The sequence below is a fragment of the Canis aureus genome, chromosome 2, assembly GCF_053574225.1.
Source record: "Canis aureus isolate CA01 chromosome 2, VMU_Caureus_v.1.0, whole genome shotgun sequence".
Taxonomy (NCBI): Eukaryota; Metazoa; Chordata; class Mammalia; order Carnivora; family Canidae; genus Canis; species Canis aureus.
The window spans coordinates 53,497,231-53,607,692 of record NC_135612.1 but is presented as its reverse complement, the minus strand read 5'-3'; the positions used below and the strand labels follow the sequence as shown (position 1 = coordinate 53,607,692).

Sequence of the window (110,462 nt, the reverse complement as noted above, 5' to 3'; positions counted from 1 at the left end):
GTGCTGCAGGCCATGCCACTCTGCTCTTCCATCCCTCTCTCTCCACCTTCCAGCTCCTTGTCTGCGCAGGGCCCTCATCCACTCCGGTTTTCCTTCCTATTTCCTTTGTTCTTGGAAGTTTATTCCTTTAACATTTGGACGTGGATGCCGATTGGCACACGTGGCGATCTACCCCGTTGCACCAGAGTCTGCAAGGGATTTTGATCATGTGAAGCAAGGCTTACATTCCAGTGTCAGGGACAAAGAGCAGTGTGCAGACTTATAGAAACACTAGGTAGAAGAAGAAAAATAAGGGGTGAACTCACCAACTTGAAAATCATAGTTTAGGGAAGCTCCTGGGTGGATTTTATTTTCTGCAGAGGCTGCTCCCACAATACACATGTGATATTTAGCATCGGGCAGCAGGGATGGTGGGACCCAACACTGTATGAAAAAGTGGTAACATGAGCACATGGAGTGTTAGACTGGCAGAGGGAGGGAGGGAGAACCTGAGACCGGTCAGCTGACAGCTGGCCCAGCCCCGGACCCTTTGCGCACTGGCCGGTCCCGGGCAATACCCAAGCCTCCAGCCTCTTCACTTCTGTGCCGTTAGCCCTTCTACACCTACCCACCCACGTCAGAGGGTGCATGGGGCTCAGAGCGGTCAGGCATGAGTCTCACCCTCAAAGCTCTTTGTGTTTTCTTCTCCCCAGAACTACCTGAGGAAGCAGGTCACACCTCTCTTTAATCATTTTGAAAAAATCACCCAAAACTGGACCGATCACCCACAGACCCTCACAGAACAGTGAGTATGCAGTTGAGAAGCTCAGGGCCTTGCTCGTTTCCTCATTCCCAGAGGTCATGGGCGGCCCAGCCACCCTGACTGAGGAGTCCAGAGCACAGCCCTGTAGTATCCTCCTTTGGAAGACATCTCTGGACCTGGGCAACCAGCAGGGAAAGAACCCCTCCTAGGAGTAGGAGGTGGCCTGCCCTAAGGCTCTTTGTGGCCTGTGGGGCCATCTGGCCCTTTGTATAAGAGACCAAACTGAAACTCTGAGGTCCCTCACTGGCTTGGTCATTTATTTTATTTTAAAGATTTATTTATATATTTGAGAGCAAGAGAGCAAGAGCACATGAGCTGGGGAAGGACAGAGGGGGAGAGAGAGAGAGAGAGAGAGAGAACCCCCAGCAGATTCCCCACTGAGCACAGAGCCCAATGTGGGGCTCGATCCCAGGACCCCCTGAAATCAGGACCTGAGCTGAAATCAAGAGCTGGCTGTTTAACAGAGCCACCCATGCGCCCCTTGGTCATTTAGATTCTAAATGTTCAAATTGGGGCTGGAGCCTGTGCTGACCCCTCTAGGTCCCTGGGCTGTCCAAGGCACAGAGCAAACAGAGGAACCCAGTGGGTGGGATGGACTGCAGCCTCAGACAGAGCCTGGACCATGCCATCCTCTCCAGAGCTGTGCATCAGCAGGGGAATCTTTGCCAGAGTCTAGGCCAGGTGACCCATGGGCCTGCTGACCAAGTGTCACCCCTGGGACAGGTACAACGAGATTAATGCCGTCAGCACCGCCTGCACTTATGGGGTTCCTAAGTGTAAGGACCTGGTCTCAACTCTTTTCGCAGAGTGGAGGAAGAACCCCCAAAATAACCCGTGAGTGTACCCCTTCTCCTCCCCCAACCTCCATCTGTCCCACAAACCCATAGCCACATCCTCATCAGACCTTCGTCCCACCCTCCCTGCTCTTGCTCTCCCCGACACCCCCACCCTCGCCAGGATCTACCCCAACCTGCGGTCTACCGTGTACTGCAACGCCATTGCCCAGGGTGGCGAGGAGGAGTGGAACTTTGTGTGGGAGCAGTTTAGGAACACTTCGCTGGTAAACGAGGCTGACAAACTCCGCTCAGCCCTGGCCTGCAGCACCCAGGTCTGGATCCTGAACAGGTGAGGACTGGGCCCGGACGGGGCTGAGCATGTTTCCCTCCCCACTGGGAACCAGGATCTCCACATGGGAGACAATGAACCAGCCGGGCCTCCACACTCTCATTTACGGGGGATCCCCATAAACTTGTACAATGGGGGCAGTATGTTCCCCATTTTACAGATGAGAACACTGAAGCTCAGAGAAGCCAAACAACTTGCCCAAAATCCAGAAGTTTTAGTAAGTGGTGAAGTCAAGATCTGAACCCAGATCTGCATCCATGTCTCATGTTTTTAACTGCTGTGGCTTCTTGGCCTGTAGTTGATAGCAGCTCAGTTTAACTTCACCAGGGACTCTGGTGCAGCTGGACCTGAGTACTTTGGAGGTGCAGCCGGGCATGCCTCACAGTCTGGGATGAGGGCTCCTGGCTCCCGCCGTGTGCCACATATACCATCTCCCAGACTCCAGTGAAGAGCCTCCCTCAATGTCAAGGACAAGAGTAGCCACTCTACCTGGTACAGGGCTCTGGGCTCTGGGAGTCCTTCCTTTACTCAGTCATTCATGGTCAGTCATCAGATATTTATCAGGCACCTGGTCCATGTCAGGCATGACCCTTGGCATTAGCCAATGACCCCACCGAGGAGACTCAGTGTCCCATTAGGCAGAGGGAGGTAGCACTAAGGGGTCTTCAGCCCGTAGTAGGGTAAAGAGATACTAAGAGGCTACAGGAGAGGTGTGGGCGAGGTGAGCATGGGACCCTTTGCTGTCCTGGATCCTCTCTCGAATCATATGACTCTAGCCCTTGGAAGTGTCACTAACACAACATCCTGCCCTCACAGGTACCTGAGTTACACCCTGAACCCTGAATTCATCCGGAAGCAAGATGTCATCTCCACTCTTAGCAGCATCGCCAGCAATGTCATCGGGCAAAGTCTGGCCTGGGACTTCATTCAGAGCAACTGGAAAAAGCTCTTTGAGGAGTGAGTCTGCGAGAGCATGTTAGAAGTGCCCACTGAGGCTGGAGTGTCCTTGGAGGGAGACACGTGTGTCTGTGTGTCTGTGTGCATGGGACACTGCAGGGCTGGAAGTTAGGAGTGCTGACAAATTAACCGAGCTTGAGGTCAGGTGAGGGGCAAATAATGCAAGACAAGACAGGGTCTGGGCTGTCCCTTTTCGCCCTCAGGTGGGGGCGGGGGTGAAGAAAATCTAGTTCTCTGCAGAGATAGGAGCAGGGACAGTGCCATCAGACCTGTATTCGCATCCCTAGGGCATGTCATTTCCTCTCATCTATAAGATGAGAACAGTCACAGGGTGGTTGTAAGGATATAGTGTCCCCTGCCAGTCACTGAGCTTAGTTCTCAGTTTCTCATGGCTCTTCTCTCTCCCCGCCTTGTAGCTATGGCACCGGCTCCTTCTCCTTCTCCAACCTCATCCAGGCAGTGACCCGACGATTTTCCACTGAGTTTGAGCTGCAGCAGGTAAGCTGCCCTGGACTCTGGGGCAGCCCGCAGAGGTCCATCCCCTATCTAAAGGGGCAGCTCAACCACTGAGCCACCAGGGTGTCCCTAGTTTTTGTATTTTTCATTGCTAGTGTGTAGAAATGTACTATGATCTTTGTACTATGCTCTTGCATCTTGCAACCTTGCTGAATTAGTTAGTTTTAATAGTTTCTTGGGTAGATTCCTAGGATTTTCTGTATGCAAAATCATGTCATCTGCTAATAGAGTTTTATTTCTTCCTTTCTGGATGCCTTTTATTTCATTTTCTTGCCTAATTATCCTGGCTACACTAGTACTAATATATCTTTTAATCTATGATATTTAAAAAAATAATACCATTTATTTGTTGAAACAACTAGGTAATTTTTAGTATAGAAATGGCCACATTTTGAATTTGCTGATTGCTTCCTTGTGGTATCTTGCTTAATTTGTCCCTCTCCCCTCCCTTGATTGGGCTGAGATTATAATTCAATTAAAAACTGAGGGCCAACTCAATAAAGAACCATGCAATGAAGGTCAGATATATCCAGGAGCCAGATTTAAGCATGAGGCTGTTCGTTTTCACCTCTGCCCTAGATGAAGACTTTCTCCTACAGAGAAAGAAGGACAGCCCTTCCTCTCCTGGAGAACAGGCTGTGGCTCTGTTGCCAAGGGCCCTAATGTGGGTGGGAGGACAGAAGACTGGACAGCCCTCTCCTCAAGGCTGTGTTAGAGACCCAGTCTGGGGCTGAGAATTTTCATTTTCCCGGCAGCTGGAGCAATTCAAGGCAAACAACATGGACACGGGCTTCGGCTCAGGCACCCGGGCTCTGGAGCAAGCCCTGGAGAAGACCAAAGCAAACATCAAGTGGGTGAAAGAAAACAAGGAGGCAGTACTCCAGTGGTTCAGAGAAAACAGCCAATAGTCCTTGGTCCTTACCATCACCTGGCCCCCACGGGAGATGCCTGTATGTGCCTGTCCCTGTGGCCCACAGCAGGACCCCATGTCGGACCCTGAGGCAATGGTGTCCTCCCCTCAGGGACAAAGTCTCTGGCCCATGTTTTCTCCACTCTGCCCATGGGGGCCAGTCCAGTTCCCAATGGCCAGACTGTCCAAGCACCTCCCAAGCCGCTGCCCCTCATGCCAACCCCTACCCCAGGACTGGCCTGGTGTCTGTCACCCAGGGCCCTGGGGCTGATCTCAGGGAAGCCCAGCTCTAGGGCCAGATGAGCAGAAGCCCTTGATGGACGATGGATGGCCTTAGGGGAGCAGCCCTGTGCCCTCTCTCACCTTTCCATAGAGATCCTGAACCTGAAGAATCAACAGGGGACAAGATCTATATATTTTTTTTTCTAAGAGAAAATGTAAATAAAGGATTTCTAGATCAATGTCTAGACTCATTGCTAAACTAGAGCAGGAGTGGGTTTGCCCAGCAGCCAGGAAGACTGAGAGGGGAGGTACCTGGGGTGTATGGGACCCCCAGCGGGCAGAGGGCGAGAAGCATCAGCCTGCTGGTCCCTCCTACATAATGCCTGTGTGTCCCTGTGGGGTCTGCCGGCAGTCTTCATTTCATCCATAATCAATGGCAGGCTGGAGACCTGGGTGCTTGGGAACTATGGGGGGAGGGGCCCTAGGCCACTGGACACGATGGTTCTGATGGTGGTGTGGGGAGAGCTGGGGCTTGGTGCCAGGCCCAGAGCAGGTCCTGACAGTGAAGGGAGTGTTTTTTCAGAAAGCAGAAGTTTCCATAGTCCCAGACACTGGGGTCAGCACCTGTCCTAACATGAGGGAAGGGAGCAGGGTGCTGACTGGGCTCCTCTTCTTGTGTCGCAGCCAGCACATGTGGGACAGTGAGAGGGGGCCTTGGAGTGAGGACAGAAAGCTCTGGGACCCAGGTCTGGTCTGACCATTCACTGGCCAAAGGCATGTCCCATCTCCTCTCCAGGATCCATGGTAGCAGGTGGGATATCAGTCTGTAAAGTGGTTGTTTTCACGAGTAGCATGCAGGAAAAGGCAGATGCCCCCCAGATCACTTGGGGCAGCTGGTGGTCAGTGCCTATTCTGAGGAGGAGGTCTGGGACCCCATGGCTCCATGGCCCCCATTAGCCTTGGTGGAAGTTTCGAGGCAATTGGAGCCAGGTTGTTGGAAGCTCACCTTGCCCTCAGCCCCACAGGGCCCAGCTGAGCACCCCAGGCCGGTGGAGAGAACATGGGAGGTAACAGATCACAGTGCTCCTTGGGGGTCTCCTCCAAGTGAGTCACTGGGGCTGGAGTCATAGAGAGCAGGGGGCCTGGTTTCAGATCACAGCTTGGCCAGTTTGTTGGGCAAGTGACGCAAACCCGTGGGCTTTGGTTTCTGCATCTGTACAATAAAAATAATGGATCAGAGGGTTGGGGTGTGGATCTTAGGAGAGTCACATATCGGGCTATCTGGTGCACTGCCCTGCAGGAGGAGGAAATCTGGGTGTTGTTACCCCTAGTCCTGCCTCCTGGCCTCCCCTCTCTCCTCACAGCCTCTGTTCCTTCTTGGGTGAAGTGGGGGTGGGGCTGGGCCAGGAAGGCTCCTCAGCGGCAACTGCAGTCCCTACATCAAAGGCGGGGCGGGCCAAAGAGTGAGACCAGCCCAGGTTATGGGGTGGGATCTCTTCACCAATCAGGAGGCTTCCCTCAGCCTAGCCCCTGTGAGCCAGCCCTTCCTGTCGCCAGTGCCCAGCAGCCATGGCTGGCACTTAACCTTCTGGGGATCAGAGGGCAGGCCCCCTCAGGAGGTCCCGCTGGGGGAGGGGCCGGCCCCCCCAGGGTCCCTGGGAGAGAGCTGACCTCCAAGGAGAAGTGTCTGCAGGGATCCTCGTCTTGGTGCCTGGCACTGGGCCAAGTGTTTATGCGCATTATCTCATTTGGGTCTCAACACACCCGGGAGATAAGGATTGTTTTTATCTCAGGTTTGCAGATAAGGAAACTGAGGCGCAGGGAGTTTAACTCAGTAGAGCTAGAATGAGAAGCAGGCTCTTGAGCTGGGGCAGAGTGGCGGAAGCCCTCCTCCATTTGGAGCTGGGGCGAGGTCTGTGGCATCCACATGTTGTGTGCTCCCCACCACCTGACAGCTTCCGAGGCTGGCATCCCGAATGCCCTGTGTGTCTGGAGGAAATCGGGTCCTGAGAATACAGTGAGGGTGCACAGAGCCAGAGACCCGCCTGCAGAACCATGGTCAAGGTCGCACACAGAGCAGAGGCCTGTGGACTAGAATTCAGGCTGCTTGTCCCTGCCCAGCACTCTGCAGGGGGTTGACCACTCAGGGCCAGCAGGGAAGGAAGACCCTGGGGATGGGCAAGAAGCCGCTGGTGTGGGAATGTCTCCTCCCTCCTCTTCCCCAGGAGGCTCCTCAGGAGGCATGTTCTCTATGACAGGGTCGTGAAAGGATGTCCAATGTCTTACAGATGATGATGGAGGCAGGGGTAGAGGGTGTCCCCAGGAAGGATTGGAAAGATCAGTCACCAGGCAGGGCTCAGGCATCAGCCCCTCTCCCTCTCCTGCCAGGCACTTAGCAGCAGGCAAGCACAGCAGGGGTGAGGCCACGGATGGAGGTGAGGGGCTACTGCTCCTGAGAGGTGGGCCTGAGTCTTCCCTTGCAGAGGCTGAGGACAGGGCTGGGAGATCGGCCCAAGCCCCCTGGGCTCTGTACCCCCATTCCAGCAGCACCTCAGGTGTCTCCCAGGCAACTCTAGCTGGTGGCCTCTCACCTCTGCCTCTTGAGGGGAGCTAGGGGAGCTGGGAAAAGACGGCTGCTGGCTGCCGAATTGCAGACGCTCCAAATGCTGCTGGAGGAGGCCAGTGCTCTGTGGGGCTCCACTCCAGCCCTCACAGGAGGGAGGACCTGGCCTTGGAGCTGGAAGGGCATGGCCATCCGTGCCTGGACCAGGGAGTATCCCCCTCTGTCCCTATGAGGACTAACTCCAGATCTGTGCGAACCAAAGGAAGAGATGGGCAGTTGTTTAATTCTGCCTTTGGTGTAGCTGCTATGAGACCATGGAGCCAAGACCTTGGGTCTTCTAGGGAAGGAGGGAGCACTGGACAGGGAGTCAGGGGCCTGACATCCCTACCTAGCTGGGGGGCTGGGGAAAGTTGCTCCTCTCCCTGGGCTTGTTTCATCAGCTATAAAATGAAGGAGTGAAGACTATCCATTGAAACCAAATCTGGGAAGGATTTTCTTAAAGCCCCAGGTTCCTAAGTCCCAGCTGAATGCACTGAATCATGCTCTCAGGGTGGGCCCCTAGAACCAGGTGTCTCGGCATGCAGTCAGGTTAGGCACCCACCAGACCACACCATCTCCCTCCATTCAGCAATTACTATGTGCCAAGCCCAAGAACCCTGAGATATAGGGCCTGTTACTGTCCCCATTTCATAGCTGAGAAAACTGAGGCTTGGGCAGGTTTCAGTTTTCCCAGTTATACGGAGAGTTAGAGCTGAGTGGAACGCACACCCAGGTCAGGCCCCTGTAACCATCTCCTCACTGTGTGAGGTCTTCTCATCCTCTCACCTGTGGCTGGCAGGCCCCAGGGACAGGAGCCCCTTTGGTAAGAACCAGAACCCTAGAAGGCTAGGGGAAGAAGCTACCTCAGTGGGCACCTAAACTAGTTCCTCTTTTAGGAGATGGAGTAACTGAGGCACAGAGGAGTGACTTGCTTGATGTCAGCGGGCACATCATCGGGTCGGATGGCTGGCCTGCGTGCAGCTGAGAGCTCAAGCAGCTTGTGCTCTGGTCTTCCTCCCTCCGCTTCTGTCGCCCTGCACTGTGGCCTCCCCACCCAGCTCCATTTCTGCCAAGCAGCCCAAGGGACCACCCGTGCCTCTGACCCAATTCCTTCCACTTTCCCCGCCTTCACTGCCTTCCCAGCACCCAAGAAAGAGGCCAGACAGGATCCCCATAACCTATGAGCTCCTTTTTCGACTCTATTCATCACCTCTGTCAACTCTGGACATGCGGTTTCTTTTGCCGGGGTCACTCCCCACTCGCCCGCTTGGCAAACATCCCTCACTGCCCATCCCCTATATCCTGCGATTCTCCCCTACTTGGGTCAGTATATACAGAACGAGGTTGTTACCACTTTTGGCGCCCAAGCCCACGGTGGCCTTGACTTATGGATCTTGGGTGGCATTCTTTCAAGATTCTGGAGATGCCTCTTATTTTTACTTAAAGCAGCATACATCAGAACAGCAGCAGTAACATGGATCAGGTAACTCAAGAAAGAGGTGTCAACCCTGTCTCCCACCACGCTGTCGCATTCTCTCTGTACTGTATGTAAACTCACATCCTCAACTTGGGCCTTGACCGCTCACTTTCCTCTAATCTGCCCTGCTAGCTGGGGAATGTTGTCTCTCCAGGACCTCACATCAGGTATTATGGGTTGTGTTCCCCCAACATCCATGGTGAAAGTCTAAGCCCCAGGACCTCATAATGTGAATGTATTCAGAGATAGTGCCTGCGAAGAGGTAATTAAGGTAAAATAAAGTCGTATGTGTAGGCCCTAACCCAGTATGACTGGTGGCCTTAACCAGAAGTGATTAAGCCAAGTGCAAAGACCACAGGGTAATTATGTGAGGGCACAGAGAGAAGAAGGTGGCCATCTGCAAGCCAAAGAGAGAGGCTTCAGAGGAAACCAACACTGCTGACACTGACCTTGGGCTTTTAGCCTCCTGAACTGTGAGAAAATTATACTTCTGTTCTTCAAGCCACCTGATGTACGCTCTTCTCTTATGGCAACCCTAGAAATAAATACACTGGCCCTAGCTTATGCAAGCTAACCACCTCATTTCTTTTTTTTATTATTTTTTTTAAATCACTTTTATATAACTGTGAAAGAGCCCTCCGGGTCAGCGGGAATGTACTCAAAAGAATGGACAACAGAGTGGTGATGGGTCGGAGGCAAGTGAACAGGCCCAAACGTTAACCCCCTGTGTGACCCTGCCCAGCAGGCCAGGTGGAGCCCCTGGAGATAAAGACTCGTCAAAGTGGCAAGTGAGGGCACACACCGACCTCAGGAGGCCTAGTCCCAGGGTGAGGAAGAGCAGCATGACTGTTCCCTGTGGGCTGGGAACATTCTTCCTTCTCCAGGGCAATAAAAACCCAGGTTGATAGAAGAAAAACAGACCAAATAAAAATTTTTGTTGTTGTTTAAGAAGTACAAAATCTAAGCATACAGGCTTCTCTCCCCGCTCACCCACCCCCTTACCCACTCCCCCCACAATCCCAGCCTGGCCAACTCTGTGGTCAAGCAGCCACCACCTTCCTGAGGCTCAGGCAGTGCCCTGCAGAGCACTGGTCATTCTGGGGGATGTCCAGGATGTGGAGGACACTACCCCAGTCCTGATTCCAGCCAGGGAGGCCACCCACTATGTTTCAAACACTGCCTCTGTGAGAGACATCACTTGGAAAAGAGATCATTGGCTCAAAAAAAAAAAAAGCTTGAAGATCACAGCAAGTAGCAAATGAGGAGGGCACTTCACACCAAAGGCCCGATTCCTGGCTGACAAGGCAACAGGCAAGACCATTAGTAGAAGATGCCCAGGTGGGCCCCTTCCAAATCTTCTTGCCAAAGTTCAGGGCAGCCACTGAGCTGCAGGCCTGAGCTCTGGGAAGGGCTTTCATCACCGAGCTGGAAGGCAGAGCCTGGTCCCTGGTTCTCTGAGCTGGGGAGCACCTCTACGCTGTGGCTCCAGCATCCCCATTGGGTCTGAGGCTGGAGTCTCTGGCATGCTGGGCGGGACAGGAGGGGTGGGGTTTCTGGCAACAGACAGGACTCTGGAGACACTGAGATACCCTGCAAGAGAGACAAAAGGAGCTGATTAGTAGGCCACTGCCTGATGCCCTGAGACCTTGACCCTGGATGCTCCCTGGAACGTGGCTGGCAGCTTCTGGACAGCCCTGGTGCCGTGGATGCAGTGAAGCAAAGTGGTGAAGAACACTGGCTCTGGAGATACACTCCAGGGGTTCAAATCTCACCTCTGCTACTAATTAGGTTTAAGAATTCAATCTCTTTTATTCAGTTTTCTCATCTGTAAAATGGGGGTGATGATAACAATACCTATTCCACAGTTGTAGGGCTGGCTGAGTTAATACATGTACAGCGTCAAGAAGGTGTTGGGCAAACAGCAAGCAGTAAATTTTGGTTATTAATATGCTCTTTTATGGACCATGATTCATTCACTCATGGGCCTCATGAACAAATGAAGCTTGAAGGAAAGAGGAAGGTCAGTCACCAGCTCCAAACCAGTCTACCCTGGAAGTCCCCACCCCTGGGGCCGGCCGGGCTCCCTCTCCCCAAACCTTAATGGAGCACTTGGGAGCGAATCCCCAATGGCTCTTATTACTTTTCATTTTGCCTCTGGAGCAAGTCCAAGGATTCCCTCTTTAACTCGGCTGTCAAGTTTTCTAGGTCCAGGTGGTGGTGGCCTTAACGACCTGGGGCCCGCCACACCTCTTTCCCCATGGAGGTAAGGGTCCTCTCCATACTCTCTTCAGCTTCTCTCTACCTCTCATAGGGTTGTCGGATTAGATAAACTGGGATAGAAAAAGCCTGTAATTCCCTGCAGACTAGAGCCTACCCACCCCTGCCATTTCCAAAGGAACCTGGGGACCACCCCGAGGGAAGTAGCACCCTAACATGCGCGCGTACCTGGTATACTACAGCCAGCTCGGGGGCCGCGGGGGGCGGCGTCCAGGGCGTGGCCTGGTTCCTCGGTTCTGGGGACGTCTGAGTTCCGGAACAGGCCTGGGGCGGTGTCCAAAGGACAGCGTCGGGGGCTCTCCCTTGGGAGAGTTGCGGGGGCGACTGCATCGCAGGGCAGTAAGGGGGTGTAACCCAGGGATCCACGTCCGGCACCCCGTTCCCCAGGCGCTCGGGCGCCACTAGCGCTCCGGGACGGGCCGGCGGGGACCCCCAGGGCGCCGCGGAGCCCAGGCCCCCCGGGGCGCGCGCCTGCACCTGCACCTGCACCGGCGTCTGCGTCTGCGCCTGCGCGGGGCCGCCGCCGCCGCCGCCGCCGCCGTCGGGGCAGAGCTGGCAGCACGGAGGCGCCGCCGCGTCGCCACGCCGCCGCCGCCGGCGCTGCAGGCTCTCCTCGCTGAGGCCCAGCACGGCCGACAGGTGGCCGATGTAGCGGATGGCCAGGCGCAGCGTCTCGATCTTGGTGAGGCTCTGGCCGGCGGGCGCCACGGACGGCGGCAGAAAGCGGCGCAGCTCGTGCAGGGCGCGGGCGAGCGTGCGCATGCGCAGCTTCTCGCGCTCGCTGGCGCTCTGCCGCGGGCCGCCGGCCGCTGCGCTGCGGGCTCGTGCGGGCGCCGTCGGGGCGGCCTCTGCGGCGCGGCCGCTGCGGGCCGGGGGCGCGGGCTGCGAGGGGCCGCGGGCGCCGTCGCAGGGGCACGAGCCCGACGAATCCGAGGAGGAGGCCGGGGACGTGGAGTCGGGGTGGCCGGCCCAGCCCCAGCCCCGGGGTGAGGCCCAGTGGTCGTGGCCCAGAAGGCCGCGCAGAGGAGGGGACTGGGCCATGGCCGGGCCGCCGAGGGCTCTGGGAGGCTGAGCCGGCCACCTCCAGGCCTGAGCTTTTATCTGGCCCGAAGGTGAGAGGTGGCCCCCTGCCAGGTTACAGAGAGGTGTCAAAACCCACAGAGCCCAGGGAAGGCCTGGGCAGGGGGGCCTTGGGAAAGCGGGCCCATTTGCGGAGGTGTGGATTCTGACTCCTCGGGGGCTCTAATGGAGGCCCCTGCAGCCCGGGAGGTGCGGGAGGGACAATTCGCATCTGGCTGGAGCTGCGAAGCTTCTCACCGAGTTCCCACCCGCCCAGGCTCGTGGCGCGGTGAGTGCCCAGGAGCCCGACAGTGGTGGGCAGTGCCATGGTCTGGGGACGGCCGGGCTGGCCCTCGTGTGACATGTGGACCCGCGCAAAGAGAGGCTGCCCTCTCCCAGGGCTGGGGGTGGTCTCGCCCAGTGACTTCCCCTCACTGTCGGCAGGTGTGCTGGGTAAGAGGTCAAGACAAGCCCCGAGGGATTTGCCCACAATGATTCGGGGTGGGGTGGAAGTAGGGGGACCTACAGGTGGATCCTTCCTGGGTTGCAGCTGGAACCCACACTTGCCGGTTTGCTGAATGGTACAGAGAAAGTCATCTCACTACCCACAGATAGTTTCTGTCCCTGAGAAATAGAACAGGCAGGAGAAGAGGGATAGGGAGCAGTGGGTGATGAAGATGGGAGAAGGTGAGCCCCCAAGCAGGCCTGAATCTGTTTGCTGTGTGACCTTGGGCAAGTCACTTAACTCCTCTGACACTCAAGGTTCCCTCAATCTCTTAGCAGTAATACAAAAACGCACCACCTAGGATGGCTGCTGGTACTGGGTGGAACCATTCAGTATGGGCCTGGCAGGTGAGCTAAATGTTTGCTGTTCCCATTCATGAAGAAGGTTACTTACATTTCAGGATGCTATAGGCATCACATTTCATTCATATTTATTTAGCAACTGGCAAAAGCCAGGCATAGCAGTGTGAGCTAGTTGTGGTTTCTACTCATGACATTTCAGGCTTGTGCTGAGAGACAGGTGAAAAGGCCATTATGCACTTAGTAGCTCCACCACCAACTAGCTGTGTGCTCTTGGGCAGAGCTTGAGTCTGAGCTTGAGCTTCTGCTCTATAAAACAGGAATAATGATTATAGTATCTACTTGTAGGACTGTTGTTACAGTCTCGTATTATAAACTTGGAGGTAGGGATGCTTGGGTGGCTCAGCAGTTGGACATCTGCCTTTGGCTCAGGGCATGATCCTGGAGTCCCAGGATCGGGTCCTGCATCAGGTTCCCGGCATGGAGCCTGTTTCTTTTCCTTCTGCCTGTGTCTCAGCCTCTCTCTGTGTCTCTCATGAATAAATAAATAAAATATTTAAAAATAAAATAAACTTGGAAGTAGTAAAGCTCTCCTCAGCAATGATTACAGTTTAAGGGAGGCATCACTGTCCTTTGTGATCTTCAGAGAAAGTGCTATACTCTGAAGCTGAGGCCCAAATGAGGGTCAGGTTATAGAGCTCTGACCACAGAGCTAGAGAGGTCACCACTGGGCCCTGGGCCATGAGTAGGACTTGGTTAAGGAGAGAGGCGAGTAGAACATTCTGGCTGTGGGAACTGCTTAAACAAAGGGCTGGCAGTGGGACTTGGCAAGGTGCTTCCAGAACATTGTGCAAAGGTGCTGCTGTAGAGAGCTGGAGGACAGCTTGGCTGGGGCCACCCTAAGAAGTTGGATTGCCAGATGGACCTTGGAGCAGAAGTGTGATGTGAAAAAAAAGGGGGGGTGGCGGTCAGTAACTAAAGGTCAACATTATGATGTTTCCAGAATAGGTTGGCCTATATCAACTCGAAGTAATAAATAATGACCTTGGAGTATTTGTGGCTGCTCCTCAAATATTTAACTAATTCTCTTTGTAAGTAGTGGGAACATTCCAGGTAAAGCTGGGATCCCTGTAACCCCTCAGCTATCAGGTTGTCATGTGCCCCTCCAGACCTGGCCCACATGTTCACATGGATGTATGTAAATGAGGCAACATTGCAGCCTGTTGTCTGTAAGTTGCAGTTGTTTTTTAAGATTTTAGTTATTTGAGAGAGAGAATGAATAAGTGCATGAGTCAGGGGTAGGGGCAGAGGCAGAGGGAGAAGCAGTCTCCCCATTGAGCAAAGAGCCCGACGTGGGGCTCGATCCCAGGATCGTGACCTGAGCCAAAGGCAGACACCTAACCGACTGAGCCTTGTGACTTGTAACTTGCTTTCTTTCATTCAACATTGTGCCTTAGAGCATCCCACATCAGGATATATTTAGCTGACTTGTAGAGGGTAATAGATGATTTCAGTGAACATTTAAACATTGTGTGAACATTAGAGCAGATCATTTTAACTGGAAAAAAAATGGCAGGAGGCTCTGACAAACCTTCAATGACCAGGTGACATCACTTCTGCTCAGGACTTATTTTTTAAAATACCAGAGAAAATATGCCCAAATTACCACTCTGACGTGATGATGAAGTAATGATTGTCATTGAACAATGTTGGTCAGGGCAACACCTGTTTAGTTTATTCTAGCTGCCGTGATTGAAGAGAAGGAATTTCTAATTTGTCCATGGCACAGAGAGAAGATGACTCACTTAACAGTGCTCTGGACTCCAAATAGGCTTTCTCTGGAGAGAAGCTGGCATAATAAATAAATAATTTATGATAGTCACACAGAGAGAGAGGCAGAGACACAGGCAGAGGGAGAAGCAGGCTCCATGCACCGGGAGCCCGACGTGGGATTCGATCCCGGGTCTCCAGGATCGCGCCCGGGGCCAAAGGCAGGCGCCAAACCGCTGCGCCACCCAGGGATCCCTTATGTGTTTTTTTTTTAATATTTTACTTATTTATTCATGAGTGACACAGAGAGAGGCAGAGACATAGGCAGAGGGAGAAGCAGGTTCTCCGCAGGGATCCCAATGTGGGACCCAATCCCACAGGGAGAAGCAGGTTCTCCGTAGGGATCCCGATGTGGGACCCAACCTTGATCATGCCCTGAGCCAAAGGCAGAAGCTCAATTGCTGAGCCACTCAGGCATCCCTCTTGTGTGTTTCTTAATCTAGATTCTGAAGTTTCAACCTGCTGTTGGTACTAAGTTTTCTGACTCACCCCTTTTAAACTGTTCTATGATATTCTGTAGCATATGTGCACCAGTCAGGCCCTTACTGAGGCATCTTTAGTGTGTGTTTAGTTTTTGCCAAATAGCACTGCCTCATGCATAGGCAGGTAGATCTGCTTGCAATCTCCAGGAAGTTCTGAAAATCCAGAATTATTCCCACCCTTAGAGCCAGCCTGGGAGGATTTCATATGAAAGAATTTGGTGAATAATGGGAATCCACTGTCAGCATAGAGCCCTTCTTACTCTCCTGTCTCTAGGGTAGCCTGGCCTCCTCTCTTGGGCTAGCACCAGCGCCCCGGCTACAGACTGGGCTGTAAGATGTCAGAGTGTAAGTTCTAGAAAGTGGGGCCCTGGCTCTTAGCCAGGCTCTGGAAGCACAGGGACAAACTGTCTTCCAGCCCCATTTACTGGGAGAGTATGCCAAGATGCCAAAGTAGGTCCCCTCATATTGGGCCTGCTTAGCACAGGGAAGCAGTGTCACTTGACAGGAGGCTGGGCTATGGAATCGGACTGACTTAGGTTTAGAGTCCCAGCTCTACCCCTTATAAGCTGTGAGAACTTGGGCAACTTACTGAGCATCTGTTTTCTAATCTGTAAAGTGGGGATTCTGACTGCCAGGGTGATTGTTGGGGTAAATAAAGATAATGCATGTCACAGTGCTTAGCACAGAGCCTACACTTACAAGTCTTGCTTATAGAAAGTTCAAGGGCAGAAGAATGAAGTAGGTAAAGGATGAGGTTGGGTGTAGGTAAGGGGGGTGGTATCTCTTAGTCTTGGCCCTAGAAGAAGCCAATCCTTTCCATCCCTGAGACTCCAGCAGCAGGCCCAGCACATCCTGCTCTATCTCCCTCCTCCATCTGCAGCTCTTTGCCTCTATGGACCTAGCATGGGGGGTCATCTTCAGCAGGGCACTCCAGCTTCTGGCCTGTGGCAGGCGTCACCCCAGCTACAGCGTAGAGGGAACAGGAGAGTTCAGATACCTGGAGCCAAAGCTGGAGCCCACCAGCCCAGCCAAGGCTAGGAAATAGAGGATCTGAGCCTGCTTTTCCTGGTGGGCTGGGTCCTGACCCAGCTGCTTGTCCAGCTTGCCTCTGGGACCCTCAGGCATTCCTCCCTCTATGCAGAAACCTGCCCCAGGTGCTTGGCAAATAAGCTGGGTCTGGGTCCTGCCCCACGGAGGCTTCTAGTTGGGCCAGCTCTGCTTCTCTCTTCCCCATCGACTCTCCTGGTGGAAGGAGGGACATCTAAGGCTGTATGCTCTTAGATAAGGTGATTAATGTCTGGGCCTCAGCGGGCTACTGGCACCGGACCGGGTGCACCCCCTGCTTCCTGTGATAGCAGAAGGTGGTGGTTAGTTCAGAGAAACATGGTCAGTAGAATGTTCACGAGTATGGCAGACACTTCTAGTTGCACACAGCATCCATTACAGGCTCTATTCTTAAACCTTTTTACATAGCAGGACTTGGTGTTATGTGGGTAGCAGTATGCCCAGCTGAAAGACTGCATCTCTCAGCATCTCTTGCTCATGTAACAGCCAACAAGATGTTAACAGAAGTATTGGTTGGGGCTTCTAGGAAAGCTGTTTGTTTATAAAGATTTTGTTTATTAATGAGAGACATGGAGAGAGAGGCAGAGACATAGGGAGAGGGAGAAGCAGGCTCCCTATGGGGAGGCTGATGCAGGACTTGATCCCAGGACCCCAGATCATGACCTGAGCCAAAAGGCAGACACTCAACCACTGAGCCACCCAGTGCCACTAGGAAAGCTCTTTAAAGCAGAGATGCACCCATGTTTCTATCCTCTTATATTTTCTTCCTGGAAAATGTGATGACTGGAGCTTCAGCAACCATTTTGTGACAGTGAAGCAATCCCAAGGACAGAAGTCATACATTAAGGATGACGGAGCAAACAGAATCTTGAGGGCTTGATGACAACATAGAAGCACCATACTGTCCCAGGACTATCTATCCCTGAATTTCTTTAATGTGAGAGAAAATAAATCACCACTTTATCCAAGTCATTGACATTTGGGTATGAGCAGCCATGTACAATTCCTGTCTACATACTAAGTAAGTACCTAGGGTATCCTTGTCAACAAATCCTTGTGAGTTGGATGACAGTTAAGGGAATTCATGACAGATTCAGTGTTCCCACAGATGATGAATGGATGGGTGTTCACCTAGAGGAAGATCTACGGTGATAGGCCACTAGCTCTGTTCCCAGCCTCATCAAAGGCCTCATCATGATCTTGAATAAAGATACAAATTGGTCGAATTTTCAGTAAGCACACAGCGAGGGAGTTGGGTAACAGCCAAAATCTCAACAGATGCTGACAGGCTAGAACAACCTACCAGATCTAATAAGGGGAAGGGAGCAACAGAGCTCCAGGTATCCTCTGCATATCTTAGTTCAAGGTCAGGTGGCATCATGTAACCAGAAGCACGCTTGGAAAGGGCATGGTAGCCCTTGCCTCCTGGGCATCACAGGCATATAAAACAAATGTGATCCCAGTTGCAAGAAACGGGATAATGAGTCTCTTATTCCCTATACAGGATGGGCCATTGCCAGAGTAAGCATTCAAAATGTGGGGGCCACCGTTTATAATGGAAGGAAACAGGCCCTAGCCAAGGAGAGCAAGGTTAGTGACAGGGCTTTAAGCCTGGTCACCAGGGAAATAGTTGAAGGACTCAGGGATGTTTTGTGCCCCAAGAAAAAAACTTAAGGGTATGATGGGTGTCTCTGTGTACCTAGAAGGGAATACCCTAGAGAGACTGAAGAGCTGCTTAAGATTGGAAGTGCTGGGGCAGCCCTGGTGGCTCAGCAGTTTAGCGCCGCCTTCAGTCCAGGGTGTGATCCCGGAGACCCGGGATCGAGTCCCACATCAGGCTCCCTGCATGGAGCCTGCTTCTCCCTCTGCCTGTGTCTCTGCCTGCCTCTCTCTCTCTCTCTCTCTCTCTGTCTGTCTCTATGAATAAAAAAAAAAAAAAAGATTGGAAGTGCTGTTTTGTGAGGGAGTGAGTGGCCTGTTTGTGGAGGTGATCAAGAAGAGACTACAAGTACACAGTAGACACATGCAGAAGCTGGAACGGATGGCTGTTACTGCCTCTGCCAATACTCACAAGCCCCATAAAACAAGGAGGTTGGACCTGAAAACCCCTGAGGTACAAGAATCAGGGAGAGGTTGGGGCTACCTCAGGACTCTGGGCTGTGTGAGGGTGAAGAACCACAGGGGGCCCTTCAGGCTGTCGTGGGCTGGGCTGGGGGGCGCAGAAGGAGGCCTCCCAGGTGCCCCATCACCCCTGCCACTCTCACCCCTGTGCTCTGTGCCTGAAGCCCAGGCTCGGCTGGGCCTGCTAGTGCGTGGGCTGGAGCCATAAAGCCCCCGTGACCCTAAGCTATGTCTGCCAGTGTGGCACCAGTCAGGTCGACGCCCCGAAGCAGGGGGTGTCCAAGATCCTTTCACACGGCCGAGGAAACACATCATCCCCTGTGGACTTCCTCGGACTTTGCCCCAGGGCAGCAGTCAGAGCGGAAGGCCAGAGGCCCGGGTGGGGCCCTGAAGGGGCTTCTTCAGCTCTGGGCCTGCTGAGGCTGTGGGAGGGTGGGGACTGTGGCCCAGCCTGCTCTTGGTGGCAGCACGGCCCCCACCTTCTGTTCATGCCCAGCCCTGCTCCTGGAAGCTCTCCACCTGCCCTTTCTCCCCAGGCAGGCAGTGCAGGGCGCCCCAGAGCAGGCCCAAGGACCTGGAGCCGGGTGAAGGCCTGGCCTCTGCCCTGTATGTTGTCTTTGCCTGCCTTCCCCGGGGTTCCCTTCCAGGCCCTGGGGGTGGTCAGCCTGTGGGAACATGGAAGGGAAGGAGAGGCAGGGCACATGGGGGCTGCAGCAGCCGTGTGGTATTCTCATTACCAGGGAGCAGTAAGGCCCAGCCCAGCCTCCCCCTTGGCCACTGGGGCTGCCTTCACACCTCCTCTCTGCCTGTTGACACAAGGCCACCTCCCCCAGGGCAGAAGGTGTCAACTTGGGAACGAGGGTGTTCTGGGGCCTCCAAAACAGTCCGGCAGCAGGTCTTCTCAGAAACCCCAGAAAGCCCTTCTGGGGGTGGGGGCGGGAGGCTGCAGGTCCCCACCCTGGGAGGCCCAGGGAAGGAGTAGGGCCTGTGCCCCTGGGATGGGGAGGGAGAAAGAGGGTGAGTGGGGGAGGACAGGAGCCCCAAGTCTGCCTGCCCAGAGAATGTCCCCTCTCCTGGCTCTGGGGGCTGGTGTGTGCAAGGCCCTGCCAGGTCGAGTGCCATCAGTGTCTCTGGGAGGCCCAGCGATGCAGCTACCAGGGCAAGGTCACCCTGACTGGGCCTCACAACCACCTGGTCTTCTGAGCACTGCCACGCTGCAGAGTGCCCGACACTGCGTCTGCAGTAACCTGCTCACTGCTCAGACCCCGTGACTTTCGGCCTGCGGTTCTCCCCGGACTTAGGTGTGCCAGGCCCAGAGAAAGTGCCTTGACCTTCATTTCCCAGTCAGGATTCTTTTTTTAATTTAAATTCAATTTATCAACACCCAGTGCTCATCTTACCATATTCCCTCCTTAATGCCTGTCACCCAGTTACCCTGTCTCCCCACTCACCTCTCCTTCTGAAACCCTTTGTTTCCCAAAGTTCGGTGTAGAAGACAAACCATCAGAGTCAGGATTCAGACCCACAAAGGCCATGCACCCACCACTGGGAAAGGCTGCCCCAGGCCAAGGGGAGGCTCAAGGGACAGAGGAGCTCTCAAGGGAATCAGAACTTGGGGGAGAGGAAAGATCCCCTCTCAGTCTGCAGTGACCTGGTGTGGGGGTTGTGGAGGGTCAGGGCCACAGAGAGGCCCTACTGGCTAGGTCGAATGAGAGTGATCGAGTGATCAGTGATCAGGGCAGCTCACAGGGGAAGGCAGGAAGCAGTGAGGAGACCACAGTCTCCAGGTGTGGACTGGCCGGAGCCGAAGCCAGGGCAGGGCCTGGGAGTGAGCCGAGGAGTCTATGGGCGGGCAGAGGATGTGGACTATGGCAAGAAGGACATGGCCCCTGTTGGCTGGGAGAAGCACAGGAGTGGCCAGGGCCATGGAGGTGGACCCACAGCTCTTCCTCCAGCAGGAGGCTGGGGCAGGTGGCTGGCAGGGGAGGGCCTCCAGAGGCCCCAGGACTGCCTGGTCCCACTCCCCGGGCAATAAGAGCCAGTGGAGGTGGCTCCGGCCTAGTGCCAGCCATGGCTTGGCTCCATCCCTTGAGCCTTAGTCTTCTCATCTATGAAATGGGTGTCCTTGCTGGAAGGATTAGCTGGAGCAGAATGTGTTCAGCATGTGGGATTCCAGAAGTCTTGCCTGCCTGCCTGCCTACCCTTGCCAGAGAGAAGTGACCACCTGTGGTCCTGCAGCTCTTGGGAAGTACAAAGTGGGAGAGCGAGTGACAGGCACTCCTGTGGCCCAGGCTCTGGGAGGGAAGCCCCAGCCTCCCGGCCCAGGAAGCCAAAAGGGCACTTTGGTCCACCTGTTGGAAGGCAAACAAGTTTGGGTGGTTCTGCAAAGTTTTTTTCCTCAAACCCCCCATCCCTCCCCTTCCTTTTCTTCCTCTTATTTTAATTATCAAAGCAATGCATGCTCATTACAAGGAAGTGAGAAAATGTAGACAGTCAAAAGGAATTTTAAATGCCCCTGGTTCCATCCACCCAGAGAAAACCAGGTTAACACCGGGTTGGCACCGGGTTAGCACATATCCCGGTGTCCTAAGCTTTTCTAGGCATCCCTGCAAATACACAAACATAGAGCTAGAGGCCTTAGGAGAGAGCATGCTGAGGTTTTTTGTTTTTGTTTTTCCATTTTTTGAAGTTTCTGGTATATATGTTGGTTTTTTTTTTTTTTAATGATTTCTTTATTTATTTTAGACAGAGCCCTCAAGAGAGCACATGGTGGGGAGGGGCAGAAGGAGAGGGAATCTCAAGCAGATTCCCCACTGAGCCGGGACACAGGGCTTGATCTCACGACCCTAAAATCACGAACTGAGCTGAAATCAAGAGCCAGATGCTTAACTGAGCCACCTAGGCGTCTCTATGTTTTCTTTTTTATATCAGCTTTATTGAGATATAATTCACACATCATGCATTCACCTATGTAAAGTGTACAATTCAGTAGTTTTGTATATTACATTAAAGTAGTTTTAAATGGTGGTAAAATATATATAACATAAAAATTTGCCATCTTAACTGTTTTTAAATGGTGTTAATTACATCCACAGTTTTATGCAGCTGTCACCACTTCTTTCCACATCCTTCCATCACCTTGAGTAGAAGCATGTATCCATTAAACAATCACTCCCTTTACCACCAGCCCCTGGTAGCACCTCAGCCTCGTCCTGTCTCTACATAGTGCTCTAGGCACCTCATGGAAGTGGAATCATAGTACATGCTCTTTGTATATGGCTTACTTTATCATGCCCTCAAGGTTTGTCCATGGTGTAGTATGTGCCCGAACTTCGTTCCTTCCTGTGGTTGAAAAATACTCCATCATACATATAGACCACATTCTCTTTATCCACTCATCTGTTGCTGGACATTTGTTTTTTTCCACCTTTTGGCCACTGTGCCTAATGCTTCTACTAAAGTTGGTGTGCAAGTCTCTGTTCCAGTCCCTGCTTTCAAGTTCTTTGGATATGAAAAGAGCATGTTGTTTTGTGACCGACTTTTCTCACTAATGTATTAACATTCTCCATATCATAGATGTAATTTTTTTTTAGATTATACTTATTTATTGAGGAGAGAGAGCGTGTGTGCATGAGTGGGGTGGGGGGCAGGGCTGGGGAGGGACAGAGAGAAGGAGAAAATCTCAAGCAGACTCCCCACTGGGTGCAGAGCCTGATGCAGGGGCTTAGTCTCATGACCCTGAGATCATGACCTGAGTTGAAATCAAGAGTCAGCTGTTCAATAGACTGAGCCACCCAGACGCCCCATCAGTAGATGTATTTGTGCAATGAGATGTTTAGGGTGCGCCTGGTTCTCCAGGCTGTGGTAGCAGTTTTGGTAACAAGTTCTCTAGTACACACTGAGGTGCCTTATGGATTTCCGCATAGCAACATCCTTGTACCTAGATTTTTAAAATTATTTTTAAGTTGCATGTGTAATAATCAAATGCAAACTTCTTGTAAAAATTTTAAGCGTTTCAGATGAGATTAAAGTCTCCCCTAACTGCCTCCCAGAACCCAGACCTGCACCCAACCCCACCCCTCCACCCCAACACACACACAAAGTAAGTCCTGGGATGTTGTTTTAGGTTGGGTGAGTGTCCTGAGACCGCTTCTGGGTCTACATGCATGCATACAGTCGACCCTCATAACCTGCATGGCATCACTGGATGACTTTCTGGTTAGAGGCAGTTTTTTTTAGATCTGTGTTCTCTCGTTATTGCGTATATCGGGGGTGTCCTACTGAATGGATTTTTCTGCAACTTGGTTCTGCCCCGCAGCAGTACGTCTGCACGCGTGCCTGTAATCTTTTATCTTTTTTCTTTTCTTTTTTTTTTTTCTGTAATCTTTTTTCAACCAGAATGAATACCCATCAGGGAAACTGCTGGGCAGAAGGCACACTGAGGCTGTTCTGCAGTTGCAGGCCGGCCCTGGGGAGCCCTGGAAGTGGGCTGTTGAGGGAGGCTAACCTGGTTTGGGGCTGTCAGCAGCCGGCAGCAGCCGGCAGCAGCCGGCACACCTGGGGCGCCCCAGCTATCCTGGCCGTCTGCACCGCCGTGTGTACTCCCAGAGCCTGGGCTTGGGTATGATCTCTAAGGGTAAGGAAACTCGCTCGGTTCAGGCCAGGGGCTGGATCTTGGATTCCTCTAGGCAGGGGCCCCTCCAGAACTGAGGGTGGCATTCATCCTTTCCTTTCACAAACAACCAGTGCTGACCACGTAAGACCCTTCCCCTGAGTGATTTAGCATCTAGTCAGTTTAAGCTGTGTCCCCTCTCCCGAGATGTTTTCCACTCTGTCCAGGGACACCCCTGTCCTCCAGCCCCTGGCAAAGAATTCTCTGCCCGAAGGGTCCTCACTCCCCCAGGTCCCAGTCAAGTGTCCAGTTCAGGCCTTAGAGCCCCCAGCCCGCTTTTTATTGGGCCTGAAGTCAGATACCTCTGGGGGTGCCCTCCCTCCCCTGCTTCCTCTGCCCTTGGAGCCGGCTGAGGGCCTGAGCCACCCACTGACCTGGCAGGGGCCTCATCACTGTCCTGGTGCCTCACCATGTTGTTGTGAGTGGTCAGCAGAGGTAGGGGTGGCATTACGAGAAGTCCGAAAGCTGTACATCCTGCCTGGCAGCAGCTCCATCGTGTGTTTTCTGGAGGGGCTGTGTTGGACATGTCCTAGGTTGGCGGCTTAGCTGGACCTGCAGATCCTTACCGGGAACTTGGCAAGGGCACAGAGCCCAAGGTGTCCCCTGTCCAGAGCTTCCATCAACTTGTGGTCCTTTTTCAACCTTTGCTCCCAGGAATGTACAGGGCAGGTCTGTAGACCAGGGAGCCCTGCTTGGGCCCTACCCTCCCAAGCCCATTACCCTTCTCCTCATTCCTCTTGGCTCTACCTTGTGCTGCTTCTCAGCACACAGATGGATGTTTTTCCCAGTGGACAGAGGAGCAGACAGGGCTCCAGAGAGGGCGAAGCAGCCCGTCTGGGAGTCACACAGCCCATCACACTGGCCCTGAGCTGGCTTCACCCTCTTTTTCTTCTTCTCCCTCTTCTCTCTCTTCTTCCTCCACTTCCTCCTCCTCTTTTCTCCTTTTTCTTCTTCTTCCCCTTCTTTCTCTTCTTCCTCTTCCTTCTTCTTTCTTCCTGTTTTCTCCTTCTTCTTCTTCTCCTTCCTCTTTTAAAGAAAGGACACTCATTTCACATTTTTTTAGGAGTCAGTGGAGTTCAGTAATGGGCCCCAGGGGCAAATGTCAGCCCAGGGTAAGGCAAGTCCAGGTGGAGGCCCAGCCTGCCCGACAACACCACTGGGGCTCAGAACAGGTGGTGAGCTTAGCATTGTTTGCTGCTGGGCAGCAGGCCAGGCTAATGTGGGAATGTGGAAGAGTGAGTCTGGGCCCCCTCAGCTGTCCCCAGGTTTATGCAGGGAAAGCAGCCCTACAGGGCCAACCCTCTGTGAGTCAGGAATCCTGCCTGCCCAGGGGGAGGGGATGGCCAGGACCTCCCAAGCTAGTAAGCCCTTTGCAGTGGGATAAAGCATGGTGAGTTAGGCCCGGCAAGCTTCCTCCCTCCCCTCCCTAAATGCAAGCCTCTGTGCCACAACCGCACCTGGCTGAGTGGAAGGGAGAGAGGCCAGAACTAATGTTTCCCGCAACCCTCCAACAGGCCAGATGGGGTGGCTGGGAGCAAGGGCTGGCATTGCGTGGCTTCAGCCACTTCTTAAGCTGGCCCCAGCATCTCTGGTTCCTAGTGCCCACCACCCCACCCCACCCCACCCCACCCTGGCCCCAGAACAAAGGCCCCTGACTCAGATCACCAAATCCCAGGTGGCTGGGCAGTGCCCTCTGCTGGTGGTGGCTGGGAATTTGAGGACACTGGTCCATGCTGCTGGTTGACCCAGGGGTCAACTCTCTGTTCTGAGACTGGAGCCTTCCATCCAAGGCATACAATCTCCCAGAACATCTCAGCAGGCAGTTGGGAGTACTGGGCTCCATTTTACCGTTAGAGAAACCAAGGTGCTATGTGACAGGTTCCCCCCATTCCCAGGTCGGCCTCGTGGCTTTGGGCTGGTTTGGCTCCTTATTCCCTTTATGCCTTGGTTTCCCCACGCTCACTGTAAAGCTTAGATCTTCCTCCACTTACCCAGATGAAGCAAGGCAGCGTACATGTGACTTCCCTAAGAGAGAGGCACTATCACTATCTGCTTCCCCTGCGTTCTCAGCCTGGCTCCCAGCACGGCAGAGACTCTGGCACTTCCTCTCACTGGAGCCTTTCCTGGAATCCGCCAAATCTCTCTCCTTTCTTCCCACCCCCTCCCTCCTCATCACCCCTCTGCCTCCTGTGACTTCCACTGGCTGTGCATCCAGCTGATCCATGACCAAGATAATCAGATTACCTTGGGTCCAGAATAATCTATTCCATATGGCTTGCCAGCTCAGAGGCTCCGGCAGCTAAAGGTGTGAGGAAGGGGGGTGATCTTAGTTGGAAGGGGCTCCCTGGGAGCCTTAGGGGCCTTAGCTGGGAAATCTGCTGGGGAAGGAAGAAGGTGGAGGAGAAGCCTAGGGGGCCTGCCTGCTGAGCCCCCTGACTGCTCTGGGGCTCCAGGTGACTGCAGCCTTATCCATCTGGGACCCATGGGGGCTTAGGATCCATGCTGGGGGAGGCGGGTACTGGGCACTCCCAGTGCTTTCTCCATCTCTGCATTGGGGGCAGGTGGCTGCTATAGGACACCGAGCTTCATCATTCTGGGGCACTTGTACTTTCCATACGAGAATTCTCCACCTCCATTCACCAGGGCTCTAGTGCTGCTGGTCCAGGGTGGGTGTGGAAACCTTCCTCTTTTACATGTCCACTGATCCCTGTGACTTGCGACAAGATGTTGTGGGTGCTTGAGGACTGGGGGAGTCTCGAGGAGGAAAGGAACCCCTCTCGTCTTCCAGAGGAGATAGGAGAAGGTGGTGGGGAGGACAGAACACCGGCTTTGACCCTGACAGAGGCAAACAGGCTGCAGCCCTGCCCCTGTTTGCCATGTGACACAGGACAACCTCTCTACACTCCATTTCCTCATCTGCAAAGGGAGCAGTGACACTCACCTCACCACAGGGTGGTGAGCTGTGACCCAGCCAGGCCCCAGCACAGTAGCAAACATGCACGTGAGTGTTGCCCAATTATCCTGTGGCACAAAAGCAGAAGCTGGGGCTGAGATGGAGAGTGAACTCCCCACCTGATGCAGGTGGTACAGGGCAGGACAGGGATTCTATTCTAACCCACACTGGCCACACTCCAGAAGGGTGTCCTAGGCCGTGTAAAGGTGACAGCTTCCCTCCCCTGAAAGGGGCTGGTGCCAGGGTGTGATGGGAAGATCCTGGCCGCAGGGGACACCTAAATGAGGAGCTTCCCAGGGGATGCGCCTGCTGATGCTAAGCAGGCTGGCAGCAGAAGAGCTGCTTCCTTCTCCTGGGGCCTCTGGCTCCGGCGGGGACCGGGATTAGGGGCTACGAGGGGAGTATTGACATAGCACCTTTGATTAGCACTCCTGTGTCAGGGGGCTGGCCGGGAAATGAGAGCACGGAGGCTGGGGGTGGGAGGGGGGCCGAGTCCAGGACCTCAGGCTTGGCCCGAGGAGCTGGCTGGTTCCTAGCGGGCAGGCTGAGACCCGGGCCCCAGCCCAAGAGGATGCTGCCCTGTGCCTGCCCCCCGACACCCCGGCCAAGGACCCCAACTGAACTTTCACCTCTGCTCAGTGGGGCTACCCCAAGGCCTCATTTCCCAGCCTTACACGTTGGCAGGCGAAGGCAGGCTCGGGCCAGGGGAGCAGGAGCCACTGGCTCCGGCACTTGTCAAAACACAGGCCCCAGAGGTGTGAAGGCCTCACCCCAGCGGGAGGGCATGTGGGCCATGCTGCCCGGAGAACTCATTAACTTGGGCAACTCCCAAACGAGCCCCCAGGAGAGGCTGGCGATAAGGTGATCAAAGGTGAGAGAGGCCTGAAGGGTGGGGTGGGGGGAAGCAGCGACTGGCAGGAGGTGGTAAAGCCCAGGCTCTGGGTTGGGAGTCCCTCCTCTGCCCCAACTTGGCTCCATCGGGCCCACTGGCCATGACTCTTGCACGAACTGAGCCCGGACACCCCAGGGGCAGCAGGAGAGGGAGGGATCCCCAGGTGGCAGCCTTGAGGGCTGAGGTCCCCAAGGTGGGGGTGGGGGGAGGGGGGAGCCTGCCATCTACCCTGCCTCTCTGCACTTTCCCTGGGCTCTTTTTTTTAGCTTCCAAGCCTGACACCAGAGATCCTCAGGTCACACTCTGCTCAGGGCACAAGTGCACAAGGGACTTTTTTTTTTTTTTTTTTTTAGGGACTTTAAATCTTAGGGCCCAGATGTGAGAATCCTCAGGAGCCTGAGCTGTGTTTTTCGGATGAACAGCCTGCCTCCCACACATGCCTGTTTTCCAAAACATGTCTAGTTGATTTTGTACTTAATAAAATAAAAAGTCATTTCTGCAAAAAACCAGTGCTGGCGCTTTCCTCTGGACGGGAAGTGCAGGCCTCAGAGACAGGATGGCAATGGACTTTGTTATACCCTTGGGACTTGTTGAGCTTTGGACTTTTTTTGTGAATAAGGTGCATGTGTTGTATTTTCAAAGAGATGACAATGAAACCAAAGGGCAGCTGACTGCCAAGGTGTTTTGGGGGTCCTTCTGAGTTTCCTCAATTATTAGCTGCAAAGTGGAAATCCGAATCATGTGGGAACTGGAGGGATTTTTTGACATTCAGAAGGTTGGCAGCAGAGTGCCCAGAGCCCTCTCAGATCCCACCCTCCTACCTGATCGTCTTTACTCTGCACCTCCTCCCCTGAGTGCACAATATGCTCTACCAATAATAGTTAGTCCTTTTGGGTCCTATGAGATTGAAGGGGCCCAGCCACTGGTTTAGATCTGGAGCCCCAGGAAGGCATCCCTTGACCAGGGTCCAAAAGGAGCAGACCCATTGACAGCCTCAGGCTGAGGAGCACCCTCCTGGAGCAGGCTCTTCTTGGGAATAGGTGGGTCTACAGCACATGCCCAGGGAATGAGCTCCTCCCCTTCTTCCCAAGGGTGGGTTGGCACTGCCTCTCCTGGATGTGACCATAGGCATAAGAATTCTGGGGCTGCTGGGACAGGCTGCAGGGGAAGAGGGTACAGAAGGTGCCAGAAGAGGCCAAGGGCAGTAGAAGATAAAAGAGAGACGGGGGTGGGGTGGGGGGGTGGGCAGAGATACCAGGGAGAAGGTACTAAGCCACTTGGCCCCCCTTTGCTACAGACCAGCTCACCCAATGGTCTCACTAGGCTGGAAGCCATGGGCGATGTGAAACATTACACCCCTTGCCCTGAGAAAGATGGTATATACCACTTCTCTTGAAGACCTGATGCTAGACATCAGGTACTTCACAGTCTAGTGGAGAATAGATATCTGTGCACAAAGTAGCTATTATGACAAGGTGCAAACTCAAACTCCGAGGGGGTCAGGCAGGCAGCATAGGTTCTCTGAGATTTCCTACACAGTCATATTGTCTATAAATGGAGATAGTTTTATTTCTTCCTTTCCAATATGTATGCCTTTTATTTCTCTTCTGTGACTACACAAGCTAGGCCCTCTAGGACAATGTGGAGTAGGCCTGGGTAGGCACAGATATCCTTGCCTTGTTCTCAGTATTAGGGATAAGCATTCAGTGTTTCACTGTTTAGTATGATATTAACTGTGGGTTCTTTGTAGATGCCTCTTACCAGGCTGAGAAAGTTCCCCTCAATTGCTAGTTGGCTGAGAATTTTTATTATGAAGGGGTATGAATTTTGTCAAATGCTTTCTCTGTGTCACATCCACTCACATTTCAACTGCAAAGCCTCTGTACCTGCCCCAAAGTGGCAGGATACCAGCTAGAGGCCAGTGGTGGCAGCTTGTGGCAGCAGGTCAGGCCCTTGGTGCCGCCAGGCTGAGGGTGTCCTGGAGGGCATCAGGCTTCCCCTCTCTCAGCTCAGCTGGTCCAGCAACTTGACCAGATTTGGCCAGCTTGTTGGACTTGCCTCGGATAGTTTCCCTTCCTCCCATGACCACCACCACCAGGTAAGGCCACGTCCAGGACAGCCTGCCTCAGAGGAGACACGGATTACTGTTCCTCTCACCTCTAGGGGGGGATCAGGGCCCCACTTGGAGTCCCCATCCTACAGGTTCTACAGACCTGGATGCAGCATGCCCCACGCACGGCTCCCATTATACCAAGTGGGAACGACTTTGCAAGAAAACGTTAAGGTCCCAACAGGTGAAGGTGGCCCCCAATCCGGGTGCTATCCTTCAGGTCCCTGACCTGGCCACTGGGCGACAGCAAGAGGCCCGAGCGGCCGAGTCAGGTGCCCAGGCGAGGGCCCAGGTGGGGCCGACCCCGCGCAGCCGAGCAGCCGAGGGGCCCCGCACCTTCAGCGCCCCCCGTTGGTTCAAAGGGTCGAGCCCCGCCCCCTCCAGGCCCCGAGCCCGCTTTGAAGTGCAGATGCTGCGGCCTGGAAGGGGCCACTTCACACCTCGGGCTCGGGATAAAGGATAAAGCGGCCGCCGGGACGGGGCCCCCAGACGCGCCGCCGCCGCCATGGCCCAGTCCCTGTGTCCGCCGCTCCCCGAGCCCTGGCTCCTCTCCGCCGGCTGGGGCCCGGCTCGGCATCCGGACGGCGGCTGCTCCCCCGCCTCGTCCCCCGACTCCTGGGGCAGCGTCCCGGCCGGCAGCCCCGAGCCGAGCCCCGGGCGGCCCGGCGGCCCCGCGGCCCCGCGAGCCCGCAGCGCGGGGAGGCGCGGAGCCCGCGGCAGCCGCCTGGGGTCCGGACAGCGGCAGAGCGCCAGCGAGCGCGAGAAGCTGCGCATGCGCACGCTCGCCCGCGCCCTGCACGAGCTGCGCCGCTTTCTGCCGCCGTCCGTGGCGCCCGCCGGCCAGAGCCTCACCAAGATCGAGACGCTGCGCCTGGCCATCCGCTACATCGGCCACCTGTCGGCCGTGCTGGGCCTCAGCGAGGAGAGCCTGCAGCGCCGGCGGCGGCGGCGTGGCGACGCGGCGGCGCCTCCGTGCTGCCAGCTCTGCCCCGACGGCGGCGGCGGCGGCGGCGGCCCCGCGCAGGCGCAGACGCAGACGCCGGTGCAGGTGCAGGTGCAGGCGCGCGCCCCGGGGGGCCTGGGCTCCGCGGCGCCCTGGGGGTCCCCGCCGGCCCGTCCCGGAGCGCTAGCAGCGCCCGAGCCGCCAGACCCACCGGTGCTTTATGAGGAGGCGGCGTTTTCGGAATCGCAGGCCGTGGAGCCGGGCCCGTCGTCTCCGGTTAGTACTTCTTCCCGCACGGGACGCCCTCCCGGAGCCCTGGGGCGGGGGTGGGGGTGCTACGTGCTGGCCGCGTCCCCGGCGCGCAGCTTACCCTGGGAGGGGGGGCTCGCCCTGCGGCACCCCCACCGGCAGCCTGGGCCGGCCTGCTTGCGGTCCGGAGCAGCGTAGCTGGTGTGCCCGGGGCGCTCAAGCGGCGAGGGGAGGGAGAGGACACGCAAGGGACAGAGTCCTGTGTCCCGCCAAAGGTGCCCTGGGAGTGGAACCCACGAGCGCGACACCCACACCCCGCGGCCAGTGCTGATGGTAACTCCGTTCCCTCTCCCTCCGCAGCTCTTTCCCGGCGACGTGCTGGCCCTGTTGGAGACCTGGATGCCCCTTTCGCCCCTGGAGTGGCCGCCGGCCTGAACAGATGAAGTGACAACATACAACTGGAGCCCTGTCTGTGAGCATCGAGGCATTTTTGTCCTGAGCACCTTCAAAACGCCCCCCACCCCCCCCCCCGACAGACTCCCTTTCCTAGGAGGGGGCACTTGTGATACTGGCATGGACATTCCTGAGAGAACCTGTCCCCACCCAGGACGCCTCTCCCCAGCCCCTCCCGCAATGGACGGACCCATAGGTAGACTCTTGGACCCCGGCAGGGGGTGCCTGCCTCATATGTATTTATTTATTTGTGAATAAACTGTGCTGGTGTCAATTGGCAGTTTCTTCTTCCTCTACATGGACACAAAGCTCCCTCCCCTTCTTCAAAGAACCTAGGAGAATCATGAGAGTTTCTTGCAGTCTTCAGTCCTCAAAATACACAGGCTCAGACCCTTTCCCCCTCGCCCCCAGCCCTGGCTTAGCATCTCCTATTCTAGGAAGGTCAGCCTGGAAAGGGGAGGTGCTGCATATGCGGAGGTGGTAGCAGGTGGAGTCTGTCCATGTTTTCTTTGAACCCGGTGGGAGCTGGGTAAAACCAAAACATCTCTGTAGAAAATACATTTCCGTTAGTACTTACTGTGCACCAGGGCCTTTACACATTTTATACCTGAATAACCATTTTACGGAAGAATCAACTAGGGATCAGCACTCAAGCCCAGATATGAATTCAGAATCTGAGTTTCTTATCCCTGGTAGGATTTTGCCAGGGGACAGGAGCTCCAAGGGGTCATTTCATGCGTCCCAAGCCCCTTCTCCCCTTGTGCTGGAGCATCATGACCTGAACCTTGGGATTTTCTCATCCACCTCCACTCTGGTTTCTCTCCCAGGTGGTTTAGGGACATAAAATAACATCAGTGAGTCAGTCCGGAGAGTTTATGTAACTGTGCCCTCCTAGCGGCCTTGCTAGGATGGAGAGGCTCATGGGGTTGCATCCAAATCCACACACCTGACCTGGAACCACACTCCTGTCTACATTGCTAGGTTCAGGTCAGGGACACACTGTAAGGGGAAGAAGAAAGCCTCGACCCAGAAGGAGCCTGGCCTCACTCAAGGGGTCTGGTAAGCAGTCAAGCCTTAATGGGGAGGTGTGGTGGGTCCAGGTCAGCCTCTGCCCAAGGATCCCTCGGCCCTCTGCGGATGGATACCGAGTTTTCCCCTCTCCTTCAAGCATCTTTGAAATACAGGTGTTGGTGTTTGTTTTTTATGAGAGTTTTATTGAGATATAGTGTATGTACCATAAAATTCAACCTTTTAATTCAGTGGTTTTAATGTATTTATAGTTATGCAACTGCCATCACTGTCTTAATGTAGAACATTTTCATCACCCCCAAAAGAAACCCTGTGCCCATTAGCAGTCACTCTGATTATCCCACCCCTCACCCCCAACCCCAGCACACTCATCTACTTTCCATCTCCATAGATTTGCCTGTTAGGGACATTTTGTATGAATGGAATCACACAATATGAGGCCTTTTGTGTCTGGGTTTTTTCATCTGTCATAACATTTTCAGGGTTCATCCGTGTGGTCTCGTGCATCAGTACTTCTTTTACTGCCTGGTGATATTACATTGCATAGATACAACCTGGTTTATCTGTTTGGCCGTTGATACTGATAGGGTTGTTTTGAAACCACCTCAGAGATCATTTCCAGGACTCGCCAGGCCGGGAGGGGCAGTAATTCAGAATAGGCCTGCGGCACTGCTGTGTCATTCAGGCGTTCAGGCGCACCCTGGCCAGCATTTGGCCGCAGAGTGGGATCCAAAAGCAGAGTCCCTGCAGGAGGGCAGACCTCACACCTCCGATGACTACCTCCTTTCCCACACCTCCCCTCCCACCTTGCCTTCCCCTCCCAGGACCCTAACTGGAGCCTAGTGGGAAGGCTTTTCCAGGGGCCTAGCCAATTTAGAAAATCTGTTTGCATGGCAAAGGCCCTGTGGTTTAGGATGGGGAATTAAAGTTATTAGCAAGTCTTTTCACAGATAAGTGGGTCTCATCAGCCAGCGCCCTCCCCTGGGGAGAGCCTCACCCTCCCTCTCGGAGCCCGGGAGCGGCCCAGTGTTTATTAGCACCTGGGTGTGAATTTTCATTAACAGGTCTCTGCTAATAAGATAGGGGATCGGGGATGGAGGGGGGGTCTCCTCGCACTGCTCCTGCGCCCCCTTGCTGGGCCAGCGCCACCCGCCCCAGGAGGAAGGCCGGTGTTCCCGCTCCGAGGCCCTGGGACCGTCCGCGGCATCTAGGTAGGTGAGAGCGTGTGCTCTCTCAGGTCTCAGCCAACCAACCCGTGAAAGCGGTCAGCTGGTGGGGCCGTGTTAAGGATGGAGAAGTTGAGTAGGGAGAGGCGCCCTAATGCGCCCCACGTTTGGTCAGTGGCAGTGTTGGATTGGGACACGGAGGTGAGTGCGTATGTGTGCTTCCCCAGGTCACATGGTGTTTGTCAGAGCTAAACGCCAGCCTGTGTTGGGGACTGGGTGGCGCCCCACCTCACCTGGGTCCCCGCCTGGAGGGAGTGGGCGCGGACCTGCTGCAAGACGGGAGCCAGGGAATGGCATCAGCAGGGGGTGCTCCACCAGGCCGCTGGCCAGCGGTGCTGCCTCCTCCGGGGGAGCTGCTTTCACAGGGGCCCGGGCAGAGCCCATGGGGTACAGGCACACACGGAGCAGCTCCCATCAGCCAGGCTCTGTGTTAAGGGCTTTATTTTTATTATTTTTTTAAAGATTTTATTTTTTGACAGAGAAAGAAAGCACAAGCAGGCGGAGACTCAGAGGGAGAGAGAGAAGCAGACTCCCCGCTGAGCAGGGCGCCTGGCATGGGGCTCCAACCCTGGACCGAGATCAAGACCCCAACCAAAGGCAGATCACTCACCTACTAACCTACTCAGGTGCCCTGTATCAAGGGCTTTAAATTCAACATCTAACCTCAAGCCAGTTTAGCCTCCCAGGCACAGGTGAAGTGGGCAGGTGTGTGTGCTTCTACCCGTTGGACAGATCAGGACGCTGAAGCATGGACAGTGGGGATTTTTTTACAGAGCTAGTACTGAGCGGTTGAGGCAGATGGGCAGATGGTGGGCAGTCGTCGACAAATCAGGTCCTCGGAATAGTGGCGGCAGGCAAGCGTGTGTGTTGGGGGGGGGTAGAGTAAAGCTCTTGATGCACCTTGACCACCAGTGCCACCGATCGCCAGCAGGGAAGCTGCTTCTGCTCGCCGAGGAGGCCGGGCTGTGGGTGCTGATGCTGGCTGGGCCGCGTCCTAAGGAGGCAGCTAAGCTGATGGTTCTGTACTCAAGACATTGATTCAAGGACATGTTACGTGGGTCACCATATGAACCTCGAGGACAAGAAGGGGGTGGTGGTCATGGGCTGGCTGTCTTCCCTCTAGCCACTTGTAGCTACATAAACGAGGCCATCTGAGGGGCATACTGAGACACCCTGTATCTGGAGAACTGGGGCTGGTCCTGACTGCAAAGCCCCTGCTTATCCCAGGGCCAGGCCACTTTGGCCACCCCAGCTCCCCTGCCCCCAGATGTTGTCCCTGCATTTGCACAACCCTGAGCCTGATGCCTTCTAAGTTTGGCACCGTGGGCACTCCTCTGACTCACATTAATTCCAACAGTCTCCTGAGGAAGACCCAAGGTTCTCCTTTTTTTTTTTTTTTTGAGAGAGCGAGCGAGCACACTTGGCATGAGCAGGGTGGGGGAGGGGGAGCATCTCAGGCAGACTCCCCACTGAGCGTGGAGGAGATAGGGTTCCATCTCAGGACCCTGAGATCATGACCAGAGCTGAAATCAAGAGTTGGACATTTAACTGACTGAGTGCCCCCAGGTGCCCCAAGAACACCCTAAGTTCTTGGTGCTTTGGAGGCATTCTCCCCAATGGGCCAGGACCTCCTTGGGGCCCCCTGGCACAGCCCACTCAGCCCCCCGGTGCACCAGTCCTGAGTGGGGCTAGAGCTGTGGGGCCCCTGCTCAGCGCTGCTAAGGCCTCTTCTGCCCATATCCCTGCACATGGCCAGGCCCTGGGTCCTCCGGTCTCCCCCTCTCCCCTCTCCTCCCTCCTGTGGACCAGGCATAGGAGGTGCCTTGTGAATGCCCCAACTCCCCTCCTGCTCCCCATTCTCCCCATACTAGGAAACGAGGTAGCAGCGGGGTGTGGGCAGCACATGACTCTGGAGAAGGCAGACAGGGCACCTCTGGGGTCTTGGCCAGCTCAGCACCCCTCCTGCCTTCTCCCCTTGTGCCTGGCACTTTCCTTGCTTCACATGGCTGCCCCTCCTTAGCTGGGGCGGGCATGACCTCCATGTCCCTCCAGGGCTGGCACAGGCCACAGGCCCACCCAGTCAGCACACGAGTGGTTCGAGGATGTGACCAGGCTCAGGGCGGGGAGAAGCAGGCTTCAGATGTTCCCAGAACTATCAAGAAAGAGACACTTGCTGTGGGTGCTATTGGTAGCCGTGTTGCCACCCACGCAGAGGGCCTCCCTGCAAAGGGAATCAGAATAGAGGTGGAGAGAGGTTCCTGAAATTATCTAACACCTGGACCCAGCTACACGGGGAGCATGATGCTCCTGGGTGTTCACTTGACATGAGCCAGTCCAAAAGCTAATTTGAGTCGAGTCTCTGCCACTTGATGTTGAAAAAGTCCTTTAGGGCTTGATAGAGGCTGTTCTAGGCCGTGTAACTGAGCCTCAACTTCCTGTCTGTAAAATGTGGGTAATGATGATATGGACATTTCACAAGATCACTTGAGGCACACACGGCAAGCACACATCATAGTAGGTGCCCCATAAATGTTAGTGTCCCGTCCCATTCAGGTGGTGGGTAAGGCCAAGGCCATCATCCAAGTTCTCCCCCCTCATCTTGAGAGAGAGTGGCCTCAGGGCAAGCTGCATGGAGGAAGAGGGTGGTTGTGGGAGTCGTTGCTGCTCCAGGTGGGAAGGCAAGGGGCAGGCACCTCAGGGGGGGGACCTCTCCATCCAGGGACCTTCTGCGGTCTGCACTAGCACCGTGGAGGAGGTGTCGTGGCAGTGGGGAGCATGTGTGACCCAAAGGAGGAGATAGGTGGGAAAGGTCACTGCGGGTCACAGCCCCCACCTGCAGTTGGTGGGGGAGGCTGACGAGCCACCTGCCTGCAGTTCTCAGAGGCACCACACGATGTCCTCAGAGAGGCAGGCACAGGGCTGGAGCTGGGGGACCCCCTGCGGGGTGGAGGGGGTGCTCTGCATCCCTTATTCTGGGTCCAGGGGCTGCTCCTTCCAGTCCTCCAGCCCCGCCCCCGGGGATCCTCCAGGGTCCAGGCCAGCAGGCAAGGGGCAGTAGTGCCACAGTCCCTGCCTGCCACCCTGCCTCTCAGGCCCCTGTGACCTCAGGTAGGTGCCCAGCCACTCAGAACCTCATCCTCTCCAAGTGATTCCAGAAAGGTCATGAGCCAGCACAGGGAAGGAAAGGAAATGGGTGGGGAGAAAGAGGTGGCCTGAGGTCTTGCTCATTTGAGCGAAGTGACTCTCCTTCTCTTTCTCTAGAAGATGAATGGGCCTCACAAGGACCGGGACTCTGCCTGAAATCGCTGCCTGGGCCCTGCTGGGGTCTGCACTGGGTGGGAAGAGAGGGTTACACAGCACAGCAACTTTGGAGTCTGGAAACGGTATCATTGTTTATTGAGGTGGCACCTCTGCCCACCAAGGGCTCTGACAAGTGGCTTAGGGGCATAGGCTCCCAGGGCCTACCTCCCCCTTGCTGAGGTCCCAGCCTGCCAGTCCAGGTCCCTGGGGCCTACTGAGCTGCTGTCCTCTGTCATTGTGTCTCTGGACCTCAGGGCATCCTGGGGTGAAGGCTGTGCACTGCAAAGCTTTTTGGCAGCCCAGTCACTTCCTGAAGTTCTCTCTTTGGAGCATCAAGGAATACCTGTGAAGCCGGGTCCAGTGCTCCTCCTCTTTCACCTTCTTCTCCAGCTTCTGGAAACTGTGGGCCGCATAGGTGGAGATGAGAGGAAACTGCTTCACTCCGTGTGCCCCCACTCCTCCTCCTCCTAGGTCCCCAGGCAGACCCTGCCTGCCCTGTGCTAATCTAAGAAACTCTCCAAATGGATAAAGAAGGTGTGGTGTCTATAAACAATGGAATATTACTCAGCCATCAAAAAATATTAAATCTTGCCATTTGCAATGATGTGGATGGAACTAGAAGGTATTATGCTAAATGAAATAAGTCAAAAAAAATTAAAAAAAAAAGAAATAAGTCAATCGGAGAAAGATAATTATTATAGGATTTCACTCATATATGGAATTTAAGAAACAAAACAGGATCATAGGAGAAGAGAGGGAGAAATAAAACAAGATAAAATCAGAGAGGGAGACAAACCATAAGAGACTCTTAACCATAGGAAACAAACTGGGGATCACTGAAGGGGAGGAAATTGGGGGAACAGGGTAACTGGGTGATGGACATGAAGGAGGGCATGTGATGTAATGAGCACTGGGTGTTATATGCAACCGATGAATCACTGAACTCTACCTCTGAAACTAATAAAAAAAAAAGACAAAAAAAGAGAAGAATTCTCCAAATGGCACATCTGCTGCACGTCTGTGTCCTCAGGACTCAGCCTGGTGCACAGCCCACCCTCAGAACACCCTTACTGCCTGACAACAGGGTGGGCATCTTAAACCAGGAGATGCCCCCCACCCCTGATAGAAAGCACGGTGTGCTGGGGGAGTCATGGTCTGTGTGCGTGGACCCCCATTAGCCACATCAGAATGCCAGCATGTCCGGTGAGTAAACACTTCCTGAACATCTATCAGTGTCACCAGCTGGACCCCAAGACCTGACCTTGACTGATCACCTGTTTGTACCCGCTGACTTTTGTTTCACATTTTTCTTTAAGCTCTTCTTTCCAGCGTATCTCTTAACTCAAGCAAAAGAACTGAGGGACACAGCATCCTGTGATTAAACCCGAACCTACCCCTCAAGTAATAACAACTGCCCAGATAGACTTTCAGAGGCTCAGACAACCCAGAACAGTTTGAACTTAACACCCAACTCACACCTGCACACATGGACCATGGAGTGACCCACGGAGGGACCGACAGATTCTTTTACCTCATTATAATACTAGAATTTTGGGGTGCCTGGGTGGCTCGGTGGATGAGCATCTGCCTTCAGCTCAGGGTGTGATCCCAGGATCAAGTCCCACATCGGGGTCCCTTCATGGAGCCTGCTTCTCCCTCTGCCTGTGTCTCTGCTTCTCTCTCTCTGTCTCTCATGAACAAATAAAATCTTTAAAAAATATATACAATACTAGAATCTCTGCCAAGGAGGAGCATAAGCCTCACTGGCATAACATACACTATGTATGGGCAGCCCTGGGGGCCCAGCGGTTTGGCGCCGCCTTCGGCCCAGGGTGTGATCCTGGAGACCTGGGATCGAGTCTCACATTGGGCTCCCTGCATGGAGCCTGCTTCTCCCTCTGCCTGTGTCTCTGTGTCTCTGCCTCTCTCTCTCTCTCTCTCTCTCTCTCTCTCTCTCTGTCTCATGAATAAATAAATAAAATCTTAAAAAATAAATACACTATGTATGCACAGGCATGTGTCCTTACAGCACAGCATGACCCTATGGACAACGACAAGCCTTCCTATCTAAATATTCATCCTAACCCTACAATAAAAGGAACCCATTCACCCTGACTCAGGCCATCTCTTCATTTGCTGCAAATCAAGTTTACTTGTGCGACAGTTCTTCTGGTGTCATTTCTCTGTGAGCTCACGCTCTTCTGGTTACACTGGTGACAGGCATGGGTGCGAGTGTGGGAAGGACCAGAGTCACTATAACAGCCCCGGATCCCCCAGTGTACTAAGAGGGACAGGAGAGAAAGAACATTTGTAATACAAGGCATTTAAATGTCATTTGATGAGTTCAAATGTCAGAAGGGGGAAGGGTCTACCCTTCCCTGGGGTGGGAGTGGAGGTTGCTCCTGGAAGAGAAGGCCTTTGAGTTGGGTCTTTTACAAAATAAGAGGTTTTTTTGTTTTTTTAAATAACAAATACACATGAAAGGGTACAGGAGAGTCAGAGAAGCTCAAGGTTCATCCCTCATTCTGCACGCAGATGGGGCTGCTGTAAGCAGGGCAGAGGAAGCCTTAGTTCTGGGGAAGGGGTGCGGGCTGCGGGCCAGGTTTCTGCTGGGGGGTGCTTGAGCGCACAGAGGCTGTTACAATGCTTCAGGCAAGCAGGAGGAGGGCCACTTCTGGGCAGCTCTGGATCTGTTTTAAGGCTTTGCCTGCTAAGGAATATCCTCACGGAGACCTATTTGGTTCTCAATGCACTAGAATTTTTTTTAACTTGAAAAAGTAATGTACACTTTGCTTAAAAAAAACAAAAACAAAAACAAAGAATCCAAGTGTGTATACAACTACAAGCAATCTCTCCCTCTCACCTCAGATCCTGGTTTTCTGTTCCCAAAGCAACTGTAATTAACAGCGCACTGTAAATCCTTGGAAATTGTTTTCATGCGTACAAGCATAGACATGCATAAAATCTGCCACCCTCCCCCCACTTGGGCTCCCTGGTGTTTGTCCTGGAAATGTATCCTAGAAACTGCCTCCAGGTGGCACTCACACACCTGCCACCTTCTTTTCCCAAATGCGTACACTTGGGGTTGGCAATCTTGACACTCAGGCAATCTTTTGTGAACGCTCCATCCAGGCTGCAATGAACCAACCGTGCCTGCATGTGGGAGCGAAGGGCAGGGAGGAGGCAGTGTGTGTGCACGTTACACACTCAGGCTTTTTTTGTTTTTTTAAAGATTTTATTTATTTATTCAAGAGAGACAGAGAGAGGCAGAGACATAGGCAGAAGGAGAAGCGGGCTCCTCGCAGGGGGCCTGATGTGGGACTCAATCCCAGGACCCCAGGATCACGACCTGAGCCAAAGGCATATGCTCAACCACTGAACCACCCAGGGGTCTCCACCCTCAGACTTTGAACTCAGAGTGCTTGAGTTCACCCACAAGCTGGTAACCCTGGGTGGGCAGTTTGACCTCTGTCAGCCTCAGCTTTCTCATTGTGCAGTGGGGGTAGTGATAACAGTAAGAAAAATAAGATTATGCCTACAGAGCACTTAGCATATAGTACCTGGCACACAGTACATGCTCAGTAAAGGTTAATTATAATCATACTTCTGCCAATGATAAATTAGTGGAAGTGAAATTTCTGGGTCAGGAGGTCATAACAACATGGATTCAATAAGCGACCATCCAAGGGCGCCCAGCCAGTTCAGTCACTGGAGCACATGACTCTTAATCTCGGGGTTGAAAGTTTGAGCCTCATAGGAGGTATAGTGATTACTTAAAAATAAAATCTTAAAAAAAAAAAAAAAAGCAACCATCCACAAGGCTGTTGAATAGACAAAACTAGGGCAAGTTTTAAAAGGAAGCCCAACATTAAGGAGGGCACGTGATGTGATGAACACTGGGTGTTACACTATATGTTGACAAATTGAATTTAAATTTAAAAAATAAGATAAAAGGAAGCCTGAAAATAAAGCCATTCATGTGTTCAAGACAACATGGATGATTTTCAAAACATAATGTTGGTGCGGAGAAGGACTTTCTCTATGATCTAATGATAAGTCATGGCTAGCCTTTACTGCAAACGCCATAATGTTCTATGCGGAGATACAGCTGTCACTGGTTTTATGCACAAAGACACTGCCGCCTGTCCCATCACACAGCTAGAGGCCCCTAGTCTGTGACCCAGTTATACTGCAGAGCTTGCACCCCAAATTTGAGGCTCTTTACACCCGCCTCTCAGTGAAGCCTAAGGGAGAAGAAGATGGAAGACTCCAGCCATCTGACACTTGAAACTTCTCTTTGGCTAGATGAGCAACCAAATTTTCTCCTACCTCAAAACAAACCAGGACAAAATGATTCACAACACATTGATGAAGAATTCTTAAAATCAAAAGAAAATGAACTCATGCTTGGGGAGAAAATCCAAAGCAAGTCAAGGAAGGAGAGAGAAAAACATAGGGGCGCCTGGGTGGCTAAGTCAGTTAAGCATCTGCCTTTGGCTCAGGTCATGATCCCAGGGACCTGGGCTCGGTGGGGGAGTCTGCTTCTCCCTCTGCCCGTCCCCCTGCTTGTGCTCTGTCTCAATCAATCAATCAATCAATCAATCAATAAAAAATGTAATGAGCCATCAATTCTTGCCTGCCCTGGCCAAGGAAGCCAGGGGCCTGTGGACCTGGCCTGTTGGGCTACCCCAGAAGCCCACCTTCTGGCAGAAAGCTGGCTATGTAGAACCTGAATCTTGCTGGGCTTTGTATTTCAAAGGGAATAGAGAGAGCGGGGGGGGGGGGGGGGGGGGAAGGGGCACTCTGTTTCTGTTTCCTGGAGTCCAGAAATTTCTGTCTTGTGATCCAGTTAGACCCAGGCAGAGATGGCAGACCAGGAAATGGTGCCTGGGGACTGGGGCTGGATGGGAACAGAAGCCAGGCCTTGGGGAAGGGGTGGCGGGGTGGGAGGTGGAGACACATATTTGATGCTAACCGGCCTCCTTTTAAAGCCCCAAAGGCAGGCTCCCTTTCACACTGGCTGTTTATAAAAGTCCCAAGTGCGGTTTTGTGAAAACAATTTGGACAGATTATTGCAAGTCTGAAACTTTGAGTCAATTGCCACATAAACCCATTGCCTTGAAATTTCACCTAGTTTTAGAGCCAACAGAAGCTGTTTCAGACATGAGGAATAAAAAGATGGAAAAAAGAGATGAAAACCTTTGGGACATATAATGGATATGCGTGATAAACAGTAGGAAAACATTAAGGACAGAGTCTAAGTTATGGGTTTGTGGATGGTCAGTGACTTTTTCTTCCAAAGCTGCTGTAGGTGTGAAAATTCTGAAAATAACAGGTGCCTGGATGGCTCGGTCGGTTGAGTCCAACTCTTAATTTTGGCTCAGGTCATGACCTCAGGGTCATGAGATTGAGCCTCACGGAGCCTGCTTAAGATTATCTCTCCCTCTCCCTCTGTCTCCCCCCTTCACCCCACGTACACACACGCTCTCTCTCTCTCTAATACAAAACAAAACAAAAAAATTCAAACTAAAATATTGGGGCAGAGGCTCCTCATTGGGAAAGCCCTAGATATCAGATCTCCAAGCAGCAGAACAGGAAAAGCCTTCTTTAAATCAACATTTCCCAGTTTATTGCTGGCATCCAATCTGGAAAATAGGTTGCCACAAGGGATATAATTCGAACACTGCCATCAGGCCCAAACTGCTGTGGCTCAAGCTGGCACCAACCACAGTGTGACCCCTCCTAGCTCCTGCTGGGGCCCCGAGCCCAGTGAGCACTTCCGTAAGCTTTTCTGTTCCCAAGCTCCCAAGCCCTGCCCCTGGCCCCCTGATGCCCACCTGGTCAGCCCCTGCAGCCCTCTCCTCTGCAGAAGTCTCCTGGGAGGCAGTCCTTTCCACCCTCTCAGCGGCCGTGGGGCCTTCCCAGGGAGGGATTGGGGTATGGGACCTAAGGGCTAAGCTGTGTTGACAGAGAGGAAAGATATTTGGACAAAGGGAATGCAGAAGAGTCCCGTTCCCACAGGAACACAGACTGAAGGAGGGCAGGGCAGAAGGGCCTTGTCATTACGAGAGCAGCCCAACCGTAGGGGAGTGGAGAGACAGATTGTAGACACAACTCTTTCATGGAAATTCCAGAGGCATTAAAAACCGTATTTACAAGGAAGTTTTTCTTCTTTTTTTTTACAAGGAAGTTTTTCTTAAAAAATAATTAACTTATATTCTGGAGTGACACCAAACCAGACTGAAAAACTCAACATGAAACAGAATCTCAGCTTAATAAAAACACTGAAGGAAATGCACTAACATATTAACAGCAGTGTTAGGGGGTTTGTGATGTTATTTAAAAAAATTTTTTTTTGCATTGTCCTGTTTTCCAAATTTCTACAAGTGCACATATAACTTCCATTAGAAATAACGAATAATTTTTTTCTCCCCAGTGGGGAAGTGCTCCGTTAGAAGTAGTTCTGCTTGAAGCAAATTTCAGGGGCTAAGTAGGGCTCCTTTGATGGGCGTCCAAGTCCTAATCTCCACTTATACCGTGGCTGAGGATGGGACTTGTCAACCAGGGACTTGAGCAGCCTGAGTTGGCAGGACCCTCTGCTGCCAGGCAGGAGGTGAGCCTCCCAAGGGTTGGAAATGTGGGCCTGGGATCCGTTCCCCCCATTGGCTTCTGGATCAAGTGGGAAGGCTCACCCTTTTTAGGCCAACAAAAGTGAGGCCAGACTGAAATGCAGAAACAGAGATCACTCCTTAAACAAAGAGTTCTCTGGGCCTCATCAAAAAAGAGCTCTAGAACGTTCCATGCTGGGACCTCCTGTGAGAACAGTCTCACTACAGCCATGACCTAAATTCAATCCAGAGAAAAGTTCCTTCTTCGCTGTCCTCCTCAAGATCCACAGGCTATCCCCCTCTCCTGATGAATGGGCCTACTTCCCTCCAGGAGATACCGAAAGCCATCAGGCAGTCCACCACAGCCAGGAAGGAACCAAAGGCCACAGGTAAATGCTGCTGTGGGGGCCATGGCGCCACTTGGCGGTGGTGTATAGAGTTTCCCTGGGGGAACCAACTGGGATTAACCCATCATCATTCTTGGACCTACCATTTATTGAGTGACCACCCTGTGCCCAGCACTTGACATGTATCCTCTTTCGAATTCCTACAACACCTGGCGGCCAGCCATTGTTGAAGAGTCCACAGCACAGCCTGGTGCACTGTGGGTGTTCGGCAAATCTTTTTTTGGATTAACAAAGAAATTGAAGCTTTTGGAGTTTATGGGACTCAACAAAATCTTAAGGTAAGTGGTGGCATCTGATTTCAGACCTGAGTATCCTAGCTGGCCCACTTGGTTCCTCTAGAGCCAAAAAGGGAAGTGATCATAAAGCGATGTTATGTGGACTGGAGAGATCACAGAGTCCCAGAGTGGACACTATAGAAGGCCCTGGAAGGGAAGGGGCCAGGAGAGTCAGCTCTGTAGTGGCAGGCTCAGGATGAGAATCCAGGACTCCACTGGTGACCCCTTCCCGCCCAAAGTGTATGGTCAATTACAACACAAATCATCAACATGAATTTTCAAGCTGCTGAAAATTTGAGGTGGATGGACTAGAGGAGGCACCTGCTTCTCCAGAGCTGAGAGAGCACAGCTCTTTATGCTTCTGCAGCAGAAGGGGCTGTGAGCAGAGTCCTAACAGGACTAGGTTAGCAGAAAGGAGAGAGATGCATGGCCTAACCATTTGTCCAGCTGCTGGATACAGCAGAGGGGGCTTGGACCAGGGGCTGGCAAACAGTTTCTATAAAGGGCCAGATGGCCAATGAGGCAGCTTTATGAGTCATATGGTGTCTGCTGGCACTGTTCAGCTCTGCTGTTGTAGCCCACGAGCAGCCTTGGTAAGACGTAACAAACAGGTGTGACTGTTCCAGTAACACCTTAGTCACAAAAGTGGGCATGGGCCACACTTGCCCTCAGCATGATGTTGGCTGGCCTCTGCCTTAGATGACTGTGTCTGAAAATCCAAATATGATTTTAAAAAAAGCAAAGGACTGAGAAAGCAGACAGAAAAGACAGTCTGGACATGGGGAAAACAGCAACTGCCAGTCCTCCTTTATCAGTCTGAACCCACTGCTCCTTTTCTACCAAGCTGAATGGGAATGAGTGTGGCTCCTGGACTCTGATATAGTGGGGTCCCCGCTGACGGGGGGATCGAAATGCTAGATGGATCTTACCACCAAACAAACTCCACTAGTCCTCCATCCAGAGACAAACCCAAGGCAGCCTGGGTGGCTCAGCGGTTTAGTGCTGCCTTCGGCCCAGGGTGTGATCCTGGAGACCCGGGATCGAGGCCCACATTGGACTCCCTGCATGGAGCCTGCTTCTCCCTCTGTCTGTGTCTCTGTCTCTCTCTCTGTGTGTGTCTCTCATGAATAAATAAATAAAATCTTAAAAAAAAAAAAAAAAAAGAAAACAGAGACAAACCCAGGTGCAGGGGTGGGAAGCAGACCCAAGACTCTACCTTCTCTCGAGGAAATCCTCACATCTTTTCTCCAAGGGCAACACCTGAGTGAAAGCCATGTTCTCGGTTATGTCCGTTTTAGGAATGGTGTGATTTCTTGAGATGTTTTCCAGGAGTGGGTAGGCCTCGAGATTAAAGTAGAAGATGGAGTTCTGGATGTCCTTGGTGTCGTCAGATTCAATTTCATCTGGATGGTCTCCTGAGATGAAACAAGAGTGCACGTTCTGTGGAGTGATGACCTTCTCTGTGGGCTGGGAGGGTACAGGGGGGCTGCCGTCTGCTTGTAAAGGCCTGGTCACTGGGGCTAAGCTGTGAGGGGCTCACTTGATCTGGAGCAGCAGGATTCCAGAGAGAAGACCTTGCCTGTTAGCTATGTGTCTAAAGAAGGGGTAAGAGATTGGGGGCATCCCTCTGTGCTTTGGGAGGGGACAGAAGGTGTCAGGGAACTAGCAGGCCACAGATCTGGGCAGCAGCCCCCAGGGTCCCCCTCCTGTACCTCGGAGCAGGAAACATGGATGTTGCAAAGACACGACAAATACAGGCTTCCAGGGGACCGCCAGATTGTAAGTTCTGGGTGGAGCAAAGGCACAGATGATCTGAGGCTTGGCCACATCCATGAGCTGTACAGAGCCATTCCTGCAAAAGATCAGCACCTGGGAAGCAAAGAGATGGTGATGGGGATTTCTTGGTCACCTCCATTTGGATTAAGAGAAGCAGCTGGACATAAAAACTGGCAATAGAACTGCTTTGCTTTCAGGCACCAAGAGCTGCCCAGGGAGCAGAGGTGTGTGTGTGTGTGTGTGTGTGTGTGTGTGTATGTGTGTGTACACATATTTGGGTGTGTACACATGTGTGTACTTCTCTGGTGACCCCAGCAACAACAGGCCCTCCAGGTGCTGCGTCTGATCCTGAGCAGTGCTTCCTCCTTCTGCCCTGGCTTCTCTTCGAGTGCACTAGCAGCCCCCTGCTGAGGAGCTGGCTCTTCTCCTGCCTGTCCTTGGGACCCCTGCTCAATCCAACATCCCCTCTTGGCCTGAGATCCAAGATAGGTCTCTCTCCTGCCTGGGCCCCTTCCTCCCTGCAGATGAGCATGCTAGGTGTGCCTCAATCTCATCCTCTCCCAGCCACCACACCATTTCCCTTCCCTTGCACTCAAATATGGGGGAGTCTGTCCTTGACCTCTCCACCTCATCTGTCCTGTCACCACCTCCCGAAAGCAGCCACCCCCACCAAATTCCACAGGCTGTCAGTGACCCCTCTCTCTGCTCTGTGGCATCCAGTGTGGGATGCCAGGATGCTGCATGGCCTCTCTCATCTCCCAGGGCAGCTGCTTGGTGATTCGTCTGTCTTTCCAGCTGAACCATGTGCCCCACCAGGGCAGTGGCTTACTCTTATCCTGCATACCCCAGGGGTAGTGTGGTGCCTAGCACTTGACAGACCTTCGACAGATAATTTTTGAAGGAAAAGTGAACAGATTTACTGAAGAGGAGTGAGGGCCATGAGGAACCTACTGTGCCGGGGAAGGCTTGAACCGGGGCCACTGCACAGATGGCCTCCTCTGGATGTTTCACGGGCCTGCAAGAAACGAGACACATAGACATTCATGCTGGAAAAGTCCAGGCTGTGCTAGCCTCTCCTGGGCATACATCCCAGAGACACTCTGGTACACTGTTCTGAGTAGCAGACACTGGGGACAATCTGATCATCCACTGTTAGGAGAGTGCCTTTTGTGGTCTGTTATATGGCAGGCTGCGGTACAGCAGGGAAAATAAACGTAGCTGCATTCGCCAACATGTGCAACTCTTGTGAACAAGGTCGCAGAGCAAGTTCTAGAAGCAACAGCGCTGAGAAATAATCTGGAGAATACACAGAGCATGATTCCATTTACAAATCCCCCAAATATGCACTGCTAAAGGACATGTTACTTGGAGATACATGTGATTAATTCTTGCAGAAAAGCGAATGATGAATTTTGGAAGATGACGTGTAGGTTGAAAAAGAAACTGGCCATGGTATTTGGCAGCAACTCCCATCAAAAAGTGGAGTCAAGGGGCGGGCGCTGCCTCTCGGTTTCAGCTCAGGTCATGATCAGGTCCTGGGATCCAGCCCGCATTGGGCTCCCTGCTCAGCAGAGAGTCTGCTTGAAAGATTCTCTCCTTCTGCCCCTCCCCCTGCTCATGCTCTCTCTCAAAAATAAATAAATCTTTAAAATAAATAAAAAGGTGGAGTCAGTTTTCCTACTGCTTGACTGCAGGTGTGGCCACATAATGTGCTCTGTCCAGGATGACTGGAGCAGAGGCCTGGAAAGCGTTTGTGCATCGTGGCTGCCCCTGCTTGCTGGGAGGACCCTGTAGGCTGCCAGGTGATGGAGGCTGAGACAGCCCACAGGACTAGCCATAAGGAGGAGAACCAAGGGTCCCAGCCACCTGCTGTCTATGTGAGCAAGGTCATCTCAGACCATCCAGCCCCCAGCTGAGCTGCCAGATGCTGCTTAAGGCACACGTGAGAGCCTGAGCAAGACTCGTGGAAGGGCAGCCCATCGGAGCCTGGCCCAAGTTGCTGACCTACAGTATTAGGGGCTAACCAATGACTGTCTTCTTTTCTTTCTTTTTTTTTTTAAAACCCACCTCAGATTCTAGGCTTTTTTTTTTCTTTTTTTTTTTAATTTTTTTTAAATTTTTTATTTATTTATGATAGTCACAGAGAGAGAGAGAGAGAGAGAGAGAGAGGCAGAGACACAGGCAGAGGGAGAAGCAGGCTCCATGCACCGGGAGCCCGACGTGGGATTCGATCCCGGGTCTCCAGGATCGTGCCCTGGGCCAAAGGCAGGCGCCAAACCGCTGCGCCACCCAGGGATCCCTTTTTTTTTCTTTTTTTAAAAGATTTTATTTATTTATTCATGAGAGACACAAAGAGAGAGAGAGAGGCAGAGACAGACAGAGGGAGAAGCAGGCTCCATGCAGGGAGCCCGACGTGGGACTTGATCCTGGGCCTCCAGGATCACACCCTGGGCTCAAGCTGGTGCTTCACCCAGGCGTCCCAACAATGACTGTTTTCTCAAGTCATTAAGTTGTAGAGTGGTTTGTTATACACAGCAGTAGATAAGGGGTGTGACCGGGGACAAAGCACACAGAGAGCCTTAACTGAATCAAAGATTATCTATTTCTTACATGGGAGTTTCTCTCTCTCTTGCTCTGTGTCTCTCTCTCTCTCTCTCTCTCTCTACACACACACACACACACACACAAACTATAGAGAATATGTATATAGTGTGTATATATGTGTGTATATAATGTGTACTCCTAGGTGGTATAGATACACCCTAAATATACACACATATATATTATATACATCATTTGCATACATAAAGTGTTTCACAATTTAAAAAAGAAAGACGCTTGAGGAAATTGATAAAAGGTTATTTTGGTAGACACAACACTGTTCTTGGTCACGTGGGACACAAAGGTGTCATTTACACCATCATACAAGTTTGTGACACATGTTTTGCATAGATACCCACACATGAAAGAGAGCGGGGATCCTGAGGTTCTCAGGGAGTGTGGTGACTACAGAGCAAGTGGACTCCTGCTGGGGAGGGGGTTGGTTTCTCCTTATTGAATGGCGTCATCTGTCTGGCAGATCATCTACCCTGTCCTGCACTCAAATTACCAACCTCTCAACAAGCTCGCTGATGGTGGGCACTTGGGTCCCCTTGGCTGTCAGAAGATGGAGGGAAGAATCTGTGCATAGTACCACACATTGCATTTGGGATTTCAAGGGACCCTCAGGATACACGTTCTGTCCTTTGTAGACTAAGAAGTATTTTAGGAAGTGAATGCTCTGGCAGAAACATCCCTCGGGAAGAGCAACGACCCCAAGTGGGAAACCTGGAGAAAAAAATGTTACAGGCAGGTCAGATAAGTAGGTAGAGGATGATGCAGCCATGCGCGCAGGGTCTGTGATCAGCAGGTATATGAGGGAGAGCCCTCTGAGAGTGAAACCAGAGAACCCCAATGCCCAGTGGGAGAGAAGAGCCTTCCTCCTAAGGATGGAGAGGCACAGGGAATGAAGAGGACCAGCCTCATGGAGGAGGAGTGGTAGGGCAAGGTAGATCCGAGGGGTTAGGTGATGGGGTGGTTCTCGGAGAATGAGAGGGAAGTGTGTCTGTAGCCAAGCAATATCCAGAATGTATCAATACCCAGAAAAATGAAAGCAAGCTATTGGGCAAGTGAATGTGAAATTAGGATCATTCTTCTGCCCATGATGTATCTTCAGCTATTTTAAGACCACTGTCGGGGGCAGCCTAGGTGGCTCAGGGGTTTAGCACCGCCTTTGGCCCAGGGGCTGATCCTGGAGACCCAGGATCGAGTCCCACGTCGGGCTCCCTGCAGGGAGACTGCTTCTCCCTCTGCCTGTGTCTCTGCCTCTCTCTCTGTGTCTCTCATGAATAAATAAATAAAATCTTAAAAAAAAAAATAAAAAGAACACTGTGGGTGCTGTAACTCTTGCTCAAGTTCAAGAGGGCCTATAGCCATGTTTATCTTTCTACCATGTGGGCGGAGTGCCCGCTATTGGAAACAACCATGGAATTTTTCAGGTGGAAGTAGCTCAGGTGAGGAAGGCACTTAACTGATCTGACATAAGCCTCCCTGAGGCCACCAATAAACAGGGCACTGTCCCGGACTCTCACCAATGTGCTGCCTTAGGAAGGCCGCCAGGGAAGACAACCCCCCTCTACTTTCAAAAATGACAAACCAGGGATTCAGTCATTACTTCTAAAAACATTTGGTAAGAAGGAGACACTCCCAGGGTACCTGGGTGGCTCAGGCAGTTAAGCATCTGCCTCTTGGTTTCGACTCAGGTCATGATCTCAGGGTCCTAGGATCTAGGTCCTGTTGGGCTCTTCATTCAATGAGGAGTCTGCTTCTCCATCTCCCTCTGCCCCTTCATCTACTCTCTCCCTGGGGACCCTGGGACCCCAGGACTCCAGCAAGGTGCCACCCACCCAGAATAGCTGCTGATCTTGCCCTGCCCACGCTGTAGGTCTCTTAGCTTGCACACCAGTGAGGTTCCCGCTGACCAGGCTCAGGGTAGAATAGCAGCAAGAAAGACATGTTTATTTTGAGAGCCTGGGGTATAGAGGGAGGAGGGCTGAGACTGCCAGGATCTCACACCCTGAGCTGGAAGACACCTCCTCACTGGAGTGTGATAATGAGGTAATGGACAGACTTCCAGGCCTTGGTCTGGTGCCAGGTATGGAGCAAGCGCTCAATAAATACACAGAGAATGGAAACCATCAGAACATATTAAGTTCAGGAAGTGTCTATTGAATGGCTGAATGAAGGGAAAGCAAGACCACCTCCCCAAGCTGACAAAAGAAGGCAGTAACTAACAGAAGGCCCAGCGCCTGCAGACATCCCTGCGCTCCCGGACTCTCATTACCCAGAGACCCATCCAGGGCTTAGGCAGAGGTGGGGGGCTCACCTTCGGCCAGGTCCCACAGTGTGAGCACACCATCCTCGCAGGCAATCAACAGGTAGGAGCAGGTATAGCTGAGCTGAGAGACAGCAATGGGCGCAGCACAGGGCCACACACCCTCTGGGTCTGCAGGGAGGACACCATGCACGAGGCTGCCCCCCCAGCCCCTGCACCTACACATCACCTCTACGTGTGCAGCCCAAGACCCACACTAGTCTGCCTGTCCGGGCTCACCATCCCTCTCACCTCTCTGCAATGCTGTCTCCTTCCTCAGGATAAAACAATGGGTCATGCTGCTATTCGACTGCAGCTAACATGGAATGAGTGCTTACTAGGTGCTAAGCACTGTGCTAAGCACTTTACATGCCTCCTTCCGGTGAATTCTCACAAGGGTCCCCTGAGGGGGGCCCATTATACCCCCATGTCATTGATTAGGAGACTGAGGCAGGATGTAAGGGACCTGCCCAGGGTCCCAGCCAGTCAGTACAGAGGTTGAGGTTGGAAGCTATGCTGCCTGGGAGACAGAGGGATGATAGGAGAGAGAGTCTTCCTTTCCCTATTTTTAAATGTTACTTTTAAAGGACAATTCTAAAGTTTGACCTACGTGTACAACTCACGGAATTACCACAGGGTGAGTGTGCTCATGCAACTGCTTCCATGAGCCTGTATAAACCAAACAACCACCATATTTCCAAAGTGCCTTTCAATTTCCAAGAGTTGCCTATGTTGAGAACCTCGGGATTCTCCTATTTATGACAAGTGTGAGCAAGGGGCAGGGGTGGTGTCCTGAATTAGCTCTGTTTCAGATGAGAAGACAGGACTAGGGCAGGGGTGACTGGCCTGACAGCACGCAGCTTGCAGGCTGTTGGGCCAGGGCTGGATCTGGCCTCTGATGCCACGTCTTTTTTTACCTCGCTGCCACAGGAGCTCTGTGGACCTGACTGGGCTTTGTCCCTATTGACCTGTTCTCTTTAAGAAACGGGACTGTTCAGAGACAGAGCCTCACAGTGACACCACAGCCACTGAGCCACCTGCTTCTGCTGGCATGTCTCTGGTCCTCTGAAGTGACATGTCAGTCACATGCCCTCAACTAAGCTGGAGGAGGACATGTTCTGAGAGCCCCGCTTAGGCAACTCCCATCCCAAAGTACCGACTTTATCCTTCAGAGTTCGGTTAAGCGAATAGAGGAAGAAGTTGTGACTTCCAGTCCAATGTATGCCAAGGGCACAGGCTACTCCTGGGAAAGAAAAAGAGGAAAGGGGTGTCATGTAAAGAATCTGAGTCCCCTCTGGTTTGTACAGAAAGTGTTGACTCAAGAGGAATTCAGTTTGAAATCAAAAGTAGCCTGTTCTAATGGGCAGCACCCAACAGAAGGGGTGGACACCCCTGGAAGGGTGGTTCCTAGGGACAATTCGCCTTCTCGGGTGGGGAGGACAGTCACACTGCCCCTCAGCTGCTCTCACATCTTCTAGATAATTAGCGTCCTTTTGGCTGTCAGTGCTTTAAATAACATTTTCCACAAAATGAATTCCTGTCCAGAAGCAGCCTGGCAGGATATGTGCTCATACCCTCCTCTGTGGCAAGTCTCTCCCTGAAAACAATGCCCAACTCCATTATCAAGGAATCTGGATGCCTAATGTCCAACCAGAAACTGTTAAGCTCCAACTGCAAAGCAGGTGACGCACATTTTGCCTCATTCCCTCCCACCATGCATGGTTTGCTGAGGCATTCCCTTGAGTGGATCATTGCCCAGGATAACCACCTGCTTCGTGCTCATTTACCTGAGGGGCTCTTGACTTCTGCTGGCATTGCAATTATGCTGCTAGGAAGGAGGAAATGGAATGAGGCCATGCTGAGAAAAAAAGAGACACTAGTCAGAGCCACGGCAGACTCCTTGGCCAGGAGAGATGCTGGCAGAGGCTTGGCACTAAAATCAGAAATGGGTTTATGAAGGGAATGTTAGGATGGACCTTTCCAGGAGCATAGGGCCATAAGGTAAATCAGATTCTATGTGCTGGGTCTGGTGGCTGCAGACTTTGGAATTTGGTGAGGGCAGGGCAGGCAGGGCTGCAGGAGTCACTCCCAGACTGGCAACAGTACCCAGCACTGAGTAGAACTTTCTCTGTAGTGACCAGATTTGGCTGACATGAATAATAGTCACTTATGCTGGGGACAATCCAAAGAGTGGTGTGCTAAGTTTGCTCTAAAAAAACCCAAAAAAACGAAAAAAAAAAAAAAAAAAGATTTCCTGATTTATAGTTTCTTGTGGTTTAAAGACTCTCACTACAGACACTACCAGCAGTTTAACAGCTAGCCTGCAAAACTCCCAACTACCCTGCAAGGCAGTGCACCCCTGAACCTCACTGGGTCCTAGTTCAGGTATCAAGCAGCTGCGATGAGGGTGCAGCCCTAGGAGTCTGTGTTCTGAAGTGAGAATATTGGAGGTGCACTTCACAGCAAGATGAGAGGCTCCGCTTCCTGTGTGAAGCAAGAACATCCCTGAGGTCCAGCTTAGCTGTGGGGAGAGCTAGTTCCTAAAACCAGCTCCACTGCACTCTTTAAAACTTGGGCTCGGTTTTTTACAATCACAGCAGGGGGTTCATGAGCCATACCTGCTGCTAGAAGGTATTTCAGGAATTATACATGAATATATTATGTTTAAAAAGCTTGGATAGGGAATCCCTGGGTGGTTCAGCGGTTTAGCGCCTGCCTTCAGCCCAGGGTGTGATCCTGGAGACCCGGGATCGAGTCCCATGTCAGGCTCCCTACATGGAGCCTGTTACTCCCTCTGCCTGTGTCTCTGTCTCTGTCTTTCTCTCTCTCTCTCTCTCTGTGTGTCTTTCACGAATAAATAAATAAAATCTTTTATAAGTAAATAAATAAATAAATAGCCTGGATAGAAATGGAGAAAATCTGAATAGTAGTGACTTTCATTTCTGTCTTTAGGGTCTTCTGTGTTGTCTAGATAATCAGGGGAAAAAAATTTAAGAGATGAGGGCTGGGCATAAAATACTAAAATAAACTCTACTCCTTATCTCCATACATGCCTACCCCCTCTTTGAAATCCACAATGTGATCCACCTTTGTTCTAACTATATTTGAACAATCTCCACACACCTTTTCAAAAGATCTGCTGAAACTCTTGGAAAAATTTCCCAAATCAAGAGGAGCCTTTACACCTCAGACGAGTTCAAGGGCTTGGGTTGATTCCTGCACGTGCCCCAGGGCTCCCTGGGAGCAGAGTGCTCCTTCCCACTCACCTGAGTGGCTCCTCCTCCCCTTTCTCATCCAGGTACTTCTTGTAGGAGGCGTGGAAGATGGCTGCTTGCTGCTCCCACTGACTTTCCTTGATGAAGTGGTTCTGCCCCGAGCCCAACCCATAGCAGTCCTCTATCTTTGCAAAGACTTCCAGGGGGCTTTTAAATGTGGTCCCTAAGGTGAAAAGATGCCAAAATTAGTCAAACCATGGGACTTCCCTCTGTCTAATTTTCCCCCCTTCCTCCATGCTCCCCAGTTTCCTGCAGAATCCCTCATCCTCAGAAGTCCATGTGGGAGCCCAGGGTTTCTCTCCACCTCTTTCCTACCCACTCGCTCAGGGAGCACAGGCAAAGGACAGCTGCCTCCTCCTCTAGCTCCTCCAGCTCCATCCCCCTATCACTTTCTGTTTCCGAATTACTAGATCCCCAGAGAAAGCCAAGGAAACGTCCACGAGGGCATTAGAGGCCTCAGACCCCTGTTGGTGTCTCCTCAGGTTGGTAAGGCCCCAAACCTGCCAGCTGGTCACTACTGAGCCACTGCTGAAGGCTAACATAAGCATACACTCCCACCCCTACCTGTGTTTACATCTATCCAACTAACTTCCTTCAAAAACCTCCTGTCTGCCAATCACTTTTCTTACCACTCTACTCCCTCCTCCCACCCTGAAACCTTTCATTTCCTTCTTTTTCAACTGTTCCTAAATCCACAGTAAAACTGGGTGATCGATTTTCTGGGTTCCCATCCCAGCTTTCAGGGTACCCTGAAAGGCCCGATGGTGCCCCAGCTCCCCTTCCCCAGTGGCCACCATTGTTGCTGGTTCCTTGCATACGTTGCTACAAAGAGACCCCTTTTGTTTAAACAAATGGTAGCTAGCATATAAGATACTAGTAGTTTCCCAAGTGTGGTCCCAGATCAGCAGGGATCTGACAGGCTCTACGGGAACTTGTTAGAAATGCAGATTCTCGGGCTCAACCCCAGGCTGAAACAGAAACTCTGTAGGTGGGGCCCAGCAAATTGGGTTCTAACAAGTTCTCCAGGTGAGTCTGATCCAGCTAAAGTTTGAGAATTGCTCTTATACACTAGCACCCTTGCATTTTTTCACTCATAATAGCTTGGAGATCTCTTTATATCAGTACTATAGACCTTCCTCATTGTTGCTTATTTTCATTCATTAAAACTTTGTCTTCTTGGGAAATAGAACACATCCAGCAAAGAGCATAAAATATATATATCTTAATAAATTACCATAAGGCAAACATCTGTCTCTACTCAGATCCAAGGACAGGACATTGCCTGTTCCCTAGAAGCTTTGCAAGGGCCCGTCTCCAGTCACAGCCTTCTGGGAAGGGCAGCAATTGTTCCCTTGGCTATTATGTAAGCACTGCATTACATTTATTTTACTTTTGCTGTCTAAATGTGCATCTAAACATGACAGCTTTGTTTTGCCTGATTTTGAACTATATACACAAATGGAATTACATATAGTGTTAACTCTATGTCTGCCCTCTTTGGCTTAATACTGTTTGTGAGCCACTTTGTTGTGATAGCTGTAGTTTGTTCCTTTTTATTGATAGTATTCCACCGAGTGAAGACATTATAGTTGATCTGTTTGTTGTTGATGGACATTTTGGTTATTCCATGTTTGGGGCTATTGAATATCACATCACTGTTACGATTCTTGTACATGACTCCAGGTACGCATTTACTTTTAAACCTATCAGATGTATACCTAGAAGGAGAGAGGCCACTTCACCCTGGTTTGCTTTGCACTGAAAGCCCCACATCCCTGGAAACCCTCAGTCCCAGGCAAACTAGTATAGTTGGTCACACTGCCTAGGAGTGTAAATGTATAAATGCTGGCTCTCAGGGTATAAATTATCATCAACATTACTAGATCATTCCAAAGTGATTGTTATCAATTTTCATTCCTAACTACAGTGTATGAGAAGTCTAGTTATGGTTATTCCATATCCTTACCAACTTGGTACAGTCAGTGTCTTTTCATTGTTGCCATCCTGGTGGGTATAGAGTGGTAAGCTCATTATGGTCTTAATCTGCATTTCCCTGATAAACTAATGATGTTGAATATATATACTCATATGTTTATTGGCCATTTGAATAATTTCTTGCTGTTTTATACTAGATTATCTCTTTTCCTTAATAAGTTGTGGGAATTCTTTATATACTCTTGATATGAAATTCATAAGTTTTATGTGTTTTGCAAATGTCTTCTCTATGTGGCTTGCTCTTTCATGCTTTTAATGATGTCTTAGGGTGACTCGAAGTCCTTAATTTTAGTAGCCAAATTTATAAATTTTTTCTTTTATTATAAGTGCTTTTTGTATTTGTTTTGTGTGTCTTGTTTACAAAGTCTTTCCCTACCCAGAAATCAAGATATTGTCTTATACATTTTCTAAAAGCGTTATTGTTTTCTCTTATTTATTTCTATGGTTCATCTAGAATTAATTTTTGTGGATGGTGTGAGGCAGGAGTCAAGTCTCACTTTTGTTTCCATATGGACAACCAGTACCATTTATTGAAATGACTATCCTTTCTCCACTGCTCTGGAGTGCCACCCCTCAGGTATCCAGTGGCCATTAATGCCTGGCTCTGTTCTGGCCTCTGATATTTCATTCATTGATTTTTCTATCTATCTATATTTCTATATCTTATATATATTGCAATCTACTATACACTCCTTTGTTTTTCTATCTGTCTTAATCACCGTAGCTTTACAATAAATGTTGATGGAGCATGTTGTATCATCATGTTCATTTATAAGAGTGAATTGGATATTCTTGGCCTTTTGAATTTCCTTCTTTGTTTTTTTTTTTTTTTATTTTTAAAGATTTTATTTAGTTATTCATGAGAGACACACACACACAGAGAGAGGCAGAGATACAGGCAGAGGGAAAAGCAGGCTCCATGCAAGGAGCCCAATGTGGGACTCAATCCTGGGACTCCAGGATCATGCCCTGGGCTGAAGGCAGGCACTAAAACTGCTAAGCCACCCAGGGATCCCTTCCTTTGTTTTTTTATGGTTGCGAAGTATTCCTCTGGAGAAGTGTATGAGATTTTGCTTCTATAAATACTGCAGCAGTAAACATTCTTATAGATATATCTTTGATGCCATATGCAGGTATTGAAAGGATATACTCTGTCCTCTGCCTACAATTGACTTCTCTTTTCCTCATGACATATTCCCACTTATCCTTCAAAACCTTCCCAAGTGCCCCTTCCTTTGATAAAGCCTTTGCCTGCTCTGTGGACAGAGTTAGTCACTCTTTTTTCTATGTTTTCATGGATCCAGGTGTTCCCCAGTGCTGCACTTATCATATCCTATAATGCCGGATTCCTCTTCTTCTCCCTTGGTGGAACAGCAGCTTTTAGGGCACAAGATGATGTGTCTTACTCACCTGTGTGCTTACTGCATTACTGGCACTTAGCAAACACTGATGAATGAACTAACACAGGAATATCAAAATGGATGAACTCCAGCTAGATGTGTCTTGCCTGATTTCCCAATTCTGTTAGCTGTATTCTTGTAACATTTATATGTTTTGTCTTTTGATCCCAGAGCTTATGACTTTTAAAAAATTTTCCTCTTCAGAACTATACTTATAATTTACATATTGCCCCTAATAAATAGAAAAGACGGGACATGTGGAGAAAGACAAAGAAAGAAAAAAACAGAAATTAAAGGCAGAAGAGAAGAAAGTGTTAGTTGAATTTTACTAACCTGTAACTGGTTTGGGTGGTTTGATCTTCATTATGTGAACTGGATGACTCAACTTAATGTCTCCTCTAAAACAAATGTTTGTATCCTACGATAAGGAAAAGGCACAGCTAATAAGCCAAACAAAGAAGATATAACAGAATCATTAAAAACACATCCCAAAAGAAGACAGAAAAAGAGGGAAAAGAAAAAAAAACTGGTGGGACAAAAGACAGTAATTAGCAAAGTGACAGATTTAAATCCAAACACATCATCAATCATATTAAATATAAGTGGTCTAACTGCCCCAATTAAAAGGTAGAGATTGTTAGATTATATAAAAGGTAAGACCCAACTATTCATTGTCAAAAAGAAACTTATTTTAAATACAAAAACACCAAAATATTAGAAGTATAGAAAAAGATACATCTTGTAAAACTAATATAAAGAAACCTGGGGTGGCTATATTAATATCTGACATAACAGATTTCATAGCAAAGAATATTACCAGGGATCAAAGATTCACCAAATAATGATAAAATGGTCAATTCATTAAGGAGATATAACATTCCAAATGTTTATGCACATAATAACAGTGCTTCAAAATACAAGAAGCAAAGACTCAGAGAAGTGAAAGCAGAAATAGATAAATCTGTAATCTTAGAGATTTGAACACTCTTCTCCCAATAACTGATAGAATAGACAGAAAATCAGTAAGGATATAGTACAGATACAGAAGGAAAAGCAGTAAATATGTAGGAGATTTAAATAACTTGACCAACAATAGATAAATACACATTCTTTTCAAGTGCACTTAGAACACTTATCAAGATAAGCCATATTCTGAGCACAAAAGAAATCTTAATAAATTTAAAAGGCTTCAAATTATATGAAGTATGTTCTCTGATCACAATGGAATTAAATTAGAAACCACAAAAAGAAAGATATCTGGAACATCTCCAGTATTTAGATCCTACAAATGTTGCCAAGTTAAAATTGGTGAGTCGGATCTACAAACAGTTTCTTTAAAAAATAAAAAGGAGGCACACATAAATAACATTAAAAACAAGAAAAAGGAATAACTTAAAAGATAGATTTTCACTTTTATACTATAGGAGAAATTTATTTACATGTATCTATAGTTCTATATCTATACTGATAAATTATATGAATTGTGACTTAAATTGCCTCAAAATTTTTTACAATGGACTAATAATCATAGAAGAAATTGAAAAGATAATATAGGATTTACTTAGACCTAGAGGGTTAAAAAAAGACATCCAACTTTCTTTACAAATCTTGCATAACACTCATACCAAAGGCTGATAAGAAAACCACAAGAAAAAGGAAATAAAACCACAATAGGCCAATCTCATATTTGAACATAGATACTATCCATGAACACAAAGCTATCGGTTTGCTTTGCTAATATCTTGTTTAGGACTTTAATGTTAGCAAAGCAAACTGACATTATAATTAAATGAATTATTACCAAGTATGGATTACCTAAGAATGGAAGGAAGAATGTTTTAACTTTAGAAAATGTTTTCACTGCCTACCCTCCCTTGTTTCCTTCCAATTTTCTGAAACTTGATATCCTTCCAATTTCTTTGCTGCAACTAAGGCCCTGATGAATACTGATAAAACCACAGACCAGCAATAACTAGCTGGAAAATACAGACGTTGGTGTGAACATTTAACATGTAACACCTTTCCTTCCTGAAACCCCATTAAAATGACAGAAAGTTGCTTTTTAAAAAAGGAATAAACTTATAAGGAACAAGATAATGAAAAGGGAACAAAAGCAAGAACATTTTGAGGTTGGAAAGCAGGTGGCTAATGATTTAGCAGACCCAAGAAAGTCAGATCTGAACCAGTAGGGGAGAAAGCCTAGCAGCCATCTGATTTATAAATATACCACAATACCACAAATGCCCTATGACTCAAGAAAATGCCAGCACTGGGTATGTCTGGAGTGGAAGCGCCAGTGAGGCAGCAACAGGATTGACTGGAAATCTTTTTAAGAAGCATTTAAACTCTGGGGTGCCTGAGTGGCTCAGTGGTTGAGCATCTGCATCAGGGCATGTTCCTGGGGTCCTTAAATCGAGTCCCACATTAGGCTCCCAGCAGAGTCTGCTTCTCCCTCTGCCTATGTCTCTGCCTCTCCCTCTGTGTATCTCATGAATGAATAAATAAAATATTTTTTTAAAAAAGCATTTAAACTCAGACTCTTAAGCTCCAAGCAGCCAACATAATGAAGTTAAAGTTTACATACTGAATGTTGAAGTTACCCTTGACCCCCAAGGTGTCTTCCCCACAAGCCTCTGCAACTCAGGTGAGAGCTGTGATTAGAGCTGAGCACTGAGCACCCACTTAGAGGCCCCGCCCATATCCTTCCTGAGGAGCTACACCTAGCCTGTCAGCATCATGTGCCATGTGCCAGAGCTTTACTGTGTCAGTGAGCATCTGTGCTTCATATTGGTTTATTTTGTATATACATTAGCAAGATGTGTTCTAAGGTATCAGAAAAGCCTCAGAGAGGTTGTATTTTGGGTCTAGGAACCTAAAAAATTTTCCATATAAATTAATGGTAATTGCTTTTTATACCATTTTGACTTAGGAAAGGTTTTATAGGAACGGTCTCCTTTTGGATAGCAGGAGAAATTTGTATTCTCCAAGACACTGACATGCGTGTTTTCCAACACAAAAGCCCAGTTGGGGCACTCTTTAGCAAAACCACAATCAACAAGACCCACCTATGCCCACAGGCCTGGCGTCCTGTTTATTTCCCCATGACCCCTATTCTAGTTTATGGCAGAGATCCAAGTACCACCAGACAAGTGAAGACAGCATCTCTTTGGAAAGACAGAGACCAAAACAATTAGAAAGAAAAAAGCAACTTGGGGGAAAATAGGCCATATATGGAGAAGAAATATCAGTAATTATTATAAATGTTTTTAGGGAAGGCATAGTATTTATCAAGTAAACAAACAATCAGAGAAAAAAGAAGGGCCCTTGTAAATGAAAAGATGATAGCAAAAATGAAAAACTCAGTGAGAGGGTAGAGACTGAGCCACTGAGCTCTCTCAAATGTAGAACAACAAAAATACAGAAAATAGAACAGAAAATAAACAGGGGCATTGACGAGATTAGAACCCTGGTAGTTTTTGCTCCAAAGTTCATTAAGGTCTTGGTGTAGGCAGATGAATATTTTAATGGCACAGGATAAAGAGCATAGAAGTATATATATATAGGAATGATAAAAGATCACATTTCAAAACAAATGGGAAAGGATGAATTACTCAAAGATATTTGTGTGATGGTTGGCTATTTGAAAAAAAAAAAAAAAAGATAAAAGTTTGATCCCTTCCTCACTTCATTTACAAAAGACACTCACTTCCCTATGAATTAGAGTGAAATGTTAGAAGCAAAACTCTTGAAATTATTAGAAGAAACCACAGGAGAAGTTACTTATAACCTTGAGGTTGGGAAAGCCTTCTTCAGGCTGCAATGAATATTAAAAAAGAGAGAGAGAGAGAGAGAAAATTCTGACTATATCCAAACCAAAAACTTCTTTTCTCTCTCTCTCTCTCTTTTCAGAGAGAGAGAATGAGAGAGCACATGCAAACATGTAGGCAGCTGGAAGGGACAGGAGGGGAGAGACAGAATCCAAAGCAGTTTCCACGCTCAGCACAGAGCCCCAGGTGGGGCTTGATCTCACGACCCTAAGATCATGACCTGAGCTGAAATCAAGAGTTGAACACCCCACTGACTGAGCCACCCAGGCATTGCAAACCTAAAACTTCTTTACAACAGAAAAGCACATAAACAGAGGAAAAAGGGAAACAACAAATTGGAAGCAAATATATAACAAGCAAAAGATATAGGCAGGCATTTCAAAGAAAATCTCGTCGCCAACAGAAGATATAGAGATCAGTAAAAATTACATGGGATGCTATTTTGTTCCATCAGTTTGGGAAAAAAAGGATAATATCAAGGTCAGGGAGGCTGTGGAGAAATATTAATTAAATGTAAATTGTCATGCTACTTTGGCGGGGGCAATTTAACAGTATCTGTATTAACACTAAAAATGCATGCACCCAAATGCTCAGAAGCACTCAGATATACTAAGAATTTACAAAAATTTTCACTGTGTTATAAAAGCCATAAACTGGGGATATCATCAGTATCATCAGTAGACTCACAATCAAAAAAACTGTGGTATGTGCATAACATGGAACAGAATTCAAGAGGTCAAAAGAACAAGGTAGGCTTATCGGACACTGAAAAATGTTGCCAATAAGTTGATGAGTAAGAAAAACACAAGTTTGTAGGAAAATATAAATAGTATAGGAAATTCTCATAAAACAAAATAGAAAAAAATTTCCACAGAAAAAGCATTTCCATAAAACAAAACTATATTTTTCAAAATAAACATATCAGAATTTAAATGTACACTGAAGATCGAGAAAACATACATCGAGCTAATAATGGTGAGGACCTGTGGAGATGGCTGCTCTCTCTGAATTACCTGGCTTTTCCCAGAGTGATATGTTCACATATTGTTTGTATAATTTAAAATATAACTTAAAAATATATATATAACTTTATTTATTTATTCATTCATTCATTCATTCATGAGAGATACAGAGAGAGGCAGAAACATAGGCAGAGGGAGAAACAGACTCCCTGCAAGAAGCCTGATGAGGGACTCCATCCCAGGATCCCAGGATCATGACCTGAACCAAAGGCAGACATTCAAACACTGAGCCACCCAGGCACCCCAAAATATAACGTAATTTAAAAGGAGGAAAAAGAGAGGGCTCTAGAGAGACTTTTATTTGGAGGTCACCGCTACGCTACTGGTAAGCCTGAGTCCTCCCTAAGCTGAGCTTCTCAAAAGCCTGGTGTGCTCTACGCCTCAAAGGGAGAGCTAGGAAGCTCCAGAGAAGCTCTCCATTCTCTAAGGTATCCCAATATAAAGATGAAATCCCTCAAGACACTTGGCTTGGCAGATTTGGCTATTACTTTGGAAGGGTGACCTGGGTTTCATAGGGCCTGAGTATGTATAATTTGGGGGCCACTGTAAAAAAGGGAACAAAAAAGTTTGAACACAAAATGCCCATGACCATCCTAATACCATCCGATATGGGGTAAGTTATGACAGGAGAAGTTTGAGTGAAAAGAGACAATGGTCTTAAGTGACTGTGGTTAACATGTTACTTTTGCTAATTTTACAAAACCATGTGGCCCTGTGAAAACATGGCGAGGGCCCCTCACGGGCAGGCTTGGAAGAGGCCCTACAAGTGACAGGTCCTGAAATTTGACCTCACTTATCTTCATGGAAACCCATCTCTGGACAAACGACTCAATTATCCTCAAGGATAGGGGGCCATCTTCTGTGGATGTGGGGCTCGAGATTAAGTCACAGAGAGTCTGAAAATAGTGCCCTGGTGGAACATTTTACTAGTATACTTGATATTTAAAGTAAATTTCAAGTCAAAATAAAAAACTGTTGCATGCAACTTAAATCTCTTTAAAGAATTTCTTTAAAGGTCCTTACCATTTCTAAAGTCTCTGAAGTCACGGGTTCAAGAGTGCTCTGAGGAGAAAAGTGAGAAATTAATTCACAATAGGGTTGATGTATGTTCCCCCTCCCCTTTCATCTCTTTCTCCCCGTTACTGTTGTCAGGAATCAACTCATCCTGGAGACATGGAGGACTGATATTTGTGTAATCCTCTGGCCTGCAGGATTTTAACATATGATCCCTACTGTCCAGAATCTTAAAATGTAGGAGGGGAAACTGGAAATAGTGATAGGAAGAAATATTAATGAACAGAGAGCTAAGATCAGTTAGGAGCTCATTCCAGAAAAATCTAAGTTGAAGCAAATATTTCTGATTGGCAAAATATATTGGCAATGTTGACAATTTTATTTAACCAACTCTAAATGTAATTCACAGCTACCAGGACTACCCCTGTAACTGGTGTTAATTGACTACTTCTTAGTGTATGGACACTGAGTGAATTATGGTGAGAAACATCCCCATTCCAAGGTGGTTTTCCCAGTTGGATAATGAATTAAGCCCTCAAAAATGTATCTGTTGGGTACTGAGTATGATACCATGAGGTTGGTTAATGAGAAGAAGAAGGTATGTTCTTAACAATCCAGAAATATCTAGTTAATAAAAAAAAAAGTTCATGCACAAAAGGATAACTAAAATCAAGGTAGTATATGGGAAGTACCCAAAAAGAGGTATAAGAAATAAATTCCAGGGATGCCTGGGTGGCTCAGTGGTTGAGTGCCTGCCTTTGGCTCAGGGCGTGATCCCAGTTCGGGGATCGAGTCCCACATCAGGCTCCCTGTGAGAAGCCTGCTTCTCCCTCTGCCTATATCTCTTCCTCTGTGTGTGTGTGTGTGTGTCTTTCATGAATAATAAATAAAATCTTAAAAAAAAAAGAAAGAAATTCCGTAAGAGTTTAGAGGAGGAAGATCTCTGGGCTGGTGACTCTTCCAGTAATCAGGACTACACTTTGATTTGAAGACATAGACTGGGGAGAAAAGGCATTTGTTTAAAGCCACTCAATGAGCTCAGTAGTGAATGTGAGTTTCATAGCTCTTTAGCACCTGATACAGTGTGTTTTAAGAGCACACTCAATAATTCTTGGCTAAAAAAGTAAGTGCACATTGGATAGATAAGCAAATTAAGTTTCCTTTTTTAAAAGATTTTATTTATTCATTCACGAGGGACACAGAGAGAGAGAGAGAAAGAGAGAGAGAGAGAGAGAGAGAGAGGCAGAGACACAGGCAGAGGGAGAAGCAGGCTCCATACTGGGAGCCTGACGTGGGACTCGATCCTGGGTCTCCAGGAACTCACCCTGGGCTGAAGGCGGCGCTAAACCGCTGAGCCACCCAGGCTGCCCAGCAAATTAAGTTTCAAAATAATATTTACCGAGGAACTATTCTAAAGACACAGTTCAAGGCCCAGGGATCACATATAACTAAACTGAAACAGCAGTGCCTGGCTGTTCAGTTGGTGGAATGTGCAACCCTTGATCTTGGGAGTCATGAATTTGAGCCTTATGTTGGCCATAGAGATTACTTTAAAAAATTAAAAATAAATTAAAAAAAAAAAACGGAAATTGTAGAGCTCCTACTTTCCTACTTCCTAAGAATGATATGAAGCATATATGTTTTCCTATATATTGAGAACTGGTTTATACCATAATCTGGGAAATTCAGTGGAATGTGAGGCATGAGTCAGGATGAAAGACCCTCCTCCCAGAGAAATGCCTGGGAGTGGTTTTGGTGCAGAGGCAACCCTCAGACAAGAAAAAGAGTGAGACTCCCACTACTGAGGACACCTCTACTTTTTAATATCTTATTTTAACCAAAGCAAATTGATTTTAAAGTCATGGGCCAGTATGCCTGCTGTCCTCTCTGACAGCCTCCATAAGGCCTCGTTCGTGTTGACACTGCAAGGAGGATTTAGGCTAGATGTGGGTCAAGGGTAGGGAGAAACAGATCAGTGGAAAAGAGGGATGTTTCCTACCAGTTGTGGCTGTCTGCCTTTTTTCTTAGGATTTATAGCAAGTTGGGGGTGCTCCACTTCCTTGAGCCAAGACTCCTTGGGCAATTTATACACATCCAGCCAAACATCTCCGGCTCCTGCATTGGGAAACCAGGGAGCCATTGAGCAACAGCAAGCAGGCAACAAGTGTCCCATGAGGAATGGCCTGTCTTCTCAGAACCCCTGGCGCAGGGACCAGCAGGCACGATTGGAGCAGTGACTTGGGCAAAGGGATGTTGTCCTGCTATGGGTCTCTTCGGGTCCTCACTCATGAACAGCTGTACAGCCTGTGCCTCTCAGGCCACTACCATCTCAAGGCAACAGGCCTCCTCACTGACATTACAGCCTTTGACCATGCTGTCTTCTTGCCCCAGTCCCCATGCTTTCTAGGTTCCACATAGGAGATTCCACTGACATTTTGTCGTATAACTTTTCTTGTCTGGGGAGGAAGGTGGTATTACACAGAATCCATAACTGAGAGGGGTATGGCTAGAATTGGGAGAGATCCCTCAAGAGCATTCTTCTGATATTTGAGGAAATGACAACTGATGGAAGTGGTTGTGGGGCTTTAATTTGTCACAGAAACACACACAGCTTCTATACCGAATACCTGTCAACCTGGGAGGGGTCACTTTCCCTTAGTATGGGGGTTCTGGCTAAGTATTTCCTTGAAAAAGTCATCATCTGGACACCTAGATTTCAGGCTTCTGGCCTCCAGTCCTGGGAAAGAATAAATATCTTTTGTTTTAAGCCACCCAGTTTGCAGTGTTTTGTTGGGGCAGCCCTAGGAACCACCACAGAGATAAAAGCTTCCTTTGATGCATAAAGCATAATAAAGTGTATGCTTTCTTCAAGCCCTTAACATTTGAGGGGCCTGGGGGATCCCTGGGTGGCTCAGCGGTTTGGTGCCTGCCGTTGGCCCGGGGCACCATCCTGGAGTCCTGGGATCGACTCCCACGTTGGGCTCCCAGCGTGGAGCCTGCTTCTCCCTCTGCCTGTGTCTCTGCCTCTCTCTCTCTCTATGTCTATCAGGAATAAATAAATAAAATCTAAAAAAAAAATTTGAGGGGCGTGGGGTAAGAATATAGAGGCCCATATACCATGTGTCTAAATATTTAAAAGTTAAAAATCAAGCGAACAGTCACTTGAATAAAATATGTTCTATCACCAGTAATAATTACAGCACATAAGATCCAAGGATGAATGCTAGAATTGGTAGGCTATCCTTTAAGGGGAAACAGGATATCTGCAGTCTCAAAGTATCTCCCCACAAATGTTTATCCACTACTGTGGTGGTTTCAGCATATGCCCCCAAATTCTTTGATTCTCCTACCTCCAGGAAGAGATGCTAAAATCCTCTGCCCTTGAATGTGGCCTGGACATACTGACTTGTTTCTAACAGAGTATGGGGAGGGAAAAGCAGTACCTTAACCATGGAGGAACCTGGCAAATGCCAGTTAATTAGGTGATGTTGCTAGCACATACCCCCTGATATATAATGACAAGAGCACTTCACCTCTGTGGCATCTCCCCCAAATCCTTAACCCTGGTTGAATCATGAGAAGCATATCAGGCAAATTAAAATTGGGGGACATTGAACCAAATATCTGACTGGTATTCTTCAAAAGTGTCAAGGTCATGAAAAACACAGAAAGACTGAGAAATTGTCACAGATTGGGGTGTCTAGGTGGCTCAGTTAGTTAAGCAGCTGCCTTCAGTTTAGGTCATAATCTCAGAGTTCTGGGATGGAGCCCCACATTAGGCTCCCTGCTCAGTGTCCCCACTTCTCCCTCTCCCTCTGCTGCTTCCCTGCTTGTGCTCTCTCTCTCTCTAACAAATAAATAAGATCTTAAAAAAAAAAAAAGAAAGAAATTGTCACAGATTGGAGTAGGCTAAGAAGATACGATAACTAAATATAATATCCTGGAATGAGCCTTAGAACAAAAATATTAGTGGAAAATGGGCAAAACCTGAAAAAAAAAAACCCACCTTAACAGTATTATACCTGTGTCATTGCTTAATTTTGACAAATGTACAGTGATCATGTTATTTGTTGGTATTGGAAAATCTGGGTGAAGAGTTCCAGGGGAACTCTGTACCCATCTTTACAATTCTTCTGTAAATTATTTCTAATTAAAAAGGTTTGAAAAAAGGGGGTTATCTGAAAGCTCTATCTGAACTTTCTTATCAGCCTGCGGGTAATCTTGCCTTGTAGGAGGAAGGCTGCAAAGTCCCCTCCTTGACAGATCTCCATCTTTATACAGGTGGTTTGCTTGCTGGCATCATCCTGAAAAGAAGAGAGGGGCTGATGGAGTAAGCTCAGCCTGATGATAGAGAAGAATGTGTTTCAGGGTCTTTTGTGGTTCACAAAATCCTCTTAAACTAGAGACATGAAAAGTTGCCTCAAACTGCTTCATACTCCCCATTTTTGTACAGCAGTTGGACAAGATCATATACAAAGAAGTGGAACTTTAGTGGAACTAAAGATTTTGAACTTACTTCCTGGTTTCTTAAGTACTCCTGATGATTGTGGTGACTGCGTATTATCTGTTCTCCTGGTCATATCTGCAAACTACCTACGTTAGAACTCAGTTATTCAAAATGAGTTGAAATAAGTTCTTTTTTTTTATAAATCTTTTTTTAATGTTTATTTATTTATGATAGAGAGAGAGAGAGAGAGAGAGGAGAAGCAGGCTCCATGCACCAGGAGCCCGACGTGGGATTCGATCCCAGGTCTCCAGGATCGTGCCCTGGGCCAAAGGCAGGCACTAAACCACTGCGCCACCCAGGGGTCCCTGAAATAAGTTCTATATGACACTGAAAACTCTGGTCAGGTGCTTGAAGAAAGGCTCTATCTGGACCACAGCAGTGCCTTCATCTGTTCAGGCTGTTATAACAAAATACCATAGACTGCATGGCTCATAAACAATAAACCTTTATCGCTCACAATCCTGGAGGCAGGAAAGCCAATTTCCAAAGACTTCAAGAATCTGGCAGATTCAGTGTCTAGTGAGTCCCAAGCAGCCCATTTGCTGCTTCCTAGACTTCCTGCCTGCCACCTTCTCAGTATGCCCTCACGTGGTGGAGGGGTTGAGGGAGTTCTCTTGGGCCTCATATAAGGGCACTAATCCCATTTATGAAGGTTCTGTCTTCATGACCCAATAAACACCTCTCAAAGACCCCACCTCCTAATACTATCACACTGGGAATTAGGATTTCAACCTGAATTTTGTGGGGACACAAATATTCAGTCCATAGCAAGTAGAGACTGACAGTAACCCTAGTATGAAATCTGCTCAAATTTCAGGCCAGGTGAGAGACTCCATACTTATGGTTGTCTGTGGCTTGCTTTTACACTTTCTTAATTGTACCTTTATAATAATGAATAATTGTTCTCATTAAGACCTTTATTAATAGGTGCTTGCATTTTGTTGAGCTTTTTTGAAAAAAGTCAAGTTGCAATGTTTTATTACAAATTTAAAATGAGGTACTTAAAAACCTCAACTTGGCAAGGGGTTCCTGGGTGGCTCAGTTGGTTGAGTGTCCAACTCTTGATTTTGGCTCAGGTCATGAGATCAAGCCCTGTGTCCAGCTCCGGACTGGGCATGGAGCCTGCTTGGGATTCTCTCCCTCTCCCTTTGCCTCTCTCCTACCACCCCTGGCTCACTTTCTCTCTCTTTTTCCAAAAAATAAAAATAAACTTGGCTAGATACAAAACACTTTAAAAACCTTTAAAGGTGTATTTTAAAAACCCATACTTTTAAAAAAAACCATTTGGTATTACCAAAGAGACATCCTTAAGAAAAAATAAAAGCCAGATGCTGCATAGATAATGCCACTAGTTCTAGTTGTGTGGTCAACATAGAAAAACAAGGACTTAAGGTCTTCAGCTCCACTCTTTCATTTGCCTCTTACTGCTGAAATGTCATAATTTCACCCATCTTCCCATGTCCACATCCTACCTTGCCCCTCTGACAACCACCAATTTGTTCTCTGTGTTTAAGAATCTATTTGTCTCTTTTTTTCTCTGCCCATTTGTTTTATTTCTTAAATTCCACATAAAAGTAAAATCATGGTATTTGTCTTTATCTATTTCATTTAGAATTATACCCTCTAGGTCCATCCATGTTGCAAATGGCAAGATCTCATTCTCTTTTATGGCTAATATTCATTGTGACTGTATATACCACATCTTCTGTATCCATTCTATCAGTGGACACTTGGGTCCTTCCATAATTTGGCTATTGTAAGTTATGCTGCAGTAAACACAGAGGTGCACATATCCTTTCAAATTAGTTTTTCATTTTCTTTGGGTAAATTCCCATTAGTACAATTATTGGATCATGTGGTATTTCTATTTTTAATTTTTTGAACAATTTCCAGACTATTTTTCACAATGACTGCACCGATTTACATTCCCACCAACGGTTCCTTTTCTCTACACCTTCACCAACTCTTGTTATTTCTTGTCTTTTTCATTCTAGTCATTCTGACAGGTGTGAGGTGATATCCCACTGTGGTTTTGATTTGCATTTCCCCGATGATGAGTGATGCTGAGCATCTCCTCATGTGTCTGTTGGCCATCTGCATGTCTTCTTCTCTGTCTTCTGTCCATTTTTAAATTGGATTGTTTAGGTTTTGGGTGTTGAGTTGTAGAAGTTCTTGCCCTTTATCTGATGTGTCATTTGCAAACATCTTCTCCCATTTGGTAGGTTGCTTTGTCATTTTGGTGATGGTTTCCTTTACTGTGCAAATACATTTTGGTGTAGTCCGGAGAGTTTTTTGTGATCACTCCTAGTTGGCTGATTGAAGTGCATGATGGTACAGGTGATGAGCCTGCATTTACTCAGCTCTGTCCTATTTAGCCTCAGAAGCCACAAAGTCTCACTTGGATTCTCAGCTACTTTTGTCCCTTTGCCATCTCATGGCTTAGGTGGTCCAGGCATTTGCATCAGTAATAGAAGTGGTGGGGTTGAGATGGCTGCTGACCTTGGTCTCATCTGCTTGATTTTCCTTCTCCTCTTTATTGCTGTCCTCTCTAGGCTATCTGTTGAGGCGGGCCACCCCGATACAGATTCTCTCACTGGTCTATATGCTTCTGTGCCCTGCTTGACAACCCCCTCCATCCCCTCTGCACAGGAAGTTGGCATGGTGTGATGAGCTCCTTCAGGGTGTCTGCCCATATGCAGGTGGAGAGTGTTGCTGGCACCAGGGCCAATGCTGTGGGGCCTGACCTTCAGGGGCACTCTGACCCCTTATTCCTTTTACTGCTCCCACAAGTCTGGAATTCTGCTGGTAATTGCATGGAGGCCTAGCCCTAGACATGGCAGCGTTCACAGTGATTCTGTTTGGCTGCAGATTTACTGCCTTGCACTGAACTCCACCAGGGCCTTTAATGTCTGCTACCTCTGCACACTTTCTCCTCCGACAATGTCAAACTCCTCCATCTCTCCATATCCTATACCAAAAAGTCCCTTCCTGGGGTTACTCTTTATGGCAGTCTGCTGTCCAAATACATCTTCCTTGGTGTCCTTGCGGCTGATGAAACCATGTCTGTTCTGCACATAGAACCATCTGACTGTTCGCTAAACCTCTGTTGCCGTGACCTTCTTGTCCCCACCAGCAGGTGCCACTGCTCCTTGCAAGGCGGCAAGTGGTGTGGGCAGGGGCATTGTGGAGGTCCCTGCTGGGTCTCCACCTCACTGCTCAGGACTGTGGTTACTCTAATGGGGGCCAGGTGTGATAGCTGTGGCTCCTCCTGAGGTGTGCGGGTCACTGGGCCGGCACTGGTGGGGCCACTCAAGGCTCTCAGGGTTCCAGTCAGCTCCTGCTAGAGTGAACTCTAATAACATCTTTTGATGAGTTTTATTAAACAGCGTTAGAGGGATAACATATACCAATTACACGTTTAAAGTGTACAATTTGATGTCTTGATATATGTATATTCCTTGAAACTATCACTCCAAGACTGTGAACATATCTATTACCCCCCCAAAATTTCCTCCTGCCCTTGGTAATCATCCCCTTCATCCTCCTCCCACCTTACCCAGGTAAAAACTGATATTCTCCATCACTACATTAGTTTGTATTCTCTAGAATTTTCTTTAAATGGAATCATATAATTTGCCTCTGACTTCACTCAGCATATTTTAAGATGCATCCATGTTGTTATGTGCATTACTAGTTCTGGTATATCCAGAACTATTGTGTGGGTATATCACAATTTTCTTATCTATTCACCTGCTGATGGACATTTGGGTGGTTTCCAGCTTTTGGCTATTACACATCTAGCAGCTTATAAACACTCACATGTGTTTGGATGGAGATATGCTCTCTTTTCTCCTGTGTAAATATCAAGAAGTGGAATGCCTGGTAGATGTATGTTTAACTTTCTTAAAAACTGCCTGGATGGCTCGGTTGGATGAGCATGCAACTCTTGATCTCAGGGTTGTGAGTTTGAGCCCCACGTTGGGTATAGACATTACTTAAATAAATAAAAAACTTAAAAAAAAAAACACTGCAAAAATGATTGTACCATTGTACTTTACCATCAGCGTGTATGACAGTTCCAGCTGTTCTGTAACTCTGCCAACACTTGGTATGGTCACTCTTTAATTTTAGGCATTCTAAGACATGTGTAATGGTAGCTCGCTGTGATTTTGACTTGCATTTCCCCAGTGACTAAGGATGCTGAGCATCTAATTTACTTTCCACATATCTTCTTTGGTGAAGACTATCTTTTCAAATCCTTGCCCATTTTGAAAACTGGGTTACTTAATGCCTAATTTTTTAGTTTGCATTTTGAGAGTTCATCCTATGTTCTGGATACAAGTCATTTATCAGATAGGTGATTTACAATTATTTTCTGCCAGTCTACTGCTTGTCTTTTTATTCTTTTACCAGTGTCACCTATAGAAGTTTTTAATTTTGATGAAGTCCAACTTATCAATTTTTTCTTGTATGGATGGTACTTTTGATGTTACAGCTAGAAACTCTTTGCCAATCCCATGGTCATGAGACTTCCTCCAGTGTTTTCTTCTAGAAGTTTTATGATTTTACAAATAGACATATGACCCATTTTCAAGTGAATTTTTGTGTATGGTGTGAGAATAAGAAGTGTTTAACATTGATGAAGCCCAATATCAATTTTTTTCTTTTGTATTTAGTGCTTTCCATGTCTAAGGAATCTTTGCCTTCCCCAAAGTGGCTAAAATATTTCCCTGTGTTTTCTTCAAAAAAGGATAATGTTTTTAGCCTTTACATGTAGACCTGTAATCCATCTCAAATTAATTCTTATATACAGTGTGAAGTAGGGTGGAGGTTCATTCCCCCCACCCCCTTTACTGGTTAATCTAGCATTCTAGCACCATTTGTTGAAAACACTTTCTTTTCCCCACTGACTTGCTTTGATGACCATCAACAGTATTTTTACAAGACAAGCTACAATTAAAAATCTACTCTGAACATTCCTCTCTCTCTCTCTCTTTCTCTCTTTGAACTCATTGACTCACTAAACATTTTTTGAGACCCATGGCATATAGACAGTATGCGAGGAACAAGGGCTACACGGGTAAGTAAGACATGTCCCCTGCCCTCAGGATGGTTACATCCAAGAGAAGAAGCAGTCATACAAACAAATAAGTGTGGAGAGTGGAGAAAACACACACTGTGATAGAGATTCTGCTCTGTATGGGGCCAGGCAGAGGAGGGAGAGATTGGGTCCTTTTTGAGTATATAAGGGAAAGTATCTCAGAGAAGGAGATAATCTGAGCTGGTCTTAAATGAAATATAAGGGAACGAGGGATATTTAAGAGGCACTCATAGCAGGTAGGGAGGCAAGGAGAACAGAACGTGAGCAGAAGGAACAGCACGTGAAGCAGCCTGGAACATTTAGGGACTTATAAATAGTGGCTGGATATATTGGTCTGATGCTCAGTCTGGACTGGAGTTCCTTAGGAACTTCTCTGAATAAATCCAGGGCATCCAGCATGTACCCTCAGCTGGTGGGGGATCTAAGTTGGATATTTTGGAGGAGGCTCTCTGTCCAGAGAGTCTCTTCCTTTCTACCCTAGGACAGCTGTCTTCACCTCCACAGTAAAAGTGAACTTTGTTTGCTACAGCTTTTGGCCCAGCTATAAGGGAAAGAACATGAACTTACCGCTTCATTGATGGCTTTGATTAGGAAAAGACTATCCTTATAAAAGTAAAACAGTCTAGCAATACCTGAAACAGAGAATGTAAAATAAACAAGTAAGTCAAAGAAAAACTGGGATTTTTATATCTGACTTTTTGAATTATCATCTTGTGCTCATGGGTTATTAGGCCTCCCCCTGCCCTACTGGCTCCTGCCGATCTGTTTCCCTAGCTTCCTCTCCTGCTGACTCGACATGTTCAGGCTGTTCTCCTTCCTGGGTCCTCTCTGCCTACTGCTACCCATTCTCTTATCCTGGGAGCCTCGGTGAGACACTCAGAACTTGCCCTGACACCCATAATCCAGAAAGGCAAAGGCAAAGAGCCCACCGTGGGTGCAGGCCTAACTCAACCCAATAAATATCCAAGGGATATCTGCTGCACGACAGATGTGCTACGGACAACCAAGGCAGTTGCTGCATTCAAATGCATTACATTGAGGGTCACACAGATAGGATTCCAAGTAGATATAATGCAGAGTGATAAATGCAATCCCATCTTTAGACCAAACTCCTCTTAAGTATCAACATTCCCATTCTAGCTGCCTCAAGGCTGCACATGCTCAAACTTATAGAAAAGTTTTGGAAGTAGTACAGAGTTCCCATATATCCCTCACCTCGTTTCCTCAATGATTGCATCTTACATAACAATACTATGATTTTTTCCTCTCGTTTTAATAGCCTGTGCCTTGGTTCAGACCTTCAGAATTTCTCTCCCTGATGAAAGCAATAGTTCTTGGCCTCCTTCTCTCTTTCTTTCTCTTTCTTTCTTTCTTTCTTTCTTTCTTTCTTTCTTTCTTTCCTTTCTTTCTTTCCTTTCTTTCTTCCTTCTTTCCTTCCTTTCTTTTCTTTCTTTCTTTCTTTCTTTCTTTCTTTTCTTTCTTTCTTTCTTTCTTTCTTTCTTTCTTTCTTTCTTTCTTTCTTTTTCTTTCTTTCTTCTTTCTTTCTTCTTCCTTCCTTCCTTCCTTCCTTCCTTCCTTCCTTCCTTCCTTCCTTCCTTCCTTCCTTCCTTCCTTCTTTCCTCTTCCTCTCCCTCCCTCCCCCAACAGAAGATAGGTTTATTTGGGGATACTAGAGAACTGCATCACCAGACAAGCAAACTACTACAAAACCAAACATTTCTGCCTCTCATTTTGACTTACTCCTACCATGGTGTCCTTCCTAAAACACCGATTGAGTCAGGTCACTCTCCTACATAAACAGTGTCCTCTATTACACTGTCTAAGGTTCTTGTGTACTGTAGGCCCTGTGAAGGCCTGGTTCGCCCTCAGGCTGAAGGGAAAGAAACAATCCCTGGTTTATATGAGCAGCAGGACTTCTGAGTGCCCAAAGAGTATGAAGTCTGGGTTCATACTGGCTGGTTGGCATCCTGCCTGTGCCACTCACCTTCTACATTTCCTCAAGTGAGTTATTTAACCTCAATGCCTCAGATGCATTTTCTGAAAAAACAGGGATAATGAATTGTACTTACTTCCTAGGGCTGTTGTGAGGGTTAAATGGGCCAACCTACAGACTAGTGCTTAGAACACCATCCTGTTCTGTAGATGTAAGTCAACATTACATGGCCCCACCCATACCTGGAAAGGAGATTAAATTAAATAGTCTACAGATAACTATAAATGAGGCTACAAATAAGAGGGAGAATCTGTACCCATTTCATCCACAGGAGCAATAAGTATTTCATTCCCTAAATCTGTGGTCCAGATGGAAGTGACATCGACCTTAAGTTTCTCCCAAATACATATTTGTTTAGCACTGTACAGATTATAGATGGAGAATCCTTTGGCTCCTCCAATGAAGACATAGTCTTGGGAAACTGCCATACAATTTGGCATCTTGCTGAGCTGGGAAAATAAAAACAAAGAAAAAAAAAAGGAGTGATTTTCATCTGCCACCATCTATAAGAATATGAGCTAGCTTTTCAAAGAGGCATATGGGCCCTTCCTAGATATAATATTACCCCCAAACAGTGCTTATCTAATTATCTTGCCCAAGCATCAAGAAAGTCATAGCATTCTACTTTTAGGAGAAAGGGGCCAGAGAACACAAATAAGTTAAGAATAAGTACACATTTACAATGTTAACCATGACCACAGGTCCTGTGATGAATGGACAGGCGGCCCCATTCCCTGTACTCTTTTCATTGAGAACACTATGGAAAGGGCTATAGCTGAGACACTGGCAGATTCTCAACTATCAAGCAAGAGGGTGATTAATACATTCAGAAATATATTTTTTAAGATTTTGTTTATTCATGAGACACACACACATACACACACACAGAGAAAGAGAGAGAGAGAGAGAGAGAGAGAGAGAGAGGCAGAGGTAGAAGCAAGCTCCATGCAGGGAACCCGACATGGGACTTGATCCTGGGTCTCCAAGATCATGCCTCAGGCTGAAGGCAGTGCCAAAGCACTGAGCCACCAGGGCTCCCCCCCAGAAATATTATTAAATAGCAATAGAATATAAAAGATTTTCTGTGTAATCTTCAACTAATTAGAACACCCATTTCCCAGGCAATTACTAGATCCATTTTAATCACCATGAGCATGCCTATAATCTTTCAAAATTGCATCTGTCTTGTGAATGAAGGTTCCTTGGAGCAGTTCCTTCCCTGAATCAGGTATTTTCATTTATTAACACTCAACTGGGAAACAGGGACTCCTGGTCAGCTGCTCTATACCTTGTTTTCTACATGTGGAGGGTAGGTGACAGGCTGGATCCGGCTGAGCTCAGCTTCCCTCAATGCATCCCTCTCCTGGATAACTTTCCAAGACTGGTCAAATAGAAGGTTCACCATCTTGTTGATCATTCGATAAGGCTGAGGCAGGGAATCCATCTCCTGACCTGAATCTTTGAAGACATAATCACCTTCATCATCCTTTGGCCAGTCCTTCTCTGTTGGGGATGGCACTTCCAGGAGCCCCTTTCCTGTAAAACTGGAGAACCTCTTCTTCTCAACTTGACTTCTGGGGATTGACATCACAGAAGCTGGCACGGGGAACTCTTATGAAACTCTGAATAACTGATAAAGGAAGCAAGCAGAGGTACTCTGAGAAAAAGGGGAAGTTACCAGAAAACAGCACATTATTACCCTTTCTAGTGTAAAATCCCATGGGGACTATTTCTTCTAGAGACTGCCACTCTCCTGATTTATCACAGGATTGTTACCGCATTGCTAAGGTATGCTCTTCATGTTATAAGGATATCGGCAGAAATGGGTATTGATGAGTCACATCTTCCAGGCCAGCCCAAGATAATGTGTGGTATAGTGCAGGGAGAAGAATCTGGCATTCTTGCTGCTTTCTCCATCTCCTGCTCAGAGACGGTCTGTCTCGGTCCCAGTGAGAATTCAACCTCTCTCCTACCACTTAGGTTTTCTCTTGCTTCTTCCATGTCTGCAAATGGTTGTGCCCAGGCCAGCTGAGTAGTGAACCAGGATTGCTCTCTTTCCTTTCCCTCACTTCCAACCAGATGCCAGATGCCGTTCAAGCACTTGCAATCCTAGCTGTCTCTTTTGTTCCTTTCTCTCTAGGCTCACTGCTACCAATCAGGAGTTCTGTAGGCAGAGTGTATTTTTGTAGGCCTGTGAAATTTTTTTCTAGAGCTTACAAAAATATTGGAGACTCAAAAAAATTGGACTAAAACAAAACAGAATCCCCACAAAATCAAAATAATTAAACACTCACAAAATATTACAATTTATCAGTTCCAATCCGTGTGTATGCGTAACATGTCAGACCATAGAAAAGAACAAGTAATCTGTACTTCATAAAACACAAAGCTATACAAATTATAAAAAGGCTTTCAAAATTACAGTTAAATAAAGGCATTTAATGTGGCACCTGTGGTCCATTTTAAGATGCTTAACATGTAGCAGAGTGGGGTCTTATACTGTCAAAGTGCTAGGGGCCGTGGAACTCTTATAAAAACCTGCTGCCATCATCTTTCCTCGTCTGCTAGAATACATCTGTGATGTTTCCAGTGCATGAGTAGAGGAGATAGCTGAGTCTCAATATGAGAGAAAAGAACCACCTGAATTAACTGGTAGAAACAGTAAGCTGAGCTCACACAGGGCCAGGAATAATACCAGTTTCCACCAGGGAAACTGGAAAGCCTCATAATTCACAAACACTGGATGGGGTACTCAGAAGAGTCTTGCCAACTAGTGGAAAAAAATTAGCCCTAGAATAAATGCTTCTCTGGTATTGCCAAATCTTAGAAGATCAAAAAATTGCTAAGTAACTTAACTGCATACCAGAACAAAGCCCAAGAATATTTACAAGAATACAGAAATATCCAGCATTCAATGAAATAAATGTCTGGGATCCAATAAAAAAAATTACCTGGCCTGCAGAGGCAAGAAAACATAGCCATAATAAATAGAAAAGTCACTCAATTGAAGCTGACTCATCATCAACACAGCTAATAGAATTAGCAGACAAAACAGTTATATTTCACATGTTCAAAAACCAAGAGGAAATGTTAGCTAGAGATGTGGAAGATACAAAGAAACCCAAACAAACTTTTAGAGATGAAAATTACCATGTTGAGACAAAGAATACATTTGACTAGATTTAAATTTTTTTAAATTTATTTATTTAAGAGAGAGAGTATGAGAGAGTACATGCTTGTGCTCATCAGCGGGGGAGGAGCAGATGGAGAGAGAGAAGCAGACTTGCCTCTGAGCAGGGAGTCTGATACGGGGCTCTATCTCAGGACTCTGGGATCATGACCCAAGCCGAAGGCAGATACTTAACCAGCTGAGCCACTCTGGCACCCCTACATTTGATTAGATTAATCACAAGCTCTCAAAACAAAACGAATTACATGGACAGAAGATAAATAAATTTTAAGATACAGAAAAAGATACAGAAACAAAAATGAAACAAAAGAGAGAAAAAAATGAAGAAAGTGAGGTGTGGGAGAACCTGAAGTAGCCTAACATAAGTGTGGTTGAACTCCCTAAAGGGGGAAGAGACAGAAAAATCTGTAGAAATAGACAAAATGTTTCTAAATTTGATGAAAACTATAAACTCACAGATACAAGAAAAAAATAAGTCCTAAGCAAATGAAACACGAAGAAATCTATACCAAGGCACTTCATGAATAAAACTAGTGATAAATGGGATACATGGGTGGCTCAGTGATGGAGTGTCTGCCTTCGGCTAAGGGCATGATCCCAAGGTCCTGGGATCAAGTCCCACATCAGGCTCCCCTCATGAAGTCTGCTTCTCCCTCTGCCTATGTCTCTGCCTCTCTGTCTCTGTGTCTCTTATGAATAAATAAATAAAATCTTTTTAAAAAACTGGTGATAAAGACAAGATTTCAAAAGCAGCCATAGAAAAAGAAGACATGAATAAAGGAACAAAATAGAGGATGACAGCAGATTTCCTAAGGAGGTAAAGAACAGTGGAGCAGTGTTCTAGAACACCCTACCCAACAACAGCAGCAGACAGCTTCTTTGTTAAGTACACATGAAACATTTTTCAAGACAAATCATATTCTAGGACATAAGCCAATTCTTAAATTTAAGAATACTCAAGAAATACAAAGTATTTTCTGACCACACAGAATTATTTCAGAAATCAATGACACAAAGATATTTAGAAATACACAAGAGCTCAAGAATAACACACTTCTCACTAACTTATGGATCACTACTAAATACCTATTAGAATGGCAAAAATAAAAAAATACTGACAATACAATACAAAAAAATGACACACTGACAGTACTAATGTAGATGTGGGGCAACTGGAATACGAAATGATACCACCACTCTAGGAAAGGATTTGGCAGTTTCTTATGAAGGTAAACATATATTTACCATATAACCCAGCAATTGCACTCCTAGGTATCTATCTACTCCAAGACTATGAAAACTTACATTCACACAAAAGCCTGTACACAAATGTCTATAGCAGCTCTATTTTTAATTGCCCCAAATAAAAAAACAATCCAAATACGTTTTACCACATAAATGGATAAACCAACTGTGGGATAGCCACATAAGGAATACTACACGGTAATAAAAAGTGAAAAACTACTGATACAGACAAAAACATGGGTGAATTTCAAAGGCATTATGCACAGTGAAAGAAGCCAGTCTCAAAATCTATGTGCAGTGATTTCATTTATATGGCATTCTAGAAAACACAAACAAGTAATGCAGAACAGATCAGTAGTTGCCAGGAGCTATGTGTGGAGGGAGGATGTTATTTTTCTTAATCTTATTTATTTATTCATGGGAGACACACAGAGAGAGGCAGAGATATAGGGAGAGAGAGAAGCAGACTCCCTCTGGGGAGCTTGATGCAGGACTCCATCCCAGAACCCCAGGATCATGACCTGAGCCGAAGGCAGACGCTCAACAACTGAGCCACCCAGGTGTCCCAGGAGGATGCTATTTAAAAAGGATAGCATGAGGGAGATTTTTGGGGTGATGAAGCTGTTGTATCCAGATTGGAAAAGATGTTAAGCTGTCTTTATTCCCACACAATATGATTATTTATATAGTAAATCTGATGAAATCTACCAAAAAAATCTACTAACACTAATAAAATGAGGTTAGCAGGGTTGCTGGATAGAATTTCAATATAAAAAACCTACTGTATTTCTATAAACTGGCAACAAGAAACAAAAATTGACATAAAAATACTATTTATAATAGTATCAAAATATGAAATAGGGATAAGTCTGGCAAAAGATGTATAAGACCTGTATGCTGAAACTGTAAAATATTGCTGAGATAAATTAAAGAAGACCTCAATAAATGGACAGAATACCTTGCTTATAGGTTGGAAGACTCAATTTTGTTAAGATGTCAATTCTCCCCAAATTCATCTATGAATTCAACACAATCCCTATGATAGTCCCAGCTGTCCTTTAAAAAAAAATTTAGGAAATTAAGAAGCTGGTTTTATAATTCATATGGAAATGCCAAGTACCTATAATAGCCAAAATAACTTAGAAAAAGAAGGACAGAATTGGAGGATTAACATTACCTATTTCAAGACTTATTATAAAGCCACAGGAATCAAGACAGTGTGGTACTGGCATCAAAATACACAAATAGATCAGTGAAATCAAATAAAGAGCCCAGAATTAGACTCACATATGTATGGACAGCTTATTTTTGACACAGTAAAGATTATCCAATGGAAAAGAGGATAGTTTTTTTTTTTTTTCAATAAGTAATGCTGCAGCAATTAGATATACAAATGGAAAAGAAAATGAACTCTGGGGGCACCTGGCTGGCTCATTCGGTAGAGCACATGACTCTTGGGGTTATGAGTTCAAATCCCATGTTGGGTGTAGAGATTACTTAAAAACAAAATCTTAAGGGGTGTCTGAGTGGCACAGTTGGTTAAGTATCTACCTTCAACTCAGGTCATGATCCCGCGGTCCCAGGATTGAGCCCTGTGTCAGGCTTCCTGTTCAGCAGAGAGTCTGCTTCTCTCTCTCTCCCTCTGCCCCTACCCCCACTCATGTACTTGTTCTCTCTCCCTCTCTCTCAAATGAATAAAATCTTTAAAATAAAATCTTAAAAAAATGAACTCTGATCTATACCCTGCAGCATATACAAAAATTAACTCAAAAAGTAAATCATAGACCTAAATGTAAAATTTTAAACTGTAAGACTTCTAGAAAAAAATATAGGAGAAAACTTTTGCAGTCTTTAGTTAGACAAAGATTTCTTAAATATGACACTGAAGTACAACCTATACAAGAAGAAATGAGTAATTTAAACCTTCCAAAAATAAATTTATCCTTTTCAGAAAACACTGTCCAGAAAATAAAAGGTAGTCCACAGACTGGGAGAAAACAGTTGCAGGTCATATATATGATAAAGTACTTGTGTTCAGAATGTTTTGCACATTCTTAAAACTCCATTATAAGAAATGACCCAATTTTTTCAAATGGGCGAAAGATTTGCACACTTAACCAAAGAAGGAAGATAGACCGGATGGCATATTGGCACATGAAAATATGTCCAACATCATTAGTTAGTGAAATGCAAATAAAATCACAGTGAGATGCCACAACAGGTGTACTGGAATGCCTATTTATTTATTATTATTTTTTTTTATGATAGTCACATAGAGGAGAGAGAGAGAGAGAGAGAGAGAGAGAGAGGCAGAGACATAGGCAGAGGGAGAAGCAGGCTCCATGCACCGGGAGCCTGACGTGGGATTCGATCCTGGGTCTCCAGGATTGCACCCTGGGCCAAAGGCAGGCGCCAAACCGCTGCGCCACCCAGGGATCCCTGGAATGCCTAAAGCTAGAAGACCACACCAAGTGTTGTCAAGGATGTGGAGGATACGGAACTCCTCCAAATACTGTTGGGAAGATAAAATGGTACAATCAGTTTGGAAAACAGTTTAGCAATTTCTTAAAAAGTTAAACATACTACCTACCACAATAGCCAGTCATTCCACATTCCACACCTAGGTATAAGGAATGAAAACATATGTCCCCATGTAGTCTTATATATGAATGTTCATTATGGCTTGGCTGCTCCAAACTGGAAACGACCCAAATGTTTATCAATGGGCGACCAGATAAAATAGCATAGTCACTGGGACGCCTGGGTGGCTCAGTGGTTGAGCACCTGTCTTTGGCTCAGGTCATGATCCCGGAGTCCCGGGATCCCAGGATTGAGTCCCACATCGGGCTCAAGGAGCCTGCAAGGAGCCTGCTTCTCCCTCTGCCTGTGTCTCTGCCTCTCTCTCTGTGTCTCTCATGAATAAATAAATAAAATCTTAAAAACAATAGCATAGCCACTTTGGAAAACAGTCCAGCAATCTCTCACAAAGTTGAATATACACTTGTCATATGATTCAGGAATCCCATTCCTACATATTAGACAAGAAAAGTTTGTTTCATATGAAAATCTGTACTTAAATATTTACAGTAGCTTTATTTATAATTGCCCCAAACTAGAAACAACACAAATGTACGTCAGTGGGTGAAGAGATAATGAACTATGGTACATCCATACAATGGACTTTGTTTTTTTAACAATAAAAAGCCAAAAACTACAGATAGGATATATACAACATGGAACAAACTCAAATGCATGATGCTAAGTGAAAGAAATCAGATAGAAAAAGCTATATACTACATGATTCAATTTGTATAATATTGTGGAAAAGGAAGAATTATAGGTGTAGGAAACAATATAAATCTGTCTTTAAAAGCAAAAGTGCTCATCTTTATCATCATATCACTGTGTTGTATTTACTATTTACTTATGTCACTCATTAACCTAGGCCTTAGCACAGTGGTTGGTACATGGCCAGCATCAACAAACCATTTGCTTGCAGTATCGCCCTGACCTGGGACATCAATTTAGAGAATACTAAATGCCTCTCTTACAAGCACTTACCTCTGACAAGGATGAGCAATTTATGGGGCCAAGAGATTATACGTACCCAGAGCCTAGATGCATTCTTCTGGAGTCTAGACCACATTCAGGTAACTATAACCTGAAATTCACTGCCCAGATGATGCCAAGGCCGACACAAGCCTCTTTCCCAGCTTTCTCTTGAGGGCAGGCCCAGATGCTAATATGTGCACTCCTAGACCTGAAAGGTAGCCAGAACGTGGCTGTTTGCAGGAGTATGGGCAGAACTTGGATATGGCTTGGAATATCCACACATTGTATGCAAGGCCCCCTCAAGTGATGTGGATGGGAGCCAGGAATGAGAAGAGAAGTGGCGGGTGGGAAAGGACTGGGGGCCAGCTCTCCCCACAGTCCCACATTCCAGCTGTGTTTCCAGGTATTTCAAGGAGCCCAAGAATTCTGAATGTGAAACTGAACTTGTAGGTCATTATGAAAATATATATGACAAGGTAGGAGAACAGAACATATCTGATGTGACAATTGGTTACCTAGACTTAAAACTTTAAAATATTTAGGGGTACCTGGGTGGCTCAGTCAGTTGAGCATCTGCTTTCTGCTCTGAGTGTGATTCCCAGGGTCCTGGGATTGAGTCCTGCATCGGGCTCCCTGCTCAGTGAGGAGCCTGCTTTTCTCGCTCTCTCTCTCTCTCTCTCTCTCTCATTCTCTCTCCTACCCTTCCCCACCCCCACATGTCTCTCTCTCTTGCTCCTGCTCTATCTTAAATAAATATTTTTTTAAAAAACCTTTCAAATATTTAAACATATGAAATGTGGGAGAGGTGCCTAGCTGGTTCAGCCCTTGGAGCTCAGGACTCTTGATTTCAGGGTTATGGGTTCGATCCCCAGGATGGGTGTAGAGGTTACTTAAAATCTTTTGGGGCATCTGGGTGGCTCAGTCTTTAAGCCTCTGACTCTTGGTTTCAGCTCAGGTTATGATTTCAGGGTCCTGAGATGGAGCCCCACACAGTGCTCAGCACCAGTCCCCTGGGGATCCTCTCCTGCTGCCCTAGCCCCCACTCACTGCATGCCTCTGGGGTACTCTCTCTCTCAAATAAAGAAATAAAAATATTTAAAATATACAAAATCTTTTTAAAAAAATAATAAAATAAAAAGCATATGGTTTGTGGGTCTGTATTTGCAATCCTACCCCGAGGCCTGCACATTTTAAGGGCAGGAATGACCAAGGCAATAACGATTATTTTGATTAGAGGGGATATATTTCGTAAAATTACTGCTATGGAACAGGTGGGATTTCCATGTTTTCAAGCCCCAAAGAACCAACGTTCAGTGGTGCAATTTCCTCGAAATCAGTTTCTGCCTCCACTTTGTTCATATTAGCCCTTCTAGGATATCCTCAGGCAGCAATCTTCTTTGAGGACTCAATGATCCAAACAGAAAATTCTCTCATTTTACCGGGTTTTCCATGCTAGAAGTACATGCCACGCACTGGCTGATTTCTGCGCTAATCATTTCTTCCCCAGACCCGCAGCTGGTGGTGCTCAAGAGGCATAGCGGTGGGAAATGATTAAGCCCCAAAGTCCCCAAGCAAAACCTCGGGGGAATCTCCATTCGGGATGCCGCAGGGAGTTCCCAGGATCTCCGGGGACACCCGAGGCTGGGGAGATGGGTCCTCCCCTTCCTCAGAGCCCGGGTACCCCCCCAGCAGAGCCCCTCTCTAGGAGACTCTAGATATCGAGGGGTGTCCAGGGACACGCGGGGAATCGCTGAACACGCGCCGGGAGGCCGAAGTTCCGCTCACCTGGGCCGGCGGCGGTGCGTCTCCTTAGTAACCGCCACTTCCGGTCCCCGCCGGAAGCCCGTGAAGTCGCTCTTCCGAAGGCGCGCCCGCCCGCCCGGGTGGAGGCGGGGAGATTCAGCCTCTCCCGCAGGGACCCAGTGACACCTTTGAGGACTCGGGACCGAACCCGGAGCGACACGTGGCCTCGCCATGGACGCCTTCACGCGCTTCACGAACCAGACCCAGGGCCGGGACCGACTCTTCAGGTGAGTCAGGTGCCGGCGGCCTGCACCCCTTCCTGGCGCTGCGACCCGAGCTGGTCCCTGACCCCTGGCTCCCCGAGGAGGGACTCGCGCAGTGGACGGCGGCGGGACGGAATTGGCTTCCGAAGCCCTTCTCGCCGGCACTCTGCCGGACCGGGCCTCGCGGCCGCCCTGACCCCAACCACGGCCCACCAACCCACCAGCGCTCTCCTAACCCGGGGAACACCGGGTCTTCTCCACTCGGCATTCCTCCCGGGAGTTATTTTTAAGAATTTAATTTTTGGGGGGACGCCTGGGTGGCTCAGCGGTTGAGCGTCAGCCACCCAGGCTCGGGGCGTGATCCTAGAATCCAGGATCGAGTCCCGCATCGGGCTCCCTGTAAGGAGTCTGCTTCTCCCTCTGCCTGTGTCTCTGCCTCTCTCTGTGTCTCTCATGAATAAACAAACAAAATCTTTTAAAATTTTTAATTTTTCAAAGTAATCGCTACACCGCAGTGGGACTCGAACTGGCAACCCCGAGATCCAGAGTCCACCGCTCCACCGACTGAGCCAACTAGGCGTGCCCCGCTCCCCCCCCCCTCCACCCCCCTGTTTGTTTCTTTATTTATTTTTAAGATGAACTTTGGGCTGACATTTGTGGCCCGGGAAGCCAGCCACTTGGTTGTGGCTTCAAATACCCCCATGAAATGCTTATGGAGAGACAGAATTTGTATTTCTCTTCTATTATTGCCCTTCTATCTCACTGAGATTGTAGGGAAGTAAAGATTCTCCCTCTATCCTTAAGGTCTTTCAACTAGACTAAGAAATAAATGTACACGAAACAGGGAAAAAAAAAAAAGGTGTGTGCACAGAGTCCCAGTATTGAAATTAAGACCTAAAGAAATGACCCAGGGAGGCAGTTTGTCTACATTTTAGACAAACAGACAATATATTTGTGAAGAATTGGCAGGATAAAGAAAACAGGTGTTTTGGAGCTTCATTTAGGAGCAAATCCTAAACAGGATTTAGGCTGAAATAGTAAGATGAGAAGAAGAGGAAAAAAAAGTAACGAGGTTTGTTTCTATAGATTTCTCTGTTTTAAAGCCCTTCTTTGGTGATAAGGAAGTCTTTTTACTTAGTACAAGGAGGGTATTTTTTTCTCATGGGAGATGTGTTTCCTACTTTCTGGGGGATGGAGAAGAGTCTGAGTGTCCTTGCACTGCTGTTTCTTAAATAACTTTTATTTAGAATAATCTATATGCCAGAGTGGCACCTTTTGGGTTGGCCTACCCTTGGCCCCTACAGTTTCCCTTTCCGAAACTTCCCTGGAAGTTTCTTACATTAAAAGTTGAGCTGGTAGATTGTCCCATGTCCTTGAACCAGTGTCTTAGTTCCGACGATAGGTCATTTTAGTTAAACTCAGGAGGTGGTGACGCAGTGTGTTCCAAGTTTGGCCAGGGTTCAAATTATCAGATTATAAATAAGGCATCTTTAGGGAAACAAAAGAAAAACAATTAATGATTAGATCAAATTATGAACCAGCTTCTGAGTTCTGAATGTAGCCAGTCAAAGATTTCTAGTTGTTAAGGTTTAAAGCATCTTTACATAAAGTGAGGGCAGGCAGTGGCAACCTGACAGAGTTTCTTGGTTTGTAGTTGAGTGTTTCTGGAGATCATCTTGAATGGCTTGTAGAGCACCAGGCATGAAGATTGTTCATGTGTGAGCTGTTGTGACTTTTCTGAAGTTCACATCAAGTTGTTCATACTCAATTTGCAGGGCTTTAAGAAAAAAGGCAATCCTAGTTATCAAATGATTTCATGTCAAAAGGATAGGAAATACCAAAAATACTAGTTTGGAGAATTGTAACCAGGCTTCGGAAGAAGGTAGAAGAAATTAGGATCTAGCCCAGTTTATAAAGAATTGTATTTGAATCTAATTTCCACAAAGGTGTATTATTGAAACATAATTTTTTTCATATACTCACTCTCATTTTACCAAAGAGAGCCAAATCAAGACTAATTTCTTACAAAATAAATCTAGTTGGGATAAACTTGGCCTGATTATTTACATAAGTGCAGCAAAAAGCAAAAATGGTGATTAAACATATAGGCTCTTTTAAATCGGCTTTGCTGGAACTTTTTTTTTAGGAATCTCCATACTGAACTTTAAACAACCTCTTGAAGCCAGAAGCCAAGTCAAATATTGCCATCAGACTTCACCTGTAATACCGAAAGATTAAGGTTAATTCTTCTCGGGACGCTTGGGTGGCTCAGCAGTTGAGCGCCTGCCTTTGGCCCAGGGTGTGATCCTGGAGTCCCAGGATCGAGTCCCATGTCGGGCGGGATTGAGTCCCACGTCGGGCTCCCTGCGTAGAGCCTGCTCCTCCCTCTGCCTGCCCCTGCCCCCCACCCCTCTCTGTCTCAAGAATAAATAAATAAAATCTTAAAAAAAAAAAAAAAGTTAATTCTTCTCTTCTTGAGGTCCCCAAAATACCCTGAGGTTCTTGGATCTGTTAGGAAGTGGCCTCCTTTACTCACCTGGTAAGGCTGCTGGGAGCCCTGTAAGCAAGCTCTCAGGCTCTTTTTCCAAAGGCCCTTACTGGCTCCTTAGAGTCACCCTTACTGCCTTAAAACTGTCCAGTCATATCTTAGTCAATGCCTGTCTCCCAAGTGTGACATTCCAGTCAAAGCCTTGGTAATGTAACCCATGTTTCCACTTGTGTCCTGTTACAAGGAGAACTAATTCTTACTGAACTTACCTAAATCTTGTCCAAAAAAAAAAAAAAATAGAATAATTCAATGAGAGTTTTTGAATTCTGGAGGGATCAGATAAGGAGAGAAAGAAATTGTTGTAAATCATAGGTTAAGAGAAAAACTTTTCTTAAATCTGTAAAACAAAGCATTAAAAAATTAGCAATGTTTCGAGCAAAATTGTCAATTATAATTATTCTCCAAAGTTCATTTAGTCGTTATTTATTCTTGATCTGCTTAAATTCTTTTCTTCCATTAGTTACAAAATTCCTTACCCAGTTCAGTATTATAATCTTAAGGTTATCGAAACCTATATTTGTAAAAATTCGTTTTTAGGAATCTCTTAAGATAAAACATATTTGCAGGAAGCTTTTGTAAAAGAATCTGAGTAAAGTATTAACTGTCTATAAATGATAAAAATGTTAAAAATGGCCATGATTAAAGATCTGACTAAAGTTTGTTAGGAAGCAAGATTTCCTGTTCCTACATTTCCTACATAGAACATTTCAAAATATTTGATCATTTTACTTCTTAGTACAGGGAGGGTATTTTTCATGTGGGAGATATATTTCCTGCTTTCTGGGGGATGAAGGAGAGTCTGAGTGTCCTTGTACCAGCTGTTTCTTCAGTAACTTTTATTTAAAATAATCAGTGTACAGATTTTGGGGCAGCCTGCTCTTGGCCCCTTCAAGATTCTATGTGGAATAGTTTTTTTTTTTTTTTTTTTTTTTTTTTTTTTAAGATTTTATTTATTCATGAGAGACACACAGAGAGAGAGAAAGAGAGGCAGAGACACAGGCAGAGGGAGAAGCAGGTTCCATGCAGGGAGCCCAACGTGGGACTCAATCCCGGGTCTCCAGGATCATGCCCTGGGCCAAAGGCAGGCGCTAAACCACTGAGCCACCCGGGCTGCCCAGTGTGTGGAATAGTTTTGTGAACCATAAAACAAAGTACAATATGGAGAGCACCAGAGTACAATATGGAGAGACAGAACTAACTGTACCTCTAAGGTGCATGCTATGCTGCTAGAAATACTAGACAGAGATTGTGCTTTTTTTTTTTTTTTTAAGATTTTATTTATTCACTTGAGAAAGAGAGAGCATGAGTGGGAGGAAGAGGAAGAAACAGACTCCCTGCTTAGCAGGGAGCCTGACATGGGGCTCTATCCCAGGACCCCAAGATCATGACCTGAGCAAAAGGCAGATGCTCAACCACAGAACCACCCAGGTGCCCTGAGATTGTGGTTTAGCACTAATTAGTTTCCAATTAGTAACACTAATGATATTTCTTTTAGAAATTTGGTTGGAAAAAAAAATTTGGTTGATTCTTAATAAAGAAAGAATAGTTAGGGTTGTGATTTCATTTAACATCTTTCCCTTCCCTTCTCTCCTGGATATGGAAGGGCTAAGACAGTCCATGAATGCCCCCAGTCATGAGACTTTTGGAAACCGATTTTATCCAGATTTTGTTCTCAGTGTGTTACAACTGTTCATTCGTTTAACCCTCATCACAACCCTAAGAGGTAGATACTCTAAATTATTCCCATTTTACAGATTGGGAAACTGAGGCAGAAGGTTAATAGGAACTAAGTGGCAGAACTGAGATTGAAATCCACATGGTTGACTCTAGTGCCCACATAGTAATAACCAACCCATACTACTGTTGTAATTAATTTGATGGATTTTTTTAAATGGTTGCATTATATACAAGCTTCATTAAAATAGAAGCCTTCTAATGCACTGCTCTCGGAATGTACCCTGCAAGGTTTATCAGTGAGGTTGGTTAATAAACAAATTGTTTATGATATACTTTTCAGTAAGATCTGAGATCTCTAGTATTTATTTCCCAACACCCATGGTGATCTATAGCTCCCGTAAACTAACTGGCATTCATAAAATAATACCTTGGTTTGGGACACATTCCTGTTATTACACCAAATCTGAAAAAGGGGGACTTATTGGTGTGACCAGCTTGAGCCCTATGGCCATGAAGCTACTTTATTTTTTTTTTTTTTTCATGAAGCTACTTTAAAAGAGAGAGAGAGAAAGAGAGAGATTGATTCTTTTTAGTTCACCTCCAGTACCAAGTTCACCATTTTGGAAAATGTGCCACATTTTATTGAGCATAATATTGGTAGCTGACAGTGGTTCCAGTGCAGTTACAGGACTGTGGGAAACAGGCACCCACTTTGTTAAATATTAATGTGTTTAGATGTTTGATTCTGTGATATAAAATTTCTCATGTGTTAATGCTTTTAGTAAGGATTGTTATTTATAGTCCTAGCAAAAATCACTTTACTGAATATTTAGTATTTTTAGGGAAAAAAAACAAAACAAAACTAGTTAGGGTTTTATATAAATACAGGCTCGGGATCCCTGGGTGGCACAGCGGTTTGGCGCCTGCCTTTGGCCCGGGGCGCGATCCTGGAGACCCGGGATCGAATCCCACGTCGGGCTCCCGGTGCATGGAGCCTGCTTCTCCCTCTGCCTGTGTCTCTGCCTCTCTCTCTCTCTCTCTGTGTGACTATCATAAATAAATAAAAATTAAAAAAAAATACAGGCTCCTGCTTAATATTGAAAGACAAATATAAAAACACATCTATATGTATTTATGTTGGCATGTATTTGATCTTTTTACAAAAAATTAAGCAATGTGCCAACTAAACTTTTCATTTGGTTCTGGTCTGAGTGTATGTCCAATCATATCAGTAGTTGGTAGTAGGTAAAAAGTTCATTTTAGAAATCTGAAAAATCATTCTATATAGGAGAAAATAAGGAATATGGATCACTGGAAACTTACCATGAAGGAGATATTTGTACATTTTACTGCTTTGACTACCCATTTCTCTGTGCCAGCAACAGGCCTCTTTAGGGGCTGTTCACTATTCCTGCAGAGTTCTGTTGCATTACCTTTGTGTCATATTTCCATCACATGTTCTACCCTTTGGCCCTTGGAGTGACTGTTGCAAAAATTATGCTCTTGTAAGAGCCACTTCCATGAGAAATTGTCTTGGAAATTTTGCTTTTAGCAACACACTTTTCTGCTTTCCTTACTGCATGAATCAAATTTTGTTTGGTTTGTAAATCATTCTCCTCATTTTTTTTTTCCATTTCAGAGCCACTCAGTACACATGCATGTTGCTTAGATATTTGTTAGAGCCTAAAGCTGGCAAAGAGAAGGTGGTAATGAAGCTCAAGAAACTGGAGTCCAGTGTGAGCACTGGCCGTAAATGTAAGTACCTGGTCTCTTGAGGGACAGTGGCTCCTGGTTTCAAATCATCAGACCCTGTAATTCACAAAATGCTTTCTAGATCACTGATTTCTAATCCATCATGTTTTTTGATGAAGTTGACCAGTAAGGCTGCCCTCATGAAATGACAGGCCCAGAAAATTGGATGTTTTGCTACCGACCATTTGCAAACACCCTCCTATGTGCACACTTGGTGCTGTACCGTATCTTTTTGCTTAATTATAACCAGTGGACATATGGCATTTTGCTCGTCTTTCATTCTTAGAATTGTACAACATTTTGGCAGTCCCTAACATGAGCTTCTGGCTCCTGGAAGGCCTTTGTATTTTCTAGAAGAGCAGAGTAGCTTACCTTTTCTCCTTCTCTTGAGGGATTGCTAGAGAAAATCAATGGGGTGGTTCTCAGCCTGTTTGTGGGGTGGTTTCATGTTCAAGGCAAAAATGAAGTTAGTGTTTTACACTCTATTAATTCAATTTAATAATAAAGCATACCGGGAAAACCTCGTACTTCTAATACTTCTTTAATACTTCTAATAACAATTTCATACCCAAATCTTAGTTGTTTGGTAAGAATCAGATGTTGTCACAGCAGGAAGGTGGAGATGTTAGAGTGGAATATAGAAATTAGATGTTGAACAATTATTTTTGCATACCTACCTTAGGTATGGTGCTGAGCTTTATGAGACAAATAAGATTACATGGTGTAAATAATAAGATTTAGTGCCAAATATATTAGCTAGGATAGAGGGAAAGAAAGGTTTAGGAGGAAGTGGAACTTGAGCTGTAGCTAGAGAATAAGGGAAGGAGAGCCTTTCTGAAGGATGATTTCCTCCGTGAAAGCTCAGAACTGTTATGAGCAGACCATTGTATTGGACGATCAATGAGGAAACTAGTTTGACAGAAGACTTAAATTTTCTTTTTTTTTTTTTGAAAAGATTTTATTTATTTATTCATGACAGACAGAGAGAGAGAGGCAGAGACATAGGCAGAGGGAGAAGCAGGCTCCATTCAGGGAGCCCGACGTGGGACTCCATCCCTGGCCTCCAGGATCAGGCCCTGCCTGGGCTGAAGGCAGCGCTAAACTGCTGAGCCACCGGAGTGCCCAGGAGACTTAAATTTTCAAGTGGAGGCATGTTGGGGGTAGGGTGAGCTTTGGGGGATGGCTTTGAAGGATAGGATTAGAAGTTCTCAGATTCTTTAGTATGTTAGAACTCACAGGTCCTTTAGAGGTTACTAGTCTCTGAAGTTGAGGAAGGAATTACCCAGGGTCATTCAGCCATTTTGATGCAAGAGTCCGAACTGGAACCCAGGATTATTCATTACATACTCTGTTTTGTGTTATTTTTGATATAATACGAGACATTCTCTTGAGATTATAAGTCTATTGAGGATATTAAGTGTTTGCTGAGTCAAAAATATGGTCCTTAATGGAAAATACTTCTTTTGTATTCTCCATAATGTTTAGGACTATAACTCATTTTGAGTAGACACTCAGTAAATATTTGTTGATTAATACATCCCCGATTAATTGAATTACATGCTCAGATATGGCTATGCCTTATAGTGGTTGATTGAATTCAACTAGGAGTCACATATGACAATATTAATAGTTTTCCTATCCTCTAAATCCTACCATCTCTACGGAGCTGAAGGGGCTTTGGGACACAGAGATGGCAAAATGATAATGGTGTTTTATTTAAAAACAAAAAAACAAACAAAAAAGCAGTCTTTTGTCTGGAAAGTCAATAAAATCTAAGGTATCGGACTCTCCAAAAGGATATTGGCATCTGGGTCGGGAGGAATGGCCACAGTGAATCAAACCTTAATATGTGCAAAAATAAACAAGGAAGTAAATAAAGTTGCATCTAGACTTCATGTTATCATAGTACTACTTCTAAAGATGTAGAGCTGATAAGCTGATAATAGTAAAATGTCACAATCCACACTCATGATTGACCTTGCCTGAAGGATGTTGTAAGCCAGTGTTAAGGTATTCACTTGAATAGAAGTGATAAATTTAAAGAGTTGCTGTGTTTTATGCCTTCCAGGATCATTTTGGGTGTCCTTAATATGCTGTAAAGTCCTTCCTTATTCCTGAGTGAAGACTGAGCCTCAAATGACAGTTAGTTGTCAGAACACCAGCACTGGTCTCTCATCCTGATATAGGGATCCTGCCTTCATATCCCATAGTAACTAAATATTTGTTAACTGTTGTGGGTTCTTCTTGCAGGGTTCAGACTAGGCAATGTAGTACATGCTGTGCAGGCGACTCAGCAGAGCATTCATGCCACTGACCTGGTGCCCCGTGTATGCCTAACATTAGCCAACGTGAACCGTGTGATTTATTTCATCTGTGATACCATCCTCTGGGTGAGGAGCGTAGGGCTTGCCTCTGGCATTAACAAAGAGAAATGGCGAATGTGGGCGGCCCGCCATTACTACTATTCTCTCCTGCTGAGCCTGGCCAGGGATCTGTATGAAATTTCCCTGCAGATGGAAAAGATTGCACACAACAGAGCAAAGAGGGAGAAGTCACTGTCTCAGGATCCTCTTGAGTACAACGTGGCTGATGAGGAAACAGAGTGGCTCCAGTCCTTTCTCCTTCTCTTATTCCGCTCTCTGAAGAAGCATCCTCCCTTGTTCCTGGACACAGTGAAGAACTTCTGTGATATCTTGAACCCCTTGGACCAGTTGGGGATCTATAAGTCCAATCCTGGCCTTATTGGACTTGGAGGTCTTGTGTCTTCCATAGCAGGCATCATCATTGTGGCATATCCTCAGATGAGGCTGAAGATGCACTGAAGTGGTTTCAGACTGAAGAGACAGCATCCTTAGGATGGACATTTTTGTGAGCCACAGACCATGCTATACTGAGCATAGAGACTCGTTCATGGGAGCATTTCATGACCAGCGATGTGAGCAGAGGTGGGGCCAAGAATGGAGAACAGGAGTGCCTGAAAATTTGTGTTTTTTAGAGAGATGGAGTGACTTCTGCATTTCTGAGTATTTTCTTTTCATCTAATACTTAATCGAGCATCTGATATGCTCATAGTGGGAGCTTACTATTTGCTGAGTAGGTGAAAATTGAAAAAGGCCCAAACAATTGAACATTAATATACAGTGACCTTTTGGTTGTGTGCCTCACTACTGTAGGTCTGATACCCAGCCCTCTTTCAGACCTAGTAGAGGCCTCTCATTCCTCTGACCAGATACCAACCCCAGCTCTTGCCTCCCTCCCCCCCCCCCCCCCCCACTTCTCCATAGAGGCCCATGCCAAGACACAGGAGAGCTAGGCTTACGTCCTTTTATCCTGTGATTTCTTTGTCCGGAAGTAGAATCAGAAATGCATCAGGTCCCTTCATGGTGTAAATGATGACTGGGTAGTACAGTGAGTAAGCAGAAATCAGAAGCACATGGAAAGGACTAGAGTACCTGTAATATGGGAGGTTACAACAGGTGCTTGTGGGTAGCCTGTGACAGATGGACAAAACAGGTTAAAAAAACAGGCCAGCACCTCATTCCTCTCACTCCCAATCCAGTGTTCTTTCCAAAATAGTTTGTTGCCTTCCTGATTGAGTGGAAGTGTGAGACTCCAGAATCCTGTGTGAAAAGCCTTTTTTTAGAACTTTGTTAGTGGTTTATATAAAAAAAAACGATCTAGATTTATCAACTAGATTTTTTATTTAAAGCCATATAACAGTTTGGGTACTTGTACATTAATTTTCATCAAAATTCATGCAGTTAAGAAATTTCATGAATACTCTGAATGGAGGAGCATCACAATTTTCTGTGATAAATCAGGCTTCATATGTGTGGGGTGGTTGGGGGAGTGGAAAGAGCAATTAGGGGCTACTGAGAAGACCGTTTATTCATGGTCCTCCTTCCCATCTTGGGTGTTGAGTTCTTATTTGTGATTGCAGATCCTCCGATTGGAGGGCGGTGATATAGAAAAATAGGATGCTGTCAGGTAGGAAGCCAATGTCAGTCCTATCAGTAAAGCCATTTCACTTACCTGAAGGGAAATGAGAAGAGAAATGCCACTAAATAAATTTCCCGTAAATGTGAATGAGATTCTTAAGAAGTAGACTCAGGTCCTTGGCTCTCTTATTTTTAAAGTGATTAGTCAAGATAACGAGATTTGAGAAAACACTTGGGGAATTTTAAGAGGAATGAAAGCTGCTAGGTCAGGGCAAATAAAACGTTTTAAGCAATTAAATATTACTTTGTCCAGATCCTCTACTATCAAAGGTTAATTATGTCTAATAAATTTCTAGACAAAAGACACTCTTGTATCTGTGAATATATTCTGGGAATGAAGAAGGGCGATCCAGAGATGATCAGAGTATACACAGTTGGTAGAGAGAGCTCCAGGAAAAATAAGCTCTCGCCTGGAGGACCCAAGCTGAGGAAGATGATCAAGAAAGCTTTAGATCGGAACATCTGCGTTGAAAGAGACCTCTGGGATGATCTCATCCAGGAGAGGGTCTTCTGTATTAACTCTCAGATGGTGCTTTGGCTTCTGTCTGGAGAAGTTGGCCTCAAATCTGTGGTGGCATGTTATGGTGGTGTCCATCTTGGTACTTTTGTCCTCTAATTTAGGGTGGGTGATGAGTTTGGATAATAACCACCCCTTCTGGAATTTGTGAAAACCTTAATGGTACATCCTTCCCTGTGCATCTTTCTCGTTTCTAACTACCTCCCCACTCCGAGCCTCCGCATTCATGAGGGGTTCTAAAAACCAAAGACATTCCTAATAGATGTACAGGCCAGTACATTCACAACTGAATATTGTTCCCTGAGAATTTATCCAACAACAGATGTTTGAATGCCATGCTTAGCTCTGGGATCTACTTTATACAGGAGGACCAAGGTCTCTATGCTCATGTGGAAAGGTAAAGGGGTGAGAGGGGTGCGGCGGGGTGGGGAGGAGGAGGAAAGAAGATAACTATCCTTCAAGCTGAGGCTGGAAGACAGACTGCACCCAGGGGACCGCCCTAGGCCCTTTCACCACTCCTCACCTCTCACCCACATTCCAGACTCCCAGCCGAAGCTGCCAAAGGGTCAGCTTTGTCAACAGAGCTTTCTGGCACAGAGCCCTATACACTCTCTGGCCCAGAGCCGTTACTCCAAAGGCTTGGAACCGCCCTCTGGCCCAATTCTCCAGACACAGCCTCATGGATAATTTGTCCTGAATCCTGAAGTGAGGGCAGAGTCTCCTTTTTCAGATGCTGCCTTTCCTCTCCATTACTGTCTTGTATTTTATTTTTTTAATTTTATTTTTTAAGTGGATGATTTTTTAAAAAAGATTTTATTTATTTGAGAGCATGAGAGAGAGAGAGCATAGCACGGAGTGGGAGAGGGAGAAGCAGACTCCCCACTGAGCAGGGAGCCCATTGTGGGGCTTGATCCCAGGACTGTAGGATCAGGACCTGAGCTGGAGGCAGATGCTTAACCAGCCGAGCCACCCAGGTGCCCCACTGTCTTGTATTTTAAAAAGTCTGAGTTGGATCAGTATTAAATATATCATATATTTAGAACTCCTTTTGGAGGCTCCCTGCTTAACTCTCCTCCCTTTTTCTGACCTCTCATTCCCTGCCTTATTCTATCACAGATACAGACTTGATTACCAAGGATCTATGAGAAATCTTCCCACCTTCTGCCTCTTTCTCTTATTGCCCACAGCATACAATTTAGAGAGTCAGCAATAGAGGTTATTCTACCAACAACAAGGAAAATAAGTTTTGTCCCCTCATTATCCATTTTATTGTTAATAAAGCCCCAGCATGGAGCTTGAACCCTCGACCCTGAGATCAAGAATTGCATGCTCTACAACTGAGCCAGCCTGGCACGCCCTATCCCCATTATCCATTTTATTTCTAATTTTTATTCACCTTTAAGATTTTATTTATTTATTTATTTGTGAGATAGAGATATCAAGAGAGAGCATGAGCTGGGGAGGTGAGGGGAGGAGCAGAGAGGGAGAAGCAGACTTCCCATTGAGCAGGGAGCCCCATGTGGGGCTCCATCCCAGGACCCTGGGATCATAACCAAACCCTTAGCTGACTGAGTCATCAGGTGCCCCATTATCCATTTTAAAAAGCCCTTCTCAGATAATCTGAAAACTATGGCTTATACCACAGTCCTCTATCATCTTTGAAGCCAGGAACTGGAACTCAGGCTCTTGCCTGATTTGTTGCTAAGGAAGGGATGAGAAGTAATAGTTCTTGGTTGTCTAGATGCTATTGATCAGTAAGAGGATCCTGGTCAACACTAACACTTTTCCAGACTCAGCAAAATCCAGTTGGCTCTCCACAGCATATTCTGGTGGCACCTTAGACCAGGTAGAGTTCAATAAACTTCCTTGAAATCTAGTAATTCTAGAGGTTGAAATTCCCTGCTCAAAGGCTAGATTGTCAAGGAGTCAACCCCTAGCTCTTGTCCTTTTCTTCACTGAGAGCAATTTATCTCTCTCCTTTTAAGATTTTATTTATTTGAGGGAGCATGCATGAGAGAGCATGCATGTGCACACACACACAAGTGGAAAAGGAGCAAAGGGAGGAGGAGAGGGAGAAGCAATCTCCTTGCTGAGCAGGGAGCCCAATGTGGGGCTTGATCCCAGGACCCTGAGATCATGACCTGAGCCAAAGACAGCTGCTTAACCAACTGAGCCACCCAGACACCCCGAGAGTAATTTATCTTAGTAACCAAAGAGTAGTAAGTACATTCAAGTGAACTTCCTGTGTGGGTTTAAATCTTACTGTTCAAAATTTGCTCTTAATAGTAAATAGTAAGGGATGAGGAAAATGGGTTGAAAACTCTTACAGGAGACTCTGTGAAAAAGGAGCCAAGGATTATAGAACTTTAGAATTTATGAGTTTAATGACCTATAATCCCAACACCTTCCTTCTGGAAGACACTTTTTTGAGAACCGGGACCTGAAACATGTTACAGAAGGGATATTTCAGGAACCTGGGTGGCTCAGTTGTTGAGCATCTGCCTTCAGCTCAGATCATGATCCCAGGGTCCAGGGATCGAGTCCCACATCGGGCTCCCCACAGGGAGCCTGCTTCTCCCTCTGCCTAGGTCTCTGCCTCTCTGTGTGTGTCTCTCATGAATAAATAAATAAAATATTAGAAAAAAACCCACAGATATTTCATGGCTCTGGAATAAGAACCCTCCTGGAGCTGCATCTCCGTCAACTCCACGATCCTCCTCCTCCTCCTAGTTGGCTAAATCTCCTTACAGAGGTTGGGATATATGTTCAGGGGACCCTGGCTCAAAAAAAAACCATGACAACTGGCTGACCCCATGTCCTCTTCCTCCCTGCCCTCCTCTAGCTTGAAGGTGTTAGTAGCATTGCCCAAGGCTTCCCTGGATCAGCTAGAATTGTCTCTGCTGGGGGAGATGCTCAGCACCCGGGCTCTGAGACAGACAGCATCAGCTAGTGTGAGTGCAGGGATCCAGAAACATCTGCCTTCCCTGGTTTGTTTCTGAGAGGTAAAGGGAAGAAGCTGGTGGGGGTCTCCTGAGAATGTCCCTGAAGATGAAGAGGCCTACAAGGAATCCACCGAGATCATTCAAGGTGAATGACCAAGAGTGTAGGGTAGATATGCTGGGGCACTAGCTTTTCCAGATCACAGCTGAAATAGCTGGTTTTAAGTGACTAGTTGCTTCCTCACTGAGCCTTCAGGGAATGGTGGCAGATAGGGTTGCTTAAAAAGAGAGGAGTTAATGCAGAACTTTTTCATCAGAAAAGACTAAACTTGAAACTTACTCTTTTAGTCTCTTGGATCTTCTTCTGGGAGCCCCTTACCTCCATATAAAACCTCTTCTCTCTTACCCTTATTTGTCATTTCTTACCCCAAACCCTTATAAGAAACATCAATCTTGACAAGTAGGCTGTGGGGCAGCTCCTCCCAGTGGGGCCCTAGGGAGTGGCCGCCTGTCTGTGACACTTACCCTCCAACCTGATGTCTTCTGTTGAGGGAGCTGGAGCTCCCAGCAGCCTGAGCCCAGTTGGAGCTAGGGGACTGATCCTACAGGCCTCCAGCTGAGGGCTTTCTGATGGACCTGCAACTCTGCCTTGCAGCTTGAAGAGCTACGATGGCAGTCAACAAGGGCCCCACCTTGCCGGATGGAGACCTCCCTGTAAGTAGCTTGGGCCTATATGAGAAGTGGGGGGACCACTGAGCAGGGGAGGAAGGAGCCGGAGAAGAGGTTCAGGGGACTCAGAACAAATTCTGTCTAGATTGTGTCCCTCTTTTCTTGACCATCATGTCTTCATTACTCTTGCCCTCAGTACCTTTGGTAGGGGGGCTCTTAGAGGATCAGGGGGAGTGCCTACGGAAAACTGAGCTCCTCAGAGGAAAAGAACAGAAATATTGGCTGAGAGGGTAAGGAGAAGAAGGGAGCTACTGCGTTCTGAGCGCTGATGCAAAGGCCCGTGCTTTGCTCACCCAGGCGGGATATAGATTCAAATGCCGAGCCACTGCCTTCTGTAATTCCAGGGTGTCGTGCATGTTCTAGAATACATGAATGGCACCTCTACGAGTTATGCAGTTCGCGGCCTGAGCTGTATGTTGGAGGAGCATTGCTTCCGGGGTTTTGTGTGCTGCCTGGCTTTCACTGTGACTTGGAGCAGTCTGAGACTTTGAAGTGTACCTGATGCCTCCCGGCCAGGCCTCGGATTTAGGCACAGTTCAGGTAGTTGGTGAAACTTTAAAAACTGTGAACCTATATAACACCCATCTTGTCCCAAGTTAGGCTTTAGCTAGCGTTTGCACTCAGAATCACCATTAGGCTTTATATTAAATCATAGAGCAGGGATGCCTGGGTGGCTCAGTGGTTGGGCGTCTGCCTTTGGCTCAGGGCATGATCTCAGGGTCCCAGGATCGAGTCCCACATCAGGCCCCTTGCAGGGAACCTGCTTCTCTCTCTGCCTGTGTCTCTCTGTGTGTCTCTCATGAATAAATGATTGAAATCAATCAATCAATCATAGAGCACAGAAGCATAAAATGAACCAGTGCATAGTTAATCCAGCCTAACAGTGGGTGGTTTATTCCCTTCCCAGGACCTCTCTCTATCCCTCTTTGGCTTTGCCTACAACAACCCCAGAAGGCTCCGTCCAAATGTTAAAATATACTCTTATTTACAGTCATAATCTTTTTCTAGTTCAAATTTCAAACTTGGCTGCAAAATGAGAGTGAAAATATTGTAACCTGTTGTTACAAGTCTCCTTCATGGGTCTCTGAACTCAACCTACAAATAGAAGAGGCTAGGTCCTTGACCCCAGAGGACCTTTCGAACTGCAGAGAGAGCTCCAGCGTCTGAGTCAGGACCCGGGGCACTTCCTCCTTTTTACTTTTCATGTGGAGAATCCTTAGCACTCTTAAGTGGACAGAAGACTATTAACACCCTACACAACTTCAACAGCCATTAATCCCATGGCCAATTTTTTGGCCCTTGAAGCACTTGAAGCACTTGAAACATAGTCTGAGCGCTCCATGTTTAAGAAAGGCAGCACTAAGCTATAGCATATCCAGAGGGGACTACCAGACCAGGGCAGTAAGCAAAGTTAGGATCTTAAGCTAGTTAGCACCCGAGAGGGATCACTGAAGGAAGACATACTGCCTTCAAATATGTGGAAGGCCAGCCCATGCATGGTGAAATAGATTTGCCCATGAATGATGAAATCGATTTGCTCAGTGTTGCCCCAGAGGGCAGAGGGGAGAGTGCAGAGCAGCGGGTGAGGGCGCTTTGCGCTCAGTGGTGCAGTCCAACAAGGGCCACAGGCCACTCTATGAGGTCCATCTAAGGAGGCATCTAAATACAAGCCTGCCCAAGAGACTATGGGAAGCCCTTTTGCTACAGAGGCTCCTGGAGGCCCAAACATCTGTGATTCTGTGCTGTTGGGCAGATCTAAACTTACCCCACCACCACCACCCCGGGTGCAGTCCTGATTGACTTATTCAGCCAGAGTCACTGTACAGGCTCTAGGCTAGACAGTGGGGACCCAGTGATGACAGTCCCCTGGGAGAGAGATGAGTACAACACAATCCCAGCACAGCACCATGTGAGGAATGTAGAGACGAGCCAGGGAAGGAGTGATGGCTGCTGATGTGAGCGTGGAGGGGTGGGAGGCTTCAGAGCAGCAGAGGCTCCAGCTGTGTCTTGAGGGAGTGGCATTCTGCCAGATAGAAAGGAGTATGGGAGGGAAGGGGGAGCACGCACGGGCAGGCGAACAGCATCCGCAGGCCGAGAGGCCGTGTTCCAGCAGCTCCCCAGAGCCTGGACCAAGCCAGGAGAGTGGCAGGCTGGCTCTGGTTTTTCCTGTTGGCCATCCAGAAACCTCGGTGGCCTGCCCCACCCCCCCAGGTCACTGGGACACAGGCTTGCCTCATCAGTGGGCTGCATGACCCAGGGCCACCTCCCCAAGAGGCAGGAGTGTGCAGGGGAGCACCATGATTGTCTTCCTTCCTTCTGGCACTAGGAGCAGGAAAACGTGTTGCAGCGGGTCCTGCAGCTGCCAGTGGTGAGCGGCACCTGTGAGTGCTTCCAGAAGACCTACACCAGCACCAAGGAAGCCTACCCACTAGTGGCCTCTGTATGCAATGCCTACGAGAAGGGCGTGCAGGGTGCCAGCAGCCTGGCGGCCTGGAGCATGGAGCCGGTGGTCCGCAGGCTGTCCACCCAGTGTGAGTCCTCGTGGCACTTGCAGGCCACCATCCATCATTCTCTCACTGTCTGATAGCTTGCTTGTCTGTCTGCCAATATTTCTGTGCACCTTTTTGCCTGTCTGACTGCCTTTCTAACCACCTACATCCCGTTACATGATCTTATCTACAGATACAGGTGATACAGTTACAGATGGCTGTAGGTATAGGTACGGAAGTAGACATACATCTCTCCTCATCTGTAGATCTGGCCATCTACAGCCCAGTCGTCATTTTCCTGGGATGACAGTGACAGGCCAAAGAATTGGCAGGGGAAGGGATGGGCAGAGCTGTGTGGGCAGTGGTGGGAGTGGGGCTCATGGTAGAGCAGATATGCACTTTGGCCCCAAATTGGGCAGCAGCAGTAGGAACTAGCAGAGTCTGACACAGAAGCAGGGGCAGCAGACACTAGGTCTGGCCCAGCAGAGCCTTGGGGTGGCAGAGTGGCTGGGGGATGGCTCAGAGGGGGATGGGAAGACCTCTGGGCCCAGCAGCAGAGAGGTAGCAGCCAGGGTCCTGTCCATGCAAGCCCTACTACCTGACCCAGCCCAATTCAAATTGTTCTGCCCCATTTGAAAATATGGTCTCCAAAGAAAGGCTCTTTTATTATTATTTTTTTTAATTCCAGTACAGTTAATATATGGTGTTATGCTAATTTCAGGCATGCAATATAGTGATTCAGCAATTCATCATGCAGTGCTCATCATGACAAGTGCCTCCCTCTTGACAGGGCTGAGGGAAATTCCAGCAGCACCAGGAAATCTAGAACCTTCTATCATCCTGATTAGAGAACTATGGGTATCTGAGGATTCCACCCTGGGCTAGCCTCCCTGCCTACAAACTCGTTAAATAATTTTTCTGGGTCTCATTTTGTCCAATCAGAAGATGGCCCATCTCATCTGGGCTCTTCTTTTGCTTGAGAATTTTGGGAAGAAAGGTAAGCTATCTGGAGAGAGAATATATGAAAAAAAATAGAGAACTAATCTCCATGTTCATGACTGCAAAGCTCTGTCTTCAGCAGCCCTTGGGCAGTAGCTCCTAGAAGCATCTGCATCCTCTCACACTTGCTCCCCTCTCTGGGGGAGCTCCTTTCTCTTCCCTGTGACCCTGTTCCCATTTTTGATCATCTTACTCCTTGAGGGTAGAAGGAAGGATGTGGATAGTCTGGGGCCTGGGGCCGGCTGCAGCTCAGACCTGGTGACCCCTAGGACTAAGCAGTGCCGGCCCTACTCCCACAAAGCCCACCCAAGGGCCCTGCGGCCCCTCCTCTCACACCTTCACTCCCCTTGTCCTTCATGCCTACCCAGACCTTACCCAGAGAGGGGAGGGACTATTATGTGCTGGTGAGTCACAGAGTCCCTGCTGCTTCCTCCTCACCCCAACTCTGCGAGGTAGGCACCACTAGTCAACATTTAACAAATGGGGAGCAGGTTGACACTTGCCCAGATCTGCAGTCTGCGGGTGCATGCTCAGGGCTCTGAGATCTGCCTGACTCCAGAGCTACACAGAGGGAAGACATGGGCTCAACCTCTAGGAGTCACAGAGGATGGGGGCTAAAGGTGCCGGGAGAGGGGGGTGGAGCTCAGGTTCCAAGATGCTTTGGAGGCAGCAGGGCTGGGGGGTTTTGAGGGCTCCGAGATGCCTTCTTTGGCACACTGGCAGGTCCTCACGGCTCACCCCACTGTGGCCCTTCACTTCTAGTCACAGCTGCCAATGAGCTGGCCTGCCGCGGCCTAGACCACCTGGAGGAAAAGATTCCAGCCCTCCAGTACCCTCCTGAGAAGGTGAGCCCCTTCCCCGTCTCTAGTGTCTCTAGTGTGCCGGTACTCTGGGAGGGGAGGGCACAGGCCGACGACTACCAGCCTTTCATTTCAATCCAAGTGCCATCCAAGTTTGTGGGTGGCTGCCTGCCCTTAAGGCCACACAGTGGGCTTGTTCCTCTCCCTGTGGTGCCAAATGAGGGCAGGCTTTCTGGAAAGCAGGAACAGCCTAGGGGCAAAGTCAAACAGGGACTTGGGGTGGGTCCCACTGCTTCTGATGCCACCATTCCCCCTCCCCCATCCCAGGATACCCAGTGGGTCTGCCCTGGGCCACTTGGTAACTACAGTCACCTAAGATTGTGAGCTGTACTCATCAGATCTTGTGAAGTCCCGCGTCCTCAAAATCAACCCTTTATGGACCATGAGACTGAAAAAATCACTTTACCTAGCTATATATTCATTGGGCATCTAGTAACTAAGGGCCATATCAGATGCTTTCGGGGAATTACTGACCAACTATCTACTCACCCCACAAACATTTACTGAGCCCTACCCTGTGCCAGGGGCCATCATGCGATTTATGGGGCCTTCCCAATTTAATCTTCTCTTGTCAACCCTCTGGGACAGAGTGAGTACCCTCATTTTACAGATGAGAAAACCAGTGATTTCTCCCTGGCCACACAGCCTTAAGCAGAGGCCACATGAGAGCAGGTGTGTTGGCTCAGAGGCCTGTGCTCTTCACATGTTTCCAGATGAAGGGCATCTTTGTCACAAAAGAGCTTCCAGATGAATAGGAGGGAAAGAGAAATTATTCCAATATGGAGCTGGTAGGAAGATCAGCCACATCTTTGAATCAGTCTAAACGAAGATGGGGATGTGTGTTCTGAGGGATGGACAGACAAGACATTCAAGGAATTTGAGAGCGAAGTTGCCTTATGTGCATGAGAATATCAAGGCTGGTGTCACCAAGGAGTTGGCCTTTGGAGGGTCAGTTAGCTAGGATCTTGACAGGCCGAAGTGGAGCGTGAAGAAGCCGGAGATTCATGCCCAGGGACGAATGGAGCCCTTTCCCTTTAAAGCCCAGCTTAACCAAGGAGCCTGGATATTGGTGCCACTCCACTGGGCCTGTATTTTATTTTTTAAGTAAGCTCTATGCCCAATGTAGGGCTTGAACTCACGACTCCGAGATCAAGGTTACATGCTCTTACCAACTAAGTCAGCCAGATACTCCCCACCTTGGCCTTTAGGTGAGACCTTCCTGGAAGCTGGGCTCAGGGCTACCAGACCCACAGGCCTGACTCCCCTCCCCATTTCCCCCAGATTGCCTCTGAGCTGAAGGACACCATCTCTACTCGCCTTCGCAGTGCCAGGAATAGCATCAGTGTGCCCATCGCCAGCACTTCGGACAAGGTCCTAGGGGCCGCTCTGGCCAGCTGTGAGCTCGCCTGGGGGGTAGCCAAAGACACTGCTGAGTATGCTGCCAACACCCGGGCGGGCCGGCTGGCCTCTGGAGGGGCCGACTTGGCCCTGGGTGGTGTTGAGAAGGTGGTAGAGTTCCTCCTCCCTTCAGCCAAGGAAGACTCAGGTATCTACTGCTGGGGGGCTGGCAGACCTGCCCTGGGAAGGGAATTGACTGCCCACACTGCCTGGGAATTAGCAAGAGGCAGCCAGGGCGCACCTGGCCACTACTCTGGAACAGGGAAGGCCCAGCAAGATTTCCAGATGGATCTATTCTAAGTTAGCCTCCTCTCTCCATTTGTAAGTGGGGAAAGTGAGTGACCCAAGTGGTGGACCTAGGGTGACCTCTTTCCAACCCTAGACACAGCCCAGCTCCTCCAGCCCCTCTCTCTCTGATCAGCTTTCCTTTCTTTCCCCCTAAATCTCACCCAGCCCCTGCTCCAGGACACCAGCAGACCCAGAAGCCCCCCAAAGCCAAGCCGAGCCTTGTGCACAGGGTTGGGGCCCTGGCCAACATCCTCTCTCGACACACCTTCCAGACCACAGCCCGGGCACTGAAGCAGGGCCAGGCCCTGGCCATGTGGATCCCAGGCGTGGCACCCCTGGTGAGTGTCTGTCCTGAGTTCTGGCTGACCCCCCAGTCTGTGTCTCTCCCATCCCTCCTCCAGCTTGGGCTGGGGCTTTTGGTCTAAGGACAAGAGGCCTTATGGGGACTGAAGGCCAGTCTTCTGGGCTTTAGGAGAGAGAAAGGACAGGACATGAGCCAAGGGCAAGCCACCCACTTCTGTCTCTCTCCCTCTCCCTCTGAGTCCCACCCCCCAGCATTCATCCTGGCAAAGGGGCTTCTTGCTGTGGGCTCTCTCCCACCTATGAGGGAGCAGAGACCCTCAGCTGCTATCCAGGCACTGGGGAGTGTCACCTGTAAATAGGCAAGGCCTCAAACCCCTTCTCTTGGGGAGAGAGTGCTGGCGGGACTGCATCCCTGACTGACCTCAGGTTTTAAAAATTTCTCTTCTAGAAGTGTCTAATTTGCATCCTACTTGCACCTAAAGTAAAGCTGCCTTTTCTAGACCTGGGCAGGGCTAACCCTCCACCGTATCCCACTCTCCACTGTGTATTTTAGCAGATATAGACTGGATTTTTTTTTTTCATAAGGACCTTTAAGTAAGAAACTAAGGCCAAAATAAAGGAAATAAAAATTGAAAATTAAAGCATAAAGGTCAGCAAACAAAACAACCACTTCTCAGCCATCATTTGGGTGACACTTTTATTTATTTTTAAGATTTTATTTATTTGACTGAGAGAGAGCACAAGTGGGGTGTGTGGCAGGCAGACAGAGAGGGAGAAGCAGGCTCCCCACTGAGCAGAGAGCCCTATGTGGGGCTCCATCCCAGGACCCCAGGATCATGAGCTGAAGGCAGACACTTAACCAACTGAGCCACCGAGGCGCCCCTGGGTGACACTTTAAAAAGCATCACCAGGACTGACTCATTCACTCAAATGCTTGCTGAAAACCTACTAGGAGTCAGGTTCTGTGGCTCCAGTAGGGATACAGGAGTATCACTGTCCCCTGTGTTGGGGATCAGTTACCTACCAGTGGGGGCTGCAACTAACCCTTGTCTCAGCCTTATGTGTAGTCAGGAGGGCCTTCTGTACCATGCAACCTCAGGCACCCTATTCACATAGAACATAATGTTGTCCCCTGAAGTTCTATGGTGAAGACGCCCTGTTTGTAGAGCTCCCTGGGGTGAGGAATGAGCCAAGCTCTGCCTCAAGGGGACACTAGCCCACCTGCCCAGGTCTGTTTTCGCCCATGGGATACTGGAGTCCTCTTGATTTTTTTTTTCACTCTTTAAAGATCTCCAATGAGTATCTACTAAAGTTTTTTTTTTTTTCTACTAAAGTTTAACACACTTACCCTCCAAGACTCAGCAATTCAACCCAACAGAAATGAGAGCTTCTGTCCCCCAAAAGACAGGTCAATATGTTCCTATCAGTCTTTATCCTTGACCAAGAACTGAAAACAACACAGATGTCCACCAACAGCAGAGTGGGTAAATTGTGGTAGATATACATGATATATGGCCCAGAAGTGAAAAAGAAGGGGCTATTTAGAGGCACAATATCACAGATGAGTCTCACAACATCATGTTGAACAAAAGAAGCGTCTCATGAAAGGAGACACATCGCAATAGTCCATTTATATGGATTTCAGAAACAGGCAAAACAGTGCATGGTGGCAGAGGACAACATGTGGTTCCTCTTGGAGGGGGTTACTGACTGGGAGGGGGGCAACCACATGGCAGATTTTGGGGGTGTTGAAAATCACCTATATCTTGTCCTGTGGTAGTTACAGAAGTGTGTGCTTCTAAAAGTTCACAGAGCTACCCACTAATGATGTGTGTGCTCTAGGTATGCAAGTTATCACTTGAGGACAGGTTTTATTATTTTTTAAATATATTTTTAAAAGATTTTATTTATCCATGAGAGACAGAGAGGCAGAGACACAAGCAGAGAGAGAAGCAGGCTCCATGCAGGGAGCCTGATGTGGGACTTGATCTCGGGACTCCAGGATCACACCCTGGGCCAAAGGCAGGCGCTAAACTGCTGAGCTACCCAGGCATCCCTCGATAGGTTTTATTTATTTTTTTTAAATTTTTATTTATTTATGGTAGTCACACACACACAGAGAGAGAGAGAGAGAGAGAGGCAGAGACATAGGCAGAGGGAGAAGCAGGCTCCATGCACCGGGAGCCCGACGTGGGACTCGATCCCGGGTCTCCAGGATCGCGCCCTGGGCCAAAGGCAGGCGCCAAACCGCTGCACCACCCAGGGATCCCCCTCGATAGGTTTTAGACACAGCCTGCTGGGGCCAGGCCCTGGGGGTGAGGGAATTTGCCCTCTGGAGCCGCTAAGCCCCCCGGCAGGCGCCGTGAAGCCAACAGCCTGTCTGGCCTTCTCCCCACCACCCCCAGAGCAGTCTGGCCCAGTGGGGCGCATCGGTAGCCATGCAGGTGGTGCCCCGGCGGCAGAGTGAGGTGCGGGTACCCTGGCTGCACAACCTCACTGCCTCCCAGGAGGAGGATCACAATGACCAGACGGACACCGAGGGAGAGGAGACAGAGGAGGAGGAATCAGACACCGAGGAGAACAAGCTCAGTGAGGTAAGGGAGCAAGTAGAAGCCCAGTGGGGAGGTGGCCACCTCGAGGTCCCACAGGCCACTGAGGGGATGTGAAGCAGAGGCAATGGATGAAACAAGTCTATGCCCCCAGGCCCAGAGACATCATGCAGGCCTGCTGCGCTGTTCACTGTTCTCTCGGCAGACCCTCCCAGCAGCCTCACAAAGTAGGCAGGGCAGAGACTGTCTTTCCCATTTTGCAGATGAAGAAGCAGGTCCAGAGAGGGGAAGTGACCTGCCCAAGGCCACAGAGCTGGAAGAAATTGGCAGACAGTTTTTTTTTTGATTAGGTGTCCAAGTTCTTTCCCTCCACTCCGGGAGGTGGGGGGAGGTGGAGGGATCAGGGCCATGGGTGGGGCTGCAGGAGGTGCTGACCTAGCTCTGGCCCCCAGGTAGCAGCCCTGCCCAGCCCACAAGGCCTCCTGGGCAGTGTGGCCCACACGCTGCAGAAGGCCGTCCAGAGCACCATCTCAGCCGTGACATGGGCACCTGCGGCCGTGCTGGGCTCAGCAGCGAGGATGCTACACCTCGCCCCAGCCCGTGCTGTCTCCTCCACCAAAGGGAGGGCCATGTCCCTGTCAGACGCCCTGAAGGGCGTCACTGACAACGTGGTGGACACAGTCGTGCACTATGTCCCGGTGAGTCCCACCCCAGGGTCCGGGGAAGGACAGGTAAAGCAGATTTGACTGAAGGGGCTGCAGCAGTCCTGCCTTCCCCAAACTCCTTGGCGGGCTCCGGTCCTCAGAGCTCCAGAAACATTTTGACAAACTGCACCCTTGACGAAGGGGGCCCTTTGCTAGCCCGGCAGAGAGTGTAGAGACCCTGGCCCGGGCCTGCGACCTTTCCCCCACATCCTCCCTTCTGACCCTCAGTCTGGGAGTTCCCAGTGGCCCAGCCATCCCCCCCAGGGGGTTTGCATGCTGCTCCCTGCTGCCCGTCTCCATAGTATCACCTATAACCAACAGGAAAAACCCAAGAGACACCAATACTGTCTCTTTTGGGGGTCCCCAGGCCCCTTCCCAGAGCAAGTTTTGGGTTGTGCAGGCTCCAGGGGGGCCAGGGACACACCAGACCCCTCAGAGCAAGGGTTGGGGGCAGAAATTACTCAACACTTCCAGAAGCATGCCGGGGTCTTGGCTGCCAGCCTGTTCACCTTGGGCTCCCAACGGCCCGGCATGGGCCCCCGACCCAGACAGGGGCAGGGTGTGGGCTGTGCTTGGGCCCAAGGGGGGGCTGTGTGGGAAAGCCGCTGACCTTCCAGGAGGGAGACCCGAGGGGTCCAGACAGTCTGGGAGGGGGGCTGCCGGCCTCCCTTAGGCGTCGGACCGGGAGACCGCCGGAGAGGGCACGCCGCCCCGGTCTCCCCTGCCCGCGCCCAGTCCCACCCCAGGCGGTGCGCTCCGGAGGGCCGCTCCCGGGAGGCGCGCGCGCGACGGTCCCTGAGAAAGGCGGGCGGGAGGCGCGGGGACGGGGTGCAGGCCGGGGACCCTGACGCGCCGCCGCGCCCTCAGCTCCCCAGGCTGTCGCTGATGGAGCCCGAGAGCGAATTCCGGGACATCGAGGAGGCCGGGCGCCGGGAGGCGGAGCGCAGGGCGTCTGGGGCGCCGGAGCCCACGCCGCGCCCCCCGCAGCCCCGCGGCGGCCCGCGGCCCGCGCGCGGCCCCGGGGCGCCCCCCGGCCCGGGACCCGAGGACAGGCTGGACGCGCCCGCCGCGCCGCGCCCCGCCTTCCCGGCGGCGGCCCGCGAGAAGCCCACGCGCAGGGTCAGCGACAGCTTCTTCCGGCCGAGCGTCATGGAGCCCATCCTGGGCCGCGCGCAGTACAGCCAGCTGCGCAAGAAGAGCTGAGCCCCGCGCCCCGGGGCCCCGGAGCCCCGGAGCCCGAGCCTCGGTCCCGCCGCGCTGCCGAGGCGCGCGTCGTCCTGGCCCCGCTTTCGGGCGTCGCGGCCACAACCTGTCTTTAAGAAGCATCCGAGCAGCAGCTTGCTTGGACTCTACGCTTGGCGGCTTTTTGTTTTGTTTTGCTCTGTCTTTTAAACGAAGGGATTACTTGTCTGACTTGATCTCTCACCCCTTTAACCAAAGTTGTGGCCAAATGACATTTGACAGTTTCCAAAATTAAGCAGGAGTCTCTGACGTGTGTTTAAAGGCCTGAGTCGGGGATTCCTCTGAGTACCCAGGCTCCTACTTCGAAGGGAGCGTCAATCAGGTGCGAAAGCGGTTGTACGTTTATATTAAATACGCCCCCCCCCCCCCCCCCTTACTGAGTACCCGGGACTCCGCAGGGCGAGCCCCGGCCTGTGCTCTGTAGCGCCACCTCCTGGCTCACGGCCACACTGCCACTTGCATCCACCGCCCTTTGAAGGCGGGCGCCCCCCGCTGCCGGGGGACGGCCAACGGCGACTGCGTAGACCATACGTGTGGACGCTAGTAGCCACAATTCATTCCAAGCCCTATTTTTGAAAATGTCAATATTTGGTAAATCTAGGGAATGCGTATATACATTTTAATTCAAATATTGCAAAAGGGCGTGTGTCCTCTCTGACCCATTCCCCTTCACAAAAACCACCGCGCTGCCAGTCTCTGGTGTATCCTGCAGGTCCAGGCCGTGCATGTGAAACCCATGTGCGGAGCCCCGTCGCCCCCGCCCCCCGTTTTGCCCACACAGCTGTGGGATGATATCCTGCTTTCTTGATTGAACAATACATCTTAGAGATCTTTTTGTTTCAGCACCATAAATCCTCCTTGCTCTGTTTAATGGCCATGTAGTAAGTGTTTCATGATGTACATGTGCTATCCGTGGTTTCCTATTGATGGATTTTTAGGTTGTTTCCTTTTTTTTTTTTTTCTTTTGGTCCTGCAAACAGTGCTACAATAAATGTCTGCATATAAAATGTTTTGTGTAGATATATCTATAGGAGAAATTTATAACTTGGAACCATGGCATGCTGGGTGAAAGAGTATGTGCATTTTAACTATTATCAGATAATAGCAAGTAGCCTTAAACCAAATTCAGTTTTCCTTGTTACTGTCATCTGCAGCTACACAGATAATTCCTACCTCTCCGTCAGACCCGTGAGCACCCTCTTGGCCCCCACTCTGTTGCACACCTGAAAGCCCAGCTTTTTGAAACTGAGTCTGGGTCCTGGCAGATCTTTGGTGTAATGAGTCCTTGG

At 48.2% G+C, this 110,462-nt stretch overlaps 6 protein-coding genes and 2 long non-coding RNA genes across 22 annotated transcripts in view; 5 read left to right on the top strand and 3 right to left on the bottom strand.

Moving 5' to 3' along the window:
- The window catches only part of ANPEP (alanyl aminopeptidase, membrane), a 22,416-nt gene extending 17,645 nt beyond the window's left edge, over positions 1–4,771 (top strand). For all 3 annotated transcript variants that reach the window (XM_077872247.1, XM_077872241.1, XM_077872246.1), the window contains exons 16-21: positions 693–784; positions 1,526–1,636; positions 1,760–1,927; positions 2,744–2,884; positions 3,301–3,382; positions 4,156–4,771. In XM_077872247.1, the coding sequence (XP_077728373.1) occupies positions 693–784; positions 1,526–1,636; positions 1,760–1,927; positions 2,744–2,884; positions 3,301–3,382; positions 4,156–4,308 (747 nt within the window). In that variant the 3' untranslated portion in view covers positions 4,309–4,771. The remainder of the gene's footprint in view (positions 1–692; positions 785–1,525; positions 1,637–1,759; positions 1,928–2,743; positions 2,885–3,300; positions 3,383–4,155) is intronic.
- A 4,847-nt stretch (positions 4,772–9,618) lies between these two features.
- Positions 9,619–11,929, bottom strand: MESP2 (mesoderm posterior bHLH transcription factor 2). Its single transcript, XM_077872225.1, has 2 exons — positions 11,057–11,929; positions 9,619–10,201 (listed from the first exon to the last, which is right to left on the bottom strand). Exons 1-2 carry the CDS (start codon positions 11,927–11,929, stop codon positions 9,932–9,934), a joined length of 1,143 nt encoding a protein of 380 aa, XP_077728351.1. The 3' UTR covers positions 9,619–9,931.
- LOC144297961 (uncharacterized) lies at positions 11,859–17,104 on the top strand. The gene is made up of 2 exons (XR_013364918.1): positions 11,859–12,000; positions 16,841–17,104. It is a non-coding gene; the product is annotated as an uncharacterized LOC144297961 (long non-coding RNA).
- Positions 17,105–29,272: 12,168 nt separating this feature from the next.
- On the top strand, positions 29,273–30,795 carry MESP1 (mesoderm posterior bHLH transcription factor 1). Its single transcript, XM_077860258.1, has 2 exons — positions 29,273–30,095; positions 30,429–30,795. The coding sequence occupies exons 1-2, from the start codon at positions 29,382–29,384 to the stop codon at positions 30,501–30,503; spliced, it is 789 nt and encodes a 262-aa protein (XP_077716384.1). The 5' UTR covers positions 29,273–29,381; the 3' UTR covers positions 30,504–30,795.
- A 5,330-nt stretch (positions 30,796–36,125) lies between these two features.
- Positions 36,126–84,097, bottom strand: WDR93 (WD repeat domain 93). Of its 11 annotated transcripts, none has more exons than XM_077872144.1 (18): positions 83,961–84,089; positions 82,231–82,383; positions 75,477–75,818; positions 74,445–74,637; positions 72,763–72,827; positions 66,813–66,891; positions 64,587–64,702; positions 62,597–62,635; positions 57,058–57,142; positions 53,321–53,492; positions 51,842–51,912; positions 51,211–51,297; positions 50,067–50,186; positions 48,256–48,469; positions 46,094–46,157; positions 45,079–45,235; positions 44,583–44,781; positions 36,127–36,476 (listed from the first exon to the last, which is right to left on the bottom strand). In XM_077872144.1, the coding sequence occupies exons 3-18, from the start codon at positions 75,774–75,776 to the stop codon at positions 36,380–36,382; spliced, it is 2,058 nt and encodes a 685-aa protein (XP_077728270.1). In that variant the 5' UTR covers positions 75,777–75,818; positions 82,231–82,383; positions 83,961–84,089; the 3' UTR covers positions 36,127–36,379. The 11 variants fall into 11 exon arrangements, 8 of the variants coding, with proteins under 8 accessions (XP_077728299.1, XP_077728270.1, XP_077728272.1 ...); XM_077872146.1 differs by lacking the exon at positions 83,961–84,089 and adding an exon at positions 83,615–83,934; XM_077872173.1 differs by lacking the exon at positions 50,067–50,186 and having other exon boundaries at positions 36,126–36,476.
- On the top strand, positions 84,006–94,462 carry PEX11A (peroxisomal biogenesis factor 11 alpha). 2 transcript variants are annotated; one of them, XM_077872203.1, is made up of 3 exons: positions 84,006–84,205; positions 90,046–90,161; positions 92,409–94,462. In XM_077872203.1, the coding sequence occupies exons 1-3, from the start codon at positions 84,150–84,152 to the stop codon at positions 92,978–92,980; spliced, it is 744 nt and encodes a 247-aa protein (XP_077728329.1). In that variant the 5' UTR covers positions 84,006–84,149; the 3' UTR covers positions 92,981–94,462. The 2 variants fall into 2 exon arrangements, with proteins under 2 accessions (XP_077728329.1, XP_077728335.1); XM_077872209.1 differs by lacking the exon at positions 90,046–90,161 and having other exon boundaries at positions 84,026–84,205.
- LOC144297945 (uncharacterized) lies at positions 85,401–86,986 on the bottom strand. Of its 2 annotated transcripts, XR_013364895.1 has the most exons (3): positions 86,718–86,872; positions 85,786–85,958; positions 85,401–85,669 (listed from the first exon to the last, which is right to left on the bottom strand). It is a non-coding gene; the product is annotated as an uncharacterized LOC144297945 (long non-coding RNA). The 2 variants fall into 2 exon arrangements; XR_013364892.1 differs by having other exon boundaries at positions 85,401–85,958; positions 86,718–86,986.
- Positions 94,463–98,052: 3,590 nt separating the features above from the next.
- Positions 98,053–110,180, top strand: PLIN1 (perilipin 1). The gene is made up of 8 exons (XM_077872199.1): positions 98,053–98,326; positions 100,668–100,872; positions 102,592–102,674; positions 103,971–104,235; positions 104,541–104,713; positions 107,084–107,272; positions 107,680–107,925; positions 108,799–110,180. Exons 1-8 carry the CDS (start codon positions 98,282–98,284, stop codon positions 109,132–109,134), a joined length of 1,542 nt encoding a protein of 513 aa, XP_077728325.1. The 5' UTR covers positions 98,053–98,281; the 3' UTR covers positions 109,135–110,180.
- Positions 110,181–110,462: the final 282 nt, after the last annotated feature.

Excerpts from the sequence above, each read along its gene's own strand:
- MESP1 (XM_077860258.1), top strand. The coding sequence starts at position 29,382 with ATGGCCCAGTCCCTGTGTCCGCCGCTCCCCGAGCCCTGGCTCCTCTCC. Across the intron at positions 30,096-30,428 it reads AGCCGGGCCCGTCGTCTCCG|CTCTTTCCCGGCGACGTGCT; the intron begins GTTAGTACTTCT and ends CTCCCTCCGCAG.
- WDR93 (XM_077872164.1), bottom strand. The coding sequence starts at position 75,776 with ATGTCAATCCCCAGAAGTCAAGTTGAGAAGAAGAGGTTCTCCAGTTTT. Across the intron at positions 57,143-62,596 it reads CTTCAGAGACTTTAGAAATG|GATACAAACATTTGTTTTAG; the intron begins GTAAGGACCTTT and ends TCCTTATCGTAG. Across the intron at positions 46,158-48,255 it reads ATCAGCGAGCTTGTTGAGAG|GCCCGTGAAACATCCAGAGG; the intron begins GTTGGTAATTTG and ends CGTTTCTTGCAG.
- PLIN1 (XM_077872199.1), top strand. The coding sequence starts at position 98,282 with ATGGCAGTCAACAAGGGCCCCACCTTGCCGGATGGAGACCTCCCT. Across the intron at positions 100,873-102,591 it reads CCGCAGGCTGTCCACCCAGT|TCACAGCTGCCAATGAGCTG; the intron begins GTGAGTCCTCGT and ends CTTCACTTCTAG. Across the intron at positions 107,926-108,798 it reads CAGTCGTGCACTATGTCCCG|CTCCCCAGGCTGTCGCTGAT; the intron begins GTGAGTCCCACC and ends CCGCGCCCTCAG.
- PEX11A (XM_077872203.1), top strand. The coding sequence starts at position 84,150 with ATGGACGCCTTCACGCGCTTCACGAACCAGACCCAGGGCCGGGACCGA. Across the intron at positions 84,206-90,045 it reads GGCCGGGACCGACTCTTCAG|AGCCACTCAGTACACATGCA; the intron begins GTGAGTCAGGTG and ends TTTCCATTTCAG. Across the intron at positions 90,162-92,408 it reads TGTGAGCACTGGCCGTAAAT|GGTTCAGACTAGGCAATGTA; the intron begins GTAAGTACCTGG and ends TTCTTCTTGCAG.
- MESP2 (XM_077872225.1), bottom strand. The coding sequence starts at position 11,929 with ATGGCCCAGTCCCCTCCTCTGCGCGGCCTTCTGGGCCACGACCACTGG. Across the intron at positions 10,202-11,056 it reads AGCTGGCTGTAGTATACCAG|GGTATCTCAGTGTCTCCAGA; the intron begins GTACGCGCGCAT and ends TCTCTCTTGCAG.